Genomic DNA, 144,179 nt, shown 5'->3' on the forward strand with positions numbered 1-144,179 from the left:
ATGAGCAACAAAAATGAATGCTCCCATCAAATCCTCATGCTTTCATATCAATAATAATCTTATACAGCACTTTTACACATGTACGTACTCTCTCAGAAATAATATGAGTTTTGATGGTATAGTTGGGTTTGAATTATGGTTAACTGTTGGCTATGTCATCATTGGTTTTAATTAACCTCTCAGGGAAGAGGTAAAATGGTAATGGTGATGGTAGTTGGGCTGAGAATTAGGATTGAATGTGAGAAATACCTACTATGATGTCTGACACGTAGCAGGTATTCAGTGGTTATTTGCATCAGTGGAACTCAGACTCAAAAATAGTTAAAAGTTTGTATGAGTAACGTTCTCTTCAAATACATCTCAGGTTATAAACAGTGATCTTTAACTACAGCCCTGGTGCGTAGAAGTGGGAAATATCTATTGTTAAAAAGCATTCTCTACTTCTTCATTGAGAATTCCCAGTTTACACTGTAGGACTCCAATTATCTCTGACTAGTTCATTCTTATTGCTTTAGTTAAATGAAGGAAAGATTCACCTGTATGGGAGAGTCATGCATTAAGCTCATGAAAAAATGTAGTTGATAAACTACCTTCTCATGTGTGGCCTGGGGTCAGGGTGGAGCTTTTACAGAAAGAAGAATGGAAAGATGGAGAGTATGCAGGATTTAGAGGAGAATTTACTGGGAACATGTTTTTAAAGAGGAAAATGAGAGGAACTAAACACAATTATCATTTCTTTAATAGAGCCTTATTTAGCATGATTGACTCTCCATCTTTCCACTGTTCTTTCTGTAAAAGCTCCACCCTGACCCCAGGCCACACATGAGAAGGTAGTTTACCAGCTACCTTTTTTCATGAGCTTAATGCATTACTCACTCTCCCATACAGGTGAATCTTTCCTTCTCTCTTTTACTATAAACTCTCTTTATGCTCCAACTTGTTGCACATTCAGCATCACCTACTCTATGAACTGGATCTACCCCTTGAGTCATATATGGCTACCTGAGCCATCTTATTAAAATCAATGTAAAATCAAGTACCACAGGTCCTAGAATTTTATCTGTCAAAACTTAAGTAATTCTCCCTATGATACATGGATGGTTACAAATTAAATCTGGTAACTGTAAATATGGAAGACCAGAGAGAAAGGAAATGGTTTTAGTCTTCTATGACTAGCTAGCTAGATTAACCCTGGCTAGATTAACAGAACACCACTTTTCACTTGTTTTAAGGAAAACATACAGGACTAAAGTGTTCATAAAGTCTCATCTGAAGTGAGTGTTGGGTAAAGAATCTTAAAATTGAAAATACTAAACAGACATCTTAAGCCAAGTGATTAGATTTGAATTGTAAAGAAAAAGCTGAAGGTGAAAGTTATGACTTAGAGGAGTCGGGCATTGACATATCTGGAGCAGCCCTGTCTCTTCATGGACTGGGCCTCCTGGAGAGATAACTACAGGCCTCCCTTTCCAGGCTGTGACACAACGGATCTGACCCAGCAGACACCATCAGAAACAAGCCTTCCTGGGCAATATTTACTCATTCTCTTTCACAGAGCAAACTTCCCAAGACTGCCTGGGTTCCCATACTTATCATATTATCATCATCGAGGGAGTCTAAGTGCCCAACAGTAAAAACAAATAAAATGTGACTTTGTGTTCAATTGCACGTATAGGCTAAAGAGAGTTGAGATCATGATGCGTTGGCCCACTCAGAGGTAGTGTCACCAGGAAAGGATTCTTGCTAGATCTTGACAGTGGGTAAAATTTGAAGAAAGATGGGAGAGAGCACACTTATGTTTTTGGACTTTATTTTTAACTGAGGACTCCCACATGAAAATTCCTGGAACTAACTGAGCACATGGTAAGAGTTGGAGTTAGACCCCATGTCCAGGTGGATGTGTGGAAATTCATCCAGCTGACGGGAGAGTAGGAATTTCACATATCTTCAGTAGAACCAAAACACGCTACATATTTCATAGGGCAGAGGCCTTATTATGTAATAATGATCCCTTGCACACCTTCTCCTCCAATTAAAAGTGTACAGATTGAAGTCATTGTGCACTTAAAGGTTAAGTCTTCCTACAACCCAGGTAGACTTCACCTTGAAGTCTGACTTGTATGCTCCTCACTGTGTTAATACTTCTGAAATGATTTGGCTTTTGGCATTTAGTTTTGAACAGTTACAGATGCTTGTGGTATATATCATATTTTGCTTTGTTTGTACATATCTCTTGTCTAATGCATCTGCTGTGGGCTGATGGACAGGCCACAGAAGTAATAGGGGTTAGGCGTGTTTATGCTTTCATACTTTCATTAACCTTTCTCTCTTATGGTTTGAATCTGAAATCTTTTCCAAAGGCCCATGTATTAAAGGCTTGGTGGTCAGCCTATAGCACTATCGAGAGGTGGTGGAGGCCTAGTAGAAGGAAGTGAGGCCTCCTTTAGGAGGTTGGGCCTGGAGGAAGGAAGCTGGGTAATTGAGGGAGTATTCTTGAAATGGATGTTGGGATCGCAATCCCTTCCTCTCTCTTTGCTTCCTGGCCACCAACAAGTAAGCAACTGTATTCTACCATGTGCAATTAGTCATGATGTTCTGCCTCACCACAGGCTCCAAAGCAACTATGGACTAAAATCTCTGAAATTGTGAGCCAAAATAAATCTTCCCTCTTTTAAGTTGATTGTCTCAGGTATTTAGTCACAGTGGCAAAAAGTTGACTAACAGTTTTTTCTGTAACCGGTTTATTGGGATCAAGCTGAGAATGCACTGGTACAGAGTTATTCTGAAAGTTCCATGGGAATTTGCCTGTCAGAAATTAAATTTTCTACAGGTTTTATCTTTCCACCTTACCAATGTGACTCTTGGAGAATTATATTAACCTGAGGAGCCCATGTATGAGCCAGTGACTCATACTGTTATTGGATCTCTGGGTCTTTATCTGAAGAGTGAAAAGATTAGAAAAGATAATTTTGAGATTTTTCTAGCTCTAAAATTTGATAATTTGATAATTCCTCAGTAGTAAGAGTCAGATTTTCTTTTTTTTAAAGATGAGAGCAGTTAGTTTGTCCACTTATACCTATTTTCCTACATTTATCTGCCTCAAGCTCAGTGCCACCAGCATTTTTCCAGATGGGAACATGCTAGGCTAGTATAAACCCAGTCAAAGATCCTTCAAGAACTAGGCCTGACACCAGCCCCTTCTCACAGGATCCTGTCATTAACCCCCCCACACCCCACTCACTCCACCAACATTGAGAGAAGGCCTGTTATGTGCGAGGTACTAGTCTTGAGAATCTGTTTCATGGCTTTTAAATCCATCTTCTCTTTCTTTGACAGATCAGGCAGACAACAGCATAGGAAATGTATATTTAATAATCTTTCTCTTGAGTGGTCAGCGCTCTAAAATGAGGTTTTCTATAACAAAATGTAACACAGACATGGTGGTCCAAAGGGCCATGAAAAGTGTGGGGAGGGGGCTGGAAACAAACATTCTTTTTCATCAAGATTTTGTTCCTCAAAGCCTCAAAAGGTTATTTCCCTGCTTTCTTTTAGAAGTCTCTGTGTGGGCTGGCATAGAGCTCAGTGGTAGAACACTTACCTAGCTCACTCCAGGCCCCGTCAGAACCCTAAAAAAAGAAAAAAGATGAAACAAAAACAAAACCAAAAAACCCTCTGAAGTCTCCATGTGTTCAAGAAAGGTTCATATTTGTTGCCTTAATTTGTATTTTGGCTAAGCAGAGTCCTGAGACCTAAAATCCAGAGTGAAAGAACTTGAGATGGAATTTAGGTTTCGTACAGAGCTTAGTTCATAGGGTAGAATAAAGGGAAAGGAATTTAGAAGCTCAATGAGCTAAAGATAATCCCATTAGGAATTTCCCACATGCCTTGTCAACTCTGTTCACTGAAAGATGTTATTCTGGTTGCCCAACACAGAGATCTGGCTCTCTGAGCTGAAGCCGTAGCCAAAGGAGCAGTAGCCAAAGGGGCAGATGCCAATGCCTGTTTTTAAGAAGCAAATAGATTTGTTTGCTCTCCTCTTTCCTAGTTTCCTTTCTACTCTAAATCAGGGTTCCATGACTTTGGCACAATTGACATTTGGGACAGAGAATTCCCTGTTGTGGGGAAATGTCCTGTACATTGTAGGATATCAAGCAGCATCCCTGGGCTCCATTCACTAGGTGACAGTGGCACCTTGCACTGCCTTACTTGAGTGGTGACAGCCACAGTTGACTCCAGACATTGCCAAATGTCCCTGAGAGATAAGAGGGAGTAAAATCACTCCAATTGAGTCCCAGTGCTTTGGATGCTGTTGAAAGCTGAGGTATAGAAAGAAAGTAGAACCCTCAAACCTTGTAATGACACAACGTCACATAGTAAGGTGAGAGATCCTTCCCTGGGCCATTCACAGGTCAATGCCAATCTGAGAAATAAAATGCCATTTGTTCAAAAAAGAAGGTGCTAAGATTATCTAGAAAACCAGTGTCACCCAACTTCTTTGTTTACACCAAAATTATAATTTCCCACATCTTTGGCATTTGTCAAGTGGGAGAAGCAGCCAAGGCACTTTTGAAAGCATTGTAATGAGAAGCGAATCATTTGACCCTTCATGAAAATGCAGTCACCTCTGAGTTGTGAAGCTGATTTGCAGCTTCTTAGAGCATATACCACAGCTCTGTGCGCAGAATATGAGATATGAATACATGGTGATTGAAACTTTCCAGGAACTTCTTCAAAGCCACATTACAGCACATATAACTAAGGATTCAGTGAGATGCAATTATCCCATCCTCTCACTCCCCAGGAGTTAACGGGGAAGGGGAGGTCCCTGAGTCATGGGAATATACTTGTCTCCACATGCATTCTATTGAGCAGTCTGAACATGCTTCTCCAGTCTGGATGAATGATTTCCCCAACTTTTAACATGTGTCTTGTTCATATTGGAGTCTTCTGTGGGTTGCTTTTTTCTTCTTTTTATTTCTTGTTCTTGTTTGTTCACTCCAGACTTCTAGCCATGAATTCATTTCCCCCTAGAAATATAAAACTAGGTCATATCTTATATAAAAAAAATAGTTCTGTAGATTCCTGGGATTCTGAAAATAACAGCAATAAGATACCATTACAGCCTCTCAGCAAACATTTATTGAGAACTGAAAGTCTCCCTGCCACTGGGTGAATGTATCTCCTGTTTAGAAATGGGCTTATTTTTCTGTGTTTTAATGTGGTTCTGTCATGGCCATGTGATCTCATGAGTTGCCGAGGGAAGGTGGATGGTTTAAATCTTGTCTTAAAGGGGATTCATTTCAGTGACAGTCTCAGAGAAGAGCCAGGTCCTCAGAGCAAACAGAAACTGAGAGATGAGGTGTGGGTAGGTTCCATGGTGGAGGAGCCTGGGAAAATAGCTTCTGCCTCATTCCCAGTCTGAGAGTGTGTATAACTACATGAACTGAACAGTTATACCATGTGTCTTAAATAACGATCTATCCCACTTTTAAAAATCCATTTGATTCAAGGTTATTCCTCTATAGTTCTTGGGAGAAAGAGCTGTCGCCATAGCTTGCTGGGTAACAGTGTATAGCCCTTACACTGTGTGTGAACATTATCTTTTACATACTTTCAACTAAAAAGGCTGCAAATTATTGCTCAAAGGGAATACGAGGTAAAGACGAATAAGTTGTACTTTATAGGTCATATTATCTAGTTGTAGGTTATTAGAAACTCATTTACAGTGTTGTAGGGGTTGAAGGAAAGAAGATTGGAATCCTTCTTCTAGTAGTGAGATCCCCTAGGGATAGTTTCCTTGCGGGAATCTTCCTCTGCTTGACAACCATGTAGGATTGGGAACTGACAGGTTTTCTTACAAAGAATCTACTTTGTGCACTGTACTGTAGTAAGAGTTTGGAGAACAAGATGAAAAGAAGCAGAAAAGCAGATCTTTGTGTATCTTAAGGTCTTAACAATCTAGGCAAGGAATATATGTGCTGTAAAAAGAGTGAGATATAAATCATACATACATGCCAAGGGCTCTCAGGAAAGGGGGCTTAAACTAGAAAGCACTTTCCTGAAATGGATAAAGGAATTCATGGATATGGCTTCCTGCAGAGTAGATTTCCAGAAAAGGGCAGAATGAGAGAGCAAGACTAGAGAATAGTTGAGAGGAGGAAGTTCAGGGAGAGAAACTTAGAGGGTCATGACTGTCAGCTGAGGACTTGAACTTTGATACAACAGTGCCCAGAGAATCATTCTGGGCTCCAGAGCAAAGAAACTTTGTGATTAAATTAATGTTCAAATACTTTTGTTCTGCTACCTTGCTTCCTACCGGGAGAGATGATAGAACAAGTACAAAGTTTCAGAACCAGCCTTCATCAGAAGGCTGGATTAGGGACCATCTGAGAGATAACACAGGGGAAAATGGCCCAGTGGGTGGCAACACATGGTCATGCAAGACAGAGGGGAGGCAAAGAGCTCTAATACTGAGTCAGGAGGCCTGGTAGGGATGTCACTCAGGAAGGGGGAGTATTGACTAAAACCTCATGAGTTTGGTTTTATACAAATTTCATAGGCAGTAGAACATTTAGAAGGAAATGTCCTAACAATAATTGGAGCCAGAGATCTGAATTGAGAATGAGAAATCTTGGCAGAAGGGCTTGTTGGTGAGTCATCTGCCAACCATCCCATCACCAGGGCCTGGGGTGGAGGGGTGGTAAAGAGGCCACTAAGGTAGGTGCATGTCATTATGCTTTGTAAATGACAATAACATCCAGAGGAATTAATCAGGGCTCAACATCTCTTCCTCCTCAATAAGATATTTTTGTCTTCACAGATGACTCAGTCGATGAAAAGGTGATTGAATTTATACAAATATTTGAATTGTGCAGAGTTGGTTTTTCTACAAGTCTGTCAATGATATCTCTGCTCTCTTGTAAGCCAGCAAATGATTGCCTTTCACCGAAGTAGTAGAAAGAAATAGCATCATGGGCTGACACCACTGAGTGTTACTCTCTGTGGCTGCTGCTGTAGGTTGCTTGACCCTTGATAGGAACACAGGCACACACACGACCAAACTCCCACACCACTGGGGGTTTATCTCACCTGTTGTGCCAATAACTTTGCATGTTTTTGTGTGGCCAAGGCATATTATTTTAGCATCAGGTAAGGGGAGAGTGGCAGGAGTACCCAGATGATGGCAAAGAAAGAGGAGACACAAGAGGAAGCCTTTGAGTTCAGCAGCTGTAGGTGGCTCCGCCTCTTGATCTCAGAGTCTGTAAAGGGAGAGAAAAAAGTTCAGGGTCATCTAAGAGAAGCTGAATGTGTTCTTCACGTGATTGCTAGCAAAGAAAAGAACCTGTAGACCTGTTCCTAGCACAAGCAATTTTGTACCTCTTCCCCTACCTTGTTGCAACTGGCTTAGAAGCAGAGCGTTCCCTTTCTTCAAAAGAAATCCCATTCCATACTCACTCCAGGGAACACTCGCCAAATGAAAAACTATACCAATAAAGGAACTGTTATTGGTCACCACGTAAAGAACAGGCTAAGTGAACAGCCACAGCCAGTCCTTGGTTTTGGACTCATTCTTTGCCCAGGCGTTGACCTTTACAGGTCCTGTGTCATCAGCTTTCATCACACCTCTGAGAAGGGACAAGGAATCATGGTTTTCATTTTGAAGGAGAAAAAGGTGGAAGTGAAGAAATAAAATTACTCTTCTTTTGCTCTCCAATCTCATTTAGTTCGTTTCAGTTCTGTCGCTTACTTGGCTGTGTGCTTTAGACAAGTTACTCGATAGACATTTGCTCCGATTTCTTCCTCTATAAAATAGGGTTAAAATCATAGTTAACCGACTTTATAGGGTTCTGTTGAGGACTAATGAGGGTTAAGTACATATTAAGTACTTAGAATAGTGCCTGCACATAGTAACCACTCTGTAAGTATTAGCTACAGACACAGCAATAGTAGCAGTCCCCCTGAACCCTAATAATCTTTTCCTTCCATGTTCATTAAGTATGAAGCTCTTTTCTTAGTTAACTCTGTCCTGAGTTCCACATCTGGATTTACAGTTGCTACTAAATATGTCAGTTAAAATATAATTGTTCAGTAAATATTTTTGAGCGCCTACTGTTGGGAATCCAAACAGTCCAATAAATTACACCCTCTTGCCAGCCTTGCTCAAAAGCAATTACAGAGAAGGACAAAAAGATGAAAGCAACTGAAAGACCAAAATATCGCCTTTATTGCCCAAATTCTGAAAATAAAAAAGGGTGTTTTGTAGGCAAGCAAGTGGGCCATAGCCCAGACTCCTCCCTAGCGGTAGATAAAATCAGACCGGGGCCAGCTTCCTTCTGCCAGGGCAGATTCTACCCCTGAAAAACCAATGGCTTGGAGCAACAGAACAGAATATATACTTCCCGAGAGTTAGCCACAGAGAAAGGAGAGAAGAAGGCGCTAAGCTACAAACGTCCAGTGTCTCCTTCTGTACTCATCAATCAGATAAAATGTTTCCCCCTTCTCTGGGAAGGAGTGAAAGAGGGAGGAAGAAAGAGGCTAAAAAGATTACGTATGTTAAATATCATCTCTTATATACATAGGATCCCTTTTGATAGAAGGAAATACGTGGAGTAGGGATGTGGTTTCTCCCCAAACCCACCACGTGCTGGGTGATGTGCCAAACATGGAACATCTCTTCCTGTATACACCATGGACATTCTTTTATTTTTCTTTTGCTGGTAGCCTTACCAACTTCCTAAACAGCCTGGGTAGAAATGTAAAATCCATTTTGATTTATTTCTCTTGACCTTCACATTTGCATCACTAAGGCCGGTAGATGGCTTTCTTCAAGTATCTTGATTCTTCTTTCTTTTCTTTCCCAGTTATTATATATATATAACTGCTCCAGTTAATATGCTCATAATTTACTCCCCTGGACCATTGCCATAGGCTCCTGACTTCAAGACTTATTATTTTACCCACACCATTTTTCTTCTCCTTCCAGAACCCAACTTGAACTTTGCCTTATTTACTGACCCACTCCAGTAATAATTAACAATTCTTTCCTGCAGGTTCCCTATCTATACTGTGATAAACTTTTCTTATTATATTTGTGCTATTAATCTCCGTGTCTCATGGTGCTTAAAAAATGCTGTGAACGTAACACCTGGCACATAATATATACTTCTTGGATGAATGACTGAAATTACCAGTATAGTTAGAGAATAAGAAATTTACATCCTATGACCTTCCTCAGTGGCTTCAAAGCATGTATGGAGTTCCTACACTGTGAATAACAAGAAGGAATTCTGTTTATTTTTTTAATTTTGAGCTATCAAAAGTTGTATTTCTTGCCAGGCATGGTAGTGCAGGAGGCTGAGGCAGGAGGATTGCAAGTTTGAGGCCAGCCTCAGCAACTTAAAGAGGCCCTAAGCAACTTAGTGAGTCCCTGTTTCAAAATAAGAAATAAAAGGGCTGGGGGCGTAGCTCAGGGGAAAAGCGTCCCTGAGTTCAACCCCTAGTACCATAAAACAAAAGAAAAAAGTACAAACACAAGTTTTATTTCTTCAAGTACCTTTTGATTCCTCTTTCTTTCCCATTTCTATTGCTCCAGTTAACCATTGCCATAGGCTCCTGACTTGAAGGCTATTATTCTACCCAAACCAATTTTCTTTTCCTTCAATAACCCAACTTGTTCTAGTACTGACACTTGGAAGTTCCGATGTATCTGATAAACATATAAGGAAAAGTGGACCTGTTCACTGAATCCAAGGTATTCTCAATGTCTAGGTTGTGTGTAGTCATTGCTTTTTCTGCCAAAAGGCATTAATTATGCACTGTGGAGTTTGTTTTTGTTTGTTTTGTTTGTTTGTTTTTTATTTTTAACTGAAATTTTGAACTGAATTTTGTAAATAGTCAGTGTTCATTTCCCCTTCTCTTCTGGCCAGGCCTTCCATCAGATCCTGCACACTGGTCTAGAGATGTCAGCTTACCCACATCAACCCGGTCAGTCCTTTTGGGGAATGTAGAATGGCACTGATAGACCGAGGTTCGGTCTGTTTATTCACCTGATTGACCGAGACTTTTTGATTTTAGAGCTTTTGGTAACCACATTTTCCCACATAGAAACTAAAAGAAGGTGGAGCAAAGAGAGAATCACATAGAAAAGAGAGACAAGGAATCCCAATACACTTCAGTTCCCGGTTTCAGCTGTTTCTGAAGCAAACTGCCCTTTTTAACTTGGGTTCCGTGAGACAACCCAGGACTCTGAATGAATCCTCCTTTTTAGCTTAGATTTAATTTATTTGAGTCATTCTTGGTTAAAGGTAGCTAAGAGATCTAACCAGGACAGTCCCCAATTTTTTTCAAAATAGCTCTCTCCCCCCCACATATATTTTCATTAGATCATTTTAAAATGTAGTAAAAAAAATCACATTTACCATCTTAGCTATTTTCGAATGTATAGTTCAGTTCTTTGAAGTATATGCACATTGTTGTAAAACAGATCTCTCGAGCTTTTTAATCTTGCAAATCTGAAACTCTATATCATTAGACATCAGCTTGTTCCCTACCTCCTCCATCCCACCTGTGGTGGTTTTTGTGAGTTTATCTACTTTAGAAGACTCATATAAATAGAATCATATAATATTTGCCTCTTTTTTTTGGTAGCTAAACTTCTTTATCTTAGCATAGTTTCCTGAAAGCTCATCCATGTATACCATGTGAAAGGATTTCTTTCTTTCTTTTTTTTTTTTTTTTTTTGTATTGGGGATTGAACCAAATGCCTCATTCTACCACTGAGCTTCAGTCCCAGCCCTTTTCATTTTTGTTTTAATACAGGATCTCATTAAGTTGCCCAGCTTGGCCTTTTGTGATCCTCCCAAGTTGCTGGGATGACAGGTGTGTGCCACCATACCCAGCTGATTTTCTTTTTTTCAAGGCTGCATACTATTCCATTGTATGTATACACCATAATTTTTCTTTAATCCATTCATCCATCAATGACATTTTGTGTTGCTTCTACCTCTTGATTATTGTGAATGATGCTATTATGAACATGTGTAAGCAAATATCTCTATGAGAGACTTTGAATTCTTTGGGATGTATACCCAGAAGTTGGATTACTATATCATAGATTCCATATGGTTTTTTATAATGGTTGCACAATTTTACAATCTTGCCAACAGTGCATGAGAGTTCCAATTTCTCAATATCCTCACCAACCCTTGTCATTTTCTGGGACTCTTACGTGTATGATAGTAGCTATCCTAATGGGTATGAGGTGATATCTTATTATGGCTTTAGTTTGCATTTCTCTGATGATTAGTGATTTTAAATATCTTCTTCATGTGCTTTTGGGGCATTTGAGTATCAAATTTTGAAAAAAAAAGTCTATTCAAATCCCTTGCTCATTTTAAAATTTGGCTATTTGATTTTTTTTGTTGTTGAGTAGTAGGAGTTCTTTACATATTTTGGATATTAACACCTTATTGGATACATGATTTGCAAATATTTTTACCCATCCCATAGATTTCTTTTTCATAAATATAATTTTAAATAAAAATATAAGCTGTTATGAATGTGATTTAGTCAGTTAAATTCAGCAAACATTTACAGAGCACTTAAAATGAGCAAGATATTTTCTGCCTAGTTCCAGGCTTGATATAGATAGCAATTCTCCTGACAAACTCCTTCCTCTACAGTTTGAATTCAGTTTAGCTCCAGGAGCGATTTCTGAAACATCATAATTTAGTCTGTGCATTTTCTTGACACTAGCTCAACCCTAGGTTTTGTATGCATTTAAAGTACTACAGGAAGTGAGGATGTGGGTCTAGGGTCCTGGGAGCCCAGCTCAGTCTAGGGATTTCAGATTAATTCTGGACTAATATTAGTGAAATCATGAGTCAGTCCCATGGGGGATAAATAAAATGGAGTCAGAGTCTAGACCTTAAGTCTTTAGATTCTCAAAGGCAGATTGCAACCAAACCAGTTTGGGGGAACTTAGAGTGTAGTTATCAACCAGATATATCAAAGATGTCAAATAATCACCACTTCCCCAAAACCATATCAAAGTAGTTCTACTAAGTTAGACAGAGCCTCAGAATTCTAAACACTGGTCTCCAGAAAACCAGTCCATGAGAATGCATACAAGATGAAACCCAATTGTCATCTTTAACTATAGGCTACAAACATTGGGCTGTGTTAGGCTTTCTATAACATAAGGCAATCCAACCTGGAATCTCGCCACCAAGGTCTCAGAGTCGAGAAAGACTCTGAGATTTTTCGGACCCTATCATATAACATCTGTTAAATAAATGGAATTTTAATGTAGACATTATTTTCCTCACAATAAACTCATGCATAAAGCATGGAGAGGGCTGGGGATGGTGCTCAGGGTAGAACACTTGTCTAGCTTGTACGAGGCCCTACGTTTGAGCCCCAGCGTCACAGAGGGAAGAAGCATGGAATCAACCCACCTGTCACTTTGATATCCCCTGTGGCTTTGGCAATGTTGTTTTCAATCATACAGGAGTACGTGTTGTTGATGTTGACGTTGTAGAGCACCGAGACCACCTTCATGGTCACATTTTCAGAGTTCAGCTCAAAGCTAGTGTTGGAGACTTCTGAGAAGTTGGCTCCCTGATTAACTTGGGATGCCCAGACCACCGTGGGCTGGGGAAACCATCGGGGAGCCTCACAACGCAAGTTCTCTGAACTAGCATTATATTCCACGTTCATCTCTGGCATGCTGAAGGCTGCAGAGTCAGAGGTTAAAAAGCACAAACGTCAAAGTCAGACAGATGAGACAGACCTGAATTGCTAGGTCTCCAAAAGCACAAAAGGTTATTACTATCATTGAAGTGCCTCAGTACTTCCCCACGGCAATGTCTGTTCATGGCCCATTTTACTGTAGATGCAAATGATGGTGTGCTCATAGTGGTGCTATGCATGACATCCATTTGGCTAATCTCACAAATCCCCAGGACCTAAGTTTTCAATATATTATTGTTACATCAGATGATGTCCTCTAGTAAGATGAGCTCCAATGATTACAGAAAAGCTTATTTCTTAGGACAATTGGACATTTTTTTTTTTCAGGAATCTTTGGAATCCAGCCTTCTGGATTTTATGTATTGTTCTTCATGGAGGATAAAGTTAGGTCGGTGGTGGGGAGTGGAAAGAGAGAAAGAACAGAAACAAACAGTATTCACCTGTCACCCACAGACGTTCCATTCATGACCTTTGTCATCATGAGGACTTGGAGTCTGCTTGGGTTAGAGATTGTATAGCTCTGGTATCCAGGAATAGAAATGGGCATTTTTTTTTCTAAAATACTTTTCCTCACTTAAGAAGTCACTGCATTTTGAAATTAAGACTAGTTCCTCTTTATGTAGGCAGAAAGACACTTGTGTTAGGTCCTGGACTTTTTAATTATGCCCAAATAGCAAGACACAATTTACTATTTTATTTAGCATTTTCTTTTGACCAGGAATAGACTAGTGCTGAGTAAGCATGAAAAGAAAAGTCTTTATTTTGCCCTCTCTGAGCTTGTTATCTAGCAGAGGAAACAAGACTCATGTTCTTGGAGCAGGTAGGGAACAGGTCCTGGGGGATGACATGGGATTTGAAGTGTACACAACAGTGAGCCACCATTTACTGCTAGTGCTTTATCCCAGCTCTTATTTAATTTGATTGTCAGAAGAATCCTGTGGATATCTACTATTACCCATATGTAAAAATAAACTTTTAATTTTGAAATAATTTTAGATTTATACAAGAGGAGCAAAGATGGTCCAAAGAGAGATCCTGTATATTCCTCTCCCAGTTTCCTCCATGTTTATTTAATCATCTTAAGTAAACATTGCACATTTGTCAAAAATGAGAAGCCATCACCGATACATTGGTATTAGCTAAAACTAGACTTTAGTCTATCTATCTAAGCCCCTGGTATATAAATTCAGAAAACATTTATTAAACTGGGTAGGCAAAGAAGGGTGATTTCATTGGGAAGGTACTACTGAGTGTATAGGAAAATTTGTTTTGCTTATTTCCCTTGAACTTCTGCAAAAGTTCCACTATCTCTAGAAGGACTCATTTCAGATGTGGGCTTGGGCATAATCAGCATAGTAACATCCCCAACAAGATTGTAGACTTCTCTTATTAGGAATAGTGAAGGTCACTATAAAGAGACTGTATTTATTCCGGTAAAATATCTTAGGAAATACACCTGGAAATTCAGAAATGGAAAGAGCCAAGAACAAAAGATTCCAGGTCCTCATATGATAGTGGGCTACTTTTGGAGCTGATGTGGATCTTGACAAGGTGGCTACTAAGAGAGCTCAGAGGGATTTGTCTGATATTGGTCATTCGTGAGGACAACATGGTATTTCATCAGCAATTCATGCTCTTCAGCTCAAATATCTCTTGGTACTTTCTTTCCCTCTCTACCAAAGTCACTCACCTCCAGTTTTATACTCCAGGTTAGCATTCCCTTTGCCTTTGGTAGTGGTGATGTGACACTTGTAGGTGCCAGCATCTGTGAGTTGCACTTTTTTCAGCCTCAAGGAAGCATTGCCAACGATCACTTGATCAGCAAACACTGCTGTCCGGCCTCTGAACATTTTATCCTGGTCTGAAGGATTATCCTTGCCTTCTTTGAACTCATGGACCAAACCCACGACACCTTCCTTCTGCCACTGTATCACAATACCATTCAATTTGATATCAGGTTCAAAAGTGCAGCTCAGGATTCCATCTTCTCCAATGTTCCCAGCGGAGGTGAAGGTAGTGACTGTGATAGAGTGTTTCCCTGCAACCCAGGAGGCAAAGATCAATACCAAGGGAAGCCTTGGAACTTCTACAGCCAAACCCTTTATTACTAAAAGCCAAGCAGAGATTTCTGTGATAAATTAAAAATATAGAACTGGAAAGGCATTTTTTAAAAAGGGAGATGAGAACGTAAAGAAGAGGAAGACAATAATTTTAATATCTACACCAGATCTGCCATACCCAATAGCTTTTGTAATACCAATCAACCCATTGAGAGGCGGTAAGAGGAAAATCCATTGGATTTGGGGTTTGAAGATTCTCATTCAAGTCTCATTACCATTTGAACATCAAGTCTGGCTTTGATACTTAATAATAAGTCATGTAGGCCCTCTGATTCTCAGAAAAATGGAGGTAATTATATCTTTCTCACCTACCTTAAGGAGTTCTTATGAGGATCAAATAAAATGGATGTGAACTTGATTTGCAAACCATAACTGTACATATAAGGTATTATTATTTTTAGTCAACCAGAAGCGACACAAAGTGAAATCTCATATTAGCTAAATGTGTCTAGTAAGACTACATTCTGAAGTGCTGGTACTTATATCCATTTGAATGGTGAAGAAACTAAAGCATAGAGAAGATATCCAACTAGGTTGTGATTATAGTGTTAGCTATGGATGGCATAATGAGTCAACTTAATTCAGTTGATTTTTGGTAAAGATAGAAGCTACCCGCTCCTCTAGGAATATACCAGCAGTAGAAATACTAATTATAGTGCCATCTATGTGTCATTGCCTCTTCACCAGTTGCCCAGCCTGGGAAAAGAGCAATCAGCCCTCCTTTGTGGACTGGAGGCAGTTGAGTAAGGACACCTACAGATGTGATTTAATTTAACTGAATCTTCTTAGAGACTCCTTCTGTGGTTTGGATTCAAAGCTTGGACTTGAAATTGTCTGACTCTAGGCCTTTGTAAAATAGACAGTGATAATGGGTGTGAGAACTAGAAAAGCTAAACTAGATAGACTTGCATAAGAAGAACAGAACTACTGATAGAAAAGTTATAGTTAGTAAAAGGGAGAAAAAAATTATAGCTAGCAAAATGTTCATAGGCAAGGCTGGAAGAATGTTCTGGAGGCTTGAGCATGGGAGAAAGAGATTTTGGGAACAGCTGCCATGCATGACCATTCATGTGACAGATTTGGGAAAGAATCATGAAAGCCAACAATATGAAGACTTTGCTGAGTAGTATGAATGCAACACACATCCGTCTCTTGCCTTAGCATTTGCTTGAACACTGCTTTTAAAAGCTTCAGTTTGCTTTTTAATTATTCCTATTTAACAGACTGAAAAGGCATCCCAGGTCGCCATGGGTCATACTATCCCTATGCACCTTCACACCCTGCACCTCTGGCACCTACAACTCAAAGTTCCTTCTTCTCCCTTGTCACTGGTTATCCATATTCTGCTTATAGTCAGACCTGTTCAGATGGCAGCCCTTTCGTAATACCTTCTTTTAGTCCGTGAAGATAAAATTTGTAACTACTTCTCATTACTCTCTCTTAACACTCATGTTTATCTTTATCATGACAGCTGTCTTCTTTACCATGTCTCTGGCCTATCTCTTGTATTAATTTATAAGTTTTCTCAAGGGCAAAAGCTATCTTAGTCTTATCTATAGGTCCTATAGTGCCTGGTGCTATGTTTCTATAGAGAAAAACAATATTTGCTGAGGGTATGAATACATGAATAAATGAATGGGAATAAGTTGAAATCAAAGCACTATTTGAGAAAATGTATCCACTGCAAGAGTAAAGAACATTTGGCAGAATTATCACATTTAAATTCTGGGGAAATGTGAATCAGTGTAAAAGAAGGCAATAAAAATACATAGAGATTCTCAAAATCATGGAGCACGTGTAACTATGTTAGAGCAGGAGTAAATTGGATTATAGTTTATAAAGCGCCATTAAAGTGGAATTGAAAAATTACTTTTCAGAAAAAAAATACATGATTAGCACAGTTTATGAAGAAAATGAAATGATAATGACATATCTTAGTTTGGTAATTGTGTTGCTGAATTAATTTTAATGTGTTGGCCTTGAGCCCACAGGTAGGGAATCCATTGAAATATCTCCTAGAGAAATTAATGATTAAAAGTAGGCAGCTGTGGAGTGCCCCCAGAGACCTGCTGCAAGTTCTATCATTTAAGGTTGCATTAATGATGTGGCAGATGGAATGAGTGTAATGTCGATTAAATCTCTCCCCCATATCAAATAAAGAGTTGGAATAAAAGCCAGTAAGAACTTTAAGAAACCTCGAGGACCTAGCCACTGCTTTGGATTCAGAAAGCAATCAATAAAAACTTTCTTGTTAAACGAATAAATGATGGTTAAAAATGAAAAAAAAATGAAATTCAATATGCAAGCAACATGTGTATATTCTTACAAAAAGGAAGTCTGTATTCAGACTTGAAAACAAAAATTAGCTCAAGGAGCTTTATGCAGTTTGGCCTGATAAGTTTCTGCAGGCCCATGGGCCACCAGAGGCTCTTATGTGATTTGGTTCGCCAAAGGACAAAAGGGTCCTATGGAGATGGGCTATAGGTTGCTAAGTATTGATATAAAATTCCATTAATGAGCATAGGTTTAAAGCATATCATTTTCCTCTAAAATTGCATCAAAACTCTTTAAGAAGTGGAAGGCAGCTAACTGTTAAAAATGAATTATCCCGCTCATGAAGGGTAATTATTCTGCTCTAGTCTGTGTGAAGAAAGGGTGGGAGCCATTAAAGTGGAGCAAGCTGACATCTGACCATTTTGGTTTTCACAGGAGTTCAGTACTATTCAATTGATCCTTCACTGGTAACAGGAATATCTTGGAAAGTAGGAGTACAGGTAACCCAGAATTCCTGTAAAGAAGCAATGATTCTGGGGTACCCTGCAACACAGGATAAAACCTGGGAAATAAACTGTCCTTTAACATGGCTCAGTAAGACGAACTACGTTCCAATAACAGAGAATCTGCAAGAAGCCCTCAGCAGATGGTCACTCCGCCTCTGCTGAAACTCAGCCATCCAGATGGGCACCACAGTACATGGCTTACAGGTGGAAACACAAAGTTCAAGCCTGCACCAGTGCTTCCAGGTGTAGCACCCACTCCTGCCAAAGAAGAACTGAGACTGGAAATAGCAGTTGCTCATGTTAGAAGAAACTAGAAAGGATTCTGGACCAGGCCCAACAAAGGAAAAATGTTGGTATTATGGTTTAGATAGGAGGTATTCCCCCAAAAGCTCACGTGTGAGACGATGCAAGAAAGTTTAGAGATGAACTCATTGGGTTATAAAAGGTTTAACCTAATAAGTGCATCAATCCCTTGATATGGATTTTAACTGGGTGGTAACTGAAGGCAGGTAGGGTGTGGCTGGAGGAAGTGGGTCATTGGGAGCATGTCTTTGGGGCTTGTATTTTGTCCTTGTTGAGTTGAGTCTCCTTCCCTCCACTCCCTCTCTTCCTTTCTCTCTCTGCCTCTTGGTGGTCATGTACTAACCTGCTTTCCTTCACCACACTCTTCCAACATAGTGCTTGCCTCCTCTTGAGCTCTGAGGAAGGGAGATGGCCTATATACCTTTGAAACCATGAGCCCCCAAATAAACTTTTCCTCCTCTAATAGTTCTTGTCAGGTCTTTTGGTCACAGCAGCAAAAAAAGCTGACTCACATCGTAGGGAAGCAGTCGAATGTGGTAACTGAGAGCATGACATGGGCATCAGGCTGTCTGGGTTCAAGTCCCAGCTCTGCCACTTATTAGCTATATGACCTTGGACACGTTTTCTAACCTCTTTCTTCCATAATTGTTTCATCTGTAAAATAAGGATGCTCTCTGAGGACTAAATGATACAAAAATGCAAGTAAAGTACTTAATATAGAACCTCAACTTGCCACGTTAAACCTTATATCATTGCTATCAATAGCCATTAACTATAATCACTTGAAAAGATAGCAGATCAGAGCCCCAGAAAGTTAAGAAAGGAATGTTTTAGCAAATTCTTTATTTACAGTGACTCATTTTAAGCCATTAGGGATAAGAATGATTATTATACCCATTTTATGAATAAGGATAAGGCTTTGTGAGGTTAAATGATTTGACTAATTTCCTGTATCTAGCAGTAGGTAGTAAAGCCAAGATCAAATCAGTCTTGCGTGGCACTAAGACTGTGTTCTTTCTACCACATATTATTGAAAACCAGAGCAAGATGAAATATGTAGAGGGCCAACCCATCGAAAGATATTCCTGTTTCACTGATTCATAATGGGATTGTGGGGGAGGAACTCTAGATAGAGCAACCAGGAGGGAGGGGAAGGGAGAAGGCGTGGGGGTAGGAAAGACAGCGGAATGAGATGGACTTCATTACCCTAAGTACGTGTATGAAGACACGAATGGTGTAACTCTACTTTGTGTACAACCAGAGATAGGAAAATTTGTGCTCTGTAGGTGTAATATAAAATTGTAATGCATTCTGCTGACATATATAACAAATTACAATAAAAAGAAAAAGAAAAAAAAGATATTACTATTTCGCTTAAAAATAAAATCAATAGGGCTGGGAATGTAGCTCAGTGGTAGAGTAATAACCTAGCCTACATGAGTTCTCGGTTCAGTCCCCAAAACTACAATCAATCAATCAAAAAAATAATAATTAAAAGCCATAAAGTAAATGTAAGGAAGGCTAAATAGTTTCCAAATAATTTGTGTTATGCACACACTGGCTTAGGAGAAAGTGCACTGTGGCTTCCTGCCTTAACCTCCCCAGCTTCAAAGGAGGCCTGCCCTGGTGTGATGAGGAAATTGTACAGTTCCTAGAAGTTGTTATATAAATGTATTAATAATAGCAAACTTTTATGAATAGCATTAATGGTGTCAATATAAATAACAATGGCAACCATTTATCATACACGTGTCAGGTGCTTTATAGGCACTCTCATTTAGTTCTCCCAATAACCTTATCTACTTTACCAGTAAGGAAACTGGCTCTAGAAAGTTACATCCAAAAGGACTCATAGTTGTCAGACCAGAGATTGGTACATCACTGACTCTCAAACTTTTCCACTCCACAAAGCTGCTCAGAGTCACCAGTGAGTGAATGATAGCACAGGGACTAGGCTAAATGTGGCCAGGAGCCTTTCCACTATTATCTCCTTCCTTCTCCAGGGGTGATCCACAATGACTGTCCTCTAATCAGGGAGCTCCTCAACCTCCCTTCCAAACAATTCACCTTGAATGCATTTTACGTTTTATGGGGTCCGTCCTCAGTGTGGAGATTATCATTGGTGTGAAGTAGCAGGTAAAAGTGTGAGTTCTGGAAGCAAACAACCCAAACCTGAAACACAGCCTACTTTCTAGCTGCATGTGACTTTGCATAGGTTTATTATCTGGATATATTAATAACATTTACCTCCTATTTTTATGAATACTAAATAATAGTAAATCAAATAATACATGTAAGTTATTCAGTACACAAAGGAAGATGCACAAAGGAAGGGTTCAAAGGATATTATCATTATCATCAACTTAATGTTATTTGCTTAATTTAATGTGTTTTATATTAAACCAGTTAACATTTTATGGAATTCATTTAAAGTGTGAAAGTATGATGATCACTGATAAAGGTTATGGCCCTTTTAATACAGGCAACTGGAAAAAATCCAACTAAGTAGTATTAAACTAATAATGGCTCATATTATCCAAAATAATCAGCTTTCACCTTGTGAAATTGGTGGTAGTAGAATTTTAATATTGTTGGTGATGCACTACCAGACACACTATAATTTCTATATATTCATTACTCTACCACATCCATCCATCCATTCATTCAAAAAAAAACCAAACCCTTAAGGATTCAACTCTGCATTCAAGCAGCTGAGCTCAGTATTTGAGGTTGTTATCAGTACTTGAGCATGATATACCTATGCAGCAGGAAAAGGTATAAGTAACATAGGTATTGACTGATTCAAGAAAGCCATTATACTGTGAAAATTCTTGCTAGGGTAGTCATAGCTACTAACAACAAAGATAAACAACTCTATGAGGGTTCTGATGCCAAACTAGTTAGCCCTAGGCTCCTGAAGGTTTAGTCACCAAGGTAAGGAATAAAGGACAAACGTTAGGGTTTTAATTCAAGTTGATGAATAAGATCAGGGATAGGGTAAATTATATTTGGGAAGAGTAAAACTTTAGCAAGGGAGGTGCCAAAATGTATCTTAGCATTAATATGTTTAAAAGTTGCTCTCAAATATTTGCTTTATGAGTCAACATTTTATTTCCTTATAAAGAACATATATCTTTATGTGTATATATATACATGTTTATACAAATTTGTTTATATGTAATATAGGTATCATACATACATATAAAACTCCACACATTGTAACTGAAGAATTACTACTTTATCCCACGTAACTACTATCAACACCAAGAAACAGAATTTTGCTACCCTATTAGCAGTTCCCTCTTGGCCCCGCATGCCCTACTCATTCACTCTTCCCCAGAAGTAATGACCATTATGCTACCTTTTAAAAGCAGAGATTCGTTTGCTTGTTTTTGAATTTTCCATGCATGGAATCATGCAGAGTTAGTCTTTTTGTGCTCTCTGTCACTCAACATTATGTTTCTTATATGAGAATGTACTCAGTCTCTCTAGTCACCAGGCAAGATTCCACAATACACAGTGTTGGTGAGGACATGAGCTCAGGATGTCTCATAAGCTTCTGGCTAAAAGTAAATTGGTAAATCACTTTGGAAAACTGAATGGCAGTATCTACTAAACGCTATTTACTGGCTTTTTGAACGTGCCTTTTTATGAAGTGCTTGTTTTAATATATTAGAAAAAATTAAGACAGCCAAAATAAAATAAGGAGAATATTAATAAAGATAAAAAGTCAAGATTAGTAAATCAGGAAAACAAATTTAAAAAATTATGAATAAACACAAAACTAGTTATTTACCACTATAAGCTAATTATACCTGTAATCTCAACAACTTAGTTTAAGGAGGGGCTGGGAAAGAGACCAAGATTAGGAATTAGGAATAGATAAAAAGATAAAATAACATAAATTAAAGAAAAATGAATTGTTAAGGATTACAGACAGTCTGACTTAGGATTGTTCAACTTTTGATTTTTAGACTTTATTCAAATAAACATTCAGTAGAAATTGTACTCCAAATTTTGAGTTTTTCCTCTTTTCCTTAGCTGCTGATAAATAGTATGCTATTCCGTCATGATGCTGGGCACCAGCAATGAGAACAGCTTCCAGTTGGCCACATGAGGGCCACAGCTGGTAGTCTACAGTGTGCTATGTTGCTAAGCTAGACCGTTTAATAGGTTAGGTGTATTAAATGCTTTTTCCAACTTATAATACTTTCAACTTATAAAAAGTCTCTTGAGCTGTAACCCCATCATAAGTTAGGGAACATCTCTAGTAGAATGAAACAGATTAGCAGGTTTGGAAATGGATCTATGCACATATGGATACTTGGTTTATGACACTATTGGCACTGAAGAGAAGTCAGGAAAGGACCATTTTCAATAAATGGTGCTGAATCTCACTAGATAGACAGAAAGAGAAATTGAATCTTGTACCATAAAATTAATTCTAAATGGTCCCTAGTTATAAATGTAAAAGGCAAAACAGCAAATCTTTCACAATTTAACCCAGAAGAAAATTTTCATGACCCTGGGATAAGCAAAAAATATCTTAAACAGATGACCAAAATCTCTTAAGTTTGATAAAGGAAAAGACTAATAAATTAAATTGAGTTAAAATTGATAACTTTTTTTTCTGTTGAAAGATTATTCAGACAGTGAGAGAACAAGTCAGATTAGAAAAGATTTGGTAATACATGTAGTCAATTTGCAATCAGAATATGTAAAGAATTTCTACAAATCAACAAAGAGTGGCATTCAATTAAAGTGAAAAAAAGACAAAATAAAATTTTTTGATGATAAAGACATTGGAGAAGGGTCCTAATATCTTTTCTGGGAAAACACACATACAGCAAGTTTTCTTAGTTTAGGCCTTTTGACCACTATTTAGAGGCCACACATCTTTGAAGGAGAGTAACAGAGGGGAAATGCACTGGAACTATATAAACTAGTTGTGAAGGGACAGCTTTGGTCACAAAGTTACAATAAATGTGTTGGTTAAGGTCAAGTGGTTTATGGGAAATAGAGCAAATAAGTTGCCTCAGAGAAGACAGCTGCTGACCTAATCCACTCAGAGTTTCAGTGAGATGGCCTGCACAGAGGAGGACAGAGGAATCTTCCTTTAACTGCTTTGGGGAACTAACCATCCATGCCACCGTGACATCTACTTCCTGCATGGTACAGTACTTGTGACCAGTTTTCTTTTTATCTAAGACTCCTGTATACAAAGACTTGGTATTCTATAACACTGCAGCCAAAGCTGCATTGCAAGGAAATCATCTACCCAGGTCCACCACTGACAGACTGGCTCAGATGCAGCACTTTTCCCATGATCCCAGAATGACATCTTCAGCACTGAGTGGTAGGAGGACTGCTGATAACCTTATTGTTTGATTCTCTCATCTAAACACTGACTGGGTATTATTTCTGCATTCTAACAATGAGGAAACTAAGGCACGAGGAGTTAAGTAAGGTGAAGAGAACCACAATAAGAGAAGTACAAGTGCTCTGCTCCCAAGTTTCTGTGTCTAAGCCCTGTGTTCTTTCCACACTATCACACTGAGCAGTTAGTTTAATAGTGAGGGTGAATGGATCGTAGTAATGCAAGAAATCACGTACCTGAAATACCAAAGCCAATGATGAGTGCAATTGCTCCAGCCAGAATAATGATGATGCTAATAATGCTGTGGAAAGAAAGAGAAGCAGGAAATTACTTCTTCATTCCATTTGACAAGCTGCTTCGTGATCTGATACACATCTGTCATGTGCAAGAATATGCTACATAAGGTATCCCAAGGTTTTAGTCCTCGTAAGCCCCTTCCCAGAGATAGGTACCTTAGAAAGGAATCTTAGCAATTCCATCCCCATGCCCCTGGCTCCATGGGATAACTTAAAGAAGTTCTCTTTGTATTTGACAGGGTCATCTTACTTACCTATTTCAGACTTCTAAGACTGTTGGAGTAAGACTGACAGTAACCTCCCTGTGATGTCTAGTGCCACCTGGTAGAAGTTGGTCTCATACTGTTTGCATATAGTCAATTTGCAATCAGAATATGTAAAGAATTTAAATAATAAGCCAGTAATCCTGCCTTAGCCTCACTGTCCACTTCTTCCTGTCTTTTGTGTGTCTTGTTTCTTTCTGTAGACTTTAAACTCTACTAAGGACAAGTCTTCTCCACTTTGAACCCACTCACATCTAGTTCACTGCACCCTTTAGGTCCTCAGTGGTATTTGCTCTCTCTTGTTAAAAAAAAAAGTAATACATATTTACAACAGAAAGCTTAGAAAGCTTTAAATAATCAAAAATAGGACAATGAAATCACCCGAAATTCCATCATCCAGACACAACCAACCACTGTTAACTTTTTGATATATACCTGGAAGTTTTTTATTTACAGGTTAGCAAATGACACTTGGGAAATAAAATAAACCAGTGAGGAAGTACTGCTTACATCCACAGTGTGCTAGAATCACATGGTAGATGTGTCTTTCCAGGCACCATTTTTAGCTTCTATCATTTATCCATTCAATAACCTTACGAGGTAAACAAATTTATCATCTCCATTTTATAGATGAGGAAGTGACATGGGGAGATTAAGCATCTTCCCTAAAGCCACACACTTAACAACTGCAGAGCTCAGATTAGAGTGTCTCCCAAATCTGCACTCAGCTACTTCCTACACAGTTCCCGAAAGGTGGAGCTCACAGATGAGGGGTGCCCCTCCTATTCTGCCTAAGGGAACCCATGTTCCAGAAGGGTCCAGCTTTAGCTGGTGAGAGTGACTCAGGCGGAGCAGAAGGTCAAAGTGGGTGTGTTGGCAAAGCCATTTCTGAGAAGTCCGCCCATTGCTGCCTACCCTGATGTGTGCTTCCTCAAGCGTCTGTCCCCAGTCACACTGCTGGCCATTCACATACTCCCCACACCCACACTGGGCTTACTCAATAGGCAGGACAAAAGAAAGACACAGGGTAGCAAAGAATGATGCCATAGAGAAAGGAAGCACGGGGCATTTTACTTTCTTCCCTGAATAAGTTCATTGTACCCAGCTCCCCTTGGCTCCAGAGTGGGCCCACCAGGAAGAAACCAGAGACTTACAAGAAACAACTTGAGTAAACAGTTTCCCTGGAGGCCAAGCCCTCATGAGGTGCACCCATACGGGCAGCAAGTAGAGCTCTTACTAATAGGACAGCTGCTAAATTGCTTCCAAAAGGAGACCACATGGGACCACTTCCCTTCCCTCTGCCTCAGTGCAGCCTCAGTCTCACACGGCTCCAGGTGTGAGAACAGCTGGACAAACTCATAGCAAGAGGCAATATGTACGGTTCTCCCTAACACCTGAGCCGACAGCAGCTTTGCATTTGTGACACAGGGTTTTCACTTACTTTGGTGAATTACTTCATTTCCCTGGGACTGTTTCATGTGTAAAATGAAGATGGAAGAAATTCCTGCTTTACGTCCTATAAAAGTGTTATGGTTTACATGGATCCCCTCCAAATTCATATGTTGAAGTCCTAACCTCTAGAGCCACAGAATATGACTACAGTTTTATATATATATATAAATAAAAGTGGTCATTGCAGATACAATTAAGATGAAGTAAACCAGGAGTAGACTAGGCCCCTAATACAATATGACTGGTGTCCTTATAAAATGGGAAAATTTAGCTGGGCATCATGGTGCGGGCCTATAGTCCCAGCTACTGAGGAGTCTGAAGCAGGAGGATCCCTTTTTCTCAGGGGTTCAAGGCCAGCCTGGGCCACATAGTCAGACCCCATCTCAAAAATAAATAAACTTTAAAATTAAAAAGGAGAAATTCGAACGCAGATACATATGCACCAAGGAAGAAAAACATGTGAAGTTGAAAGCAGAGATGTATAAGCCAAGGAACACCAAAGACGGACCAGATTCTTTTTTACAGATCCCAGAGGGAGCCAACCCTGCAGACATGTTAATTTTGGACATCCAGCCACCAGAGCTGAGAGACAATACATTCCTTCTGTGTAAGCCACACAGTTTGTGGTGCTTCATTATAAGTTTAGTTTGCTAGGGAGAAAACTAAAAGGGTTGCTGTGAGAGCAGATGAAACATTGAATATTATATAATCCATAAGGGGCTCCTCATGTATTACTTTATACTATAAATATTTTTACCTGTAGCTACTTCAATTAAGTTCAGTATTAAAATTCTGTTTTATTCATTATTAAAATTTGAAGGAGAGGGCTAGACAGTGGACACTGGACAGATCTATCTGGATGCTCACCAAGAGGAGGAGGACAATGGAGCTCAAGAGTCTCAGTCCAAGCAGCTGGCCCATCCCCACCGCTCTCAGGCCCACGTGTCCCTGCTGTCAACCCAGAACCCTGCCATCAGTCAGTCAGCTTTCTCTCCGAGCAAGAATAACCTTGAGGTTCGTTCTGAACTTGTATTCCCTTGGGAAACGGTTTAACCTCCAGAGAGACTCGGAAAGAGCAGCAGGAACTATCAGAGCAGCCAAATGAAATAATTCCTGTCTGTTGCTTATTAATTTTTCAAAAATATGAATAAAATATTTCACACGAGGTGTTCTGACGTTGGTGTTTGGTCCTTACCTTCCCAGAATAGTTTGCCTTATACAGGACATTTTTAAGGCAGAACTCTGTCTTCTAACCACTGCCCTGGAATCCACAGTGCACTGTTGTCAGGCACTTACAGAAGGGCACAAATAAAAACCAAGGGTTTCTTGGGAGGACTTGCTCATTTGGTAAACATTTATTAAGTACTTACAGTGTGAAAGATAGGGTGCTGGGCAATGTGGAGGAACTATAGAGATGAAGTAAACAAAGTCCCTGTCTTCAAGGAACTTCTGATTAAGTCGAGGTCTCACACACACACACACACACACACACACACACACACACACACACCCCTTTTAATGATAAGAGGAAAATGTAAGCAGGTCTTCGGTTTAGAGAGGATCAAATTGCCACAGGAATTAGAGGGAGGTAGGAACTACCCAAACCTGGGGGAAACAGGGAGAATCAAATGTGTTTTCCTGAAAAAAAAAATGCATTTTGAACAAACAAAAGGTGAAGAGAAAGAGTTTATTCAGAAATGCATTGTGCTAACGCATGCTACTATACACTCTTTGTCAGAGGCAGAAACACAAAGAAAAGGTGGTGTTTCTACCTCATCAGCAGTGTCAGGACCTAACAGGCACACTTTGGTGCCCTGGGCTGGAAAGTTCTTTCAGAGGCTGCAGAATTCAGAGCCTCCCAGGTGAAGAGCCACCTTTGCAGCCTGGAATTCTGCCCAACACATCCATGCTGCCCAAATGTGGCCTTGTTCAGCGCCTTTACATGTTTTTGTTTCACCTGGTGCTGCCTCTGAAGCACTTTGAAAGCCATTGGTCACTTGTTAAATGCACATCATATGCATTCTTGGAAGCTCCCAGTCTGGAAAATCACATAATTAAGGTGTGAGGATTTATGGATAAAAGAATAGGGTTAAGGATGACCACTCAACACCTGTGTGACTTTATAATTGGCCTACCAACACAAACAGTAATTGGTATCTTGGAAACCAAGGCAGGCAGCTCAATAGGACCAGAAGCTGCTTCAAAGAATATTAAAAATGCACAAAAAAATAATAAGATGGACACTCAGACTTTGGCTGCTGGGAGCCAGTGGGGGTGCTGTGAAGATGGGCATAGGTAAGTGCAACCTGGGACATGCAAGGCTGGGATGTGCTTCTCTGAAGAGGGAGCCCCAAGTGCAGACATTCATTTAAAATTAAAGGGGAAAAAAATCAAACTGGAAGCCATGCTGAGGCCTTCCCACTGAAGTTGTTACTCATCTCTGCTATTTTAGCTCTCCTTGCCTTGGGAAAAAAAAAAAACACATGAGAACCAGCACAATTTCCATGTTACACTGTCATTGTTCCCCTATCTTGCAATTACAAATGAGCTAAATGGTGCTTTATGAACACATATTATAGCAGACATCAAGGAATAATCTAGAATCCTAACTCTGTAAGGACTGAATTTCAGAGGTCCAGACAAAAGTCAACTCTTCCTGGGTATGTTCTGCATACCAATGCTCTGTGTACGGTGTCTTGTTTAATCTTTTCAAAAAACCTAGTAGGTAAGTACTAATACCATTACCTTTATTATTTATTTATTTCTGTTGTTCCTTCTTTATTGGTGCATTATAATTAAACATAATACTGGAATATGTTATTATGTGTTTGTGTATGCATACAATATAACAATATAATTTGGGTTTTATGTTCGAGGAAACTGAGGCTTATGATAAGTAATAGATGAAGCTCTCACAACTATGGTTGAGTTAGATTTCAAGCCCAGAGAGTCTGGCATAAGAGCTTGCACTTTAGCTATGTGCCATAAGTCTAGAAAAAGTCCCAGGTGGCAGGCAGCCACATGTTTAGAAGACTCCCTTTATCCCCACCCCTGCATATCTCCTTTACCTGCATTCCTGAAAACAAGGGCTTTGGGGATCTGCTACATAGCATATAGAGCCCTCAGTCTGGAAAACACAAATGTTTTTTTGTTCTATTCAAATATTAACAGTTTATGTGCTCTTGAGTTTCTGTTTCCTTCTCAAGTACTGATAGATACTATGTCCTTTATAGGTCATTGGCTTAACTCTACTTGCACAATTGATAAGTGTTTAAAACTCTGAAAACCAGATTAAGTTAGCAAACATAATTAATCTGAATAAATCCACTTTTAAATTACTATATCAAGTATTTGAGTAAATCGGGCGATAGCAAACATATTACTTTGCTTATAACTAATGAAGTGACTAGGGTTATCAAGAATGCTGAAGTTGAAGACAGCTATTTCAGGGTATCCAAAAGTGTCTTTTTTCTCCTTCCCCCACTGAGGGGAAAAAAGGAATTACAGACAGCCCTCCATCTCCATGGGTTCTACAGCCTTGAATTTAAACAACTGAAGATAGAAAATACTCAGAAAAAAAAAAAAACTGCATCTGTTCTGAACATGTGCCAACTTATTTTCTTGTCATCACTCCCTCTCCACACAGTATGACAACTATTTACGTAGTGTTTATATTGTGTTAGGTAGATAAGTGATCTAGAGATGCTATAAAATATGTAGGAGGATGTGCGCAGGTTATATGCAAACACTGCACATTTTATAGAAGAGACGAGCTCCTGCAGATTTTGATATCTGAGATGTGGGAGGGTTTTTTGGAAGCTGTCCTCAGATACTGAGGAACAATATATTTTAAAACACTACATGGAATAAAGCATCAAACTTCAAAGTAAAATTAACCATTTTCTAGATATTGATTAATATTGGTTTCAGGCTTCTGAGAAGCTGTGATTGCTGTTTACTCAAGTTTCAATTTTTTTTTTAATTCTCCTGAATAATGCAGGGTATAGAGCTTGTTTAGTTAGGTTTGGAAAAAGGATTTTGGGGAATCGCTTATTTTAAAAGAATTGCCTGTTGTTGAATATCAAATCAAAGCATCCTCTATTCTTTCCAGCTGCTCCAAGAATTGTGACACCGTCTTGTAGAGTCCTCCAAAGCACAGGTCCCAGGATCCCATCATGACCTGGGTCCCAGGATCACAAAACCCGGGAGAAATGGTCAGTGAACAGATTTCATCTGGCATGCTCACTGCCATTTGAATGATTAGAAGTGGTGGCCTGGAATATTGTGCTGGAAGAGATTGAAACGTGGCCTCTGGGCAAGCAGGGAAGAGTGCCAGCACTGATGAATGTTTTCTAAATGGGCATATGGGCCCTATGTACATCATCTCTGGGTCAGCAACAGCACATGAAAGGGGGTTTCAACTGATTCTAAACTAAAAATCCGCCCGAATCTTAGGCTCATTTAGCAGAAATGTAATGACCGTATAATGGCAGTACTAGCTGACGCTTCTCTGCGCACATTTTTATCCCACACATTAAGAACACTGATGCTTAGTTAGGACAGGGCTTCCCAACCTTGGCACTGTGGACTATTCAGGCTGAATGATTCTTTGTTGTTGGGGGCTATCCTGTGCCTTGTAGGGTTTTTACAGCTTCCCTGGCCTCTACCTTCTAGATGCCGGTCTCACCCCTGCTCCTGCTGTGACAGCCAAAAAGTTTTTCTAGACATGTGGCCCTGGTTGAAAACCACTGATCTAGAAGAAGTAAGGACAAGGTGGTGATGTGATTAGAAGACATGTCTTTTGAAGAACAGTTGAAGGAACTGGGGCGATTTAATTTAAAGGAGCCTAAATATAGCAAGGCTCATTTCAATATTTGAAAGGTGCCATATGGGCCTGTTCTCCGTCGCTCTGGAAGAAACAAAGCCACTGAGTGGAAAGTTCTAGGAGGTTAGATTTAGATTCAATATACAGAGGAATTTTCCAACACAACTCTTGGTGCTGGCCTGAGATTGCAGAGTTCCCCATCATTGAACATACATGTACAAACAAGGGCTGGAAACCTCCTAACCCTCTCTTGCTTAGGGTAGCAAGGAGTGTCTGCCACCAGGTAAAAGACTGGGACAATTTTGAAGCCTCCTTTCAAATAGTTGGATGACTGTAATCTGACATTTCCTGGTATTTTCTCTGGCCTTGCCATTGCTATCATTGCATATTCTAAATATGCTTCTTGAAAATTTTGTGAATAATAAAACAATGATAGCTGATATTTACCGAGTGTGTGGCCTCATTGATCTTACTTAATCCCCATAATTCCATGAAATAGATTCTATTATCTTTGTTTTCTAGATGAGGAAGCTGAGGCCTAATGGCTAGTAACTCCCTGAGGATTCATCCTGGGGAAATCGGAGCAGGATTAATGTAAGGTCTGAGTTGCCATCATCATCGGTCCTGGTTATTTTACTGTATTTACATATCCCACATTTTAAAAATCTCAGGGTTCAAATCTGTTGTGAGGCTTGTGTTTTAAACAGCTGTAACCAATGGAAGGACAGCATGCACAGTTTTACACAGATTGAAAAAATACATCTCCCCTAAGAGGTGTCTTTTATCTGAGACTCTGAAAGGAAAACTGGAAGGGGAGTGTCAGGTGGAAGATTCCAGAATATTCATAAACAGATACCTGTCCCCAAAACAATATTTGAGTTGGGAGCAATGTCATCCTTTTTTATTAGTCAGCCTGCTCTATTTATAACTGTCCCCTGATTGCCATGATGCAGGTATTAGCATTTCATCATCCTGTGCACACCGTTTTCCACCGGCACTAGCAGAGCCAGACAAAAGTCAATACAAGGTTGATTACTAGTCCTTTTCCTAATCAGACCTGTATTTCCTGTTCCTCCTTGTTCTCACTGCCGAGAAAGAAAAAAGAAAGAAAAGAAAACATCTCCAGAAGATTCCCTCAACAATATAACCGGTCCCATTGTGTTTAATAACAGGCACACTTCAGACCTTTCATGACCCTCCCACGGAGTGCTTATACTGTTAGAGAAGGCAGGCATTCCTGTCTGTGTGGTTTAAACGGAAACAGCCTCCTACCTGTAGGTTTTCCAAACTGGAGCTTAGGAAAGATGACCAGGGGGGCCACTGCAGCTGGGTGAGGTTTGGCTGCTAACGAACATTTCCCTGTCATGGTTGAGTGTAGTTGGGCTGGTTGCTGTTCTGTTGGCTCACAACCCCGCTCTGTCTCATCTAGCATCACCTGGCTCTCCTCACCTCTCATTCCTCTGGTCAGCCGTAGACGAGAGCAAGACCGCTGCTCAGAGGTGGCCTGGCCATTTCTGGAATGGATGGAACGAGGAGAAGAGGCCGCTGCTGTTCCTCTCCCAGATCAGCTAGGTCCTCAGAGAGCCTGACACCCTTTTCCTAATGGCTGTTTGATGGGGGCAGGGAACTTGGGCATCTGGGCTGTGCTGCAAATACTCTCTACCTGAATCCACATTCAACACAGGGCTGCTGTGAGCGTCCAAAGCCACAGACTATGCTTTCCAAAGTTTAAATATTCCTTGTTATTTTTAAATCATAAAGTTAATTCTTATTGTTATCCCTTCTCCCTGCCTTCCAATTTAAATGACTCCCGAGAGTTTAAAAAAGTTCAAACTGAACTAGAGTTTTCAGACCATCTTAAAACGCCACAAGCTCTTCTCTTAATCCTTGTCCTCTTCTGGAAACCTGTGTTCTCACCAAACTGATTAGTTCATTGTCTCTTATTGCTCTCTGCCTACAACACCCTTCTGCCTCCTCTTGGGTTATCAAAAGTGGGACCCCTCAAATCCTGGCCTCGCTTATCACCAGCCTCAGATGCCTCCCCCGGAAGGCCAGCCCAGAGCTTCTCTCCCATCTCTTTGCTTCAGGTATTTAAGGGAGCGGGGCAGAAGGTGGGCCTCAGAAGGTTGAGCCTGTGAGAAGGGAGGAGGGCACAGGCCAACACTAGGGATTTGGGGCTGGAAATGGGAGGGAGGAGGTGGACAGGACAAGCTCCCTCTGGGAAGAATGTGGCTCCACTTAGCCCATCCTCCTCGTCAGTCCCTGTGGCTCTAAGTCCCTGTGATCTGGGACTCAGGAAGATGGATGGCCAACAGAGCCAGTGATCTATAATCTAGATTACCTCTGCAACACCCTAAAGCCACAATGACTCCTTTGACTTTTCATTCTTTTTCTTGCCTTTGGGAAACCCAGCCCTGTCACTGAGGAGACTTAGAGAAGTACTTGGGCCGGCTGCATCTCAGAAAGCCTAGCCCTGGGATCAGTTTGCTGTTTATTCATCAATAAAGCCAGAAACAAGCTCATCTGTCACCCTCAGAGCTCTTCTCTGACACCTATCTTAGGTGGTCTCCTTCCTCTATGTTATGAAATGGGGCCTGGCGTCCTATTTGTATGCTCTAAGGCTTCTATCATTCACTCTTCTTATTTCAGTAATGCTAGAAGGTCTTCCCATTGAAAACAGACAACTGCGTACTGGAAATCAAGAGGAAGCATACTGTTGAGTCTTTCAACAGTCCTGCCAGGGGGTCCATTGCACATCCTTACCTGTGGGGACCATGTTCTCGCATGTTGGACTCAGGCACAGTGCTGTAGGTGTGGCTGTGCAAGGTCTGAGGACTGCAGTGTGAAATCAGGCGGTCACACCTATCCCTTCAAGGCCTGGCCTCCTGGGACCACAGTCGCCGGAAGCAGACCACATCCTGGGGCTACATGCACCTATGACACCCCTTGCCTGGCCATACCTAGGACGCTACTAAAACCCAAAGCAGGGGAGATAGTCCCTGTCCTAAAAATCAACAGTCATCCCTGAGTGAAGTCTTCTGTGGACCTGTCTATCTGTAACAGACACAAAGAAAACTTGCTTGGCCTTCCAGCCTGGAACCTGGCACTGATCCAGGGATAGGCTACGGAGCTAGTATGAAATTCAAAATATCTCTTTTATTTCCTGGTGAAGATTTCTGCACATCCAGATACGTTTTTAGAAAAAGGATGGTTTAAGTATAAAAATAAAATATTGATTTGAACACAGAAAGTGAAAAATACACATTAATCTTAAATTTTTATAAAAGTTGAATCCATATAAGCTCAAGAAGAGTTTACATAAATCTGTGAATATTTTGTTCCATCTCTTTCTCCACTTCTGGCTCCCTACCTCTATGCCCCATCCATTCTAGACTTTTACTTTGGGTCTCTAAATGTGCCAGGCTGTTGCTTGCCTCTATGCCTTTGTTCTTGAGTTTTTCAGGTTCTTGGAACAGGACAGGGACTTAATATTATGTTTGTCAAAGAAATGCTCCACCTTACAGTCTGCTCCTCTCAGTGCCTGCACGCAGCATCTGAAGTACATGGAATTAACAAATATCCATACTGTGCTCCTAAGGGGAACTAACACATTCTTAAGTTTAAAAAGCCACTTGAGGGAGAAATTACCATTTCTCTTCCTCTCGAAAGGAAAACAGACTTTAAAAAATTATGGCATATGAAATCTTGCTGATGCTGTGGATTATAACAAAATGATTTGGAGGGTTGGAAATTAGGGGAAACCTGGATGGCTGTGGTTAAGAAAAGAAATTAATTGATAACAGTTCTGTTTGATGATCAGTTAAACTTGAGTCCTGTTGGTCATTTCTCTCCATGCATGAGGAACAAAACAGAGTTCTCTCTCTAAATAAAATTGGGACTTTGTAGGAATGAAGAGTTAAGTTTCCAGCAATAATGCATACTAAATATCCTTAAAAAAAAAACCAAAGACCTTACTAAAAATACTTTAGATGCTGAGTAAAACCAAAGCAAACCACACAAACACATTTTTGAATACTTGGTTTTGCTGGCAAGAAAAGTAACAAAGTCTTGCAGTGCTAAAAATGAAGCAAAAATATGAATCTAGATTGGTGGGAGTTGCTGAACACAGTGGCTATCTACATGCCCCACAAACCAAATCTTCTGTCTTAAGAGCCAAGCAAAATACTAGCGTCAAAAATAAGGGTTCACACAAGAGAGGGACTAATTGGAGACCCACATAAGCTAGAACTCCTTCCCACAAAAGACAACAACCCTATTTGGTCTTCGTTCTGGGTGAAAGAAAAAAATATTCTCAGAAATTATGTATGTACAAGATAGTCATCATGCAAGTTTGAGGTTTGTATCCACAATGCCTTCAGTTCCAAAAGACTTTGAGTCAGGAACTAGTTTTAAAGGTCCCTCACTGGTGAAGTTCCAATGCCTACTAGAAGTAAAAGCAAATATTCTCTGAAGAAATGTACCTTTTTTTTTTTTAGCCCAAATCTCAACAAATGTCAGATAAAATCCTCCCAAATAAGAGGTCATAATAAAAAATCACTTAAAATACACAAAGAAGAAGTTACCCAGAATGTGAATTGGTGTAAGCAAGGGCAGATATAGACATGAGAAGAGGTCAGCTATTGAAGCCATCAGATACAAAAGATGAAATAAATGTTTTTAATGTGTTAAGATAAATAAGGAAATGGAGAGCCCAAATAATGAACAAAAGGAAAAAAAAAACCAGCTGAATTTGAAAAAGAATCAAGCAGGACATTAAAATAAATAATCGAAATTTGAAACTCACTGGACAGGTTAAGTAGATTGGATACATCTGGAAAAAAAGAATTAGTTAAGCGGAAGGAAATATTGAAGAAATCACACAGGATGCAGTACAGAGAGACAGGAGATTAAAAATACAAAGGGAGATACATGAAGACCAAATGAGTTTGAATTTGTATCTAATCCGAGGTCCAGAAAAAGAGACTAGACAAGGAAAGAGAAGCAACTTTCAGAGAGAGAAATACCAAATTGTTTCTAGTATCTACGAAAGAATCAAATCTTCATTTTCAAGAAGCTCAATGAATCTGAAGTAGGGAAGAGAGAGAGAGAGAGAGAGAGAGAGAGAGAGAGAGAGAGAGAGAGAGAGAGAGAGAACGAGAATAGAAGAAGATATTTGACAGTGAAATCGAAAAAAGTGAAGACCAAAAGGACATCGAAAACATTAAGGGAGCAGACAAATAATCTAGAAAGAAACAGGAACCAGACTGGAAGCTTACATGACAAGGGAACAAAGGGAGCCAAGAAACACGATGGTATTCTATCTTTGAAGTGCTGAGAGTGTATCTATAATATCTATCAGGTATTATGGGCACTAATATGATAAAGACAGAATATACAACCCACCATTAAGGCTTTATGTCCATGAGAAAGACTCCCGGATGCTGCTGTAAAAGCTTAGAGGTAAGATTGATTCCTTCACCAAAGGATAGAAACAGCCTTAATGGTCACCCAAGAATCTTCTTCAGGCATATGGAATAAGTGGGAGAGACAAGTTACAAAGCTTTTATTGTCCAGAAATCCGTGTTACCAGAGACAAAAAGTTTCCATGAGCTTATGTAGAAATGATTTTTGAAATAAAAAAATATTGATTTTTTTAAAAAAATTATATATGACAGCAGTGTTATTGAGGAAGTTAAAGTCAGGAAAACCAGAAGTCTTAAAATTTTAGGCTAGGTATACATTATTTATTTTATAGTTTAGAATCCTTTATGAATTGCACATTGGGCATGTGGGTGGGTACCACTACCATCTTTTTAATGCCTAGGGCATTATTTCTGAGCTTGAGGGAGAAATACTTAAGACCCTGGAAGGGAAGCATCTTCTTCATTGGTACCTGTCCTCGGGATGTATGCAGTGTCAGTGCCTGGCATGAAGAAAATGTCCTAAAAATGTTCGTTCCTGTTCTTCAGGAACAGAAACAATTTTGTTTCTTCCAAGTGTGAGAGGTCTGCAGGGCGTGGCTAGAGTTCAGACCTATTTGAATTTCTGAGAATTTCAATGACTCAAAGGAGACAATGGGTAAAAGAACTAAAATTGGAACAGGCTTATTAAATGTGAGGTACACAGCCACGGTATGGTTGGAAGCTCAAGGAGGCACATAAAGTAGATTGTACCTCTTTGAATATAGGAATGAAACATCTCTAGGAGTCTGAGGATCTTCAGAAGCATGAACTTCAACCAAGGCCCTAACTGGTCACAAGCTTCTTTCTTCCCTAGTATTAGAGAAGTGAGCTCATTGTGGAACTTTTTTTTGACATTTTCTTTGCAGTTTTATGATGCTCTGCTTTATGTTGGGATTGGGGTTTGGGAAAGTAAATTAACTATTTATTCAGAGAGAGAGAGAGAGAGAGAGAGAGAGAGAGAGAGAGAGAGAATTAAATAGGTGATAAAATACAGGAAATAAATTGGTCAGTGCAGTGGATGGGGTCTCTTTACCGCACGTCCAGATGTCCTCTGTCCATTCAACTGGTGCCCTTGAAGCCAAGGGCACTTTAGGTAGGCATATCTTAATTATCCAGGTCTCAGGACTATGCCTGTTCTAGAATTCCTTAGGCAGATTCAGAGAGGATTACTATTTTTACATTTGGCTGCTAAGATTTCTGGGCCTCTTTTCAAACTCTTAAGAAAGGATTTTTTTTTTCCTATTCATTTTAACCAATTAAACAGTTTTACCAAATCCTATAATTCAGTTGTTCTTTCAAGGTACTTAAACAACCAGGAGACACAGCAGTAGCGCTTATTCTGGAGCATGAGATTCTTAATAACGTACTGCATCCTTTCTGCTTACTTGTAAGCTACAGACTCCTCATTTTCTAGCATGTGATCTTTCCCCCAGCTAATTTTTTGAGAGAAACCAGGGGCAATGTGTATCAGAAACTGTCTCTGTGTCCTCATTATACCCAGTACGCTGCGCCTAGTTTGTTGTTATGACACTTGTCACATTATATTGAAACGATCTGTTTACAAATTTGTGTCTCCTTTAGTCGCCTCTGAGTTTCTCAAGAGCAAGGACTGTCTTTTATTTTTGTGTAATAAGATGTTAAATCTAAAGTTTCAGCTGAGGTTCCAAGATACAATAGATGCCAAAGTGAGGTACTGCATCATTATGCAGAATTTAAAAAGGGAATCTTGACAATCATTTCCATAATTCTTAGCCACCTCACTCAGACGAAGGATATAAAAAGAGCTTTAGAGTAGGGAAAGGAGATTTGTGAAGATATTTCTTTGGAGACAAAAACTTTTCTGTGCTGTGAGAACCTCCTCCTTTCCCTCTCCAACACCCAGATACAAAGCTTAACTTAACACACAAATGCAAGAGCTTATTATATGCTCCCTCCTGAAATGAGCTGGGGGGATACGGATAATTAGAATCTACATCATACTTGAGAAATTCAACATGGTCTTGAACAGAACAGATGAGAGAGAGAGAGAGAGAGAGAGAGAGAGAGAGAGAGAGAGAGAGAGAGAAGCATTTGAGTGGTCACTGCTCTTTCATGAGGTCAGGAGTATGTATTTCCCATGTTGAGTCCTTACCAGTGGGCACACCTGAGAGAGGGGATTTGAACGGAGAATCTTGTGTGAAATGGACTCTTCAGTAAACCAGAGTCTGAGGTGACATAAAGTTGCTGAAGGAGAACCAAATTTTCATGAGAGGCTTCAGAATTTTCATCATGTATTTCCCTACTGAATGCACTTTAAAAGGTCAGGAGAAAAAATAATAATTTTTTTCTTCGATTATGACTACTTGTCATGCTGTATCAATGTATCCGTCACATTTATTTCTCCAAGTGTCAGACATGGGGCCTGACTCATCCTAGGGATTTGATAATGCTGAATTGAGATGACCTGATTTGGGTACATATTCTTCTACCACTGTACCAAACTATGCTCATGAGCTAGCCCAACTCAGTGGAGGTCTATATTTTAATTTCAGGGTTTTGTCATAACTGTGTGTTGGATAGCCGAAAATGACAGGAGTTTCCTGAGAGGTCAGAAGAGGCTATGAATATTTAATTGTTTTCCACTGTCACTCCACAAAAGGGAGACTTGGCAAAGGGCCACATTGGGAGTAAGAGAAGCCGATGGCCTCTATTTCACTTTCTCCACCTTGCAATAACTTTCATCCTTAAATTGATAATAAAGCAAAACTCTATCCGAAGAAATTTATTCCTTTGATCTTGTTCTTAAAGTACTTAGTATAATATTTAATCCCATTAACCATGGATACCTGAATGAAGGAGAATTATCTCACTGAGAGTAGGGTTGGATGATAAATTAGGAAGAGGAGGCTGAAGGGAATAACATCACCAAGATGGCGGAATAGGAAGCTCCCACACTCATATTCTCCATTTGGCAACCACTGATGGATAAAAGTGACTTTGTGGAAGTTTTGGGATCCAAGTAGGATGTTGCAAAACCATAGTAAAGGACCAGACTGAAGAAGGTCATTTTGGAAAGACAAGCTCACTCCCAGGAGGCAGGCTCACTAACCATGGTCCCAGTTTCAGATCTAGAAACAGTCCCATCTCTGTGGGTTCACCCTGCATGAACTTGGTCTTGCCGCCAGCATCATCTGCTGCTGTGATGTCCCCAGGAATATATGTTTCCACTCACTTGTAAGCTACACAGCCTCTTATTTTTTAGTGTACAACATGCCCTTTGGTGAATTTTTGAGGAAAATCAGTGGTAGTATGTATTAGAGAAGTCTAGGAGGAGTCATGCACTGGTGCCTCAGGCTCACTGACCTTGGTCCCTGCTGTGTATCTTGAATCAGCTTGTGACCTGCCCATTCCTTTAGGTTCCTGCCCATTAAGGAACCTGAAGAGAGACACATCCATCTGTGCCCTGTAAGGTAGGCCTGCAAACTTTAATCTCTATTGTGGATCCAGGAGAAGACTTGTGACTTGGTTCCAGCTCCTTTCATCCCAAGACTGGAGCCAGGTTTGCCTGCTTAATGACCTAGAAGGACCCTCCGAGGGACCTGGCATGGGGCACAGCTATATGCATACATGGTAATAGTTCTACCACCTTTTGGCCCAATTGTAGACACTGATGCAGACATTTGTCCAAGTCCCACACCTACTGACCAAGGTCTGCTAAAAAAGTCCAGTTCACTCAGGGATCAGACAGGACCCATACATACCCAAACCACTGGACCCTGCAGCAGACCTAGAAGCAACTACTGGCTCGAACCCGGCTGGAATGTGATACTAAAAGCAATCCATCAACCCAAGGACCTGACAGGAAAAGGATATCTGCTAAACCCAATCTGTAAAGACTTGAAGCTGGGTATGTCTTTCTTCAAATGCACAGATACCAATGCAAAGGCTGTATGCATGATGACGAATCAGCAAACATAACCCCACTGAAAGAAACTGATAAAGCTTCAGCAACCAAATTCAGAGAAATGAAATGCTCTTAATTGCTTGACTACATATTCAAAATAATAATCTCAAAGAAGCTCAATGAGATGCAAGAAACATAGACTAAAAAACTATCATGGAAAAATCAGGAATAAAATGAGAGTTTTGCCAGGTGTGATGGTGTACGCCTTGTAATCCCAGCAACTCGGGAGGCTGAAACAGGAGGATTGTGAGTTCAAAGCCAGTCTCAGCAATGGCAAGGCATTAAGCTATTCAGTGAGGCCCTGTCTCTAAATAAAATACAAAATAGAGCTGGAGATGTGACTCAGTGGTTAAGTGCCCCTGAGTTCAATCCCTAGTACCCCGCCCCCCCCCCACAAAAAAATGAGAAGTTTAATAAAGAAATAGAAAAGAACCAAACAAATCCTATTACTGAAGAAGACAATGACAGAAGTGAACTTTTAATGGAGACCTTCAACAGCAAGTAAGATCAAGTAGAAGAAAGAAGCAGTGAACTTGAAAACAGGTTATTTGAAATTTGAAGGACAAAAAGAAAAAAAGAATGAGGAAAAGTGAAGAAAGTCTATGGTGTCTATGGAATACTATCAAGTATACAAACATGCCTTAGTTGAGTCTTAGAAGAATAGAGAAGGAAAGGGGAAGAAAGCTAGAAGTGATAGCCTCAAACTCTCCAAACCTTGGGAAGGATATCTAGATTAGTGAAACCCAAAAGCTCCCAAGTAAGGCTGACACCAAGAATATTACCAGAAGACATCTTATAATCAAATTGCAAACGTGAGACAATGAGAATCTTGAAAGCAGGAAAGAGAGACTTGGCACATATGAGGGAAACTTCATAAGGTTATCAGCAGATTTCTCAGCAGAAATATTGTGGGTCAGGAGAGAATGGAATGATACATTCAATGATGAAAGAAAAAAAATTGCTGACTGAAAATAATGTACACAGTAAAGCTATCATTCAGAAATGAATGATATGTGAAAACATTTTCAGAGAAACAAAAGCTAAGGGAACCATCACCACTAGACCTGCCTCACATGACACGCTAAAGAGAGTTCTTCAAGTTGAAATGCAAGGATACTGAGTGAAATGAAGATACAAAACTCACTGGTAAAAATTATTGTACCGTCAAGTTGAGAATATTCTAATACTGTAATAGTGTGTATAAATCACATCTGACTCTAGTGTAAAGTTGAGAGAACTAAGTGTTAATAATGACTATAGCTATTATAATTTGTTGATGGTTGCACAATGTAAAAAGATCTAAAGTGTGACATCAATAGTAAAAAGTTTAGGAGTGATAAAATGCAGTTTTTGCATGCAATTGAAGTTATTTTGTATTAATTTAAAATAAAGTCTTATATCTATAAGATGTTTTATGGGGGCTGGGGATGTAACTCCATGGTAGTGTATTTTCCCAGAATGTATGAGGTCCTATGTTCAATGCCCAGCACTGAAAGAAAAAAAAAATGTGTTGTCATATAGACTCATGGTAACCCAATGGGAAAAAAACAAAGAGTAGATCCACAAAATATAAAGCAAAAGGAACTAAAGTACGGCATTAAAAAATGAACAAACAAAAATCAAGATACAAAAGAAGACAGAAATAAAGTAACAAAGCAACTATAAACCAGTCAGAAAACAATTTCAACATAAAAAAGAAGTTAACTATGTATTAATTAATACTTACTTTAAATGAAAATGAGCTATATTTTCCAAACAAAAGACACAGAGTGGCTGAATGTATTTAAAAACAAGATCCAATAATATGCTGCCTATATGAGACTTATTACAGTCTTAAGGACAAAGACTAAAGAGAAGAGAATATTCCATGCAAATGTTAACTGAAAGAGAGCATGAATGGCGATACTTGGTTCAGACAAAATTGTCTTTTGTTCAAAATTTATCATGATAGACAAAGAAGGTTAGTCTATAATGACAAAGGGGTTAATTCATCCAGAGGATATAACAGTTGTAAATATGATACACCAACATCAGATCACCTAAGCACATGAGCAAAGGTTAACAAAACTGAAGAGAGTAGAGATAAGAATACAATAATGGTAGAATACTTTAATGCCCCACTTTCAACAATGGCTAAGTCATCCAGACAGAAACTCATCAAAGACATAGTGAACTTGAATAACACTATAGACCAAGTGAAACTTTTAGACATATACAGGACATTCCGTCCAATCGTAGTAGAATAGACACTCTTTGCAAGCGCACACAGAATATTTTCCAGGCTAGATCATATACTGGGCCACAAAAGAAGTCTTAACAAACTTAAAGAGATTGAAATCTATCAAGTATCTTTTCCAAACACAATGGTATGAAACTAGGAATTGAAAACAGGAGGAAAATTAGAAAATTCACAAATATGTGGAAGTTAAGGAACACAATTCTGAACAACAAATGGGCCAAAGAAGAAGACATAGAAAGGCAAAATAAAATGTATTTTGAGGGCTGGGATTACTGCTTAGTTCAATCCCTAGTACTCCGCCCCCCCCAAAAAAAATGTATTTTGAGATAAATCAAAATAGAAACATGTGAAAAACAGAAAGTCTGTTGGTCCATTTTCAAAGTACAGTATGTCGCCTTAAATGTAAAATTCCTTGACACTTAAGAAAAGCAGCAGAAGAGGAGAACAGAGTGGAAAGTTACAAGCAGGTAATACCAGAATGTGAAAAATTCACAGCCCCTTGAGAATAGAAGGGAAGAGGGAAGGAGCCAACTTAATCAACAAGGATAAAATGTAGGGTATGCCCAAATGCACTCAACCCAAGAAGGCCTTCCCAGCACAAGGGAGGTGGGAGCAACTGAAGGTACATTTCTTTAAATAACCCAATAGGACATAGTAAAACCTAGGCACTATACCCCATGGTACTCAGTCAATGAGGAATCAAGGGAAGGACTGTGCGTACTAGGGAATAAAATGCTGATTGTAACAGCTCTGGGTGTCCGTTCACCCAAACACGCAGTCTTGCAAGACCATCAGTAAAAAGCTCCACTTTTGCTATACTTCATGTCTCTAAGTCCATTCTTTGGATTTGGACAGGTGAGCATGTTTCTCACAAAATATAGCAAACCAGAAATTACTCTCAGGATTCTGCAAAAGCAGTTCTTATAGACAACGTTTATAGCAGTAAACACCTACATGAAGAAAAAAAGTATCTCAAACAAACCTAAATATAAACCGTAAGGAACTGGAAAAGAAGAACAAAGTAAGTCAGAAGTTAGCAAAAGAAAGGAAATAATAAATATTAGAGTAAGAATAATAAAGTCTACAGAGAAACTAGAAAACATCAATGAAACTGAGTTGGTTTTTTGAAAGAAATTAACAACACTTTAGTTAGACTACACAATAATAAGAGAGAGGGAGAGGACTTAAATAAATTATAAATGAACGAGAAGGTGTTATAACTGATACAATTGAAATACAAAGGATCATAAAGGACTCCTATGTATGATTAAATACCAAGTTGAATAACCTAGACAAAATGGATAAATTATAAGAAACAAGTTGTAATAAACAAGATTAAATCATAAAGAAATAGAAAATTTGAACAGATCAATAATTATTAATGAATTAATATGAAATAAATTATTAATGAATTAATTTCTGAATAAAAGAAATTAAGAAAACAATCCAGTTTACAATAGCATCAAAAAAATAATAAAAGACTTAGAATGAATTTAACCAAGGAGGTGAAAGAGTTACACACTAAACACTATATATTTTGCAAAGTTTTGGTTAATGAGATGGAAGAAGACACAAGTAATAGAAAGATATTCTGTGTCTATGGATTGGGAGAATGATGTTGCTAATATTTCCATAGTTCCCACAGTGATTTACAGATTCAGTGCAATCCATATCAAAATCCCAATGTCATGTTTTCACAGAAATGTAAAAATAACCCTAAAATACATACAGGATCACAAGGGACTCTGAATAGCCAAGCCCATCTTGAGCAAGAACAAAACTGAAAGCATTATACACTCTTACTTTTTTTAAAATTTCAAATTATAGTAATTGAAAGACCTATAGACCCATGGAACAGAATCAGGAGCCCAGAAATAAACCCATTCATACACAACCAACTAAACTTTGACAAGTGCACCCACTGGGAATATCAGTAGCAAAAGGATATCTTCAATAAATCATGGTGGGAAAACTATGTAAAAGAATGAAATGGGATACTTTTCTTGCACCATGTGCAAAAAATTGACTTCAAATGGATGATTTGGGAAGATGGTAGAATAGAGGAAGCCTGTGTTTCTAGTTGCTCCATGAATTGGATCCAAGCTGCCAGAGTACTGCTTCTCAGTGAGGTTGGTAAAAGGGGGAATTAACTTATATTCCATATCAGATAGTCAGAATCTCTTAGAGATTCAGAAAGTTGGGTTCACTGAACAAAGAACAAAAAAGAACACATTGGAGCTAAGTGGATTGTGGCAGTGGGAGTGGCACTGGTTCACGGCAGAGGGGAGGGATAATATCGACAGAGAGAAACACAATGGATAAATCTGGCACAGAGAAACCTATAGATTAGAAAAGCAACCTGAACTTAGTTGATCCAGAAACTGCACAGTAAACTAGTGTTTGAAAAATGCTATTTCTCAATCGGCAGGCACAGAGCGGGGGCATAGGCCATCTTGAGGAGCTTGCTGCTGTGGGAGCCGGAACATTATAGCAAACATAGCCATCCTGTCCCTGAAAGGGCCTATTGTGTGGCCTAGGATGTACCTAGAAGAATGTGAGTGAGACAGGCACAGAGAAGATTGTACCCAGTGGGGATTCAAGTCAGAAACATGGAGGGGTGTGCAACTTCTTTGAGTCTGGCCGCCCACCTGACCCGCTGAAGAGGATCGGGAAACTGAACAGGCAGGTGTGAATGCACTTGGGGACTACTCTTGAGAAGGCCACATTCTTGGGCAGCAGAGTGTGTGAGACCTGTGGAGGGGTGGTTCCCTTCCCCGATGAGTAGAATTCTTGGGAGCCTCCTGAGATAGAGACTCCTAGCACAGGTCAACATCTGGACCCTACGGGGTGTGTTGATCTAATCTATTCAGAGCAGATACCACCCAACAAAGTCCCTAGAGGCTGATAAGGTCTAAGCCACAGCTACCCGGGAACTTCCCTTTTGGAACTCTGTAGTAGCCCCACCCTGGGAGTACCTCAGTCTGGTCTGTGGGGACAAAACTCCAATTGACAGTATTTTCCATTTCATCCTACCTGATACAGGTAAGAAGAAAAGCTGAGCTATTTCAACCAGTTTGTTTTGGCCACTCCAACTGGTACCTTGGTAAGCAACACAAGAAGAAGAAGAGGTAAACAAGTTCCAGCATATTCTCTCTCTCTCTCTCTCTCTCTCTTTCTCTCTCTCTCTCTCTCTCTCTCTCTCTCTCTCTCTCTCTCTCTCTCTCTCTCTCTCTCTCTCTCTCTCTCTCTCCCAAGAAGAAATGGAAAGAAGGCAGTGACCATTCATCCTTAACCCTGGTTTTGTCCACCTCACTAGATAAAATTATTTCATGAAGAATCTTTTTAACTTTTTTTGTTCATATTGTGTTGTTGATTTACACACACACACACACACACACACATATATACATATTTGTCTCTTTTTTTCATTTTTGGCAATTTTTAGAACAATTATTTTTCCTTGTCTTTTGAGGGTTGGGATTTTAGTTTATTTTCTCTTGTTTCTCTCGATTTATCCTTTCTTCTCTGGTTGACAGTCAAACTCTTGCTCTTGCTCTCTCCCCTCATTTACTTTGTCTTTTCTATTTTTTCTCCTCCTCCTTCTTTATAATCATCACTTGCTATATCTGTTCTGCATTTTTTCTGGTTCACATTGTAAACATTCTAAACTTTCTTTTTACTTTCTTATCACATTTTCCTTTCTCTTAGTAAACTGTAAATCTTTTAGATTTGCTTTTCATAGCTCCTGCCCCCATCATTCATGTTGTTGCACTTATTAGTTCTGTGGATGGCACAGTTGACACCTACTGTTTACTTTAACTCACGGTTTTCGTTTCTATTAGCAATTGTTGACCTCGTTTTTCCTGTTTTTGTGGTAACTAGTGTTGTAGATATTGTAGGAGGCACTGGATATTTATTTTAATGCTGCGTATTGTTTGCTCCAGTTGTTGTTATTGTGTTTCCCCTTTTCTGAGCGGTGCTCGGAGTCTACAGGAACACAAGTTCACAGGGTAGAGACTCTGCTGCTGACCTAAATCCAGCCAAGAGAATACTTATCTGATTCACACAGATAAATCACACTCAAACTTCAGTGATTCTTTAATACAAATAACAGAAGAGATGAAATCCCTCAAATTAAGCCAGGTACAGTGGTGCATGCCTGTAATCCCAGTGACCTGGGAGGCTGTGGCAGGAGGATTGCAAGTTTGAGCCAGCCTCAGCAAATTGGTGAGGTCCTAAGCAATTTAGTGACATCGTGCCTCAAAATTAAAAATTTTTAAAAGGGCTGGGGATATAGCTCAGTAGTGAAGCACCCCTCTGTTAAATCCCTAATACCCCACCTCAAAAAAAAAAAAAAAAAAAAGAAAAAAGAAATAGAAAATGACCAGGCCCAAGTAGGAATGATTAGGGGGTCTCTCAGATCCCATTCATGGACATTCACTTCAACAGCAAAATTCAACAGAGAATTAGCACAAAGTCTACGAACATCACACCTCTGAGGAGTCTCAATCTAGGTCATTCCAGGTCACTTTGGCAAGAGAAGTCAGTCCCCTAAAAAGTCCTACATATAAGAGTGGGTGAGAAATCCATCCCAACAGATGCATAAAGCCCAACAGAGTCTTCCTTCCTCTGCTGCCACCAAAGCACATGGTCCTTCTGAGGAAGCTAAGGCCATGTTGGGGTGAGGCCTTCACTTCATCCAATAAAGCAGTCCATGACTTGGCCTCTGTATCTGGCCTGTCCTGTTTATACTCTGTCCTCATCCAGCATGACAACAAGGTGACCATCATGGAGGATAAAATCAATGCTCATTTTAAAACCTGGTGTAAATGATGATTTGCTTGCCAAGGCCCTGGCCAGTGTTAACACTGGGAGCCTCATTTGCAACACAGGTGCTGGTGGGCCTGCTTTAGCAGCTGGTGTGGCAACAGCAGGAGGTCCTGTCCCTACCACCACAGCTTCCTCAGCTGAGGAGAAGAAAGTGGAAGCAAAGAAGGAAGAATCTGAGGAGTCCAATGATTACATGGGATTTGGTCTTTTTGATTAAACTCTTATAACATGTACAATAAAAAGCTGAATTTTGCTGATAGTTTTTGTTTGGGGGGGGGCAGAAATCACAGGAATACAAAAAATATGGGGGAAAAAGGTGACATGATGCCTCCTAAAATTTGTAATTCACCAGCAACAAATCTGAAGATATTAAAGTGGATGAAATATCAGATAAAGAATTCAGAAGAATGATTATAAAAATGATCAATAAGTTCCAAGAGAACACCGAAGAAAAGTAGCTAAATAAATTAAGGAGGCCAGTTCAGGATATGAGTAAGAAATTCAATAAGAATATAGAGATACAAATAAATAAATAGTTGAAGTCTTTATTTAATAGAGTAGGCATACTGAAGACAACATCTCAGAACTGGAAGACAAAGTGTTTGGCCTTGAACATTCAGACAATATGAAGAAAAGAAAAGAAGTAACCGTAGCTAGAGAATGTAAGAACTCTGGGACAACATTAAGAGACGATGATTAAGAACCACTGGAATTAAAGAAGACTATGTAATATGTCCTAATGGCGTGACCCTTTTTAGGGCAATAATAATACACATTTTTCCAAACCTTGAAAATCAAATGGACATCCAGATACAGGGTTCATTCAGAACTCCAAAAAGACAGGAACCTCAAAAAAGAACACATTACAATTAAAATGACACATTATAATTTAAATGCCCAACATACAGAACAATGATAGAATATCGAAAGCCTCAAGAGAAAATACTTGGGTCACATTTAGAGGCAAACCAGTCAGTTACTTCTGATTTCTCAGCACAAAATCTAAAATTCAGGAGGGCTTAGAATGATATGTTCCAAGCTGTGAAAGAAAATAACTGTCAACCAAGATTGCTATATCCAGCAAAGCTGTCCTTCAGAATTAAATAAGAAATAAAAATGTTCTGTGATAAGCAGAAAACAAATTAATTCATGACTGCTAAGCTGACACCACAGAAAATAAGTACTTGGCAAAGAAGACATCAAAAACGAACCCCAAAGCACACAAATGGACAAATATTATTTAAAGAGTAGCTAAACAAATGAGGAACAGGACCATATTAAACATTAGAAATAAATCTAAATGGCAGGAATTAATAAAAATCTGTTTGTAATAACATTGGATATAAGTGGTCTCAACTCTCCAATTAAAAGACATAGACTGACAGAATGGGTTAAAACACAAGATCCAACTATATGTTGTATGAAAGAGACTCACCTTACAGGGAAAGAGTCACAGGCTGACAGTGAAAGAATGGAAATGGATATACCCTGCAAATGGAGCCCTAAAACAAGCAGGAGTTCTCTCATATTCAACAAAGCAGTCTGAAAGCCAAAATTAATAAGAGACAAATAAGTTCACTTCCTACTGGTAAAGGGAACAATCCAAGAAGAAGACATAATGTAAGTAAATATGTATGCCCCAAATGTTGTTGAACATAGTCACATAAAAGAGACAATGCTTGAATTAAAGTCTCAGATAAACTCCAGTACAATAATTTTGGGTGATTTCAACATATTCCCTTCACCAATAGATAGGCCACCCAGACATAAACTCAGGAAATACTCTTTGGACCTAAAAATTATTAGAAATCAGATAGACTTAACAGACACCTATAGAATTTGATCCAACAACAGCTGATCAAGTTACTCATGAAACCTTCTCAAAAATAGACCATATTTTGGGTCACAATGGGAATCTTAGAAAATACAAAAAATTAACATAATCCTTTCCACCTTATCTAAACATAATGAAATAAACTTACACATTGACACCAATAAACCTAAAGAAACTATATAAACCCATGGAAATTAAATAATCCTTTTTGAATGATGAATGGATGATAGAAGAAAAACAGGGAGAAATTTTTTAAAAATCTTAGAATCAAATGAGAATAGTGATATGTCATACCAGAACCTCTGGGACACTAGAAGGTAGATCTAAGAGGAAAGTTTGTAGTTACAAGTGCCTGTGTAAGAAAAATCAGACCTCCAAAAAACAATCAAGAATATATCTCTAGGCACCTGAAAAGCAAGAACAAACCAATTCCAAAGCCAGTAGAAGAAAGGAAATAATTAAGATCAAAGCCAAAGTCAATGGAATTTAAAATAAAAAATATACAGGATCAATGGAATGAAGAGTTGCTTCTTTGAAAAGATAAACAAGATCGATAAACTCTCAGTCAAATACAGATTAATAAAATTAGAGGTGAAAAATGGAGAAATAACCAGACATCAAAGAAATCCACAGGATAATTAGAGACTAATTTGAAAACTTATACTCTAGTAAATTGGAAAATCTAGAATAAATGGCTTTGTTTTTAGACACATATGTCTGCCAAAATTGAATCAAGAAGACATAGAAAACCTAAATAGACTAATAACTAGCAATGAAAATAGAAGTAGTAATAAAAAGCTTTTCAACAAAGGAAAGCCCAGGATCAGATGGATTCTCACCTGACTTCTATCAGGCATTTAAAGAGGAACTAATGTCAATGCTTGTTGAATTATCCCATGAAATAAAAATGGATTGAACACTCCCAAATGCATTCTATGAAGTCTGTAATGCCATCATACCAAAACCAGATATCAAGGGAAGACCAATATCCCTGATGAATGTAGATGCAAAAATTTTTAACAAAATGCTAGCAAACCGTATTCAACAACATATTAAGAAGATTTTACATCATGACCAAGTAGGCTCTATCCTAGAGATGCAAGGACAGTTAGACATATGCAAATCAATAAATGTAATTTACCACATAAATAGACTTAAGGACAAAAATCACTAAGTCATTTAGCCCTTGACAAAATTAATCACCCATTCATGATTTTTAAAAAAAAAAAAAAAAACACGGGAGAAAACAGGAATAGAATAAACCCACCTCAACATCATAAAGGCTATATACCCAAATCCCAAAGCCAACATCACAGTGAATGGGGAAAGCTGAAAGATTTTCCTTTAAAATCAGGTACAAACAGGATGAAAATGTTCACTCTCATCACTCCTATTTAATATAATACTCGAATTTCTAGCAGAGCAATTAGGCAAGAGAAGGAAATAAAATCCATAAAAATAGGATGGGAAGAAGTCAAATTATCACTATTTGCAGATAATATGATCCTATACTTTGAAGACCCAAGAAACTCCACCAGGTGACTGCTAGAGCTAATAAAAAAAATTCAACAAAGTAGCAGGCTACAAAATCAACATAAAAAATTAATAGCTTTCCTTACACACCAATAATGAATCTGCATAGAAATAAACCAGGAAAACAACCCCATTCACAATAGTCTCCCCCATGGGGGAAAAAAAAAACCTAGAAATAAATCTAACCAAGGAGGTGAAACACCTCTAAAATGAAATCTATAGAACTTTGAAGAAAGAAATTGAAGAATACAAGGGAGATGGAAAGACCTCCCATGTTCATGGATAGGCAGTATTGTTAAAGTGGCCATACTATCAAAAGCAATATAAAGATTCAATGCAATTCCCATTAAAATACCAAAGACATTCTTCATAGAACTAGGGGGAAAAAAAGTCTTTTTTTTTTTTTAAATTTGTTTATTTATTTTTTTAGTTCTCGGCGGACACATCATCTTTGTTGGTATGTGGTGCTGAGGATCGAACCCGGGCCAGACGCATGCCAGGCGAGCGCGCTACCGCTTGAGCCACATCCCCAGCCCCGGGAAAAAAGGTCTTAAAAATGCATTTGGAAGAATTAAAAATCAAAAACAAAACAGAATAGCAATTCTAAGCTAAAAGAGCAATGCTGAAGATATCACAATACCTGGTTTCAACTTATACCGCAGAGCTGTAGTAACAAAAACTGCAGGCTTTCCCGACTGTTCCATGGGCTAAAACCAAGAAAGCAGACAGGCAGTTTCTCAGAAGGTGGATGAACAAAAGAAAAAAAAAAGTGGGGGAGGACTTTACTGGAATTTAAAACTGGACATTCGAAGCACATTAGGACATAAGAGGTTAGATATAATAAGAGAGAAATCCCCAGCACAGCAGCTGCTGCCGAAGCTGGGCCAGAAGCACCAGCCAAAGTGGTCCCTCTGGGAGCAAAATGGAAGGATAAAGAAATTAAAGGAACCCACATTTTTAGGTGGCCTGAGGCATGTCTGGGTCCAGACAATTTAGAGATCAAGGACATTGCCCAACAAACTGGGAAGGCACTTTGCACAATATCCTTGTGCCAGAAAGAAGCCACCAACTTTCCAGGTGGAGTGCAGAAGACAAAAGAAGGAACCATTTTGCAGCCACAGGGCAGGTAACTGAGGAAGCCCATCCCTTGCAAACCTGAGTTTACCCCAAAACACAGGCCCAGTAAACACATTCTACATGACATGGAGTGTGCTTCAGTGACCAGGAGAAAATCAAACATGGAGAGAGGTTTACACAGGGTCAGCTTGTCATGGACAGTCTCTACACCTCCCCCTCCAACCTGCTGGTTGCAGGACTAGCTGGGAGAGATACATCTGCTGGGAATTTAATTCAGAAGGATTGGGGTGAGAGAGACTGAGTTTGGAGACTAAATCTAAGACCAGGAAATATGGGTGGGGTTGGGGAGGCACAGGTAACATAGGGGACTAAGAATTGGCTCCTCCACCACATAAATGGAACCCAGTCTTCCAACATGGACCAGCAGTTACTGGGCCCTGGAGGTGTGCTAATTTAAAATCTCCAGACCAACTGGCATTCAGTGAAGACCCTGGAGCCCACCTAAGGCTAAACCCCACCTCCAGGAATTCCACCTACAGGATTACCTCTCTCACTCCAGCAATCCAGAGCGTGGAGCATCACACTCCAGATTACCCCACCTAAAACTGCTCAGAAGAGAAACTGAGAATCTTGTGAACTCCAATGGAAACAGTTCTTTGGCTTATTGAGTTTTCTCTCTCTCTTATTTTTTTGTTTTTGTTTTTGTTTTTTGTTTGTTTGTTTGTTTTTACTTTTTTCTTTTTTCCTTCCCCCACCCCTTTTCTCTGTTTGTGACCTTAATGGTACATGGACATTTATAGATACTCATATTTTTTTTCTCATTTATAGCATTTTTGAAGCCAGTTATTTTTAATGGATCAGTTTTTTTTTTTTTTTGAGGACTGGGATGTTTGATTAGTATATTTTCATTTTGTTTTGAATTATTTTATTTTTATTTAAAAATTTTTTCCTTTATGTATATTTTTCATTTGCCTGTTTCCCTTGATTCTCTTTCTCTCTTCTCGTCCACTAATAACCAATTGCTATGTTCTCTCTTTCACTCTTCCTTTAATTTTTTATTTCTATCTTCTTATTATTTGTTTCCCCCTAAACAGTGAGGTAGTAGAAACCTTCAGGGACACTCTAAGTCCACAGGGTAGAAACTCTACTGCCTCAGATCCATACTGTTAGATGCGTAAACACATGAAAAAGCAAGAGAAAAAATTAATATCTATCTCAGAGGGCTCCCGTAATTAAATGGTGATTAGTGAACTCAGGAGGTACTGGGCAGAGCACCCAGCACCTAAACAGCACTGGCTTCTCTGACCTCTTCTACGCCAACAGGAATCTAGAAACCCATTACTCAATAAAGCCAGGGATGGAAATAGAAGAAGGCTAAGAAAAAAGAAGAAAAATCTCAAACATTGGAAAAGGTGGGAAAATCAGATGAAACATTTTGCTGTTTTCTTTTTTCAAATTGTTGGCAGGGGAAACTGTTGGTCTTTGAAGAAGGCTTAAGTAGAAATTATTACTTTGGGGAGTCTAAAATACTGGTAGGAGTGTGATTTAGTACAAAATTCAGGGTAGAGGGAGGGGACACTTTGTTCACATCTGTCAGAAGGTTTACAATATAGAGGCAACTTTGATCCTGTAATTCCACCTCTATGAATCCATGAAAGAACCAATAGGATGCATCTCCCAGGTTGTTAGCTGTTGTGTTAGTTTAAATTAATGTAATGGATTGTAGCCAATATTTAGTTCTAATAATAGGAAATTGAGTGATTCAATTAAGGTTCATCCTTAGTGACAATACCATGCATTTGTAAAATATCATATCACAGAATATTTACTTACATAAGAAATGTTCATAAAACCAGCAAGTAGAAAGTAGTTTCTAATATACGTTATGATACTATTTATTACATACAGAGAAAAAAAGACTGGAAAGACCTACTGATGGTGATTACCTCTGGGATAGCTAGGTTTGATAAAAAAAAAAAAATTCTGTTTTTCTTTTTTCCTTTTTTTGCTTTTCTTATTGTCCAAACTAATCAAGTATTACTCTGGTAAAACAAAGGAAAATAAAATTTAAAGAGCAAACACTACTTTGTTGTTTTTTGTTTGTTTCTTTTTTGCAGTACTGGGGATGATCCCAGGGCCTCACACATGCTAGGAAGGCCCTCTACCACTGAGCTACATCCCAGTGGGTCTTTTCTGTAGGTTTGCCTTCTCCCTGGATGGTAGACCAACAGGCATCTCTCAATCGGATGCTCCCTTGAAGATGTTCAACAGTTTCCTGGGTCAATGGTTTGTACCTTCAATAGAGCTCTCAGAATAAGAGCCCGTACCCAGGTGAGCATATGCTAGAAATTATACATAACATGTTTTCCTTCATTTGAGCGAGTAAACATGCTCTTTTGTAACTCCATTCACAAGCAGCCCCAGGCAATGATGAAAGAACAGCCTCAGTTCCAGAGCCCAGGTGGGCAGCATTAGAAGCCCTGGAATTTTTCATGAACTGAACACTTCCTTCACAGTTTGACACCTTTTGGGCTTGCTATTGAAAGCCACCATCTTGCAATGGTGGATTTGCCTTAAGGGTGGAAAACTGTGAGGCTAACAGGATATGCTACCCATATTAAATGTAGGTGCCATATTTCTGCCTCAGAAAATTAGCATCATTCAGATAACATTGATTAAGACAAGTAGAGGGCTGGGGGATGTCACTGGGTGGTAGAGTGTTTGCCTGTCATGTACAAAGTCATGGGTTTGATCCCTAGAACTGGAAGGGAAAAAAAAAAGTATATTAGAGATGAGTATAGTATGTTTGCCAAATCTTTTAAAAGCAAGCATTACCTTGGTCTATCAAGTAGTCAATTAGGAAATTTTAACCTAGAAACGTGAGAAAACATAGCCGGATTTATATTTTGTTCAAAATCTCAGTCTTATCCTATAAGTGAAGCAGGCATTTTTAGGAGAACTCTAAGGAAGATGGCCTTCTGGCTCCTCTAAAGAGCCAAGATCTTGACAACTCTGAAAATCAAAACATCTTCTTTCTCATACTGACATCACTCTTGTTAACACTTCAGACTTTTGCTTTTCAAGTACTTCAGAGAAAGGCAGTGGAACCTGGCATTTTGGGTTTTGCCACGGAAGCTCCTGAGCTCTCGACAAAGTGTGGCTACCACGCCCAGGGGCAGAAGACAGTTCGCCTCCTGCGATCCATCTGGCTTCAGCCCAAGCGCGGGCTTCCCAGCTGCTCCGAGCAATCTTATCATTTAAAATATAAAATAATAATTTTTTTCTAAACAACAAAGGAATGTAGAATTTGGAGACAGAAAGCTTGTAGTCTCTATTTCCTGTTCCCTCTGCTTATAGTGCATTAAATAGTTTTGATAATGTAGAGCAATGAAATTGCTGATTCCTGGGAGAAGATGGTCAATAAAGGGCCTCATGGGCCCAGCAGAGTCCTGCCTTGACCATTGGCCTCGTGACCTCATCAACTCTTGGCTCATTTGAAAAATCACTCAAAAAAGATTGGATTTGGGCTGGGTTTGCACATCTTCTAATCCTTCTCCCCAAGTCCCCCCACACTTTCTCATATCAGTTCAAGTCTTAACTTATTCAGCTGTGCGACGGGGAGGATGGTATCCCACCTTACTTTTGTTGAGAAGACTGTATCTGTCTCATGCTGATCTCTCCAACTACCACCTCTGATCCCTGCACTGCCTTCCTCTTCCTCCTCCCACTCCTTTCCCGGGGTCTGGATGTTCTTCCCACCTCTCCTTTCCTGGCTAATTCCTTCAGATTAGAAGCTATCTCCTCTAGAAATTCTCTGTATCCACCCAACACGATCAACACCACCAAGATGGGGTAAGAAATGGTTCCAAGACATTCTAAAATTGGCCTGTGGTGACACTTAGCATTGTAATTGTGTATCCATGTGTCTCCCTGTCTAGTCTGTCCTCTAAATGATGGTGGGCCTCATACCTCATTCATGATTGTTGCCCTGGGACCTGTGGTGCTAGTACAATAATACATGGTCACTGAATATTTGTTAAAGAAATATATAATATATGCACAACTCCTGAAAGATATTCAATAAATATCTGTTAAACAGATTGACAATGCAGCAGCCCTCCTAGGAGAGTTCTGGTACATAGGAGGAGCTTAATGTTAGAGGCTGTGATCATGAGGTGGGACGGTGAGGCAGTCCCATAAGGAGGCCATCTCCAGAAGTGACATCAACTATTGACCAAGAGATCTGAAAGGTCAGGCAACATCCCTGTCATAAATGGACTCTCTCAGGAAGCTGAACACAAAAGGAAATGAAAGTGGGGCATGAGTGATCGTTGTTTTCAAGACTTCTGCTTATTTTAGCCAGATGCAGTGGTGCACATCTGTAATCCCAGCCACTGGGGAGGCTGAGGCATGAGAATCACAAGTTCAAGGCCAGCCTTAACAACTTAGCAAGACCCTGTCTCAGAAAAGGGCTAGGGATATAACTCAATGCTAGGCTAGTGCTTGCCCAGCGTATGAGAGGCCCTGCTTTCAATCCCCAGTACCATAAATAATAAGGGTAATTCTCTTTTTCCAGTGGGCAAAGCAGCTTCTTATTGAAAGATGGAGATGCACTGATAATGCAAGAGAGCTGTGTGCTACCATCAATGTCATTGCCATAATCGTCTTTTGCACCTGATACCTTCGATCTTCCGGGCAGTTTTGGGAGGTCCATTTATCGTACTTACCTAACAAATGAAAAACTGAAGCTTAGAGAAATAGACTAGCATTGGATCACACACAATAAACTTGGAAAAGGGACACCAAATTAGGCCTCTCTGATTCCAAGTCCCATCTTTTTCCATCTACCATGCAGCAGGCCTCCCCCCTTCCCATCACTCTCAGAGTACTCCCTGTACTCTATTATTTGACTTCTACACCTAGAGAGCAAGTGAGATGCGAGGATCTGAACACGACAGGGCTGGTTCAAGGTTTACCAGTGTTTGTTCTCTCAGTAAGCCTAAGTCAAGGGCTTTATTTCCACTCATTTCATGAGAAATCAAAATGGCGTATTCTTATTCTTCCTGGTAATTGAGTGTTCCTAGCAATGTCCCTGAGGGTCAGTGAATGTCTTTCACAGGCTGGCTCACTCTGGGAAGTGCCTTCCACTACAGGGCCCCAAACTGTCAGGCCCCATTTAATGTCATTTACACCTCACCCAGGTGTAATAACCACTTTAATTAAATTAACTCTGTGCTCTCGTAAGGAAGTAACATCTTATCCTTAAACTCTCTTCTCTCACTTCCCTGGAATAGATGATTATTCCTACCCACCTCTAACAACTGCTAGGATACCAGATGTGCCAAAGGATATCCAAATCCATTGTCATCCTGCAGGATTAAGTCATACTGGTGACCATTTGGTAACTGTGTAAATGACAGATGACCATGTCTGCACAGGCAAAGAATTCCAGACAGGGGAAGAGGGAGAGAAGGAAGCACTGATTTAGTCCTAAACAAGCCACTGTGTCACTGTCTTCTGAATCTACCCCCATCCAACATTTCCATTCCATGTCTTGGGCACTTGGCCTCAGAAAAACAACTTGAATTCTGGGCTGTGTGTCTTCATTCTTTGCAGAGGCTCAGGTAACCAGTGCTGTGTCTCCTCCTTGCATCCAGAACAACTTAACTCACTTTGTAGTTGTAGGCAAATGAGATGAATCATTATAAACTGGGATAATAACAATATCCTGAAAAGAGGAACTAATTGCTAATTATAATAATGAGAGGGCAATCACAATAACACCCGAGTTTCTTTAGTAGCTGTCAGTTAAGGAAAAAACGGATGAACCATTAATGTCACCTAATGAATTCTCCTTCTAGTTTTATGAGAGAGGAAAAGACATAGGTTAGTTACCAAGAAGTCAGTTCAGGGCAAGGGTAATCAAGAAAGAATTACTGTAGAAGGGGACGATCTAAAAAATATGATGACTTTGAATATGAAAGATAAGCAGGCGTTCCCGGGGAGTTAAATACCATCCTGACCTTTACCAGCTGGGAACCTCCTCAGTCAGAACCTGTGTCATTTGGACAGTGGGGACAGGCTCTCGACACTACTGCATTTATGTGCTTCCTCCCCTCAAGGCTTCTCTTATTTTCTAATTATCCCAGGATCTAGTTAACGAAGGAGTCCTGGAATATATTAATAAGTATCAATTTTATAAACAAATTGTATTGGGTCAATCACAATCAGGTTTCTTCAACAACCTAGAAATTTTCAAAGCTTTTAATATGCTAGTGTGCATGGTGAATGTCGCAGAGGCATGCACATTAGATTGAACCATTCAAAATGACCTTTTTTTTTTACAGGTCAAAAACAATCGAACATTGATAATTTCATATGGTCAGACTTAATACTGTTCAGAACTTCCAAACGTACACTATAGTAGATCTCTTCTGGGAAAAATTTGGTGTGATATCATTGTCCTCAGAACTCTCTTGAGGAATCACTGTCTTAGGTAGTCACGTAAAAGACTATTAATTGATTGAGTCTTGCATGTTGCTTGGACCCCAACGATGCTCCTCTTCCACTGGATACCGGGTTGAGCAGAATGGGAGCACTTCTAAAAGGCAAATGGGGTGATCCCACCAGATCTTTGGACTGAGTTTCTAGGAAGGGTGGCCCAATATGGCATTTCCCAATCCAATAGAAGTACAGAAATACACATTACTGAGTAAAATTGTAATTGTTGCAGCACTGTGCATGGATTGTTAACTGATAAAGTGCTTTAAATCCACTTTTTAAAAAACACACTTTGTGTATTTTAGCACACAAAGTTTTAATGGGAAAAAAGACAAGGAACTCTGTATTAATAAGAATTATGTAAAAAAAAATATTTTCACTTGGGCTTGAAAAAGAGAAAGAGCAAAAAAGAAATCAGTAATTTACAATGATAAAACCATGGATGAGTTTATGTTTTCTCTTCAAAATTCCTTAAATGTTGTTATTATCACATTCTGCTGTATAAAAATCACACTAATTACTCAGTGTTTGAGTCCATACCAGAATGTCTTCTAAGAAAATACCAATGTCCCTGCTCCTGTTCCTTCTAGATGGGAGAGTAGTGTCAAGGAGATGATGACCTCCCACCAAGACTGGCCTCCTCTCGGGATACAATGGGACCTCTTGAACAGTCCCTGTCTCTCCTCAACCAGAAGAAGCCCATCTTAATAGATTCCAAAACCTACAGGGATCCCCAACACCCAATGGCTCCCTTCTGAAGTTTGCAGTAGGTTTGTTATTTGAAGCTTTTTTTGTGCTGGATCCTATGACAACAGTATTAATAATGACCAGCTTCCTCATCAGGGCCTCAAAAAGCTATTAAATCTCAATGTCTCAGAAATACTGCACACTTATAAGGGAAATAGTAGGAATCATGACCAACATGACTAACAGAAATGCACAACTACATGGAGTACATAGACTCGTGAGCTCCTTGGGGGATCTAGCTCCCGTTTATTAAGCTGTGTCCCTGGGAAATGTCTTCCTGGTTTGGCTTTAGGATACCACCCCAGCAGCCCCTCAGCAGCCTGTCGGTAGAAGGTGAGGTTGTCATCGCCCAAGGGAATTCCTCTGGCCGAAGATTCTTGCAAAGGTGGGGTAGCTGAGGAGCATCTGTTCCTCCCAAGCCTCAGTGGAGACTTCCCTTGTGTGAGGAAGATGCTAGAGTCCTATCTCCTGCCTCTCCCACCCCTGTCCCACTCCCAAACGCAGCCTTGTTGGCAGACACCGGACCAGCAGCGATCTGCAATCCATGACCAATGTTCCTTGTTTATTGTCCTTCTGCAGGAGCTGGCATGAATAAGGACCCCAAAGGCACAGCTCCTCTACAGCAAAGTGCCACAGAGCTGACCCCAAGACAAAGGTGACTGCAGCAGGAGGCTAGAAAACTTGGCTGGCTTTTGCTAAAATGCCAGTCCCCTACATTCAAGTTATTAGAGAAAGATCCCCTGAGCTAAGGCCACTACAAGGACACCGTGACTTTCCTATCAACTCTGGCTTCTTCTACCTCAGCTCCAAAGGGAATCAGCAAGATCTGACCTCTCTTCAAAGAAGAGAGAGGAGGATAGGAAGCAGTTTTCCTGGATGGGTAGGAGACGAAATCAAGGATCACCTTCTGGGATGGAGTAATCCTTTTCTAGCTCCATCCTGCTATGAGGCTTTCCATCAGGGCCTGTCTGAAAACTCACCCACACTTTAAGGACATGTGTCTAGGGCTCCCTGGGGTCTAGAAAATGCCACCTCCCGCACAGCATTTGCTATTTTCACGAGTGTCATGCCTGGTAGGAAGGACTTTAGGAAGCTTATGCCAGCCGCTTTGCAGGATGATTATCTCTGTGCCATTACAGTCTGTTCCTGAACCCTGAGGCCTTTTGGCCACGGAAAGCGCCCATTATCAAATACAGGAAAAAAATGAAAGGCTATGTCCTGGTACCAGAGGCAGGTTCGCTGGCTGCAGAGTGTGATATTTTGGAATTGTGTGGGACCCAGGACGAAAGTTGCTACCACCCGACCAGGTGCAGAGAAGCAGCAGCCAACTCCAAGAGCTGGGACCTCTGTCCTGAGTGAGGCAAAGGAAGGGCAATCAGGAGAATGTAGTGAAATGCAAATCAAGAGAAGAAGGTGTTTCAAGAAAGAGGTCCTGGGGACATCTGTGTTGAATGCTATTGTAAAGACAAGACACAACAGAGAAGTAAACATTGCAGAGGCATTGACAGGTGTAATATTTTGGTATAGTGGGGACAAAATACAAAATCTTACTAGAGTAAGATGTAGACACTAAGATCCTAAGTATGATGTAGATCCTAAGATATAGATTCTAATAGTTTCCCTATTTCACATATGAAGAACCTTAGCACAGAAAGGTGGCACAGCCAGAAAGTGGCAGGGAGCCTGGCTCCACACTGTGTCAGGAATCACCAAATCAACACTTGCTCTGCAAAGCCCGAAAACCAGTAAGATCCATCATTCCAGACCAGCTTTGCAACAAGTTTTCTGAGAAAGGGGTAAAAAGAGATAGGGTGGGTAGCTGGAGCGATTGCAGGACTGAGAGGTGGTTTTTCTTTTTAAAATAGAAAATACGGGTACATGGATTGCATGTTGCCTGGGAGAATAGTAGTGAGGAGGAGAGATTGATGATACAAGATTGGGAAAGCGTTCATGAACAGGGCTCTCCCCGGGCCCAAGGTGCAGAGACGCTGACCTTTAATAGGAGCTGGGTAAATCCTTTGGACCCAGGATGGGAGTCAGAGAAAAAGGGCAGCAATAAGTGTAGCAGGTACGAAATGAAAAGATGAAGGAGGATCTGTCTGCTGGCTTCTATTTTTCTCAGTGAAGGATGAAGCAAGATCATTATCTGGGACTGGGAGAGGGAGAAAGGATGGGGGTTAGTAAGAGGATGGAAGAGAGAAGAGAGATGTGAAACGGCTCTTCTGGGTGTGGGGAGTGTGAAGAAAACACAATAAAGAAGCAAGATAGGTAGTTAAAAGAGACAATTCAATACAATTCAATACCCCTAAATATTATGGATGCTCTCTCTGCCTCTCAAATCTTTCATGGTTTTTATTCCATGAAATTTTTCATTTTAAATCTGCAGAAAAAGAAAGAAGGAAAATGGTCTGCCCTTTCTCCCATTACTGCCGTGCGGGGAGTAGTAGGAATACATTTGTGAGTGACGTGATAGTAAATCTGAAGTATCCCAGGCAGATGGTTTGGGATTGCGGAAAGTTAATGCAAAGAGAAATATAACCTGGGTTTCTTACCTGCAGAGACTTCTCGTCCCCCATCCCCGCTTTGTCTTCCTCAAGTCCCTCCCATTGCCTCTTTAAACATTTCTTAAAGAAGAATGTGGAGTGATAAATGATCCTAAGTGAAATTTATCTCTCTCTGGATGCAATCTTTGCACTTTTTGCTTGGGTATCAAGCGGGCCCAGAAAAACTGCTAATTTAATGCTTCTTGAACTGAGTGGGCATCAGTCACCTGGAGGATCCTAACCACAGATTGCTGGGCCTATTTCCAGTGTTTCCATAGGTCTGGAGGGAGGAGGCCTGAAGATTTGCAGCTGGAGTATTTGCACTTTGAACAGTTCCCAGATGACCCAATGGTCTCAAGACCACATTGAATGTTGAGGTGAGTGTTGGGACAGGTGGTGACCTTTGAGTTTATCTTAGTCACGACCTCAGGGGACAGAGGATTTGCCCATATCTCATAGGACAAGGGCTGGGAAGAAGGTATCTCAAATCTACTGAAACCCTAGAACATTCCAGACACAAAGGTTCTTGTTGGACTCGTCATTCCTCTCCCTCCCTCCAAGTTACTTTGTTATACTCTAAAAACATCTGAAGGGAATAATTCATAAGAGTGATTAACACAGAAAGGGCTACCTATGTGTCAGAGGCTGCTCTGAGCTCTTTCCACGTATTAATGCAGTTAGTCTTCATAACAACCCTAAGGACTAGGTACTATTAATAACATGCAATTTATTGATGAGGAAAGACAAAAAAGTAACTTACATGAGGTCCCACAGCCAGTTAATGGAGAGATAGACTATATGCACATATCTAACTAATTCTAGAATCAACATATTTCTACTTTTTCATGGGTCAGAGGTAAATACGGATGAAAGCTTTGATATCTCAGATTTGAGGTCACCTGATGCTTGGGTAAAATATGGTCTGCAGGGGTCCAGCACAGTTTAAAGGATCATTGAAAAACCCCTTTTCTATCATTCTTTAACTGCATGACCCTTGGGCAAACTGCATACTTTAGTTTGATGGTCTCATTGATAATATGAGGGCATGTACCGATTTTCTGAATTTTCAAACTCTAAAAGTGTATGATTCTTAGTGCATTTAATCTTTTCTTGCTGCTGCGTTCTCTGATCTAGATTAGCCGCAGAAACAACACAGACCAACAGTCCACAGCCTCTGGCCTATTCTGGGGATGACTCTCTCATCAGCCAGCTAAAAACCTTTCTGCTGTGGCAGTCACTCGTCTCGGAGGAAGTGAGAATTTGCCCGTGATGAATTGGGTTCTGCTTTAAGTGGCAGAAGATGAAGCAGAGCTGGCTGATCAGAAAGATAGTTTTCTGATGAAAGTCAGTATAGAGGAAGAGGTAGGAACGTGTTTGTTCCTGCCATGGTCTTGCTGGGAAGACACTGAGAAAATGATCTTGCCTCAACATTTGCATCTACGAAATGGAGATAATTAAGAGTGTGAAGCAGTTTAGCTAATGAACCACGATTGAGTGCTTGGTCATAGTTCCACAGCTCCAACTGCACCCCAAAGCCTGTTGCTCTAGGTCTTGACAGACAGCACCACATCAGAGGATCTAGATGATAAGATGTGCATCAAAGGTCCTCCCAGGCTACCTTACCTATCTTGACAGTCTTCACCACCACTTTTTAATGCTCCATGCCCGCAGAGCCAGACATTTAATAGAGTCTCAGCCCTGGCATCCTCAGATTTAGAGAATTATTGAGCCTCAGGTTCATAGACTGAGAGGGGGCATGGATTTTATTATTTTATTTTATTTTTTTCAAAATTAGAAACTGGAGAACTCTGTGAATATTCTCCAGCATTTTGCAGGTACTAATTGCTCTGAGTGACTCCCGTGGCAGTTAATTTACGGTGTGCCCTCGCTAGAACATCTATTTCAGGGCAGAAAAGCCAGTGGGGGTCATGGAATTGTTAAGTTTTTATGGAGAGTACTGAGAACTGTAGAGAGATTTTCAAATAATGAGGAGAGCAATAGTTAACAGAGCTTTCAGGATGTACCAGGCACTTACTAATTAATTTCCACACGTCATTCCCACAACCCTAGCAGTTAGGTACTATAATCGGTCCCATTTTATAGACAGGAAATTGAATCTCATAGAGATATGAAACCAGATAGCCTAATCCCAGAGCCCAGATGTGTAGCCCTAAGGCAACACCACCTCCCTACAAGGATGAGCAAGACAGAGTACAGACCCTGAAGAAGCTAACCCTAGTGAGAGACACTGATGGGCACCAGGAACAGATCTTCATGACTGTGAACATAAAAGGGGCAATTAAGGTCAACTAGAAATATCCAGGTAGACTGCAAAGCAGAAGTGGCATTTGAGCTGAATGTTGAGATGAGAGGCCTGGACAGGTAGGGACAGGGAAGAGCGTCACGCTCAGAAGATAACATACCCTCGAAGGGGCAGGCACAAGGTGCCACCTATTTGGGAATTCATTCCGATGCACAATTTATTCCATTTTCCAAGTTGCCGTCATGTTTAAGAAATGGGCTAAAGACCCCGAAGGCTCAGGTTTTGTAGGCTCAGAGAGGTGGAAAGTTGGGCCCAATTTACATGACTTGTATTCAGCTCTCCCCAGGCCCAGACAATTTGCACGGTGTTGCCACTACTTTCTCTGGCCGTCAAGATCTGAGATGTCTGAGCCAGGTGCCAGCTTGAAAATGTGGAAAAAATGAGAGAACAAGATCCCAGAGCCCAGCTCTGTGAGCCTCCTTTGTTCAAGTCTCCCTCCCTCTCTATTTTACCCACTTTGGTCTGGCACAAAGATAGCTGCTTTTTTCCGACCTAGTAGCTTCCTTCTTTTGATTTATCAATCCCCTTGTCACAGATGATTTCCAGTGAAACCAGGAAGTTTCATGAAGAATCAGTCCTAGGTGCTCCGTGCCACGCTGTTCTATTGACACCCATGACTTCTCTATTCTGATCTCTTCCTACCCCTCTCCCCATTTAGCCCCAGTTTCCTCCACTCACCCTTAAATGTTGGTGTTCTTCACTCCCCCACTGCAGCTTCTTTTCCTCTCTGTGCTCTCCTTAGAAGACACTCCATTCCCTGCCTGTGAGCTCAGATCTCTATCCCCAGCCCTGACTTCTTCTAGTAATTTCAGCCTCAAGCCTTCTGTTGCCCACGGAACGTTTCCATCTGAAGGTCCCAGGATCCCTCCATGAGAGATACTGTTATTCATTCATGAAATTATGGCAAAGAGAGAGAGCTTCTTATGGCTGAGAGAGAACACTGGGTTCTCCCCCCACGCACGCTCCATCTGCATCCCTAGGACAGGCTTCCTAGATCCTGCGTCCCACTGAAGTTGTTCATTGTTCCTTTCCCAGTGACTCCTTTGCACAAAGAATTCGCCACCCTTGTGGCTTGTCCCTGCTTTTGCAACCACCGAGCACAAATAGCTAAGGAGACAACTGGGGCCAACAAGAGGAGCCTCTGTGGATTCCAATGGGTCTCTAAAGGGTGGGGGATCTGCATTTTGAACACCCACCTCTTGCTAATCCTCCAGCAAAACCAGTCGGACTGGTTGCAGCGTATTATTAGAAAGCCCACACGAAGGTCCCTGAAACAACAAAGCCACTTGCATGTTTCCCATCCATGGGACCAAAACTGGAGGAACAGAGGAGGGGAGAGGCAGAGCAGCAGGGGCAGTGGGAGCAGAGGCGAGCCTAGGGCAGGGTTTTAGGGTGCCATAGGGTCTAAAACCCTTACACATAGCCACTAGGGCTTGAGCAAAGGATTTAACTTTTCACAATGGGGGAGTGAGGCTCAAAGTAGACACTTCTGTGAGGCACCTAGTATAAGCTCCCACAGCACTAGCTCTTCTGATGCAGGTGCGTCTTGTGGACATCCTGGATGGAAGCCCACCATCACTACCTGCTGCTTCTCTAGGGTCTGCTGGAGCAGAGTGCTGCCAGGTTTGGAGGATGCTACCGAGTCTCTGCCACCCCTGCGGCAGGGCTGGTGGTTTCAGGTGAACAGGGGTGATGCAGCAGGCATCCTGCTTCAAAGAAAAGACTTTTTTCTAGGCTCCTCTGGGAAGGCATGCTGTCCTCTCAGTCCCTTCACAAACTTCCCACGGTTGATCTGGATTCCCTTTTATTCTTCCTTCCCTCCATCCCTTCCTCCTTTTCTTCCTTGCATGGACTCTCAGCATGAGGAATATGCTCTCCATTTTAGGGGGAGGGGGCCCAACTTCAGTCTGTTTTATTTTTTTTCTAACAAAAAAAAATAGAAAAAAGAATTTATTTTTTCATTAGAAAAATAAAACAGAAATTGGAGGCTTCTTCAAACAACTTCTGGAATCCAGGGGAGGGGAGGAACTTGCTTCTTTCTTCACTTCTGAGGAGTGAGCAGCTGCAATTGCTGCCTGTGTCTCCTCTCCAAGGAAACTTTCTCCCAGGAAAACTTGGAACCTCATCCTTCAGCTGGGGTGATGTAGGGATGTTGGTGTGAATGGCTCAGAGAAATCACATCCACAGGGAAGAGTCAAATCATGCTCACCTTCACCCTCAGGGCTGTTTGGAGGGTCTCCTGTGTCCCACCCATCACCAACCATGGATTCCCTTCCAGCCCACCAAGCCCTCCATGCAACCCTGCTCAGTGCCTCCAAAGTACTCAGACCCTAATGTCTCAATGGAGCCCCCAGCCAGGTGCACACTCTCCTCAGTCTAGAGAAACCTCCCTAACCTTAAACAGATGCCCCCAGTAGCTTTTTAGTCCAATGAGGCTCTTGTCCAGCAAGGCTCCCACAAGCCTAATACTGGATCAGAAAAAGATAAGATCAGCACCCCCCAAAGACCTCACTCCTGTTCTTAACCTGTAAGGATAGAGAAACGAGTACCCTACCTCCAGAAGATGATCTGCCCCAGGGAAGCCATGGCCAAGGGAAGATTCCTCCCCCGATTGGGGCCAGGAGCTGGGATGAATGGAGCTGCTGCTGCCCTCCTGGGTGCCGTGACTCACAGTAAGTTCCAGTGTGCTGGCCTTAAATAGTGCAAGCCGGGAGGGTTGCACTCAGGTATGAGGAAACAGCTCTGCTGTGCAGAATTGCCTGTGGCCGCCTGCTCGCAGCCAGCCCGGGAAGCCCAGGGCCAGAGCTGCCTTTCCAAGCTCTGACCTGGTGAGAGGATGAGAAGAAAACGTTTCCCAGGCCCCTGCTTCAGGGCTTGTATTTTACACAGTTCTCCTCTTCACTGTAAAAGGGAGCTCTAGAGAAGGAGACTTAACCTCAAAATTAGAAAGACCTGAAACGGCTCATTGTCAGGCTGTACCAGGAAGCTGGAAGTCCCCATCCCTGCCCGGGTCGCTGGCACTGCGACAGAGATTGGGTCACTGCCGAAAGGGTCTCTCATGGAGGTGATTCATACTGCAGGACCTCAGAAGTATCATGAGTTGAAGTGACAAGGGTGCTGAATTTGTCCCTCAAGACTGAGCTCACCTTGGGCCCCAGAGACTGCTCAGGGTGGACAAATCTCTTCCGGTTTTATTTCAGTGAGAAGGTAGAAGGGCCTCTTTAAAAAATAAAATAAAATAATACTCTCTTTCTTTTTCTTTTTAAAATTCCAAAGGACACCAAATATACATTACACGGGACTATTGCTGTTAAAGATGAGTTTGCAAAAATGACCTCTGACATTTCACCCGGCATTCAGGTTTCCACCTACACAGGATGTAGGCATGAAGCTTGCTCTCTTCATGTTTTTCCTCCATATTTGGATGGGAAATGCTCATGACTGTTTGTGACTGTTGAGAGTAAAGGTCCTCCAGGGTGGGAAGATGGCTCAGTAGTAGAGCCCTGGCCTAGTAGGTATGAGACCCTGGATTCAATCCCCAGCACTGGTCAAAAAAAGAAAAAGTATTTATATCAAGCGAAGGTGCTCCAGGCCTTCCGTATAATCATTCCAGCCATAGAGTACAGCTGGGGAGGGGAGGAGGACTGAGCGGTAGGAAGACCTCAGAGAAGAGGGCAGTTTCATAGTGGAAAGATCTTTACAGTCAAACAGAGTCAGGCCTGAATCTCACGTGGCTTCCGGAAAATCACTGTACCTCTCTGGTCCCTACTCCAAAACATGAACAGTAGTGCACAAAAAATAATGGGTAAAGTGGTTGCAAAGCAAACGTGTGTGTGTGTGTGTGTGTGTGTGTGTGTGTGTGTGTGTGTGTGTGTGTGGAGAGAGAGAGAGAGAGAGAGAGAGAGAGAGAGAGAGAGCGCACTTGGGGGTGGAGAACTCAAAAGCATCATTTTTCCAGCACTGGTGTGATTCTATGGATTCTCTGGACATTATTCCTCTCTGAGAACCTCCATCAAAGCCTCCCCTTTTTTTCTTGTGCTCAGATTACCTTCCTTCTCTCCCATAAGTGATGGGCTTCTCCACAGTTCTATCTCCTGCCCTTTCTTGTCTTAGCACGTATATCCCATGGGTAACCACAAAAGCTGATCTGCTGAAGCCACCCCTGTGTCTGGAGATGCCAACGTCCGTATCCCCAGCTCATGCCTCCTGACTGGGCCTGTACAGTGGACATCTCCACTTGGCTGTCCTTCACCATCTCCAATCCCGCTGTTCCTCCTGGTCACACCTCTTGGAACACAGAAGCATCACATGCTAGTGTAGATACTGCCAAACCTCAGTCCTTATGCCCATGCCAATCCAATCACGAGGACACGGTTTTAAGAAAAAGGAAAAAAAGACAGTTTATTGCTTTGCTGGCCAAGGAGAGACACAGGGGACTCCTGTCCCAAAGGCTGTGATTCTCCCCATCAGCAGGAGCAGGGAGCTTTTAAAGAGGGGATTCAGAGAAAATGAGATTAGGGAGGAGAGATCAGGAAAGAGAAGCTCAGGGAAAAGAAGATCAGGGAGGAGAAGATTGGGAAAAAAGAGAAAATACGTGTAAGTTTCAAAGCAACAAGGGACATAGTCAAAGCATCAAGCGAACCCCTGTTACATAGAGGTAAAGGGACACTTCTCCACTGAAGGGTCACTGGAATATACTGTCAAAAATTAAATAGGAGAAAAGGAATACACATTCATTCATGTGCAAAAGGGGAAAACTATAACATCAGGGGAAATCTTGGGAGTGTGATCAACTACCCACTTAAGGTCATTCAAAAACTCCTCGTTTACCCCTTTCTCTATGGAGGGAAGCGTAGACAATTTTGAAGGCTGGTGAGTGATGATTAGAGAAATTAATGGTCCCCAAGACGGTCTCTCAGGAATTTGAATGTGCCTGAGGGAAAGACTTTATCTCACAGGGGAAGCCTGTCCTGCTGAGGTTACATTCCTCCCGTCTTCTTTTAGATAATGGGAGTTAGATAATGGGGCTTCAGGGTGGGATGGCTGTTGAGTTGCTTTTCGCTCTGTTCCTAATGAAGATAAGGGAATTCCAGAGAGTCTCTTCTTAGGCCTGGATAGGCAGAAGCAGGGCGAGCTTCCCCCCGTAGGTCGAGTCCTTAGCACAGCCAAACATGATATTTGGGGGTGTCATTTTTGGGGCCCCAGCACTACATTGTACAAGTCAGAAGCCTCAAAGTTGCCCTTTATTCCCTCTCTCCTTGCTCCCACGTCTCTGTGATCACCACATCTCCTGGTTCTTGCTCCTTGTCTTTTTTGTTCTGCCACCGTGACAAAGGATGACGATTAGGTGACAGAAAGGCATTGGCAGGCTTGGCCTCTCCTCGGGGCCTCTCCTTGGTGTGTAGACAGCTGTCTTTTTCCGGTGTCTTTGCTCACAGGCTCTTCTCTCTGTGCTTGTGTAGGTCCTAATGTCCCCTTCCTAGAAAAACATATTGGACCAGCCGAATTGGGCGAGGGCCCACCTAATGGCCTCCTGTTAATGTCATCACCTCCCTGAAGGCCCCCTCTACATATACACTCACATTCTGAGGTCCTCAGGGTTAGGACTTGAACGTGAGTTTTTGAGAGATATTTCAGCCCATAACACTGTCTTATGCCTCTAAATCCATCCTTTCTCTCTCTTCTCCAAAGCAATGCCTAAACTCAACACTTACCATTTCCAAATTGAATTCAGTTATTAAGCTTAATTTATTAAAATTATTTAATTTATCGACCTCATTGTCCGGCCCCTAGCCCGCCCCTGTTTAGTGCCAGTCTACCCACTTCGGCTAAAGTGGTCTTCCTAAAATGCAAATCTGATGACTGCTTCCCCGTACGTGGTCTGGCCTCTGCCTGCCTCTCTGGATTTCTCTCGTGTCCCCCTTTCTCATTCTGTGATCAGCTAATGCTGAGCTGCTTTGGGTGTCTCCAAAATGCTGTGCTCTCCCAGGCCACTCTACCTTTTACACAGGTTCCTCTCTCCACCTGGAATCCATCCTGATCTTTTTCTTGTTTTGTGTAAGATCTATGGGGAACTTTCCCAACCAGTTCTATCTGGCAGGTGCCCCCGCTCTGGGTTCTGATGTTAACCTGGTAATGGCCTCCGTGTTCCTGACCTTTGGCTGTGGGTCTGTCTCCTTCCCAAGGTTCACCTTAAAATTAGAAAATGTGTCTTCTTCATCTTTGCATCTTCCACCATGATAAGGCAGGTACAGAGGAAGCCATCATTAAACGTTTGTGGAATAAATGCAAATCTTCTTTCAGAGCACATAATAATAGTACAATTTCCTGCTCATGCATCTATCTCATTGCTAGTCTGTGAGTTCCTGGAGGATAAAAACTCTGTCTCTAAAAAAATTAAAAAAAAAAAAAACTCTGTCTCGTTCATCTTTTTTTTGTCACCAAGTCCTAGCACCAATCCACACATAAAAAGGACTCAGGAACACTTGATGGATGTGTGAGCAGGGATCAACTTGGGGTGTGATCAATCAAACACTTCTGGAGGAGATGTCCTGTGAGCTGGAGTGACACTATGAGAGGCAGGAGAGAACAAGCTGCATTTAAAATAGAGGAGCGATTTAGGATTAGGACGAAAGGTAAAGAAGATGTCTGAAACAAATATAAATCCCTTTTGATCTCAGGAAAAGAGGGTCTCTCTCTGTCTCTCTCTCTCTCTCTCTCTGTCTCTCTCTGTCTCTCTCTCTCTCTCTCTCTCTCACACACACACACACACACACACACACACATTTAATATAGCTGGAATCAAAATGTCCTCTCATGAATTTTTTTGTTTGTTTTTATATTTCAATAGCCCAGTCATTTGGAGCTCTTCATTTTCTCCTTGTGAATCTGGACATTTTCCTGTATACCAACCAGGTTTAAAATTCCCCAGAAGGACAGCATATTCTGGCTGTGATAGGAACAGCAGCCACAAGGGTGGTTTATTATGCTTTTTGCAAAAGACCCCCAGCTCTTGGGATCCTCACCATCGATCGCCCTGTGGAGGGTTTTACAAGTGGTAATCTAAGTCTCACAGATTAAGGGATTTATTCAAGGTCAAATTTATTCCATTTTTCTCAAGACTTACTTGCCTGTGGGTATAAATGGGGTCATATTAATAAAAATAACAGAGATTTCACTAGCTCTTGAACCTACTTTCTAAGGCAAAATCTCTGGCTCATCTACAAGCTGTATGTCTGGCATTCTCAAGATATGACACAAAAGTTCTCAGAAGAGTAAAATATGGAGGATTCTTCCACTAAGGGCACCCTAGGAATCCCTCCTTCCTGTACTGGTGCCTTTGGATAGCCACTGCCCACGAGGACCTGGGGCTTGGCCACTGGAACTTTATCAAAGGGGATACCAGGGAAAGCAGAGGCTGGCCCTCTCCAGCCACTGAGGACTCTACTGCTACCATGTAAAAGAGTGGAACAAAGATGAGCCCGTGCCACTGAGATCCCTATAAATATCAGCCCTCAACTGATCTGTCTGCTGACTGCAACCACATGAATGACCTTAGGTCAGGAGAATCACCCACTCAAGCCTAGACATTAATACTGACTCAAATAATCATGTTGGTTGTTTCAAGCCACTACATTTTGGGTTGACTTGTTACATAAGCAATAGATGACTGATACGCTCTTCTTCCACCTTATTCTATTCTGTTTCTCTTGCATGGTCACTTCTTCTGAGTCACTTCTGATGTCACCTTAATATCTATTGCCTGGCTTTAGAATTCCACCTAATATCTGCACCATTGAGCTATCTTGCTTCCAAACTGATAATGGTGTTCCATATAGCACCCAGTATGCTAATGCATGTCACACACCTATGCACACAAGCAGGCACACTCTTCAATGCTGCAGAATTAAAACAAAAGTTTGTTACTAAATCTGCCTATAGAAAAGTAATAAAAAGGGGTCCTCATCTATTAAAAGAAAGATATCATACTCTGTACCTTTTCATCAATATTTCAGGCTCTCTTTAATACATGAGTATAATGTGAGACCCTCTCTGAATATTACCTATGGTTAGCAAGGTTTTGCAATCTTACAATACTCTACTAAAGAAGAAAAGTTTTTAAAAAATATATTTTTATTTTTAATTGACACAGAGTAGTTGCCTGTATTTATAGGTTGTGGTATAATATTTTAACACATATATGCAGTATGTAATGATCATATTGGGGTAACTGTTGAATCTATCACCTTAGACATCTTTCATTCCATTGTGTTGGGAATATTCAAAATCTTCTCTACTAGATATTTTGAGTTGTTCGCTTGTTTGTTTTGTTTTATTGTTTTTCTGTAGTGCTGGATCGAACCCAGGGTCTCATGCATGCCGGGCACATTTTCTATCACTGAGCCACATCCCCAGTCCTCTACTAGATATTTTTTTTTCTATAAGATAGTTTGAAAACTTCAATTAATCGTTGTCAACCACACAAACACATTTAGAGAAGAAATCTTATCATACTTAGAAGATTTGAGAAGAGCAGAACTTGTAGTTCAGCAAACTTCAAAAGAGCTAATAGAAAGGGGTGCTGACCTCTAGTCCACATATGGAGATATCGCTTTATCTGAGGCTTTGACTTTCTTCTGTGGGTTATGGGTGCTTTCTCTTTAGGGTAGGGCTGCTGCTTCATCGCTGGCCAGGAGGGGTACCGGCATAGGAGTTGGATGCCTTGCCTCCTCTCCATCCACCCCCCACCCCCAGCCCTTCATCCTTCAGCACAAAGCACCCAGGCCTTCACCAGTTCACAAGTTTGTGTAAGCCTTAGCGTCACCCCTGTGCTGAAGCCTAGCTGTGATCCCTTGCCCACTGACTCCCAGTGCCTTACTACCCCACCCCATATTCATGCACAGCATTACTGACTGATCCTGGGTTAGTTTGTGGCTACAGAAATCCTGCTAAATTAGCAGCCAGGCATCCCCTACCAAGCAACTGGAGTCGGGCCCTGAATTAACTTCCTGGGGCTGCTTAACAAAGTACTACCAAATGGCTGGCTTCAACAACAGGCATTTATTAGGGCACAGTCCCTGAGACGAGATGTCCAAAATCAAGGTACGTTTTGCTCCTTCCGAAGGCTGGGGGGGAAAGAACCCATTCAAGGCTTCTTCTCTCTTTGGTTTCTAGACGTTCATCTTCTCCTAGATCATCTTCTCTCTATGTGTCTGTCTCTGTTTCCAAATTTTCCCTTTTTCTAGAAGATCTCTTTTTATATAAAATGAGGATCCATCCAAATGACCTCACTGTAACTTGACTACCTCTAGTTAGCCCAGACACCGTCTCCACAGAAGGCCTCACTCTGAGGTTCCCAGAAGGGGTGGTTAAGACTTCCATATATCTTTCCGGTGGGTACGATGGACTGAATATTTGTGCCCCACCCCCATCCAAATGTTTTTCTTTGTGAAGCTGGGAATTGAACCTAGAACCTTGTGCGTGCTAGGCAAGTGTACTGTCACGGAGCTATAGCCCCAGCCTCCCCTGTATCTTAAAATCTTACCTTTGATGTGATGGCACGGGAGTGTGCGGTCTGTGGGAGCTGATTAGACTGGGATCGGTGCCTCTGTAAAAGGGGCTTCAGTGAGCTCTCTGACCTTTCTCTGCCACCTGAGGAAACAGTGAGTGAGCAGTCTGCTTCTCAGAAGTGGGCCCCCAGCAGGACCTGACAGCGCTCCTACCCCAGGGCTGGGCTCCCAGACTCTAGAACTCTGAGACGTAAGCACTTGATGTCTGTGGTCTTGTGTGGTGTCCACCTGAACTAAGACGGTGGGACAGAAGTCAAGCCCTAACAGTCCCCTGGGTGAGGCCAGGTCTTTCTCCCGTTTTTTCACTGAGCTGCTCCACACGACTCCTCTGCTCTGAGCAGGCCGCAGGACAAGGGAGGGAGGCTGGTGTGGGCAACACGGCTCTGACACACACAGCTGCAGGCCTGCTGGGGAGGTGCTGGCCTCACTGGGGAGATGGGATCCCCAGCCTGCTTCAGGCTCCATGGGGACCTTCCTCACGAAGGACAATGATGGAGGACTGAAATGTTCTCAGATATTTTCTGCCCCCTTTCAGGGGAGGATTACGCTTCCATGTCCCACTAAAGACAGGATTGGTCATGTGACTCAACTTGAGCCAATGAAATGTGTGTAGGAGGGACACGTGTTCCTTCTGAGAGGAAGCTGTGAGATGTGTATGCATTTGGTCATGACCTCTCTCCTTCTGTGGAAGACTCCATGTTCTCCATTGAGGAAGGCTCAGTAGCCTAGATCCTGGAGGAAGTTTGACATGGAGTGGAGTTTAGTACCACAAGGGGCTACAGGATGAGCTTGGAAAATTTTTTCTTGTTAAAAGCTACTGAGATGTAGGGGTGTTTGTTAGTGGGCACAACTTTCCTTATCCTGACTGATACAAAAAACTGGCCCAATAGGGAATAATGGTTTAGTTAAGAGCATAAATATAGGTTGCTGGTAGGATTGCAAATTGGTGCCACCACTCTGGAAAGCAGTATGGAGATTCCTCAAAAACGTAGGAATGGAACCATTTGACCTGGTTATACCACTCCTAGGTATATATCCAAAGGAATTCAAATAAGCATACTACCGTGATGCAGCCACATCAATGTGTATAGAGCTCAATTCACAACAGCTAAGCTATGGAACCAACCACGGTGCCCTTCAACAGATGAATGAATAGAGAAAATGTGGGGTATATATACACAATGGAGTATTATTCATCCTTAAAATGAAGAACAACTTTATGATATTTGCTGGTAAGTGGTTGGATCTGGAGACTATCATGCTAAATGAAACAGGCCACTCCCCCAAAACTAAAGATCAAATGTTCTCTCTGATATCTGGATGCTAACACTCAACTAGGGGTCAGGGGAGGGAAGAACAGAAGTTCAGTGGATTAGACAAAGGGAAATTAAAGGGAGAGAGGGGGATAGGAATAGGAAAGATGGTGGAATAAATCTGACATAACTTTCTTATGCTTATATATGAATACAACACAATGAATCTCCACACCAACCACAAGACTGGGGTCCCAATTAGAATAAGATATATTCCATGTGTGTATAATAGGTATGTGGAAATATGCTTTATTGTCATGTATAATTAAAAAGAACAAATAAAAAAATAAAAGATTTCCCTTTAAGAAACAGCAAAAAAATAAGATAGAATATGAACATAGGGCTGGGAATGTCGCTCAGTGCAGTTGAGTAGAGCATTTCCTAGCGTACACAAGACCCTGAATTCAATCTCCAACACTGAAAAAAGGTTTTAGAAATATAAGTATGAAAATGTGAGTGAATACCAGATGAATCTCAAGTACGTCAATGTTTAAATGTAAAAATTGAAACCGTAAAAGGCACTCGGTGAAATAGTAATTAGCTTTGTAACTCTAGAGTGGGGAAGGGCTTTCTAAATATATGACTCAACTGAATTATGGAATCAGCTCAGATACCCATCAATAAATGAATGGGTCAAGAAAATGTGATATATGTATATATTTTGCTCAGCCATAAAGAAGAATGAAATAATGGCATTTGCCAGTAAATGTGTGGAAATGGAGAAAAATCATGCTAAATGAAATAAGCCAGTCTTGAATATCAAGAGTCAGATGCTTTCTCCCGTATGGGGAAGCTAGAGCAAAATAAGGGACAGAAGGCAGTGTTGTGGGGGTGAAATATGAGAAATATATAGGGAAGATCAATGGAGTTGAGAATGAGAAGAAGGGAGGGAGGAGGGGAAAGGGGGGGAAACACGGGTTGAATTTCACAGAGTCGTGTACCAAAAGGAATTTCACCTTGATGTATGTGTAGAAAGTACCAATCAAAAAAAATAAAGGAGATAGGAAAGGTAGCAGAATACAACAGTCACTAATATGCCATTATGTAAAAATGTGAGTATGTAACAGAAGTGAGTCTGCAATTTGTATTTGGGGAGTTCAAAACCCAATTGAGTCAAATGTATGAAAGATGATATATCATGAGCTCTGTAATGTTTTGAACAATCAATAAAAAAATGAAAATTAAAAATAAATAAATAAATAAATAAAGGAATGAAGGGAAGGCCAGACCCAACTACTATGTATAACTATAATGCTCTAAGTTAAAAAAATGAACTCAAAATGAAGAATGCATGGAAGTAGAGATGGACAAATTATATAAAAATAAAAACCTGCCTAGAAAACTGAACAAGAAAAAGAACCTGGGCTGGGGATCTTGTAGGGTAGAGCACTCGCCTAGCATGTGCAACCCCTGGGTTCAATCCCCAGCACTGAAAAATAAGAGAAAATAAAAAGCAAAAGTTACACTAAAACAAACCCCATAGGTGTAGCTGATTGCAAAAATGACCACAAATCTCTTCCCTTCATGTACTCCCTGACCTCAGCCTTCACCGTGTTCCTTGGCGACGCTTGGACACGGGTACGGGCCCTCTTGCTATTTTTTTAAAAACCTGTCTGTGACCACCCTGAGAAGGATTCTAGATTAGCTTGCTGGATGATGAGTGACATATGACTAGTTACTGTCCTTACTCTACTGGCAGTCAGCCACCAGATGGGTGAGGTCAGCAACACTGGCTGACTTTAAATGCTGAAGGGAGGCCAGCTGACACCTCGTGGAACAGAGATGAACTGTCTCAGCTGAGCCCAGGCCAGACCATAACATCATGAGCAAATAAATGGTTATTGTTCCAAGTCAATGACTTTTGGGATGGCGGGTTATACCGAAGACATAAATAAATAACTCACGCAATAAGCAAAATCAGAAGAAAAATGGCAAATGGAGTGTTTGTAGTTCAGACCACAAAGGATTAGTTTCCTAAAATAAAAAAATTCTTTATACAAATTTCCTTATTATGAAATATAAAAAAGACCAATGGCCCAATAAAAAAATGGGTAAAGGATATGAGCACCATAAAGAAAGTACAATTGCCTTTTAAAAATATATGAAAACAAGCTCAATCTCATTTATAATAAGATAAATTCAGATTAAAACTAAATTGAGACACCATTTTAATGCATCAGGTTTGTGAACACTCTTATTTTGCAAAGCAATGGGGGAACAGGCACTTTCATATGTCATTGGAGGGACTAACCTGACAGAGGACAATTTAGAAATAGTTATAGAATTTATAAATACACAAATTATTTAACCCAGCAATTATACTTTTGGAGATTTATCCAATGAATGTACTCCCAAACAAAATGGCATATGCACATGGTTATTTACTGCAGTATTTTTTAATAGCAAATGACTGGCAACAACTTAAATGTCCATCCACTAGAGACTAATGAATAAGTATAGTAATCTATATAATGGATTGCAGCTTTAAAAAAGAACAGGGAAGCTGATATGTACTGATAAGAAAAACTACCCAAAATAACCAAAACCGTTTTGGTTTCCATATGCTACCTGCCCCCATAACCACCACATCTCATAATTCCTGTCTCCCCCACTCCCACTCCCCCAAAAATATGTTACAAAATGAAGCAAATTTTAAAAGTATACAACTAGACATTTGAATCTGGTTTTTTTTTTTAGATTTTTTTTAAATTTATTTATCTTTTAGTTTTCGGCGGACACAACATCTTTGTATGTGGTGCTGAGGATCGGACCCTGGCCACACGCATGCCAGGCGAGCACGCTACCGCCTGAGCCACATCCCCAGCCCTTGAATCTGTTTCTATGTGTGATCCTCACTGTCCACTGGGCACAACTAGGATGCCTTCTTATTTTTAGATTTGCTCAGTAATACTCCTAAGAGACGAACTCCTTTTCTTTCCTCTGCCCATCCTTCAAGGTCCATATTGGAGCACATTCTTCCCTTTGAAGACTTCTGTGACCACACGTCTTACTAGTGACCCCTTCGTCTACATTCTCACTGCTCTTACTGTCCTGATTTTTAGTTGCCATACACTTGGAATAACTCATTGTCCTTTTGTGTGGGATGTATCTTGTTTCCACAAATAATGTTTTTTTTTTTCCTTATGGTCAGAAACTGCTCTGTTCATGTTTGAAAAGAATAAAGTGTGCAAAATGTCTAGCTCAGAGTTAGGTATGTAGAAAATTCTCAAGACAGGGGGATTCTTTGGGGTCTCCCTCACAGTCCCTCACTTAATGCTTTATGCCCTGGTGCTCATTCAGCAAATGATCGAAAACATGGCTGTCCTCAGGGACTGTGGACACCTAATAGGAAAGACTTACTATGGGGAGGCCAACATCCAGGTAAGAGGCTAGCAATTCGATTCAGAATTGCTGGCCCAATGTGATCAATCCCAGAGCTTACAGCCCCACCACAAAATCTGGTTGCCTCACTTTGCTATGGCCTCCCCAAACAAGCAAGGCACCCACCCTCCCAAAGGACAGTTTTAGACACAGATGACTGAAGCCACTTCTGCCCAACCCAAATAACTGGTGGCAGAAACGACCCAATGACGGTGGAACACACCCTGTGAATTCAGGTTCACAAACTCACGGAAGGAAACCTCACACCCATCTCATCTAATCTTCCCAACAAACCTGGAAGGCGGAATGAACATTCCATCTAAGAGAGGGGAGACCTTGGCATCAGTTGGTCTGTGACTTGGTCATCAGTCTGTGACTGGTGCACCAAGCACCTCAAGGGGTACCAAGCACCTCAAGGGGTACAACTAACTATAAAACCCCATTTTCTGCTCTCAAGAGGCTTCTTTTTGGTGGAGGAAGTGACTTAAACATGTAAAAAGAAAATCATCCTGAAATCTGCTGCACTGCAGAACAAAAGTTGTTCAGCTAGAGAGGGAGGGAGGGAGGGAGGGAGAGCGAGAGAGAGAGAGAGAGAGAGAGAGAGAGAGAGAGAGAGAGAGGAGGGGCACTAGGGAGATTGAGGGAAAGAGAGAGCAGAGAGAAACATAGCTTGGCAGCCTTCTTCATGAAGCAGAATCTGCCACCCTAAAGCATTTATGAAGGATTGCAAAAGTAGGACTAAACCCCAAAGCCTCTTTTATTATTTCCACAGCTCCTACATTGGTGGCCTCATAAAAAAATCTTTGGTAAAATTAGGCACCCCCTGGGCCTTTCTCTCTTCTCCTCCCCTCTCTTCCAATGGTCAGGACAGCTAACTCTCTCCCCGTTTTGGTTTCTATGTGCCATCTGCCCCCGTACCACCACATCTCATAATTCCTGTCTCCCCCACTCCCACTCACCCCAAAAAGGCAGGCTATCTAGCATCTTGACCTCTAGAGATATTCTGGCCTGGGGGCTTCTAGAAGAGCAGGAGATTGATAGCATCTGGCCCTGTCAATCTGCTTTCAAGTACTATACCCAGAGGGTGCTCAAGCAGAAATGGGTGGAGGGGATGTCAGAGAAAAACTGGCATCTTGCTATCAGACAACGCCAACGCTTTCTCTGTTTACTCTTAGTTGCAGGAAGAGTGAGGATCATTGATTAGCTGTGGGTCACAGCAGGCTAAGAACTCTCTCCTGAAGTACCTCTCTGGCTCCCCGAAGCCACTCTTGCACCTGACACCGTAGCAGCCACCGTGATTGACAGCAATAAAGCATATCACATCATGTCCCTGCTGAAAACCCTCCAGTGGTTTCTGACTGCAGCTGGCCTATGGGCTCCCTCATGGCTTATGGGGTCCATATTCATCTGGTGCCTGCCCACCAAGTCATTCACTGCTTCTTCTTCTCATTTCCTCACCTGTAAAATACAAGCGCATACAGTTGCTTTTAGGATGAAGCAGGACCATATATGTCACCCACGGTCGCACACACCATCCACCATCATCACCAACGTGACACATCTTGGCTGAATCTTGATACTAAGAAGTGAATGAGTTGATAAGGTTTGTAGCCAGGTGAAGAATGACAAGAACAGGTGACTGGTACAGGAAGAAGGTACAAGTTACTGGCCTTGTTAACCTTCCTTTGAAAAAGACCGTTTGACAAAGTTGGGCATGGAGAAATGGATGACAGGGAGGATGGTAACTCGAGGCACTGACGCATGACACATTAAACTCCAAAGTGTGACCCATAGGGATCAGCTGTCACAGATTTCAGGGAAAACAAAAACATATCTACCTAGTTATCTGATGACCTAGTCGTAGGCCGCAGGGACTCTTCAGGTCCACTGCACAACCACAATAGTTGTGTCACTCTTCCGCTTGGTCTAATACTCGCTGGGCTTATCTCTTAGTGATGAGATTTGAAACTCAGTGTAATTCTCTAAAGTTTCATTTCACCCACGTTTCATCTTGAAACTGGACATTATGGAAGATCTTGACGAACAGAATAATAGTTATCAAAGAAAAGCGTCACTTGATTCCTGCTTGCACTTTTGGCCAAACTTAAACCATTTGCCTCATAATTTGAATAAAAAATTCGAATGGCTCATACCCAGGGATGTAGGTCATGTAGCCTACCACTAAGTCAAACCTTTCTTCACTATTTAAGAGTCATTAATCTGGAGAAAATGATAAACATCTTCCCTGTTTCTAAGTTTTTGGAGGCCTGAGATCATATTTGGTCTAATTTTATCTATGGGTCTTTTGGATCTTTCAGGCCTAATTTTAACAGTGTCATTTCGCATCACGGTTCTGATCTAAGCTGGTCAAGTGCTTCGTTGTTGGCACTCGGTTCTCATCTTGGGCTGTTGGTCACAAGATGACCCCACATTCCAAGCCGATGATGTCTGAGGTCGCAGTTGAACAAGCAAAGTAATCTAGGTCTTTAAGAAATGATGGGGTTCATTTCTAGCAGTGTGTGTGATTGGGGAAAGACTCTTTTAGAAGCCCACCAGGAAACCGTTATTGAGTTTGATCTGGTGAGGCCAACAGAAAAATAACTGGTGGGAAAACACGAAGCCCAGTTGGAACTTCAAGCTGAAACCATGGTTTCACGTGACAACTGTTTGTCACTCTCTGAAATCACAGCCTTAGAGTCTGTTCTTTTTTGGTCACAGCCAAGGCCGGTGACCCCTGCCAGGGCCTTGTAAATCATTCTCTTATCCCCAACAATAAAGCCCATAGTTTATTGCTCTACTTGCCATTCATGAGCCACAGGAAAACGGACTCTAAACCAGCTCAATGCTGTCATGCCTCTCTCGACAGTTGGCTATGATTAGATAAGGGCTGCCACTTGACCCGGCAAATGTGTCGGCCAGTGGCTCTTGTTGCTATTGATCCAAAAAAGAGGGCAGCAGCATCTTTTGGGGAGCTCTGGCAAAAGACTCGGGGGTCACTGACAGGACGCAGAGGCTGTGTGTTCATCACTGACTTCCACCTCTGACTTGGATCTGCTGTGTGACCTGGAAGAAATCCCTTCACCTTTGTCTGCCAGGTTCCTTCATCTGTCGGGTGAGAGCTTTGTGCCTACTTGTTTGATTTTGAACTTTCTTTTAGCCCGATTCAGCTACCACTCCTTCAGTTTCTCATCAGAAAGGTATGGTGTCTTTTCTGTACGTATTACACCCTGTTTCCCAAATACAATGGACTTATTTTATAGTTTGGGTGATTGGATTTACTGGCTCATTACAGTTTTCAAAGTGGAACAAGTCACAGAGAACGGCCGAAAATTGTCTCCCGAGGCTGGTAGGGTTAGCAAGCCAAGAGGAAAGGCTCTTTCAGGAATTGGCTTGAAGACACAGGCTGGGTGGCCTTTGAGGGATTCATGTGCAGTGAAGTCTCCAACCTTCAATACCAGAGTACGGAGAAGACTCTTGGCCACCTGGCTTGGGATTTCCTACCTATGAACCTTTGATCTACAACACTTTTCCTGCCCACTGTCTCCTCCTTTGACCAACAAAGTCTTATTCCTCTTTAAAAGCTTTAAAAGCCTCCTCATACTGTCTTCCTCAGCCCTTCCCTGTGTTCCCCTAGCTGAGAGACGCCCCCTCCTCTCTCTTCCCTGTAAGCTCCCTTTCTACACATGTAAGTCATAGCACACTGCTTTCTACCCTGGACGTCTGTGCTATGTTTCCTTGTTTTTCCTGAGGTCAAGGCACCTGTCTGTAGTGTCATTGGCTCATGGCACCCAGCACAGGGCTTGGTTTATACTAAGCAATGGATGAATGCGAAAACAGAGGACTTTGGGCCTGGAGGTTCACTCACCTGACTCCGCCTTGCTTTCTCTCTTGCATATCACGAGGATTTACCCCATCTATCCTGTTTTTGGATCATGGTGAGTTCCTTTGTTTGACTGCCTTATTGGATGCTTTGTTTGGCCCTGTGAGGAGCTACGCACAGCCCTGCCCTCAGAAATGAAGCAACGTTCTCCCCAGCTCCTGGGAGTGCTGCTGGAAGGAAGCCTTGGTGGTCAGCCCACTGCCCAATTACCTAACCAGAGAGCTCCTCTGCCTGATCCTCTCTCTCCTTCTCTTCCTTTTTATTGCTGCTGATCCCAAGAGTGCTCACCAGAAGAAGTCACGCACATCAAACTCCATCATGTAGTCTGCTTCCCAGAGAACCCAAACTGCAACAAGCACCTACTATGTGCTAAGTTCTGTCCTAGGCCATGGAGTTAGAATGATGAACAAGCCCAGGTCTCTGTCCCCATGGAGCACTCAATCTCTTGGAGATTGAGTACAGGGGACAGGCAGTACATAGATGCACACAGAGTCAGTTATGAGGGGTTACAGAGAGAAAAAGAGAGTTGGAATTGGAAAAGAATGATATCTTTTATTTTTCTTTTTGAAAATGGTTTTTGTTTCTCATTTTATACAAGATGTGAATTTAAGCATCCAGTCACTGGACTTGAAGGCGAAACTTCTGAGGGTTCATTTTATTTTCCTTTTTTCCTTTATGTGTCCAATAGGGCTGAGGCCCTGCATCAGGACAGATGTACCCTTCGTGTAACAGCTACCTTGGAAAAAGTGAATTGCTTTTGATTTTATAATCATCTTGGGAAATAACACTAAAACTCTCCAATCTCATAATATAGGCAAGGATGACGTTATTGTCAAATGGAGAGAGAGTCAAAGAAAGTCCTGTCTCAGGATGGTCTAAACCCAGCTCACATTCCCTGTCAGTGGTTGACAAATTCTGCTGCACATCGAAAGGAAGAGCAGACAGCTAGGTCCAACAGTGACAGCTCTATGAGGCTTGGCTGCCGTCAGCCACTTATCCCTGTGGAACTTCTCGGACACCTCCTGCTGAAAGCCAGAAGGTCAGAAGGATCATGAGGCTCTGCTTTCACCGCCTGTATTCATCCTGAAAAATCAGGACTTAGTGAGCTTTTGCCCTTCGGCACCACAGGAGGTTTCTGCCCTCCTGAGCTGGCTTAGGACACCGGCATCACTGTTTGGCAGGTGTTCCACCCCAGTCAAACCACCCACCTGGCACTGTTTCCACGATGGCTTGTGCCATTGGCTAAGGAGGGGGTCCCTGATGAGCATCCACTTCAACAGAATGAGAGATGCACAGAGATTGGAAAAGCAACTTCAAAGATTTCAGATCAAAGAAACAAGGAGGAGGATGGGAGTAGACGAGGACCCAGAAGGTCCGATCCTGTCGGGTGTCGGGTCAATGTTTTATTTTCTGTAATGGGAAATGGCTTCATTAGTAATTTTTATATTATTTGAAAAATAAGTAAATCAGTTAATCAAAAGAGGGCCAAACATGGACCGAAAAAAACAACTATGTCATCAACCCAATGTTATGATTCTATGCATCTGAATTTGATTTTTTTTTCAGGGCTGGGAATCAAAGCCAGGGCCTCACACATAGTAGGGCAATGTTTTATCACTGAGCCACACCCCCAATTCTTGCGCCTGAAGTTTAAAAGGAGAGAGAGAGAGAGAGAGAGAGAGAGAGAGAGAGAGAGAGAGAGAGAGAAATGTCTACTCAAAAATCCAAGAGGAGATGTTGGATATTATGAGTATTAAATTCAGGGCCTGGATATAATTTGAGAGTCATCAGCATATAGATAGGGCATGAAGTGTTGAAGTTAACGTTACAGAAAACAGATGTCCGAGAGCAGAAACTGGAAGATTACAACTCACAGCTGAGTAAGAAACCACAAATACGGCTGAGATGGAGCCACCGGTCAGGGAAAAGAGGGAGGAGTGATTCACTAGTCAAATGGTGTTCGAAAGACCTAAGAACTGGATTTGACAATTCAGAAGGTTCGACTTTGATGGAAGCTAAGACAAGCTGTCCTTTGTGATAAGTGAGAAGGAGCCAATACGGGTAAAGGCAAAACTGGGCGGGTTGACTTCGTTGGGGGTGGTAAATGGGTGCTCTCTTCAGATCGATTATATTTTCGTAGGGAAAAATGCAGCAAGGTCAACAATTAAATGTGAAATGTGATGAGAAGATTTGAGGTCTGGGGAAAGGGGAGTAAGTGTGAATTATTTGTCCGCTGACCATGCTGTGTGCCAAGGAATATTGTAGGCACTTGGGATAGGCCAGTGAGCAGAACAGACATCCTTGCCCACAGACCTCGCCCTCTAGTGACCTCACTAGAGCAGACAAATGTGCTCAGGTTTCCAAACAACACCAGGACCCACTTGAGATTAGACATCAAGCATGACGGAGAGTAGTCATGTGATTATATCCCTCAGCTACTTGAAATCGCTGTTGAATGGTCAGCTGAAAGAGTTCTGAGGTGCGACAGAATGGTATCTGGAGGATATGGAAGTAGAAGTACACTAATTAAAAATTTAAAAATCAACATCTAAAAATATTTATCTAAAACGAAACAAAAGCTCAGATGTGTTTATTGAATCCACCTCCCGATTGTACCTTTCTTTATCTCCCCATTGCCTCTGTGCAAGACCAGGTTCTGTGTTCTCAGCTGAACTATTTCAACCGTCTCTTTGCTTATTTCTCTTGCCCATTATCTTCTCCTTTTCAGCCTGCCTATAATGCCTTGTTAGATTACTTTTCCATAAACATAACTGTCAATGTGTCACTCTCCAGCTCAGAAACCCAAATGGCTTCTCACTCCCTACTGGATAAAATCTAAGCTTATATTTATTTTTTTATGTGCTTTTAAATCTGACTCCCAGTTTACCCATGCCATTCTCGCATCCACATATTTCCTTAAATATCCTGCTCTATTCAGACTAGTTTACTTGACAGGCCTTAACCTTTGCATGCCCTTGACAGACATCACGTTCTTCACTTGGAACTCTTAAGACCATTCTGTCTGTCTTACTGTACTTATCTCCACTTTTTTTTTTTTTTTTTTTTTTGCCAGGGAGGGAGTACCAAGGATTGAACTCAGGGGCACTCGACCACTGAGCCACATCCCCAGCCCTATTTTGTGTTTTATTTAGAGACAGGGTCTCACTGAGTTGCTTAGTGCCTTGCTTTTGCTGAGGCTGGCTTTGAACTCACGATCCTCCTGTCTCAGCCTTTCAAGCCGCTGGGATACTTATCCCCACCAAGCCCTGCAGTGAGCCCACCCCCAACCCTCCACTCCACCTAGGGCCACCAGTTGTCTATATTTTTCCTTTACCTCTTTTACATTTTACCTAAATTTACCATGATTCTACATGTCCATTTCTCACCTCCACAGCTAGATTACAAGTTCTTAGTAAGCAAGCGGTGCCTTATACATCTCTGCCTGACCCTCAACGATTTTGCACTTGGAAGTCAACCCTTTTTCAGTATTTGATCTTGTATGCTGACTCAGAAACCATAACAAAAAAAAAATTCCATCAGGGAGCCCTCAGCCGACACCTCTGATTGGTGGTTCCAATTACAGGAAGCTCACAAGAGAAGCCACCTCCCATTTGTTTTCACTCCATTAGGAAATTCTTTGTGTTAATTCAACATTTTGTCCTACGACTCATTAAGTAAAGCTATGTTGAAAGCAATTTAATTAAAACTCTTGTGATTTTTTGCAAGATTGCCAAAAATTCTCGTCTCTCTAGGCAGGACCATGGTTTATCAAATGCAGCATTTTGAGATCTCAGCATAGCAGCCAGGAAGGAGCCCAGCAACTCAGGCTTGCTCAAAGATGAAATTCTGAGTTGTTCCCCACCGTGGTGGTAGAGGTTGTTTGGCTGAGACAGATTCTGCAAATGTAGCTTACTGTCAAAAAGCTGCAGTATGCAAAATACAGCCTCTCCTTCCCCACACACATCCACATGCCTTCTCTCCCCTCATCTAAGTAAACACATAGCAACCTTGGTATGCCAGCATAGCCTCAGTAATTAGAACTAAAAACAGCAATTACCACTTTATAGCATCTCAAGATCTTAGTTCCCCAAATAAAAAGTCTCTCTGTTTGAAGTTGAGTCGTTTCTGCATCCAGAACCGTCTTCTATTTTTTTATTTTATTTTTGAGCGACAAAGATTTATTATGGTGTTAGGATAAACCATACAAAGAAAAATAAGGCCCGAGTTTGGCTCTTTTAAGAGTTTACATTCTACGGATAGGATTCAGGTAATATAGTTATCAAGCTCAAGTTCAAGTGCTAGGAGAGATGTCTAAATTGGCAACAGTGGTAACAGAAGGAATGAAAACTTGGGTGGAAGAGGAAAGCACAGCTCAAGAGCGTCTTCAGAGAGGATGTTTTAAAATATGCTCCATTTATTGGTAATTCATTAGTAAGTTATACATAAAAGCACCACATGACCCAGCAATTACATATATATCTTCAAAATCAAAAACAGGTGTTTGCCATTGCACACACCTATAATCCCAATGACTTGGGAGGCTGAGGCTGGAGGATTGCAAGTTCAAAGCCAGCCTCAGCAACTTGGTGAGGCTCTAAGCAACTTATCAAGATCCTAACTCAAAGTAAAAACATAAAAAGGGGTGGGGATGCAGCTCAGTGGTTAAGTGCCCCTGGGTTCAATCTCTGGTGTTCCCACCACCCCCACTAAAAATAATAATAATAATAATAATAAATAAGTGCAAACAAAAACTTGTATAAAAGGTCTTTAAAAACAGATGAGGCATTAGGTTAGCAAGGCAGTAACTGTGCTATGGAAAGTTTGCACAGAATAATCAGATTGCTTTACTAATGAAAAACCATTCTCCTGAGCTAGGGCTGTAGCTCAGTGATAGGGTGCTTGCCTAGCATGCACAAAGCCCTGCATTCTATCCCTAGCACTGAAGAAGAAGGGGGAAAAAAGACTTTAGAGTTATTGCTCAATTAGATATGGCAATTTACTGAAATTCAAGGAGTTGTATTAAAATGGTAGTTTTTAATATCAAGACAAAAAATCTTTTAGATTATTTAAAGATAATTTTATAGCAACACAAAGTTGGGATATGGCTTTATTTTATGAGATTCTTAAAAATAATTCAGTGAGCTATCCTAGCAAAGATCAAATGCTATATAAATGAACTACTTCTTCGGAATTCTATCCATTAAGTAATAATGGATGCTGTTGATTGGAATGGGGTGAGCCTTTTCCACTATATTTTCTGAATGAAATTTTTTCAAAGGAGGGACAGAGGGACGGGAACCCAAGGTTCACCTATGCTTAGAAACACTTCCAAGAAGTGAAATACACTGACTTATTGGCTAGAATTAGTCTCAGCAGGTCTCTTTGGAAACACACTACATCACCAACTCAGCTTGAAGCCTAACATCGACTCCCATTTGTCCATGGGTCTTGTGAAGGTCTGATATTGGTTAGAATACCCCTTTTATTAAGGGGATATTTTAATTAGAGCCTTTTTCTAAAGGATTATCTTAGCTCATTGATTGGAGATCTTTAAAAACTAGACAGAGTCATTGCTGTGGAGAGAGCATGAGGCCCTGGAGCAGTACCAGCCCATAAAAAGAAACACACACACACACACACACACACACACATACACACACACACACATACACACACACATACACACACACATACACACACATACACACACACATACACACATACACACACATACACACACACATACATACACACACATACATACACAAACATACACACACACACACAGGTTACATATGTGGTTTTATACTGTCTAATAGCCACGCTAAATATGTAATAAAGAAGGTGATATTAACTGTAATAATACATGATTACATGAAATATCCAAAGTCATATTCCTTTAACATGTGATCAATATAAAAATTATTACTGAAATTAAAAGAAGTTGGGAAAGAAAGGGAGAAAGGAGAGACAGAGAGAGAGAGAGAGAGAGAGAGAGAGAGAGAGAGAGAAAGGAGAATGAGTTCAAGAAACTGTAATTTGCATCTGGGCAGTGGCATGTGCCGGCACACTCAGATACTCAGGAAGCCTAGACAGGAGGATCACAAGTTTGAGGCCAACGTAGTCATCTTTACCAAGATCCTGTCTCAAAATAAAAACAAAAATTTCCAGGAATGTAGTTCAGTGGGGGACATCTCACATCTAAACCATAACGCTCACATTCTGCTCTGAAAGTGCATATCTTCATTTCCACTTTATAATAAAGTTCTTCCTTTCTTTGCTAAAAACCTATGCCTTGGGCTGGGGTTGTGGCTCAGGAAAAATATCCTGAGCCTAGCACGTGCGAGGCCCTGGGTTCAATCCTCAGCACCACATATAAATACATAAAATAAAGGTACTGTGTCCAACTACAACTAAAAAATAAATATTAAAAAATAAACAAATAAACCTTATGCCTCCTTCAGTTCTTTCGTGTCAAGAGCCTGGAAATTTCAAGTAGAGATCTCCTCTGCCCTCTGGATGTTTCATGTAATCATGTATTATTCAGTTAATATCCCCTGGTGTTTTTTTTTACATATTTAATGTGACTATTAGGCAGTATAAAACCACATATGTGGCTTGTATGTGTGTGCGCTAGTAGCACTTGACTAGCATGCATTGAGACCTTACTATGTGTTCAGTTCTCAGTATTGAAAAAAAAATTGCAATTTGCTGGCACAGATAGATATCCCCATGAATATAAATATCCTTTGCTCCTAACAAACACTGTTCTCATGGATCTACTCCTCACCTACAAAACACACCTGTTCCCCTAAGAAAGTGAAAGAACCATTTAGCATGTGCGTGTGGTGCTTTCTCTAGGGGTCAGATTGGCCTTGGGTACTCTTCCAGGCAAAAGCTCTTGCCTTCCCTCATCTGTGTCTATTATCTTGTAGCCCCCAAACTCTAGCTTCCTCTATGTCCCTCCACCTGCCTAATAACACACCCCTCTGCTCCATCTCCCACAACCTCCCAGTTATACCATTTAATGACTTTTCCAAGTCCACACTTCCCTAACTTTTCTACAGCATTAAGTCACCCATAATTCATTCAAGAAACTTTGATAAGAGCTTATTACTTGAGGCATGAGAGATACCATAACAAAGAAGACTGAAACTCCTCTTTTCCTTTGACCTCCGTCCTGTCACCACATGGGAGCCTGAGGAGGTCTCTCCAGAGGGCAGAAGAGATCTCTACTCGAAATTTCCAGGTTCTTGACATGAAAGAACTGAAGGAGGCATAAGGTTTTAGCAAAGAGAGGAAGAGCTGCATTAGAAAGTAGAAAGTGAAGATATGCACTCTCAGAGCAGAATATGGGTGTTGTGGTTTAGATGTGAGGTGTCCCCCAAAAGCTCACGTGTGAGACAATGAAAGAAGGTTCAGAGGGGAAATGATTGGGTTGTGAGATTCTTTACCCAATCAGTGAATTAATCCCCTGATGGGAATTAACTCAGTGGTAACTGAAGCTGGTAAGGTGTGGCTGGAGGACACAGCACGGGGGGCATGTCTTTGGGGTATATATATATATATATATTTTGTGTCTGGCAGTGGAGTCTCTCTCTGCCTTCGGGTCACCATGTGAACTGCTCTCTTCTGCTATGCTTTTCTGCCATGACGTTCTGCTCACGGCTGTCTATGGACCGAGGCCTCTGAAACCGTGAGCCCTGGAATAAACTTCACCTCCTCTGCAGTTGTTCCGGTTAGGTCTTTTAGTCACAGCAGTGAAGAGCTGACTGAAACATTTTTGAGAGTGAGATGCACTTCCAGGGGTTAAAGTGGCGTCTTTTATTAAGGGTGTATAATTAGACAGAATATGTATGACTCCACGGGACAGGTCTTCCCTTGGGATTGGGCAATAGTAAACAAGATCGTGTTTCCAATGAGGGGTTCTGAATGTTTCCATTCACATCCATGTCTCTGTCTCAGGCAGATGAGCAGTCCGTTGGTGATCAGACCAGATGATCATGGGCCAATCAAATGTCAGCCCCTGTTCTCACGAGCTTCATGGTCTCTTTCTATTGAGGTCTTGTTCCTGTTTTGCTACATCCCTGAAAACGTATAGGGAAAGTTGTGAAGTTATTTATGGGTTGTTTAGTGCCATCATACATTTTGGCCCCTTTCTGACCCTTAGGCTCCTTTGTGTGGCCATGATTTTTTTTATGAGTGAATTGTTTGTTCAATATTTTAAAAGGGATATTTTTTTCTTTAGAGTCTCGGTATTTTCTGTGTGCCTAAATTTCTATCTCAATCCCATTATATCATCTTTATCTTTTAAATGTTTCATTGTCCTTTCTACAAATTTTTTTTTTTAATTCAAAATTTCTCTCATGGCTAGGCCACTAGCCAATTGTGTCATTTCTGCCTTTCAAACCTGTCCTCATGCTACCCAAGGCCAAGTTCAATAGCCTGCTAGCGGGTCCCACTCTTGTTCTCTGCAATCCACGGCAGGCCAAGTGGTCCTTTTAAAAAAGAAAGTCAGACCAGGTCGCAGTCCTACCCAGGTCTCTAATGAATTTCCCAACACATCTTACAATAAGCTCCAAGATCCTTACCCAAAGGCTTTCTTCCCTGGCCTGGTTCCTGCCAGCTTCTCTGTCCTCTCATGCCTGCACTTGCTCCAGCTCCACTGGCCCCTGGCCCTGCAGCCATTCCCCGAACACCAAAGCTGTTCCTCGGAATCTTCATGCATCTCCTCCCTCTGCCTGTGGTGCTCTTCCTCCACATCTTCTCAGGGCCCCTGCCCTTCTCAGTTCCTGCTCAAATGTCACTTCCTGAGAGGCTCTTAGTGTCTGATCAATCTCCCTCCCCCATCACTCTCTATCCTTATTCTGTTTTATTTTCTTAAGGACACTGTTTGAAACCATATTATTTATTCATGTGTTTATTTGTCTACTATGTGTGTGTTTATTTGTTATTTTGCATTAGAACTTGGGCTCAGGGAAGGTGAGGCCTTTGTTGGAGGAGCACATCATGCCCCATGGTAAAGGCTGCAGATTCTCCTTCCCTTCCCGGCTACCTACGCTCTTGCTAACTCCACAGCAGTTTCCCAGAATGGGAGCAGTGGAGCTCCTGCATTGAAATCCTCTGGTGCTGCTTCACAATACAGAGTACTGGGCCCAACACTGAATCTGATGGGTTCTCACCACACGTTGAGCCTGAAATTTGTATTTAAAAAAAGATCCCCGCGTAATTCTTGAGGTTGGTAAGCTTAAGAACCACTCTTCTTGGTTTTAATAATTCACGTGACTGATGACTGATCACTGTGTTTCCACCCCTTATTCCCACGGGATCACCAGGGTGTGTAGACTCTGCTTCCTTAGCATCTCGCCAATTTGTGTGCTCTGCTCATACTTGCAGTCTTGTGGCTAAGGCAGAAGACTTCATTTGTATAGTAGCCACTGAATTAGTGTCTTTCTGCTACTAAAATGACACAGCCAATCCATGTCACCCCAAATAGCTCCTTTCTGAAGCCAGCAATGGTTTTCCATTCCCTTCCCTCTGGGATACCCTTGCATCATATTTTAGATCCGGCCCCTCCACAGAGACCAGTCTGTGTGCCAATTTGTCTGGAAACTTCTCTTGTCTCAGCTGAACGTGGCCCTTTCTCCTTTGATGCCCAAAGAACTCTGTCATCTCTTAAGGCATTTATTCATTTTACCGTTAGCAGAGTTATTTATACTTATCTGTCTTATTTCCTCAAATTCCTAAGTTCCATGAGTACAGGAAATGTGATTTATTCATCATTATATACTTCAAAGCACTTAGCCCAATGGTTGGTATTCAATAAATGTTTGTAGAATGAATGACTGAGTTCATGTTTGGTTCAAAATGCACTTTATCATTCTGTTTTTTTTTTTCCTCTTCCAGTAGTTAAAAAAGAACCTCACAAGATATTAATTCAAAAAAATTTAGTTCATTCGTTTCTGCTAAAAGAAATGCACTGACAGCCATTTGTGATAATAATCAATTTAGATATCTTAGTGGATTTCAAAAACAAATTTATTATAATCAAGGAACAAAAAAAAATCATTACTAATTATAATAAAGAACCCAAAAAACCTCTGAGTCCTCAATCATGGTCACAAAATAGGATTCTAAATGAATGCAATGACAAACAGCTTTTGGTGAATACTTAATTTTTAGCATATTTTAAGCAGAAATGGGGAGAGTTCCTACTCAGAACTCCATCCTTCAAGGTAATTTTTCTTGCCTGAAAGTTTTGCCTTCTTTTAGGCAGATGTAAAGTTTGGATGAACTGTGTGACTGTGACCATCACCTTGACCTCTGCCCACAAACTTCCCCACCACAGCAGGTCTGTTTCTATTGCTGGAATCAGGGAGACAGGTCATGATATCACCGCTGGGAATGAGAAATGGGTTTCTTTTCCCAAGAAAATGATGCTATAAATGAGGCTAAACATACAAAAGTTTTAATGATCCTTTTCTATCTAGGGTTAAAACAGGCTTCTGAAATCTGGCCTCATAAACAAACCATGTAGCTTTGTTGGTTTTAAATATTTTGAGTTTCTACCAACAGATGAACTTTTGAAATACTGCTTTCTGGACATACTTAGTAGCTGAAAAACATTTTTTTTGGATTTCTCACTGAGTCCTATTGACTATGCCAAATGGCTTCTGGTCTTGTGGCCTCTGTCCTGAGGGTATGGAAGAGCTCACATGCAGATATATCATTTGCTGAATTACATCTGAATCCCTACGCAAGCGGCATTTCTTAGAGAGCAAGAAAAGGAATACAGAATGAAACTGCCTATAATAAAGCACCGAAGATAATTTTTGAAATTTTCTTCCCGAGATTTGTTGCCGTGATATTCTATTCCAAAAAACGATTTACTTCTCCCACAATTCACCTGAAATTGTTCTCATCGGCCCAGAAACCATAAACTTTCAGGGTTGGAAAAGCCCTTGGAGATCATCTGGTCCAATGCCCTCGTTTTGCCTACAAACACAATGAAACTGCTTCCCTTTTATTTTTGTCATAAATTCTATGTGCCACAAATGTTCTAAATGCTTCCTAGGGGTTCTCTGTGCAGCCCATTGAGCTCTATATTGAGCCAGCTTTGTTTATAAAACTACAGGAAGAATTCAAATATGGTGCCTCTTTGGATAAAGCAAGGCAGAAAACAATGTCAGAAACAATTCTATAAAGTGGCAATCTGGAAATACAAGACCACAGATTCAAAATTTTAAATTAGACTCTTCAAGCAGGAAGAAGGAGAGGAAGAAGCACCCACCAGCAGCGGCTTAACTCCTAGACTTCTTGGTACTTTGGAGACATATTTATTCTTGCATCTAACTTTTTTGGACACTAAGCAACTGAGCAGTCAGAGGCTTATTTTATTAGAATGGTTTCTCCCTGTAGTTAGAAATTTCTTTGTTCATAAACTCATGTATCAGGGAGGGAATTTTTTATGACACAGGGAAGCTGTGACCTGGGGCAGCTGGTGACATAGGAGACTTGTTATTTAGGGTTATTCTAAAATACAGGGCAGTTACAGAGGCTTCTAACTAGAAATAGGCAAGTAGAATCCTCATAAGGCAGTGGAGAAGAAAAGCAAATCTCTTTTTCCACACAGATGCAGACAGAAAGAAAACTATTGAAAACAAGAATAATAACATAGTCAGAGGTCAAATTTGCTCATCCACCAGATCAGCTCCACCTTTGTCCGAAAATGTATCAAGATTCCTTAGTGGGCTGGGGTTGTGGCTCAGCGGTAGAGCACTCGCCTCGCACGTGTGCGGCCCTGGGTTCGATCCTCAACACCACATGAAAATAAATACATACATAAACCTGACATTAAAAAAAATATTTTAAAAAAAGATTCCTAGTAACATTTTGTTTTTAAAAAGAATTGTGCAAGGCTGGGGCTGTAGCTCAGGGTTTGTGCTTGCCTAGCACTGTGGGAGGCCCTGGATTTGATCCTCAGCACCACATAAAAATAAATAAATAGAAAAAAAGGTATTATGAAAAAAAAATCTTGAAAAGAAAAAGAATTGCACTAAGTGGTATTTCTAAAGTTTCAAAACTATTTATTTATTTCAGTTTCCTCTGCTTAAATCAATTAAACAAGCATTAATTAGGCACCTGCTACATTTTGTGAACTACCTTGTTTTCTAGGGATAGAAAGATGAATGCAACACACTTTCTGCTCTTTGGAAGTTTGTCATCTTGCACGAAAGAAAGACTCATCCAATCACTGTAAGGGAGACGATAAGAGCTGTGGGAACAAGAGGAAGAAACAATTCACTGAGCTGAGAGTCAAATAGAGCTATACATAGGCGACATTTGAGTTGGGCCTTCAATAATGTGAGAAGTTTGTTAGGTGGACAACTAAGATAAGAGAAGATAAGAGCACTCCCGGGCAACTCACAACATCCATTGTGGCTGGAGTCAGAAGCTTGCTGAGGTCTGAGGTCTAATGGAGCTGCTCTGGAGAGGGATGATGCGGCCACTGCAGGTGGCCGGTTCAGTGAGCACCATGTGAAGTGGTCATTGACAGAATTGAAGGGGAATGAAAGAATCCATTCTATGCTTTAAATCTGTAACTTTGGAAACCACATGGAGGAAAGAAGACGGAGGTAAGCTCCGTTGGGAGGCATCAAAAGTGCCTACGTGGAACGAGCTGTAGTGGTGCACACCTGCGATCCCAGAGACTCCGGAAGCTGAGGCAGGAGAATAGCAAGTTCAAGGCCAGCTTCAGCATCTTACTGAGATGTGGCCTCAAAATAAAAAATAAATAAATAAAAAGGACTGGAGAGTGTAGCTCAGTGGTAAAATGTCTCTGGGTTCAATAACCAGTTTGAAAGAAAGAAAGAGAGAAAGGAAGGAAGGAAGGAAGGAAGGAAGGAAGGAAGGAAGGAAGGAAGGAAGGAAGGAAGGAAGGAAGGAAGGAAGGAAGGAAGGGTCTAGTACAGGAAGATTGAACTCAGCAGATCAGGATGGAAAAGAACAAATGTTCTCTCAAAGTGTAGGAAGTAGAGTTGGTTGTACTTGGTGAAAAACTGGGTATCATCGGTAAGGAAGAAGGGGTACCAAATAGACTCCTGGGAGTCTTTCTTGAGAAAGGTACGGGTGTGGTCCTATTATTCAGTCATCAAAGGCCAGAAACTCAGTATGGACAAAGCAGGAAGCATATTCCTCTTAAAATCCATGTTTGGGGCTGGGGTTGTGGCTCAGTGGTAGAGCACTTGCCTAGCATGCGTGAGGCACTGGGTTTGATTCTCAGCACCACATACAAATAAATAAAATAAAGGTCCATCAACAACTTAAAAAAAAATAAAAAATACATGTTTGGGTTAAGAAACCAAACTGGAGATGCAGCAAGGCTTCTAGAACTAAACCCCAAATTCGGTCTAAATTCACTCTTTCTCTTGACCATCCTCCCTTCTCCACTCACACCATCCACATATGCTTCTTTCTGTGTTAGCTTCTCCTTCCCCAAGTCCTTGCTTTTTGAAGAACATCCTGTATTGAGGATGTAGCTCGGTGGTAGAGTGCCTGCCTAGCATGCTCAAGACCCTGGGATTTAAGGTGCATAACTGGATACGTTTTGAAAGTCCACACCTATGAAATCATCACTGCCTTCAAGATGACCAGACACCCCCATAACCCCCATCTTCTTCCTTTGCCCCTTGATAATTCCTCTCTTGCCCTACTCTGCCTCTCCTCTCCTCTTCACCCTTCTCGGGAGTGTTGGATCTGATTTCTGGAACCGTAAATCAGTTTGCACTCTCAAGAGTTATAGAGAATCTCGTAGGTACTTACGTTTGTCTGTCTTCTTTCACTCAGAAGGATTCATGCAGTATGAATCCATTGTATGAATCTACACTTCACTCCTTTTTTTTTTATTGCTGAGTAGTATTTTATCATCTCTGAATTTTCCTGTGTCCGTTTTATTCTTTCACCACTTCTTGGCTATCTTCTCAGAAGTCTGCCTGTCCCATGGAAGTCCCAGGGTTTACATTTTATGGTCACCTTCACCAAAAAACTGTCCGATTCTCTTTGGATGACAAGTTCAGAAATTCCTATGAAAGGCTCAGAAGAGCTCTGGCTGGGGTCAGATACTCACCCCTGTTGCAGATCTATGACTTGAAGCTCCTGGTGCAGTCACAAGAATCTTCTGGATATGTTTGAGCTCAGCCTTTGGGTCACACAGGCACCTCCTTTTGACCCCCTTCAGGCCCCATTTCTCAGGCTTGCAGTGAATTTGTGAAAAGAAAGTATTCTTATAGAAGGTGTTGAGTTCGGTATCATTTTTATTTCACAAATTCCTCGGCTCTTTCTATATTTCTGTTTTGGCTGATATCTCAGTGATTTAGACAGTTTTAAATTTTCTGTTGTTGACAGATCAATAAAACAGAATATAAAATTCAGAAGTATATTCAAATATATACAGGAATTTGGCATATGATAGAGTTGCCTTCTCAAATCAGTGGGGAAAATGATAGACTCTTCAATAAATAGCGCTGGAACAACTGTGGGTCCATTTAGAAGAAAAAAAAAGCAAAACATTGGATCCATTCCCTCATGCATTATATACCAGGATCCATTCCAAAAGAATCAAATATTCAATGTAAAAAGTAAGCACTCAAAGGAAAGTTCCTGCATAAATTCAGAGTGGGGAAGACCTTTCTAACTATGATACAAAATCTAGAAGGCAGAAGAGAAGAGATTTTAAAATTAAGTTCCATAAAAATCTTCACTTGGCAGAAACAATTTTAGCAAAGACAAAAGACAAATGGTGAATTAGGCACAAATTATATGCAACTCATTTCACAGACAAGGTTTAATGTCCTTAATATTTTAAGAGTTCCCACAGGTCAATAAGAAAGAGATCACTTATCCAGAAGGAAATCTGGCAAAGAATGCAAAGAGTTCACAGTAAAAAGACACATAAACGCCTTTTAAAGATATGAATAGTCAATCAGCCTCATTCTTATTAAGATAAACATAAATTCAAACTATGACGAGGTGTCATTTTTACTATCAAATTAATAAAATTATAGGTGCAATAATGCGTGCTGAACAGCAAGAAAGGAGGAGATGTGCACTGTCCTATACTGCTGTTGTGGGTGTCCTTGGTGCCACATACAGATGGGAAATGTAAGCATCAAAACTGGTTATTCACTGCAACACTGTCACTATACTAGGTAATTGGCAACAACCTAAATGTCCATCAATGGGGGATTAGTTAAATAGATTATGGTACATTTGTATAATGGGATATTATGTAACTGTAAAGAGAATGAGGGGCCTTCTTATGAATTGATATTGAAAGATTTCCAAGATGGATTATGAAATAAACAAAAAGTAAAAAAGAATAATATTGATTATTTGGGTATTAAGGAAGTGACTGAATTGTAAGTTTGTATTTACTTGTGTAGTAAATATTTCTTAAATTTCTGGAAGCATTCAAGGGAGATATTTACATGGTTACTGGCTTGGGAAGGTGAACCAGAATTGAACACAAGGATGACAAGGGTGAAGAACAGACATATGTATAAATCTTCACTTAATTTTGAATTATGTAAATTATCATCTCCCTTAAATACTAAATTATTTTTTTTTAAAAAATTCCATTGTTTGTCTTCAATGGAATTAAGCCATCTTCTTCTAAACTTTGGTTCAAGGAAAGTTTGACTCTTAGATTTACCTTTGCTCAGCAAAGCAGCCTATTTTCTTTAGGATTTAGTTTCATGGTTGTGGTTTAAGCTGATAGCTACATTGCTAGGTTACACCTTCATACGCACACAGGGAAAACCCTCTATACGGACAAGTATGGACACTCATCTAGACAAATGCAAGACCTATGCAGAGGATCGAGTAGGCATCCATATAAAGGAAGAACGTAGGATCTGAGCAAGTGAGATTGGGGAGGTAAATAGAGGGGAAAAGAGAAAGTGAACAGAGGGGACAGAGGCCGGATAGACAGAAACAGAATTCAGTCCCCTTAGGTCTTTTACTGCAGTTGCTACATGTGCCTTCAAAGGGAAAAATCTCTGATTCAGCAAGAGATCTCAGAGCTGAGTTATGCATCATCCTGAAGAATCAGGAGGGCCTACCCAAGGCTGAGAGGCCCCACCCCAATGACTGTTTTTTGTACTCTCCATAAGGCACACTCTTTTTAATTTAAGGCACACCCAGTACAACCAACCTCTGGGCACATCAAGAACACCTCTCCTACCCCACTTCAATTCCTGAGAGCCATAGAGAAGATAAGAAAAGAATTCCCTATTCAGGAAGTGAAGAAATCTCTTTTGTCACTGCCAGATTCAAATGGGGTCCTTCCTCCAGTGGGAGGGGTTTGTTGGCTTGAAGTCCTCTGGGGCTAAAATCTTTGTTCCAGCTCAGGTATAGAATATAATTTCTGGATGCCTCCGACTCATTTTCGTTTAGCACCTGCCTTGCATCACCACTGGAAAACGTTCTCAGCCAGGTGTTCCACATGAGCTGGAGCTTGATCTCAGTCCTGCTCTGGAAGGCTCACAGCTCTGGGTCTTAGGTTCTCCAGAAAAGAGCTCCTAGGAGGACAAATGGGATGATGAATAATTGCTCTCTTTTGTGAAGTACTTAGTGCATAGGAAAAAAAACTTACACTATTTAATTTTCACAAGTACCTTAGACCCCTTAGGTACTGTTATCTCATTTTACAGATGAAGAAACCAAAGCTTAAAGGTTAACCAACTTGCCCATGTTTACAAAGTTAATGACAAAGGAGCCAGTATTTGAACCCAGATCTGTATGAACCTGGAGGTTTGACCTTTAATCACAGCACCCCTGGAAGCATGCATATGAAAAGACTTTGTAAATGAGATTCCGCCTGAGGTTCTGCATGCATTGCTTCCTGTTATAACTGTTTCTGTTAATGGCTTGCAGTTGTTGGTTAGGATGTACTGTGTGTTTAACATGTATCATTTCATTTCATCTGAACACCAACCCTTTGAATATATTTCTTTCTATATAACATTTTCTTGTCAAGGTAACACAGCTAAGTCTATCACCAATGCCTGCTCTTCTCCCAAATACATTATGCAGTCTTCCCGAAGACACAAAGACTCATGAAAAATATACAATGATTCTGATTGGAAATAACCTGGGAATGGTGATATCTCTATGGCTTGTGCAGCTGCACTCTGAGAAATATTCAAGTGTGAGTGCTCCAAACTTTATCCAGGTACCTTTCTCACTCTACCAGTGCTATTTCTCGGTTATTTAACACTCAATGCCCTTTCTGTTAAGTCCACCAAAGATCAGACAACCAACACTGCTGTTAATGTAAGCATTCTTCTCCTTCTCTCTTCCTCCAATTTGTCCCACCCAACAGGCCAACGTATCTTTATCCTGTGGAATTTCCTTCTTACCACTCAGAGAGGTGCAAAGTTGCAGTTCTACCTGGAGCTCAACTGTGCATGGAGAAACCAATCTCCACTGCCAGGAAACCCCTTTCATTTGCACTAGGGAAGTGATTTATGACCGTGTACCACAAACATGCAATTTAAGCATGTATACAAACTTTACATGCTCACAAAATGGCTCCTTATTTATACTTAGAAAGAGAGGGAGCACACTACTTATTTCCCTCACTTCAAAGTTATAAAATCCTTATTGTAAAGTCACAGTGTTGAAAAAGTCACATATGTGTGTCTATCTCTCTCAGACTTTATATTGCACGGAGGCTCTGACCCTCTGCAGATGGAAGAAGATGCAAGATGCAGTTAGGACAATGCGCACACTTTATTCAGTGGCGGCCACAGCCATTAGCCAGCCCCCACCTTCAGCTGCAGCCCCCAGCCAGCTCCATTTTAGCCCCCTCAGTCCTTTTCCATAGGCCTTTTTTATACGCAGGCCAAACAAAGAAGGCACAATGCCAACAGGTTACATAAGGGGGCGCATGCTCACAAGTTAATGTTTCGTAAACATTAACTTGAATCTATACGCTGAATCACAGTGTTTCTGGCCTCCACTAACCACAACACAGTGGGTTCCCAGCCCTGGTTACACACTAAAAACATAACATAGCTCACCAGAAAACTCCGTGAGGGAGCCTGACTACAGCCATCTGGGGGCCTATTCCAACACTCCACTCTAAGCCCCTTGAAGACTGGAATTATTTGAATTCACCTGAATCTCCCACAGTGCTTTGCATGGGGTAGGTGCTTAGAATCCATTTGCTGAGTGAATGCAATTTTTTGACTTAGAAAACATTATCTTATTTATAGAATAATTGTTTTCCATAAAACTTCCTCTATACCATAAAAATGTCTCAGGGCTGGGATGTAGCCAAACGGTAGAGTAGGTGCCTAGCAAGCACAAGACCCTGGGTTTAATCTCCAGCACTCCCTCACTCCCCCTCCCCCCCCCCAAAAAAATCAACTAACCTGACCCGATAGCCTGTCCCATGTAAAGTTCCTGCTGTGTGCCAAGCGCTTTGCCAGAGGCAGAGGACACAAACACAATTAAGTTTAGCAGTCTGGGAGGCTTTTTTTCCCTGGGGGAAGAGTCCATCGGTCTCTTTAAGTCAGAGATGTTTCTGGACTACAGAATTCTTTCCTATGTTTCCAAGTCCCCAAGCATAAGCACAGTGAAGATTATTCCACAAGCTGCACAACCAGGCGGCTCAGAAAGGCCAAGGCAGCGGGCCATGGTTGAGCTCACCATGCCCTTGTTATTGTTCTGGGTGGAAGGCAGGAGACAGAAGAGGCAGAGAAATGGCAGATGAAGCCTTTTTAATTTGGTGGCAATTAATTCTTTCGCTTGCTTTAAATTAAAATGTTCAGCTTTTCCTCGTCACCCTCATCAACAGCTGTTAACATCAGTGTCTCTCCAGCATTTGGAAGGCTCTGAGTGTAAACAGCCCAATGAAAGATAAATTGTAAAACCTTGATTAAGCAGAATGCTCTGGGAATGAGCTTTACTGGTTTATTGATTCTTCTACTTATTGAAGACTTAGCCAGAAAACTCGTTTTTTCCCCTTCAGCCTACATTTATTCATTTGTTCATCCCATCAATTAATCAACATAACAGTAAAGTGGCTAAGTGCGGTGTGGGAGCCAAGATGCCTGGATACCATCCCAGCTCCGTCACTTAGTCACCCTGGGCACATTGCTTATTCTCTCTGTGATTCTGTTTCCTCATCTGTAAAATGGAGACAATAATAGTACTTATGGCATATGTATGCAAATTAGGTGAATTAACATATAGAGACGGCAGGATAGTGCCTAGCACATGGTGGGTGCTAGATAACTGTTACTGCTATTAGTATTATTGATCACCTCCTGTATTTGCATGGCAGGGCAAGAAGTAGGTGTGACCCTGCCTCATTGTGAATTCCTACCAATATTTAAAAAATTCAAGTATTGATTCTGCCTATCCAAGAACAAGGTAGATCTTTCTATCTTCTAAGGTCTTCTTTGACTTCTTTCTTTAGGGTTTTGTAATTTTCATTATAAAGATCTTTTACCTCTTTCATTAAGTTGATTCCCAAGTATTTTATTTTATTTTTTTGAGGCTATTGTAAGTAGATAAACTGTAGAACCAACCTAGATGTCCTTCAATAGATGAATGGATATTGAGAAGAGAATGCTAAATGAAGTTAGCCAATCCCCAGAAACCAAATGCCTAATGTTTTCTCTGATATAAGGAGGCTAAGTCATAGTGGGGTAGGGAGGGAGAGCATGGGAGGAATAGATAAATTCTAGATAAGGCAGAGGGGTGGGAGGGGCAGGGAGGGGCATGGGGTTAGAAATGATGGTGGAATGTGATGAACATTATTATCCAAAGTACATGTATGAAGACATGAATTGGTGTGAATATACTTTGTATACAACCAGAGAGATGAAAAATTGTGCTCTATATGGGTAATAAGAATTGTAATGCATTCCACTGTTATATATAAATTTTTTAAAAAAATGTTTGCAGTACAAGAAGTGCAAATTAAAATAAGAAATTGATCAAATAATGTTATGTGCATGCATGAATAATAAACCACAGTGAAACCCCCCCCCAAAAAAAAAACTTCAAGTAATGTAGAATTACGTAGGATTTCTTAAATCTCGAGAGTGAAAAACAGATTGAAAGGAAATAAGTGAAATATGCTACTCTGTTTTTTAAAATTTATTTTTCCATTATGAAAGAATGTGCATGTCTTATGTCTATATACGTATAAATCTACCCTCAGAAAAATTGGGAAATATGGAAAATTAGAAAGGAGGAATAAATCCTTCTAAATTCCTGGCAATTTTTCTGTGCATAGATGATTTTTGCTGTGGAAGGTTGGAGAGAATGGAAGTAACCAAAAGTTGTGATCATAACATATATATATGCAGACTTACATCTGTGTTCATTTAATGTTTTTTTTATTTTATTTTTTTTTATTGTTGGTCGTTCAAAACATTACACAGTTCTTAATACATCATATTTCACAGTTTGATTCAAGCGGGTTATGAACTCCCAACTTTACCCCGTATACAGATTGCTGTATCACATCAGTTACCCTTCCATTGATTGACATATTGCTTTTCTAGTGTCTGATGTATTCTGCTGTCAGTCATAACAAAAGTATTTTCATGTTATTATAATATGTGCTTAGAAAAAAAAATCAAAATCTACCCCACCTGTTTTAGTCAGCTTTTTCACTGCTGGGACTGAAGGATCTGACCAGCACAATTGTAGGAGAGGAAAAGTTTATTTGAGGGATCACAGTTTCAGGGGTGTTAGTCCAGAGAAGGCCAGCTCCATTCTTGTGGGGGGAAGCTGGAGATGTGGCTGAACATCAAGGCAGGAGAGGGTGGCAGAGGAAAGCAGCTCACATCATGGTAATCAGGAAGCAGAGAGAGAGACTCCAGCTCCAGATACAAAATGTAGACCCCTAGCCACACTCCCAATTAACCACTTCTTCCAGCCACATCCACCTGCCTCTAGTTAACACCCGGCTAATCCCATCAGGGATTAAATGACTGATTGGGTTAATACTCACAATCTAATTATTTCCCCTCTGAAACTTCTTGCATTGTCTCACACATGAGCTTTTGGGGGACACCTCACCTCCAAACCATAACATTTCACCCCTGGTCCCCAAAAGCTCCACTCATCTGACAACGCAAAATACATTCAGTCCACTCCCAAGAGTCTCCATAATCTCCACAGTTCCGAGATTGCCCAAAGTTCAAGTTCAAAGTCTTCTCTGTGACTCAAGGCAACCTTGCATTGGGAGCTCCTATAAAATTAAAAGCAATTTACAAATATCCAACATATAAAGGCATGGGGTATAGGGGCTGGGGATGTGGCTCAAGCGGTAGTGCGCTCTCCTGGCATGCGTGCGGCCCGGGTTCGATCCTCAGCACCACATACCAACAAAGATGTTGTGTCCGCCGAGAACTAAAAAATAAATAAATATTAAAAAAAATAATAAAAAAAAATAAAGGCATGGGGTATATATTTTGTACCTGGATCTGCAGTCTCTCTGCTTTCGGATCACCATGATGTGAGCTGCTTCCCTCTGCCACACTCTTCCAGCCTCACCTGGAGCCCTGAGGGATGGAACCAGACTTCTGTGGACTAAAACCTCTGAAACCGTGAGCCCTCAAATAAACTTTTTCTCCTTACGGTTGCTCTGGACGGATTCTTTAGTCACAGCGACGAAAAAGCTGACTAAAACACTACCTTTCCTAATTCTGCTCATCACAGGTAATCATTATATAATAATCCCACGAATCTCTTTCGAGACTATTTTTCTAGGTATAAGGTAGTGATTAATATTGAAATTAATATTGGTAATGATACTCTCTACTAATCTACAGTTTATTCATATTTCCCTCACTTACAGTAATTGGCTTTTTTATCACCACATATTAATTATACATGTTAATGGGGTTGTGATTTTCCATATGACATGCATTGATCATATCCACTCTCCCTTCTTATACCCTCATCTCTTCTGGGCCCCCCAGCCCTCCCACCCTTCCCCAGACTTGCATACTTACTATTATACTTTTAGGATGTCTTTTTGTTTTTGTTGACACATATGAAAAAGAACATGTCATACTTGTCTTTCTGTGTCTGGCATATTTTTGCTTTACATGATGTCCTCCAGTTTTATTTATTTTGCTGCAAATGACACGATTTCATTCTTCTTTCTGGCTGAATAATACTCTATTCTGTATATATATAGTATATTTTCTTTATCCATTCATCTACTGATGAGCACCAAGGCTGATTGAATAGCCGATTTCATAGCTATTGTGAATAGTGCCGCAGTAAAAATGCGCACACACACACGTTTCTTTAGTATGCCAACTTCATTTCTTTTGGATATATATCTAGAAATAACATAACTGGATATATTAATATTAATATTATAACTAACTGGATATAATATAACTGGATCTATCATGTGGTAGATCCATTTTCAGTTTTTTGAGGAAACTCCATGATGCTGTCCATAGTAGTTATACTAATTTACATTTCCACAATAGTTTTAAGGGTTCCTTTTCCTCCACATCCTCCCTGGCATTTGCTACTTTTTACATTTGGCTCGTTTTGTTTTTTCTTTTTCTCTTGTGACAGTAGAGTGTATTTTGACATATTGTACATACATGGAGTATAACCTTTTCTAATACTTTTTTTTTAAAGAATAGCCCTTCTGACTGGGGGGAGGTGGAATCTCATAGTAGTTTGGATTTGCAGTTCCCTGATAGCTAAGGAGCATCATTCGCTTTTTTTTCATACATTTGTATTTCTTCTTTGTTTTTTTTTAAAGTTGTATTGGTTCATTATATAATATATAATAGTGTGATTTGTATTTCTTCTTTTGAGAAGGGTCTACTCAGCTCATTTGCTCATTTTTAATTGGCTTACTTGGTTTTTTTGTTGTTAAGTTTTGTGAGTCCCTTATGGAGCTGGCAAATATTTTCTCCCATTTTGTAGGCTCTTTCTTCACTGTTGATTGTTTTCTTTGCAGTGTAGAAGCTTTAATTTGATATAATTCCATTTGCCAATTTTTGTGTTTATTTCTTGTGCTTTGGGGGCCCTGTCAAAAAAAAAAAGTCATTGCCAGTGCCAATATCTTGAAATGTCTTCCCTATGCTTTCTTCTACTAGCTTCAGGTTTTTACATGAAGTTATTTGATCTATTTTGAGTCGATTTTTGTACAGAGATAATAGTCAAGTTTCAATCTTCTGCATGTGGGTATCCGTTTTCCCTGTATCATTTGTAGAAGAGGCTATACTTTCTCCCATGTATGTTTTGGGCAACTTTGTTGAGAATCAGTTGGCATAGGTGCATGGGTCTATTTCTGGGTTCTCTATTCTATTCCATTGGTCTACACGTCTGTTTTTATGCCTATGCTACACTGTTTTATTTACCATGGCTCCACAATATATTTTGAAATTAGGTATAGAGTGATTCATTCAGCATTGCTCTTTTTTCCTCAGGATTATTTTAGCTATTTGAGATCATTTGTGTTTCCATATAAATTTTGGGATTTTTTTTTTTTTTTTTTTTTACTTCTGTGAAGGATGCCATTGGTATTTTGATGGGGATTGCATTGAATTTGTACATCTGTCTGGGTGGTATGGACATTTTAACACTATTAATTCTTTTAATCAATGAACACAGAAGGGCTTTTCATGTGAAGTTTGAATGTGAAGTTCTTTTTCACACTCTAAGGTGTAAAGACCTCAGTTTTTAATTTTTATCAAAAATATAATCATTTTTTACTATCAATACATTATGGGCAATTTTGTAGGTCAGTGCATACAGGCCTTCAGGCGTATCTTCTAGGAAGGGGCTGCTTTGCCTTTTATAATGATATAAACCACACTTTAGTTAATCTTACTCATATTGGACATTAGGTTGTTTCCGATTTCTTTTTTTTTTTTAACTAGTGCAAAAACACTACAATGAACATCCATGTACAAGTAGTATTGCGCATTTATGGAGTCGTCGTTTTTTGGTGCGGGCAATCAAACCCAGGGCCTGGCACATGCTGGATAATCACTGATATTACCCTTGAGCTATAACCCCAGCTGCGGAATATTTCTGTGGGAGAAGCTTCTTTCATCTCCAAAATGTAACTGTTTTGACAAAGCAGGGACTCTGATGTAGAGATGGCCTCAGAGCCACTAGGACACATTCTCATCCCATCACATGTGGATGTGGGCTGAAACTCTGGCACAGATCTAAGTGACTGGTTCTTTTTGAATGATCTCTACCTAAGCAACTTCTTTAGTCATGATTTTCTTCTTTCTTAAGATTTGGTAAAAAGCATTCACATTAATGATTAATTAATTAAGCAGCTATGATGAGCCGAGTTCCAGGTAATTAAGGCCTTCACTTTCACATTAAAACCTCATTCACATCACTTTTCTCCTCTAGCCCACCCTCCCTCGGGCCAAGAAATTCCATGACTTCTGACTCTGGTTGTTCTCCAATTATTTAGAGCTTGTGAACCATGAAAGAGGGAGAGAACGAGCAAGGAAAGAGGGAGGAGTTAAAATAACAGCCAGATGGGGATCATGAAATGACTTAAACTGGAAAGTCACTCAGGAGAAACCTCGTGCTGCAGCTATGCAAAGATGATGACAAATTGGGTAGATGTCATTACAGTCATGAGCTAAGCTAAAAACATACTAAAAGGAAGACCCTGGATATATGAGCTGGGGTGCAGGCTTAACTGTCCTGTAAAGAGACCTGAACAGACAGTGGCTCAAATAAGACAGAGGTTTAATTCTCCCTCTCTAAAGAGTCCAAAGACAGGCTAGAGGTCCAGAGCAGACAGATGCACTGTTCCCTAATGTCATCCCAAGACACAAGCACTGGGTCAACTCTTGCCTCCCGAATGGCTCCTATCTTTGGTACAGGTGGCAGCTGCAGTTAGTGCCGTATCCACACCATAGGAAATGGAGGGTGCAGCATGAGCCCCTTTCTTTAATGTTCACATCATTTCCACGCCCATTTAAGTGGCAGGAATTTAGTCACATGCCCCTACTAGCTGCAACGGAAGCTGCCAGCATATTGGTTGCTACATGGACGAACATTTTACCAAATTAAATCTTGCTTTTTTTTTTTTTTTTTGGAAGATAGTGTCAGTAGAAGGAAGGATATATACATATGGGCTTTGTTTTTGTTGTTGTTGTTTTTGGTCCTGGGGATTGAACCTAGCAGGGATTATCCACTAAGCTACATCTCCAGCCACTGGGATTACAGGCATGCACCCCTGAACCCAGCAATATTGGGGTCTTTGTTCTCTGTTATGCTGGGTTTACGTAGAGGAACCAAAGAAAGTCATTCTACAGAATGGGACTTATTTAAGGGCTTGAGGACCTAATGAAAGAGTATGATTAATAGCAAGTTTAGGTAATTAACATCTTTTTTACAGAATCCATGACAGCGTGTACCTCACACAGGCACCATCTCTCAGTCTGGCACGTTATTTTTGTTTTCTAAACACTCCCCTTTCTAATTTCCCAAAGCCCTTAATCTGTATCCCCAAAAGTCCTCATTTATATCCCCAATTCTTCCCAAACTTGAGAGATACCAGGAAGTCATGCCTGAGGTCGAGTTTGCAGATAAGCAACTAGACCTCGGCAGCCACATACCACTTTGCTAAAAGAGAAAATAAGGTTTATTCTTAGCAACCACTGAAATATACACAGAAAGTTTATGACAGGGTAGAGAGAATTATAGGATCGCAGCTGTACCAAAGAGCATATAAGAAAAATGTATAGGAGAATTTTCTTGGACCTCTGCCTGATCTGTTGACTTATTTTGATTTCCTTTACAGCAGTCTTGAGGATATCTGTTTATTTTTCATGACTTCTCTAATTGGAGCAGGCTCACTTTGTTGTGATAAGGTTTGTGCATTTTAAGAGTGAGAGAAAGAGTATAAAACAATATAGTTCCTGTGGGTTCCTCTGAATGTACTGAAAGACTATGAAATTCTTTCTAATATAGTTCCCAGTGATATTATTTGGGGTGAGGTGTTTCCTCTGGCAAAGAATGTTTTCAGTAGTTCCTGTTATGGTCTCTAAATAAAGAGCCAAGCCCTAACCTGATCCATAAAGTAATGTAAAGGAAAGTTCTGGTATCCAGAACATTTGCCATGACTTGAGCTGACTCTCTTTACTGGGTTGGATCCACGGCCTCCAGCTGCTAAGAACCAGAGCCAGCCATAGTTATTTGCTACTTGCCTGTGCATTTGTACCCACTGTCCACCTCTGCAAGATGCACTCCCAAACTCAGTCCCTTCTGTGAAGACTGATGCCAAGGCAGTGGCATACAAGAGCCAGAGCTGATAATGACATTGTTTTACTCTCTGCCTTTTAGAGATGTAGAAAAGAGAAGAGACTCAATGTGGCTTGTGAGAGAACGTGGAGTGAATTCCAGGTCACCGGTCACTTTGCAGCGCTGTCCCTAGTCCTCCTAATGATAGCCATTACTAAAATTTTCCTTCAGTTTAAATCTCTAAAAGTCCCTGCCATCCTCCTTGGAGATAAACCGACTTTGGACTTAACCATAAACTAATTATCTGTCATAAGCCATTTGCAGCTCACACTTAATGTTTATCAGTGGCTAGCCATCTTGTGACATGGTGTTAGCCCAGAATTCAATTTCTAGGGCTATACAAGGTATAGGGCACACCTAACCCCCAAAAATCATAGTAGAGGGGCTTGAATAGCAGAGCTGGGCAATTCAGGAACACGGAGGAATCACAGGTATGTGAACAGAACCAGACTGCTGACTGGCTCTTTAGGAAATTGGGCAACATGTGCCCCTTCCAACAGGGAAGCTAATAGCTCCAGGAGATGGGAGACTTCGAGGGCCTCGTGTCGTTAGATATCCATCGACAAGAGATGTTAGAATTTTGTATGCATTTAAATGTGAAATTACTTGCATTTTAAATATTGGCACACATTTTAAAACATTTTTTTTTAAATACTGCCAGGCTCAACAAAATCCAGCTCCTGCGCTTGCCTGCCAATGCAGCATCTGCAACCTAGCCACAGTCAAGGGTGAATGCTAAAGCCAAGCACACCAGTGTGAACCCTGGCTCAGCCTGGCTGTGTGGCCTCGGGCAAGGTGACCTCCCCACCCACAGTAGAATTGCCGACCTCATAGAATTCTTGGGAAGATTGAGATAATGTAGGTGAAGCACTTAGCATGATGCCACACACATCATACTTGGTTCAAGTTAGCAACGCCCCTATTATAACACTGAACCATGAAGTCCTGAATGTCCTTGGTCAGAGCAACACCCAGAAAGCTCTCTAAAGCAAAGCCAGCACTTATCTTCTAAAAACACACCATTTCTGTCAGCTAGTTTCTGAACCAGGGTCCTTCCTTCATGGCTCCCTGTTCCCCGCTGGGCATGCAGTGTGAAGTTACCATAGCGCATTGGCATACAGTTAGTTCCCTGTGGCCTTCCTCTGGAGCTGGATAATTGGAAAGAAGGAACGTGCTGTTGCTTGAATCATTCTGGAGAGCCTTGGAAGATGCAGAAACATGGCCCCTGGTAATGAGCATGCACAGAGGCAATGCAGGTTCAGCCAGGAGGCGCCTTGGCTGTTGAGTCTAAAAGAACACCCTTCCCCTGACAGCGCTGATTATCTGGATTATCTGATGTGAGAGTGTGGCCTCTGACTCAAGACAGGTCTGTGCTTTCTCAGCTCCACCGGCATAAGTGGCATATGTGATGAGATTGGGATCAGGCCTGGAGAGATCACTAGGGGACTCTGAGGGCTTAAATGCGGATGAAAACTCTGGAATGCTGCCCAACCAGTCCTTTGGGTAGTACTTAAATTCTCAGCAAGGATGGAAAGACATTGAGAACCAGAAAGGCTACTTTGACCATTTTACTTTGGCTTAGGGGGTCTTAGTGCTCCTATGGACATTCAGGCAGATCTGCTTCCTCTGACCAAAGAGTCAGAGATACATTTCTTTGGTAGATTTAACAACTGGTCATAGGCCACAGTGGGCATGCTAGGACAGAGGAAAGCCTGCAGGGTCAGCAGGAGGTACTGGAACAGTGGAAATGGCTTGATAGCGGTACCTCTTCTTTGAAGCGGTTTTAGAAAGAAATACATTTTAAAGTTCCTTTGCTTAGCATCATTGTATAAGCCAAAGAAGGCATTGAAATTCCAAAGGCGCCTCACCTCTTGTGCTACAGATAAGGCCTGTTTTCAAGGTCCATTATTCTTTCGGTAGATACTACCGTCCTAAATCATAATTTGTAAATATTCGGTGTATTTGAATATTGAGAAGTGCTTCATGTTCTATCTCCACCTATTTTCATGGACATGGAAGGAAATAGTTCAAGAGGAAGGGTTTAATCCTATGCTGCTCCAAGAGTCCCCTCTTTTCTAGAAATTATACGACATGGCCCCCAACTTCTTTGGACAAATCTAATTCTCTTCTCTGTGCTACAAAGGAACTTGTTATTTACTGCAAGGGAAGCATGCTATAGCATCATTGCAAGGGGCTGTTGTGTGATTGTTAAATAACCTTTTTTTTTTTTTTTTAATCCTTTGAGTCAGACAGAGTTGAGTTTCAAATCTCACTTTACTATCTCCTAGATATGAATCTGGGCAAATTACTTAACCTTTTAAAAATTATTTGCCAACACCTATAAAATGAAACTAATAATAGCATCTATCTCAGAAGATTTTTCTGAGAATCAAATGAGTTTACAGATACAAAGTATTTAGCAGGAATCTGGCACATATTAAGTGCTAAATTAATGATAGCTATTACTAAAATTTCCCTTCAATTTAAATCTCTAAAAACAACCCACATTTTCCTAAAGCATGTTTCCTTAAAGTGAGGTTTACTGATACTCAAGATATCTGGGGAAGGAATATTGAAGAACAAATTCTCTCCTATTCCTCGTGGCTCATGCTGCTGGTGAGGTCCAGTCTCAAGGCAGTCTGGTTGTATGATTTCAATGGTGACCTTGACAGAGTCCTTCAGGGGTCATGAATGTAGGCTGGCCCTTCAGTTTCCTGAGTTCAAATGAGGCAAATGCAAATTAAAAACAAGAGGCTTAATTCTTCCTGTTCAAAATAAGGGAAGAGATTTCTCCCCATCTCCCTTTTATTTCTCAAAGTTTTTTTTACTACGCTTTGCAAATGTATGTATCTTTATATTGGCTGAATAAGGCTTGTCAAAGGACAAAATTACAACAACTTAAAAGATTTAATTGGCCTACAGTGTCCTCAGTTCTAGAACCAGGAAGCACTTCATTTCACAAAATGCAATAAGTGTTCTGATGGGCTGAACCAGAGAGGTTGGTGCTATCGACAGAGGAGGGTTAAAGAGAGCAGAGACAAAGAACAAACAGCAGACTGGTCACTTCAAAGCCACTTTCCTTTCAGGCGGGTACAGGGAAACCGACAATAGAAAAATAACGAATTGGTTAGCAGATGACTTTTGGTTTATTTTTGTTTTGTCAGGACTAAAGCAGAGGCAATTTCCCTGTGGCTGTTATATCTTTCTCTTCTGATTCCTTGGAAAGTCAGAGAACAGCTGAGTTGCTGTTTGACTTGTAGGAACCTTGTGCAGGAACCTAGTCCCAAACATGGCTTCCTGTAATGTTTATTTGACCGGTCAGTCTCCTGACTCAGACATATTTCCCCAAGCACCTGGCAACTGACTTTCTGAGCAAATATGGAGGGAGACTGATTCCCTATCTTCCAGTTCCAGTGCAGAGACTGATGTGTCCTGATGGCAGAACTGTCACCACCTGGGATGGGGGTGGGTGCTTGAGGAAGGCTCTCCAGGGGCAGAAGAGATCTCTCCTTGGACCTTTCAGGCTCTTGACATGTCCCAGAAAAGAATTTAATGACACATCACATATGAGGAAGAGAGCAAGAGATTCCTTGTGGAGCGAAACACATACTTGAGAAGAGGGGGGGGGGAGGGCAGGTGATGGGAGGGAGGGAACCTTTTCCTCTGGGATTCTAATGTGTGTAGAGTAGCTTGGGGGGGGCGCACTAGAGGTGGAGTCTGGGCAGGCTGAGCACTTCTGCTGCAGTTTCCCTTGGTGTGCACATTGCCCTGGCATGTTTTAACCCTGCCACTTATTCCCTCCAGAGGCCTTGCGGTTATCTTGAGGTTTTGATGCCTTTTCATCAGCCAATCAGCAAGCTGCTTGCAGGGTGGTGTGGGATGGGTTGCTTTCCAGCTGTTTGTTTTGAATTCCAGTGGTTCAGGGTATTTCCTGCATTCCAAAGTTTCATGGGTGGTTTTTTTGTTTGTTTGTTTTATGGCATTTATTTATTTATTTACTAACATTCGATGTTTTCTCTGTCTTCCTAAACTCCTATCTCACAACCAATTTAAAATCTGACTGTAGAAACCAGAATAGTCTACCTCAAATATGTCTCTTTGGCATATTGATTATTCGACCCTGACTATTTTGAGAAACTGCAGTCACAGGAGTGTCTGAAAAGTTGTCCTTTGGTGATAGAAATTCACATCCATAAAAGAGATCAGTATTTGTCAGGACTGTCCCTCTTCACCAGAAAGAGAAAGATGACTAAATCACTAGACTCTTCAACAGTGAAGTTTGTTTTTCCTTCACATAAAGTTAACACGGTGGTCTCCCCAATGACATGAAAAAAATTAAGATGAACTATGTGTGACAATAGGTGCTGTCCTCTTATTTAAGAACTGGTTATTATTGATCTTGAAAAGATGCATTTAATGTGTCACATCTGCTTGTCCATAGAAGGGGGTGAGGTTCCTCCTGCCTAGCAATCTCTTCGTGGTTCACCTGTGATATGCACCACATTCTGGTTTAACACTTATTCAATAATAAAACTGTTTTCTCTCTCTTTCTCTTTCAGTCTCTTAGTACTGTATCTGTGGAATTTTCTGGCCTGGTATTATTGTTGTTGTTATTATTGTTATTTAGTTATTTTTCATTTTTAGATTTCTTTTATTATTATTTTTTAAATTTCTTGCAGTTCTGGGGATCAAACACAGGGCCTCATGCATGCCAGGCCTATGCTGTACCACTGAGCCATGCCTCTAGCCATTGTTGTTGTTGTTGTTATTATTATTGCATTTCATCAACAATGGCAGGGCCTTTAATCCCCTCTGCCAATCAATCCTGAGTCATGGGCCCCTGACAATGTGGGTACTAGATGAGGAAGAACTCTGCAGCAAAAACAGACACATATAGATGATCCGCCAACAGCACTCCACAGAGGGTCGGTGGGATGGCGGTGGCTGCAGTTTTCACTATTCTCAGTTACACCATTTTGTTTTGTTTGATTTTGCATTTTTCCATCCAAACATTTCCTACCATGTCACAAACAACCACATTTTCTCATCCACCTGTACAAGGGACTGAAGTGAGAGGCTCCCGACCACACTCATGCCCATTTTTCACATAATGAAGAGTGACATATGGCAGGTCAGAGTTGGTTATAGCCACGAGTCTCCTGCAACTCAGTCGGGGTTTGCCGCCATAAGCAGATGCTATGATGCCCAACCTAAAAATTGATTTTGGTTTTGCTTCATGGAGAATACCTTCTCAGAGCTTTGCCCCACAATGGGGATCTTCTACTCCAACACCCCAGTACCAGAACTAGGATTTGGTAAGAGTGGACAAGAATGTTGTATTACTTCTCCAGAGACACTGAAACAAAGGGATACACACACACACACACACACACGCACACACACACACACACACACAGAAAAAGACTTATTATGTGACATTGGCCCGCACAATTGTGGAAGCTAAAGGTTCACAGAATCCAGTGGTGCAGTTCTGGTCCAAGCCCAAAGGCCCAAGGACCAAGAGGAGATTGTGCAAGTGCTAGACCATGAATAGTCAAGAACCAGGAGAACTGACACTCAAGGGCAGAAGATGCATGTCTGAGCTCAAGTAGAGCAAACCCATCCTTCTTTGGCTTTGTTATCCCTTTCAGGCTCTTATTGGATTGGATGATCCCCACTCACAAGAGTCAGGAAAGCTCTTCCTTACCAGTCGACTGGTTCACAAGCTAATCCCTTCCAGCAGCACCTTCATAGTCACACTCACAAACAATGTGTACCCCAGCTATCTAGGAATCCCTTCACCCACTCAAGCTGACACATGAAATTAACCAGCACAGATGTTTCAAACTACTATGAACCAAACTAAGAGAGCATCAAGGGAACAGAACTTCCCGCCAGAGCACCCAGGCCTTCCTACACCTTACCCCTACCCATCTCCCTTAAGTATGTTTGTGGACCTGTCTATCTTAAATCATCACACCATAGATATATGTACAAATTACTTAGTCCAGGGTGAACCCCTAACACAGATACGTGGGAGAAAATCTTGTTATCTGGACACTAAGGTATTATTAATGTTATCCGGACACTAAGTTGATCAGCAGGTATGTAATTTCTGGCTCCATTAAAGTTGTGGTTTTAGCACTTCTGGGAGATTCACTAGTATGTTCCACTTTTTTTTCCCTACAAGAGAAGCCTTTGAAACATAGGGTACATTAAACTCCCTGTTCATATTCAGGGAGCTTTTTGAGTATCAATTTATCATTTTTTGCACATCAGAAATGGGGCTCCTGGTGTCATCAGAATCTCTGTTGGCTAGAGATTCCCATACTGTTGTCTCTTTAGCCAAACAAACAAAAAGAGAGCTGGAACTGGCTTGTTTCAGACAAATAGGATTTATGACAAAAAGCTTTAAATAGGTCAAAGAAAAACGTTTTATACCAAATGAAGTTACAATCTATAATAAATATCTAACAGCTGGAAACTTTATGTGACAATAACAAAGTATGCTGGAAACATAAGAATAAAAAAGGGTGCTCGAAACACAAAATTTGTGGAAGACTTTTTAAAGACACATATCTCAACCTTTGACAGCTCAAATAAATAAAGACTATCAAAAACATACGACATCTAAATCATAGAGCTTTTTCATTATAAAAGAGAAACTTTGCCATCCTTTTAAGCTTCTGGAATATTTACAAAATACAACCATGATCATAAATAGAACTCAAAAATATAAACTCAATAAGTTGGAAAGCATAAAATTTATATGAGCCATTTTATTATATCATGGAGTAATAAAACTGGAAATTAAACAAACAAATTTATAAATACTTTGAGGTAGAGGGCAAACCCCCAAACGGTTATTTTGTCTAAGTAAAATAAAAATTGCAGATATGGATTATTTGAAAAATAATAAAAATAAGAACATTTTTTTCATGTATCCCATGTAATAAAAACTCATTGATCACCTTTAATAAAACTCAAGCAGAATGATGTGACTGAGGCTAACTGGTTGGAAAGACCTCACTAAGGTGGCATTTAAGTGGAGATGGGAACATCAGGAAGAATTTGCCCATGAAGCCCCACCAAGGGCACATTACAGCAGAGAGACAACCCTCACTGTGTATCAAAGTTAGAGAATCAGATGTTGGAAATGCAAAAATTCATAACAAAATTTTCTTCTTATTGATGACAGGATAAAAATAATTGAATCGTTCATTCAACAAGGCACTGCCAAGGTCTCGGCTTGGCACCAGAATCACGAGCCACCACACACCTTTGTAGGTTCAAACAGCAGTTCTTTATTCCCGCTCTCACACCGCCTCCACACAGGTCCAGAGACAATCGCGTTCATCGCGTTCTGCCATCTCCCGCACAATTCACCTACTCCACGAGGCTATCTCCAAATCCCATTTTAATCTCACGAGAACTCAACGGGAACAAGCAGCAGGAACACCCTAATCCCAGCAATAATCTTCAACCTCCAACTTCCCTAAAACCCATTATCTTAAACTGGCAACGCCTTAAACTCAAGGAGCCGGTTACTTCCTCAAACCTGATCAGCTCTAAACCCGGATCCGCCTAGGTCCTTGAGCAAGGTCACCTTATTAAAGCATGCATGCAATGTCCCATCGAATGTCCTCTAAGCAGCATGGGGTACGCTTGGCAAGGAAATTTTGATGCGTCATTCCTACTTGGTAATGGCCCTCAGCAAGGCACCATAAAGATAACAATTCTTTGAAAAGGAGAAAAAAGATAATTTAGATAACAACCAAAATAAATTAATGCAGAAAACAAAAAAAAGATAGAATCAATAAGCAAATTCAAGTTTTAGTTATTTTTGAGCAACAGTATGGAAGATAAGCATCTAGTTGAGGATTTTTTAAAAAAAAACATGTATAAATATAAAAATGAAACTTAGAAATATAGAAAGCTACCAATCTTATAATAGAACTAAGATAGCTCTAATTCTAAATATGACCAAAAAAGGAAAATAAAATAAAAGGAAAGGAAACCATCAACTCTTATCATGTTTAGTCATCTAGAATCATAAACCTACCAAATTGACTCCACAATATATTAAATCACTCGTGTAAGGGATTTCAAGATGGCAGAATAGAGGGGAGTTGCATTCCTGGCTGCTCTGTGGTATGAAACTAAGAAAGTAGACAGGCAGCTTCTCAGCAAGATGGGTGAACACACACACACACACACACACACACACACACACAAAGGTGGGGGAGAGAGACTTCACTGCAATGTAAAAATGAACATTCAAAACAAATCAGGGACTCAGGAAGTTGGATATAATAAAATCAGAAAGATATCCCAGTAGTACAGCTGTGCCACAGCCAAGCGAGAAGCACTGGCCAAAGTGTTCCCCCCACGAGCAAAGTGGAAGAATAAGGGAATTAAAGGAACCCGCATTTTTAGAAGGTCTGAGGTGTATCTGGATACTAGAGATCAAGGACATCACCCTGCTAAACTGAAAGGTGTGTTACACAATATCCTTGTGTGGGGAATAAGTTGCCATCTCTGCAGGTGGTTTTTCAGAGAACAAAGGAAGAAACCATTTTGCAGCCACTGATGGAGGCTGGCAGCTGAGGGAGCCAATTCCTGCAAACCCAAATTTGGACCGAAATACAGGCCTGGTTATCCCATACTGCATGACAGAATGTGCCCACGTGACCAGGAGAAAATCAGATGTGGAGAGAGGTTTTCACAGGGGACCACTGGTTTTGAAACTCATCTGGCTTTCTCACCCTTCCCCTCCAACCTAACTATCCATAGGACCAGCTGGGAATTTAAAAGGGTGGGATTGGAGAGATTGAGTTTGGAGGCTGAACTCAAGACCACGAAACATAGAGGGGCCACAGGTGACGTAGGGTACTGAGAATTGGCTCCTCCATCACATGAATGGAACCCAGGAAAGATCCCTGGAGTACAGTCTTCCAGCGTGGACCAGCAATTACTAGGCCCTTGAGGTGCACTGATTTAAAATCTCCAGACCAACTGGCATTCAGCAAGAGGCTGGAGCCCACCTAAACCTAAACCCTGCCCCAGGAGTTTTTTTGCCTATGGGATTACCTCTCCCACTCCAGCAATCCCAGAGGGTGGAGCATCACGCTCCAGATGACCCTACCTAAAACTACTCAGAAGAGAAGCTGAGAATATTTTGAACTCCAATAGAAAGAATTCTTTAACTTGTCATCAAGGTTTTTTTTCTCTCTCTCATTTTTTTCCCCTCTGTTTAATTCTGACATTATTGGTACATGGATATTTATACAGATTCATAATTTTTTCTCACTTATAGCATTTTTGAAGCCAGTTATTTTTCATGGATCAGTTTTTTAAGGACTAAGATGTTTAATTAGTACATTTTAGTTTTGTTTTGTATTCTTTCATTTTTATTTTTGATCTTTAAAAAATTTTTACTATATATAAAAACCTTCCATGACAAACAAAAGTTAAAAGAATTCACAACTAGAAAGCCTGTTCTACGAAACATACTCAGAAAGACATTTTATGAAAAATAAAAGTGAAAACCACAAAGGAAGGAACTACCCTGAAACAAGAGTGAATCGATAGAGAAATTAATTCAAATTAAAAACCAGAAATAAATCAAAATGATGGGGAATAAAACTCCTAACTCAATAATGACACTGAATGCAAATGGCCTAATCTCATCAATCAAAAAAGGAAATAAGTGGATTGGATTAAAAACAAGACTGAACAATATGCTACCTCCAGGAGACTCACCTGATAGGCAAACACATCTGCAGACTGAATGTAAAAGGATGGGGAAAAAAAGAAACAAATCATTTACATGAATCATGCAAATAAGCAGGGTTTTTATCCTCATATCAGATAAAGTAAACTTTAAGCTGAAGTTAATCAGAAGGGACAAAGAAAGACATTTCATACTGCTTAAGGGAACTATATATCAATAAGACATAACAATCATGAATATTTATACCCCAAATAATGGAGCATCTACATACATCAAACAAACCCTTCTCAATTTCAAGAATCAAATAGATCACACACAATAATATTGCATGACTTTAACACACTTCTCTCACTACTGGATAGATCCACCAAACAAAAACTAAATAAAGAAGCTATAGAACTAAAAAATACGAGTAATAATTTATACTTTACAGACATATGTAGAACATTTCATCCATCAGTGACTGACTATACTTTATTCTCAGCAGCACATGGATCCTTCTTTAAAATAGACCTTATCTTAGACCACAAAACAACTCATAGCAAATACAAAAGATATAGAGATAATACCTTGCATTCTATCAGATCATAACGGAATGAAATTAGAAATCAAAAATAAAATGAAAAATAGAAGATTTTCTAAAACCTGGAAACTAAATAATATGCTATTGAATGACTAATGGATAGCAGAAGAAATCAAGGATGAAATAAAAAAAATACTTAGAGGTAAATGAGTATAGCTATACAACATATCAAAATCTCTGGGATACTATGAAGGCAATGCTAAGTGGAACGTTCATTGCACTGAGCATATTCATTAAAAAATTAGAAAGTTGACAAATAAACAACCTAACATTGCATCTCAAAGCCCTACAAAAAGAACAAATCATCATCAAAAGCAGTAGAAGGCAGGAAAAAATTAAAATCAGAGCTGAAATCAATGAAATTAAAACAAAAGAAACAATCCCAAAAAATCATCAAAACAAAAAGTTGGTTCTTTGAAAAAAAAATCAATAAAACTGATAAACCCTAGCCAAGCTAATAAAGAGAGAGAGAGAGGGTGAGAGAACCTAAATTACTAAAATTTGAGAAAAATAAAATATCATAACAAATGCTACTGAAATACAGATAATCAGAATTTATTTTGAAATTTTATACTTGATAAAGTAAAAAAAAAATCTTGAATAATATTGAAAATCTTGAAGACATCAACAAATTTCCAGAGACATATGGCCTACCCAAATTGAATCAGGAGGATATAGAAAAATTAAACAGATAAATTTCAAGCAATAAAATTGAAGATGCCATCAAAAGGCTACTAAGAAAGAAAAGTCCAGGACCAGATGGCTTCTCAGCTGAGTTCTTCTTCAAAGAAGAAGTTACACCAATCCTCCTCAAGTTATTCCATGAAATAAGAAAGGAGGGACCCCTTCCAAACTCATTCTATGGAACTAGTATCACTCTAATACCAAAACCAGACAAAAACACATCAAAGAAAGAAAATTTCAGACCAATAGCACTGATGAATATAGATGCAAAGTTCTTAATAAAATACTAGAAAATTGCATACAAGAACATATTAAAAAGATAGTGTACCACAATCAAGTGGGGTTCATCCCAAAGATGCAAGGTTGGTTCAACATATTGAAATCAATAAACATAATTCATCACATCAACAGGCTTAAAGACAAGAATACCAAGTTTATCTCAATAGATGCAGAAAAAGCATTTGACAAAATACAGCATCAATTCATGTTCAAAACACTAGAAAAACTAGGGATAGTAGGAACATACCTCAACATTGTAAAAGCTACCTATGCTAAACCCAAGGCCAACATCATTCTAAATGGATAAAAATTGGAAGCATTCTCTCTAAAAACCGGAAAAAGGCAGGGATGCCCTCTTTCACCACTTCTATTCAATGTACTCCTGGAAACTCTAGCCATAGCAATTAGACAGAAAAAAGAAATTGAAGAAATACAAATAGGAAAAGAAGAACTCAAAGTATCCCTATTTGCTGATGACATGATTCTGTTTTTAGAAGGCTCAAAAAACTCCACCAGAAAACTTCTAGAACTCATAAATGAACTCAACAAAGTGGTAGGCTATAAAATTAACCACATTCCTATATATCAGTGATGAATCAACTAAGAGAAAATTTAGGAAAAACTATCCCACTCATAATAGCTGCAGAGAAAATAGAATACTTGGGAATCAACAAAAGTGGTGAAAGACCTTTACAATAAAAACTACAGAACACTAAAGAAAGAAATTGAAGACAACCTTAGACAATAGAAAGATCTCTCATGTTTTTTGGAGAGGCAGAATTAATATTATCAAAAGGGCCATACTACCAAAAGTGCTATACAGATTTAAGGCAATTCCTATTAAGGTTCCAATGATGTTCTTCACAGAAATAGAAAAAGCAATCTAATCTAAATGAAATTACTTTAGAATAATAAGAGGCTCAGAATGAACCAAAGTAATCCTCAGTGAGAAAAGTAAAGCAGGAAACATCCCAATACCAGACCTTAAATTATACTACAGAGATATAGTAGCAAAAATGGCATGGTATCAGCACCAAAACAGACATAAAGACCAGTGGTACAGAATAGAGGACAGAAAGACAAAACCCACATAAATATAGTTATCTCATACTAGTCAATGTATGTACCAAAAGCATACATTAGAGAAAAGTAGGCTCTTCAACAAATGGTGCTGGGAAAACTTGAAATCACTATGCAGCAAAATGAAATTAAACCCCTATCTCTCACCCTGCACAAAACTCAGCTCTAAATGGATTGATGACCTAGGAATTAGAAAGAGACCCTGCACCTAATATAAGAAAAAGTAGGCCCAACTCTTAATCATGTAGGCTTAGGACCTGACTTCTTTAACAAGACTCTTAAAAGCACAAGAAGTAATATCAAGGATCAATAAATGGGATTATATCAAACTAAAAAGCTTCTTTTCAGCAAAAGAATCAATCAATAACATGAAGAAAGAGCCTACAGAGTGGGAGAAAATCTTTACCACATGCACATCAGATAGAGCACTAATCTCCAGGATGTATAAAGGACTCAAAAAACTTAACACCGAAAAAAAAAAAAGAAAGAAAGAAAGAAAGAAAGAAAGAAAGAAAGAAAGAAAGAAACAAATAACCAAATCAATAAATGGTCTAAGGGGCTGAACAGACACTTCACAGAAGAAGATATACAATTGATCAGCAAATGCATGAAAAAAGATGTCCAACAACTCTAGAAATTAGAGAAATGGAAATCAAAACTACTCTAAGATTTCATCTCACTCCAGTCAGAATGGCAATTACCAAAAATACTAGCAACAGGGCTGGGGATGTGGCTCAAGCAGTAGCACTCTCGCATGGCATGCGTGTGGCCCGGGTTCAATCCTCAGCAAAGATGTTGTGTCCGCCGAAAACTAAAAAATAAATATTAAAAAAATTCTCTCTCTCTCTCTCTCTCAAAAAAAAAAAAAAAGGCTGGGAATATGGCTCAGGGGTTGAGCACTTACCTAGCATGAACAAACTCCTGGGTTAAATCCCCAGTACCCCAAAACAAAAACCAAAATGATTCCACACCTTTGGACTGGAGGTGCTACTCACTATATTTCCCTCAGTGTGTTTGCCTAACATACACAAAGATCCAGGTTCATTACACAAAATGGCAAATCATAATAATAATCATAATCAACATGTTTTCTGACTAAGAGTTACTGTGGAAGCTTGGAAGAATACGTTAACTTTTCAACAAGAAAAAGGTAGAAGATATATAATACCTACAATGAAAATAATAGCTCATCTCCCCCCAAAATAAATAAAAACAATAATAGATAAACAATGCAAGAACTTAAAGCCAGAATTAGAAGCTTCTATACTGGTAACTAGGGCCTTGGGATGAGGATATCAGATCTAGACATTGGCTCTACTGGCCAAACATTGGTCCATTTTTGTCCATTAGGAGATAAGAGAGATATATAGTTGGGGCCTGTATAACATAGGAGGCTATGAGAAAGATCACTCATGAAATCTGGACCTTGAAGAGTGCCCAGGAACTAGGTGCAAGCCTGACCCAGGAGAGTGGTAAGAAAATTTGAATCTGCTGAGAACTCTGATCAAAGGAAAAACTCTTCCTTTAGAACACTTGAGTCCACACTTTGAGTGTGGAGCCCAAATGTACTCTACCCAGGGTATGTGGGCATCCCTGAGTCAAGAAATTGCTGCAAAACTGGTTTCAGGTCAGAAAAATCCCTGACACTCAGCAGATGGAAGGACACATCCCAACATCCCGAGCTGGGGTCAGCAGACTAACGCCATAGATCAAACAGGCCACAAGCACTGCCTGTGGCCTGTTTTTGTATGACTTGGATTTTAGGAGTCGTTTTTACATTTTTAAAGTGTTTTTGCTTTCCTTTCTTTCTTTTTTGTTTTGTTTTGTTTTAGTGAAAGGAAGAAGTGGAGGAGGAGAAAACACAGAAATTGTGTATGTGTGTGTGTGTGTGTGTGTGTGTGTGTGTGTGTGTGTTCTATAAAACCTATACAAAAAAAAATTGTGCCAATCACTGACAGAGAACAAAGGAAGTCTGAAGGTGGGAAAATATCTCCGTTGAAGATCAGCTTACAATAAATTTTTATGCTACAAAATCAACCACTATTTAGGAAAATCAACAGGCTCAACAAGTAGTAGATAAGCAGATTTGCAAATTTTAGACACTAACATAATCTGAAGAGACTATAACATATGTATTTTTAAAATAAAGTGAAAAGAGGAGATAGACTTTTAGAAAAATCTTTCCTAAAAGAAAAATCTAGCAATTTGAATTAAAAATTCAAAGGAGGGCTGGGGATGTGGCTCAAGCAGTAGCATACTCGCCTGGCATGCTTGTGGCCTGGGTTCGATCCTCAGCACCACATACAAACAAAGATGTGTGTCTGCCGAAAAATAAAAAATAGATATTAAAAAAATTCTCTATCTATCCTTCTCTCTCTCTCTCACTCTCTCTTTAAAAAAAAAATTCAAAGGAAAAATTAAGTATCAGATATAAACACAATTGAAGAACCAATTATTTTACCAGAAGGTTAATCTAAGGAAATTAATCAGAGTGTAAGACAAAGTGATAAAGGGATAGTAAATATAAAAAATCAAGTTAAGAGTCAGGAAAGAGACTAAGGAAGAGCAATTACTTGTAGTTCCAAAAGGAAAGATTAAAGGAAATGAGAGAGAAGAAATATTTGAAGAGACCAAAAACTAGAAATGGAACCACCATTTGACCCAATTATCCCACTCCTCAGTACATATCCAAAAGATTTAAAATTAGTATACTACAGTGAGGAAGTCACATCAATGTTTATAGCATCACAATTCACAATTGCCAAGCTATGGAGTCAACCTAGGCCCCTTCAACAGATGAATGGTTCAGCTATCCCTCTCCTTGGTTTATACCCAAAAGACCTAAAAACAGCATACTACAGGGACACAGCCACATCAATGTTTATAGCAGCACAATTCACAATAGCTAGACTGTGGAGCCAACCTAGATGCCCTTCAATGGATGAATGGATAAAAAAAAAAATATGTTGCATATATATACAATGGAATTTTACTCAGCATTAAAAGAGAATAAAATCGGGCTGGGGATGTGGCTCAAGCGGTAGCGCGCTCGTCTGGCATGCTTGCGGCCCGGGTTTGATCCTCAGCACCACATACAAAAAATAACGATGTTGTGTCCGCCAATAACGAAAAAATAAATATTAAAAAAATTCTCTCTCTCTCTTTCTCTATCACTCTCTCTAAAAAAAAAAAAAAAAAAAAAAAAGAATAAAATCAAGGCATTTGCAGGTAAGTGGATGGCGTTGGAGAAGGTAATGCTAAGTGAAGTGAGCCAATCCCAAAAAACCAAATACCAAATGTTTTCTCTGATATAAGGAGGGTGACTCATAGTGGGGTAGGGAGGGGGAGCATGGGAGAAATAGATGAATTCCAGATAGGGCAGAGGGGTGGGAGGGGAAGGGAGGGGGCAAGGGATTAGCAAGGATGGTGAAATGTGATGAATATCATTATCCAAAGTACATGTATGAAGACACGAATTGGTGTCAACATACTTCATATACAACCAGAGATATGAAAAATTGTGCTGTATATGTGTAATAAGAATTCCACTGTCATTTATTTTTTTAAAAAATCAATTAAAAAGAATTAAATAAATCTAGATTTGATTCTCAGCTCTAAAAAAAAGGAAAATATGGCATATATATATACACAATGGAGTATTCATACACAATAAAGAAGAATGACTTTATGGCATTTGCTGGTAAATGGATTAAGCTGGAGACTACCATACTAAGTGAAATAAGCCAGTCCTCAAGTCAAAGGTCAAATGTTATCTCTATGAGGAAGCTAGTTCAAAATAGGTGTGGGTGATAAAAAAAAAAAAATAGAAGAAAGATCAGTGGAGTAGACAACGGGGAATAAAGGGAAGGGAGGAGGAATGGGACAGGGAAAGACAGTGGAATGAATTTGACCAAACTTTCCTGTGTACATATATGAATATACCACAGTGTGTCACTATCACATACAACCACAAGACACTAATTTAAAAAAAAAAAACTATAAGTAAATAGCAAAAAAAATAGAGAGAAGAGAACCGGGATGGGAGGAAAGGAGGGGAAGAGGAAGTACTGGAGACTTAATTACAAAAAGTATATTCCATGTTTTTATAATATGTCAAAATAAATTCTATTGTTATGTATGACTAAAAGGAACCAAAAAAATATTTGAAGAGAAAGTTATTGAGAATTATTCAGATATGATAAAAATGTAAATCCTTGTATGTGATAAATACACTAAGTCTTCCTCAAGATAAAAAATAAAAAAATCTAAAATTGGACAAATTATGATATATTATTAAACCCAAAAGAAAAATTAAAACTAAGCAGAGAGAGAACACAAATGATCACTGTGACAGAGGTTGTTATAAAGCCACCTAAATATATTCTTAGCCTTCTGGAAAAACAGAGTTGTAGTTGGACATAGGGATGCTAATTCAGCATTTGATGAGTAAAGCATGTCTTGTAGACTTGACTTTAGAATCATGTAATATTTTACATAATTATGAAACCAATTTAAAATTTTAAAAAGCAATCCCTAAGAGTAGAAGCGAAAAGGAAATAATCCTAACTTGTATCTAAATGGTAGCTTAACTACATGGAAAGAGACTAGTAAAAGTGACTTTCCAACAAGGTAATGACTGTGTATCTCTGGTGGTATATATGCTAAAGACAAATAAAAAATTTGAAAAATAAATAATTTTAAACTATTTACTATTTATTTTTAAAAAATTAAATGGAGTCATATAGGAGTCATATTGTGAATGGTGTGTGTGTGTGTGTGTGTGTGTTAAAGGCTAAAGTATATAAGTAATTAGGGTAATATATTAGTCTGTTACAACTGCCATAACAGAATACCATCAACTGTGTGGCATAAACAACAGAAATTTATTTTCTCACATTTCTGAGGCTAGAAGTCCACGATAAAGGTGTCATCGCAGTTGGTTTCTGGTGAGCTCAATCATCTTGGATTGTACATGTGTTCTCACACGGCCTTTCCTCTATGTAGACTGCAAAAGAGAGGGGGAAAAAACTCTCCTTTCTCTTTATCTTCTTATGACCTTATATAAACTTAATTACCTCCCCAAAGGCCCAATCTTCAAATATAGCCCTATAGGAGTTAGAACATCAACACAGGAATTCTGAGGAAACACATTTCAGTCTATAACAGTCCCATTGAAAATTGAGAATTTTGATATGGGAAAAAGAAAATATAGATGAAAGATCAATAAGGCTGGGTAAAAACCATACACTCCTGAGTCTGTATAGAAACTATTATGTGAGTCAACTTTTCATCACTAAAACTTAATACCTGTGAGATAATTAACTTAGAAAGAGAAAAGGCTTATTTTGGCTCACAGTATTGGAGGTTCTAGTCTATGATCAGGCAGACTCGTGGCTTTGGACCTCTGTTAGGCCTGCCAGGCTGACAATGGGGATAGACAGTGGGGATCACATGGCAGAACAAAACTGCTTACAACCCAAGCTGGGGAGCAAAGAGGAAGACAAAATGCATGGGATCCAGGGCGCAGCCCCCATGACCTTCGTACTTCTGGTTAGGCTTCTGTCCTGAAGGTTTTACCACTTCCCAATTGTGCTACCCTATGGGTCAAGTCTTTAAAATATGGCTTTGAGGGATATCCAAACTATAGCCTCAGTCAATACAAGTTCATGATGTATTATGTATGATATGATATGTATAAAATAATATAGACTGCATTTGTCCACTAAAGAGGCCTAGGGAAGAAAAAAAAAGACCAACCCAGTTGGAATGAGACCACTGGTGGCCAGATTATAGCCTCTAAATATCATTTCCTTTTCAAATGAATGGGAACGCCTTTGAAAAAAAATTGTCTGATTCTAAGCCTGAAAAGGGAAAAGTACAAGCAGAGCAGAGGATATGTTGTCCTAGGTAAAAAGAAGTTTCCCAAAGTTTACATTGCAGTGTCCCCATGAACCAACTTGAACAGTTGTCCCCTAGTCAAAGATGAGATCCTTTGATTTCTGGAATTGATTTTGGCTACAGAACATATAAACTTGATTACCTGCTTTGCCTGGCCAATTCTCTGAATTGTCTGATATCCTTTTACTAAATTCTATTCCACTTTAAGTAGGTCAGTACTCCTTTTGTTACTTACAACCAAGAAACCTGACAGACTCTGTGAGGAAGCTTGCCTCATACAGTCTAAGTCATAATAGACATTCAGAAAATGTTGATTTCCTTCCTACGAGTCGAAGATTAGTAATGACTTATTTTCAGATGTTAAGAACTGTATGGGAAATGTTTTCTCTAGACACAATGGAGAGAGATCCTGTCTTTGTTCATATCCCCCCACAGCTCTCCCTACTGGCCCGCCCCCAACTCAAGGGAAGAAAGTCGGTAAACAGTTTGGTCTCAGCCCAAGGTTTTGAGTTGGCTTCTATTTTTAATGGGTGTGGGTTCTGTGTAGAAATGGCAGCAGATGAGCCCTGCTCTCCTGTACTTTCTGCTTCTTGCCACCGGGAGATAAGAAGGGATGTAAGATTTCTTCTCTCTTCCTCTGCCTGGTGCCAGAGGGTAAGTGACCTCATAGGGCAGGGATTTTTCCATCAACTAATATGCGTAACATTTCAATTGGAAGAGAAATAAAAAGATCCAGGGAGACACTGAGGCTCAAGCCGGGTGTTCAAGTGCATCCTTGAGCAGAGACCCTACGGTATCAGGATCTTAGCTCAGCTGCCAACCGTGTCCCACATTGATTCTCATTTGCTGCTGCTCCTTGCCTTGCACAGAACTCCCCTGGAAATCCAGTGGCATATAACAGGACACTTGAAATGAGACAGCTGCCAGGGAGAGAGGGCAACACCATTAAGAATCGGTAAAACCCTTCTCTCCTCCTCACAGAACCCCAAGAGATGGGAAGCCGAAAATACAGCAGAACAAAGCATGGGTGCCGTGCCCCTGAAGTCTACGTGAAGGGGCTTTTGACAGGTGGTATTAGGGTAGAAAAAGGGAAAGGAGGAAGCCGTGGAGGGAGAAAGAAAGGGGAGTTAGAGGATGACCTCTTCCACATTCCTCACCCCGTTTTCTTGGCCTCATCCTCTCTCTCATTAATTCCCACCCACACGTCCAAGGTAAAGTGGTAAAAGGGTAATGAGGATGAGGTAAGTTCATGGGCATTTTATGGGCCACATCATTTTCTTGGGAGTTCATGTCTTGGGCATTTTTCTTTTGTACCTCTGAGGTGCTAAGAAGTTGTTTTACTCAAAATTTTAAAGATAAATTCATTTCCCTGTGCTTCCACTGGAATCCTTGGATTCTTCCCCCCCCCCCCCCAACAAAAAGTTAAAACACAGAAACCTGAGAAAGTTATAAACTTAGGGGGAAAAGGTGCTAAGAAGGACCCACTTGGGCTTGATGTTTAATTTTGCCTTTAGTCAAGACATGGAGAATCCTTCTGTGGTTATCCCAGCTTCTCAATGGTCCGGAGTAGTATTCGGGGCCAAAACATCTTGCATTTTCCTGACCCTGTCCTCTGAACTTGATGTCACCCTGGCAGACCCCATGGGCAAGGGCATAACTCTGGCAAGACAGGATTCAGCGTTCAGAACCATGAATCCAAACCCATTATTATCTCCCCAAACATCATGTCCCTCAAAACAAGCCACATGAATGAAAACAGAGCTGTCATTCTTAAGGCCACTTGTAGTTAATGCCTTGGCAAATGGTTACTCTGCTCTGAGCCCACCTAAGCAGTGGTGGCTCATAGATATCAATAGGTGCAGCAAGAAGACCCCAGCTCTTGGAAATTGTTGCTGTTCACTCCAGATCTGTTCCTTCCCTGGTCTTGCCTCTCTGATTACGGATGCCGCCATCAGCCCCTTCCTGGTGCTCCCCAACTTTAAGGAAACCTGTTTCCTGTGGAAATTCTAGGAAATACTTAATGGTTGAAGTGATGGCTTCCAACCATGGAACCTTGAGGTCCAAAGATGACACAGTTGAAGTGCAAATGGATCACTGTGCTTGAAGGATGGTCTCTCCAAGGCAAGCGTTTAGACTTCCTGCCTTATCTCAAGATTGTTCCCAAGTCACTTGTAGGGGTTTCCAATGCCATCTCAGGTCCTCTGCTTCCCTCTTCTGGCCAACCAAAAGGAATCTTTATAGCTGTTTCGAGTTCAGGGAAAGGATTAGTATGAGGGTACCTCGTCATAGAATCAAATCATCATCACCTAACAGTCACTTTTCAAGACAATCTTTTAAAAAAGTTATACCCAGGAAGTGAGGTAAAAATAGCATCATGACATTTTAAACATTCTCACACTGAAGGCAATTATGACAACTATACTACTATATAAAACTAAAGAGAATGTGTTAAACTGGCAGTTCCCAATCGTGTTATCAATGATTTTGCAGATTGGGTTGTGACCGAATAAGTTTGGAAATTTTTAGGGTAATGTAAGTTATATCGGTTTTTTTTTTTAACTGAAAAAATTGCTCAGGGCATTGAAATTGCTTGTGTGTGTTCCCCGTGAATCTCCCTAAGAAGAGAGAGCCTATAATTTTTGATCAATGAACAAAGTGTTTCCTGAGAAGCATCCTAAGGTCTAGCCATCTTGCAGAAGACTCTGGAAGAAATGTGACACTAGACATTGAAGAGTTAAACAACAACAACAAAAGATCACATTTGAAATGAGAAATGTCAACATTAGGCCCCAAGAAAGCAAAATGGCCACAAATTTCTTTTGAGCTGATATTTAACTTAATTTTAATTATGAATTTTAGAATTGAAAAGGACCCTGGAAGCTATAAAGGTTCCTTGAAGTTCAGTCCCACCATTTTGTAGATAAGACACGTGAGACTCAGAGAGCTATTTTTAAAAAAAAGTCTCAAAACCCAGTAAAGAAATGCCACTTTAAATCTATTTGTGGGAGTCCAGGACTCGTGACCATTTTTCCCAGAAAAGCTATCAATTGCAAAGGATCTGCATTTTGACATATTAGATGAGCAGGTTGGGAAAAAAAAAAATCTTAGTTTAAGAAAGTATGTATCAGGCCATCTGCTTCACTGGAAAGATGTACGAAAGATGTTACAGCATTTGACAAAACAAAATCCGACTTATTACTCATTTATAAACCCACGGAAGGCACTTTTATCAAAGTCATCATCCTCATTCATACATCAAATAGAAAGTCAGGAAATACGGTTTGTGTTAAACTCCAACGTGCTTTGATGCTTTTTCATAAATGTTGGCCCATTTGGGAGAGCGCCACAGCCTTCTGTATCAGCTAGGACTACTCTGCACTTGATCTTAGCCAAAAGGCCGAGAAGCGATAAGGACTACTCTGGTTGATAGCGACAAGAACACTGTTGAACTGACTGAGGCAGAATAAAAGGGGCGTCATTGTTGGGAAGCTCATCTAACAAAAAGAAGAACAAGGGGTTAAGTGAAGGATCCCCAAACTTCTCACCTTATCTCTTGGTTTCTCTGTGTCAAACAGCCTGGCTTTCTACTAGAGATGGTACCTGCTGGCCTGTGTATGTGTGTGTGTATGTGTGTGGGGGGGTCATTGCCTCACATCCTCCCCACCAGAAAGAAATAGTCTCAAGTTCAGAGTCCCAGAGAAGGGCTCTGATTGGTCTTGCTTGTTTGAGACATTCCTTTCTGAAACAAGCCACATAGGGCCTCAGGGAAGGTTGATAGGATGTAGGTGAAAGAATGGACTGCAAAGTCAAATCACTGAAATTCAAATACTGAATACTCTGCCTACAAGTGGGATGATCTGGGACAAGTTGCTGAAGTGCTTGTCTCAATTTCCTTATCTGTAGAATGGGGATAAAGATTGTATCAACGGATACAGTTTATGTCATGGTTAAAGGAGATAAAACATGAAAAGAATTTTATATCGAACCTGCTACAATGCAAGCAATCAGTCATCATTAGCTACTATCATTACTGCTTCAGCTTCAAAGGTTAGGAAACCTGGATTAGATCGACCACTATGGCATCGACCCCAGCACTGACTAGCTTGTGGTGTTGCTTAACTCTTCGGCACCTTTGTTTTCTTCATCTACAAAATGTGGGTAAGAATGATTCCTACCTTGCAAAGTGGTTGCAAGGAATAAATGAGATGATAAATGTCAATCATTCGCATCTTGGCTAGCACATTGGAAGCATGTAGCAAAAGTTATCATGATTATCATTAAGACTGTGCAGATGGTCTATGAAAAGATGATAGCTCCCATTTGAATCATGATCTTAGGATTACTTCATTCATTTATTCATTCATTCAACTGATATTTATGGGATGTTTCTGCTGTGCTAGGCACAGTGTTCCATTTGGAGAATAGAGAATGATGAACAAGATAGACAAGGCCTTGAGCTCAAGAAGCACACTTCCTTGAAAGGCTTCTAGAAGCATCTTGTTCAAGACAGGAAAAATAATAGCTGTCAGCTTCACCAACCAATTAGTGGACCCCTGACTTGTCTGTTACCACAATTCCATCAGATTTCTTGTTTTCTGCCTCTCTCAAAAACATAGCCACCTTGATGATTATATCTATTTTTCTGCTCTCGATAAATAACTATGGCTATTTGTATGTATGTATACAAGTACTGTATGTATACCTTGTAATATATATTATGAACATATATATATACGCACACACACATATATATATATATTCTTTTTAATATTTTAAAGATCTGGTAGATCACTTCTCTGTTCAGGGATTTCAGAGACTTGCCATCTGGATAAGGCTGATGAAATTGAGGTCATTTCCATCAACAGAAGAATGGGTCAAGAAAATGTGGTATCTATACACAATGGAATCTGATTTGGTCATAAAAAAAAAGAATGAAATTCTGATATTTGAGACAGCATGTATGATCCTGGCGGGCATTAGTTTAAGAGAAATAAGTCAGGCACAGAGAGCCAATTACCACATGTTCTCACTTATGCATGGAAGCTAAAAAAGTTGACCTCAGAGAAGTAAGGGAGAAGTGAAGTGGAAGAAAAGGAAAGTGGTTACCAGACTCTGGGTAGGCTGGGTGAGATACAGAGATAGTTAATAGGCACAGGGGTATAGTTGGATAGGAGGAATAACTTCCAATGTTCTATAGTCCAATAGACAACTATGATTGACAACCACTGTATATTTTAAAATAGAATTTTGAATCTTCCCAAAATAACAACAACAACAACAAAAAGATAAATGTTTGAGGTGATTGATATGCTAATTACTTTGATGTGATCCTTGTATGTTGTATACATGTATTGAAATATCACACTGTATCTCTTGTAAGTATGAAATTATTATGTGTCAATTAAAAATTAAAAAAAAACATAAAGTTTAAAAATTACTTCCAGGTAGATCAGAGGTTAAATTGGAAAAACACATTAAAGAAACTTCTAGTGGAATAGATTTATGAATTCTGGGCCAGGAAAGATTTCACAAGATATCCAAAGCCCTTTGTCATAAAAGAAAGTTTGAAAAAGTTGACAAATTAAAATTAAGAACTCCTATTCACTGAAACATACCCTGAAGAAAAAGAAAAGTCAAGCCGCAAAGTGAAACATCTAAAATCCGACAAGAGGCTCATATTCAGAAGATAGAAAGAATTCCTACAAACCTGCAAATCAAAAAGAAAACAAAAATGGGCGATAATTTATAAATGGGGAGAAAATTTGAACAGTCACCCCACAAAAGAAATTCATTTAAACAATAAGCACAGACAGGTGCTTAACCTCCTGTACCTGCAGTAGTCAGCAGGGAATGAACACTAACACTGCACAGGTATCCACTATTCACTCACTAGATATCAAACTAAGGACACAAGAATGCTGATTCACTGCCTATGGAAATATAAACTGGCACAAATACCAAGGAAACCAGATCGACATCATCTGGTAAAATATGAGATGCATAATTTAGGACCAAACAATTTTCCTCCAGGTCATAGACCCTATAAAACCCATGCTTTTGTGTACATGTTTAAGAATGCTCATAACAGTACTGAGTAATAGCTTCAAACTAGAAATAACCTAAATGTCTATCAAGAACAGAATAAGTAACAAAGGTTTGTGGTATATCCATAATATGAAATATTATTCCATGAGAAATGAAGGGTGAGTATAGCTACATGACCCTTAGAAAATGGATCTTAAAGATGTAATACAGAGTTAAAAGAACCGAACAGTAAAAAAAAAAAAAAAGAAAAAAAAAAAAGTACTATATGCTGGAATTGATATAATTTTTTTTCAAAGGGAAAAAATATTTTTGAACTAAAACTATAAAGAAGCTTAAGGAAATAATAGTATGTAAATCAAGAGAATATTTTTTTTAGGGGAAAAGGGAAAGGTGGGGTTACAGCCAGGAGGGGTTTCTGAAGTGTTAATCATGTTCTGTCCCGACATAGATAGGTTACACAGGGGTTTGTTTTTATGAATTGTTAAGATCATACATTTATTTAAAGAAGCTTTCTGTAGGATTGTTACATTTCACGTGCACACACACAGGAGTCATTATAATATAGACACAATGGACAGAGACAGAAATTATTTCAGTTAGATAAAGAGGAGGCTTGTTTAAAGTCCCAGAGCCCTCTAAGAGAGGGCTGAAGGTCACCAGCTTAAGGGTGATCACCATCCTAGAGCAAGTGCTGAAGTGACTTTTTGCTGAATGGGGCAACTGGTGTCTTGTCTAACCATATTACACATTCCATTGATTGATGTCACTTGAAGAAAAGAATCAAGTTATAAAGAAAATATATAGCAAAGATTCAATCTACAGGTTACAAGTCAGCAAGGCTAAATGTCTCCCAGGACCCCAATCTCGGGGTGCATCACTGGAGGGATTACCCAAGTGATAGATGGAGAATGTCAGCCACGAAGTCACTGTTAGGAGGATACCCTCTGTCCAGACTGCCCTTCTTTACTGCTCCTGGGCAACAGACTCTCCCCAGGTGCAATACTGCTCCAGCAGGAAGACACGGTCACTGCTGCCCTGCCCCATTACCTCCATCCCTTATGAAGCTGCCCTTCTGCATCCTCCCTACTGCCCTACAACGTTCATGCTATGGAGGAGATGTTTGGTTGGTTGGTTGGTTGGTTGATTGGTTGGTTTGGTTAAGATGAGAAAAAAATCCTATACATACTGCCCACATTTTTTCCATGATGGTTAGTTCATGGACCTTCCTGTATCATACCCATACTTCCCTTTACATCCTCCCCAGTGCCAGCAGGCAGGGATTTACCAATGTCATGGTCTATGAGATTAGTGCATTGTTCTTCTCAAGTGGGTTCAAATTTTCTGTTTCCCTGCCCCTACCCAGACATGTCCCATCCATGTGCAACAACTTTTAAGTAATTCTGTTTTCATTGAAATAGCACCCTAAAAATATTAAAGGTGATATTAAAAGACAATTTAATTTCTAGTCTCACCATCCTGCTACTTTTTTTCATTTTATGAACATTTTTCCACATCTGTGTTTGATTAAGTTATAATTATAACCTATATATACCTCTGTTTTTATGTAATTAATCATAAATTTTTCTTATGCTTGAACAACTAAAATTCTCAATTAGTTATACCATCTAGTATTTCACTTAGAAGATAATTATTTACTTAACCATTCCCATAATATTGGATAATGTAGGCCTTTTCAGTTTAAACTGATAATATTGTATAATATTGTATGCTGTATAATTTAGTTGTTGAAGTAAAGTGGAAAATTTTACATTTATCTCTGTTAAATTTAACTTCATTACTTTGGGCCAATTATTACAACATAGCGAGAGCTTTTTGAATTTTTTACTTTACTGCCTAATGTACTTGAGTGACTCATGGATCTAATGAGTCATTAATTAAAGCATTAAAAGTGACGGACCAAAGGACAGAAGCTTTCAGAGGTATATGTGCCAAAAGGTACATACCAGAATGTTCAAATAACGTCTATAATATCTCCAAACTTGCAATAGTCCAAATGCCATCAATGATAAAATGGGTAAATAAATGATGATATATTTGCAGGATGGATACTATGCAGGAATGAAAATAAATGAACCCACACCTAGAGAGATTACTTGGGCAAATCTCACTAACATGATGTTAAGCAAAAGAAGCCAGACACAAAAGAATGCATACTCTATGATGCCATTTTTTTTTTTGAAATTGGAAAACAGACAAAACTAATTTGTGATATAAGGTTAACTTTAAGAGGAGAGGGAAGTTAAGTGATTGGGAAAGCATATAGATAGATGTTTGAGAAGCTGATGAATGTTCTACTTCTATACCTGGATGATGACTAGATTAATGCTCATTTACTAATAATTCATCAATCCATATATACTTTATCAATTTTTCTGTATTTTATGCTCCAATCAAATTACTTTTAAAAATAACAAGAGGGGCTGGGGTTGGGGCTGGGGCTCAGAGGTAGAGCGCTCACCTAGCATGCATAAGGATCTGGCTTCAATCCTCAGCACCACATAAAAATAAAATATATTGTGTTTACCTATAACTAAAAAAAAACATACTCTAAAAAAATAACAAGACTAATAACATCCGTGTTTCATATGGTAAAATTAAACATAAATCAATAAAAATCAAACTAATAATATACAGAATTGTAGCTAGTTTGGAGTGATAGACAGTGAGTTCAGTTTGAATAGGTTGAAATTGAAGTTTTGGAAGAATTTGCAGATGGAAATGTTCTCTTTGTGGGTCAGGAGCTCCACAGGGAGAGAACTGGGCTGGAAAGAAATATTTGGAAATCATTAGTTCATTGATAGTAGTCAAAACCATGAAAAAAAAAATCAAATAGAAGAAAAAGCATTGAAGGATTACCAAGACTTACAAAAAGAAACATCCAGAAAGAAGATTAGGTGGAGAGTGGTGGAAACCAGGTAAGGACACTTTCAGAGGGGTGAATGGCCAAAATTCCAGAGATGCGGCAGAAAAGCTAAGGATGGGGAAATTTCCACTGGGTTTAGTAACCAGATCACAAGTGACTTGGGTGAGAATAGGATCAGTGGCGTGATGGGGTCCAACATAGGCTGTCCATATGGGTATCATCTAGGAAGGTGGCGGTTTGGGAAGAACTTAAGATTTTGGCAAGGTTGGTGATGAGAATGTGCAGAGAACAAAATACCAGATGGCAGGAAGGAGAAGAGTGTTGGTTTGACAGCAGCATGGGCCCTGGGAGAGTGCTGACTACCCATCTTCCAGCTCTTTGGTAAAAGGGACTTAAAAATCCTCAGCTCCTATTTCACGTATGTCAAAGGAGAGATGGGCTTCACGCCAGATAAGGAGAAGGAGAAAACATTCTATGAAGTGGCTGAGGAGCCTTTTCATCATAGAAGGTAAATATGCATGAAACTAGAGAACAGACACCATGCCTCCTTGCTTGGCTGCCTATATTTTACCTCCTGCAGTCTAAATGGCTTTCTCCATGTAACCAATAATCGGTTCTCCTCAGCTAACATTTTGCTGTCCTGCATCCCTATGTGAGCTAGCTCTCTCTGTCTCTAATCATCCTATTCCTCTACATTCTTGAAAGTTTATTCTGAACCTAAACATTTTCTTCCTCCAGCTCCAAACCTTAGATTCCTTTTGGATTTTTTCGTTGTTGTTGTTATCTACTAAAGTCAAAGCCATTTCATCTCTCCTGGGTGAGACTAAGTTACGTTCTGTTGACTCATGAATATATTGGCTTACACAGCAAAAGCCTGTAGATAACAGAAGTGGTCTGGGAATCAGGAAAAAAAAATTGAAATTTATGATTGATCAAAGAGAAGAAATTTGAGTGGCCAGCAGTTGTTTCCAAGTGTGCCACTGTATACCACGACAGTCATGCTCAGAGGTTCCTGCAGCCATGGGGCTAGTTCATGTAAACAGAATTAGACGGGTGAATGAGCAGAGAGAATGTGAATCAATGTTCTAGTTCATTTCCCCGAGGCTTCAATTTCATCCTCCACCTTTTGTGCAAGAGAAAAACAACCCCAAACTGCTTTCCCACTTCCTTTTTTTCAGTCGGTTACCTCATTCTCTTTTTATCTCTTGTTTTTGGGTTTGCTCCAGTAGATGGCAAAAGCTAGAGAATTCAATGAGGCAAAGTATGGGAAAAGCCCGGTTCAGGGTCTAACACGCAGTGCAGAGAGGTTTTCTTCCTCCTGAAGTGAGAAAACTGGTGTGAAGCTTCATTCATTCAGGCTCATCTTTTGGACAGATGAGGCTCATTCCAATAAAGTTCAATTCCATTAAGGAAGCATTTATAAAATGCTAATGGGCGGGCATAGCAATATAGGAAATATATAGAAGAAGCATTTTTAATAGGCTGAAAAACAGTTCCCAAAGATATGAGGTCCTAATTCCAAGAAACCTGTAGTGTTACCTTATTTGGAAAAGGTCTTTGCAGATGTGATTAAATTAAAGATTTCAAGATGAGGAGATTATCCCAGATTATCTGGGTAGGCCCAAAATACAATCCTTGTGATGGGGAGTCAGAGGGTGATTAGACACACACACACACACACACACACACACACACACACACACTCAGTGATTTTTTTTTTCAAAAAAAGCAATACAATCTAGCAACACTATCCAGCTGTAGCATCTTATGCTATAGATGTCCCATTTTATGTGAAATAACTGGTGGCTCTCTAATGCCTCTCACTTGGCACTTCCATACAGGCCCACCTCATATGTGACACCACCGATCACCAGGCCCTGCAGAGGACCAAGCAGAACCTCTAGTTCAACAAAGATAAGGGTTGCTTTGGGGTTCTGGGAAAAATACCATTCTCTGACATCTTGTTGGGGTTGGAGCAGTTGTTGGGAATAAACAAAAATAAACAAAAAAGGAATAAAACTTACCTTGATTTTTGTTGTTATTGTCTTATTTTTGCTTTTAGGCAGTTCTGAGGATAGAACTCAGGGTCTACCACTTGCTAGACAAGTGTTCCATCACAGAGCTACCCTGCCAGGCCTCACTTCTGTTTTGAAGAGCCCAACTGGACGATGCACACATCCAGTGGCCCAGGTCTCATCTATTTGCTAGCCTTCAGCAGAACTGGAGGTAACTCGGCAATGGAAAAGCAAAGAGCAACCTGGAGACCACGGAATTCTCCTGAATGTCAGCAGGTTTTAAACTCCAGGTTGTGGTTCTCTAGTTACCAGCAGAGCCCTGAGAATCGAAAGATTTATTTCTTCTTTAGAAGGCAATATTATGTAATCTCAGAAAGACTTTGTAAAATTTCATCAGGGCACTCAGTAAGAATGTGAGGAATGCCATGAGAATAAATCCACCCAGCCTCACATTCTCAGTAACAGAAGTACCAGCGGGGTTCTGTTCTCCTCCTACTAAATATCTCTAACTCTCCCCAAATACGACCCATAAGCACAGTACCATCCATTAGTTTCATAATTCTTTGATTTGAGGATTGAGGGCAAGGACTCTGGACATTATATTTTCTGCTCAGAGGCTGGGAAAGGCGTGTCTTCCATTCATAATTCAGAACGGTCAGGAGTACCTTTATAAAGTACTAAGAAGTCCCAGATTAAGGTCCCTGTTAGTGCAAACCTTGTCCAGGTGACAGCTTATTTCCTGTTGCCCTCCACCATTGAGAAGAACAATGTGAGCTGTCCCAGTGACCAGTATTTTATATATTATGCCTCTTCTGAGTGTGACTGCACAGCCTGATTAACCTTCCTGCAGTTTAGAAGCGGATGGGTCTGAATTTCATTATAGATATGACTTCCACGCTCTCCTCCACTGGGGCACAAGGATTCAATTGGAAGGGTGTTGTAATTACTATGCAGATTGCTTTCCTATCACTTGATTGAAACTTCAAGAAGGAAGGTCATTAATGTAACTTCTTCCTCAATTTCTCATTTTAGGAAATCTGGAAGCAGAGCCACATATAATTCAATGTAACTCAGTCCACTGAGCCACTCTCCACAGGAAGTATAAATAGAACACAGAAACTCTGAGATGGATCGCAAAGACAGAGCCAAAGGAATTCTCAAAAGACCCATTCTCTTGGAAATAAGTTCACCAAGCAGACCTGGGTCCTCAGCTGCCTTTCAAGGTCTGCATTCCTCAGAGTTTTATTCTGTTGACTTTACTTGCTTTGTGGTCCATCCAGTGGTGTGAAGCAGAGGGTGGCCTTTCTCCAGCTCATGGCTTCGGCATGAGGGTGGGCACTTCAGGGTTGACTTCATGCCTCACTCTGTGGCTCTCTTCAGAGAGGAGCTACAGTCTGTGTCAAAGCACAAGAGATGAGAAAATGTTTCCCCAAGAGCTGTTCCTGTCCCTCTAGCTCTGCTGCCCATTCAGCACCAGCCAGCAGCAGTAGGGCAAGTTTGTGAAAGGCAAGAGGCCAGCTTCCCCACATGGTCTTTAGCTCAGTAACTGCAACTGGACAAAGCACTGTGGTGCCATTTCATTCCCCCTACTCAACCAATGTACCGAGAGAGATTGGAAGGGACCATTAGTGCAGAACCAGAACAGTGAGAGACAAGAGAGAAATTAAACAGCAAAAAAACAACAACAGATGGCTATATATCAAATACCAAATAACAATACTATGTCTATATCATGGGATTCCAGGTATCCAACAAAGAGAAAAAAGGCAGGTTAATGTACACAGATATGAAACGACGTCAAAATAGGCGGGAAAGCAAGGGGCAGAAGGTATGTAAAATAGGAACACTTTAGGTAAATATAAAATGACCTGTATACACACACACACACACACACACACACACACACACATGCACACGCACACACATGCACACACACACGCACACATATTTGATATCATATAAATACTTTTGAATATCTAGAATATTCAAGAGAATATCAACTTCCTTGATTGGTTTGTGAGCAAGAAGGATTTTTGTTTTTATTTCTTCCTATAGACATTTCCAAAGCTAGGTGTATAATTATTTTTTTTAAATTTTATTTTTATGACATTTTCCCAAAGTCTCCCTGACATCCCTCAGAGGATCCTTCCAGGCTCTGCGCCTTGACTAAACGGGTCAGGGTCACCCCAAGTGAATTTGGGGACTAAGTAAAGACACAGACACAGAAAGTACCTTTTCTTTGGGTCCAGTGACTGCTCCTCAGCCGCAACTCCCACCAGCAGGGCACAGTGGGCAAGAAAGAGAGCGAGGAGCACGTGCTGACCCCTTTTATTGGGGAGAAGCCATGCACATGAGGCAAGGGGTCAGGTTTCAGAGGGTTGAGTCTAGCTTCGTGATGTCTGCTGTCAGCAGATTCACTGACATCTTGGAAGGCCAGGCCTGTCTCATGTGCTGTGTGGGGGTCAGAAGCACAGCGAGCAAAAAGGACACATGTCTCCAGCCAAACAGAGGCATCGTCAGTCCAGTCCACTTTGTGTGCTCAGTGTTCATAGTTGACACACACACAGCCCGTGGCAGACTCGCCACAGATATAGGTCCTCTCCAGAGCGACTCCCGACAACAGTCTGCATCCTGAGCACAACACCCAGCCCAGGAAACCCATTCTGAGGAGTGCTCGCCCAGCTGTGAACTCCTCCACTGGGCTGCATTTACCCAGAGCCACATCCTTCTCTAATTTCCAAAATGCCATCATGTGGGCTGGGGGCAGCTCTGCACAACCCCTTGTTTCTTTCCTCCATTACTGGGCACCCTCTATTTCCACGACGGTTTGATTCTTGTTCCTCACCTACTTCCTTCCATCTCTTCAGTTCACCTCTCTCATCCTGGCCCATCCACGGCCATGTGCAGCTCACCCTCACGATTTACCTAACATAAATTCAGGAGGATATATTCGCATTGCCCCAACTTCTGCCTATGTGCATAGCAATATCTATAGTGCATTGCTTATGATCTGTGGGTTCTTATTTACCCACATAAATGGGTACTGCATTGGCACAAAGATGATCACAAAAATAGGGCTTTGGATAGTTGTCCTTGGAGGATAATTGGTGATTCCTTTTAATGTAGTTTTTTTTTTCAAGCATAGATTTACTTAAATTAAAATGAATTTATATTTTGTTTCCTGTCTACTGAATGCAGTAGAACTGAGGAAGGTGGGGAGAATCTACCAGAGATTAAGTCAACCAGATGTTGAAGGTTTGTTCAGGATAATCTGTATGGCAGGGGGGGATGCCAAGTTCATTACATTTAAAGCCATACTTAGGTTTCTCTTTCTATTTTAACATAGCCACATTTCTGCAAAACTAAAAATCCAACCTAAGGCCAAAGCAGACTTGCTTTAAACTGCTTTCCTACCTTGAATAAAATTCTTGTGTGAGTGTGTGTGTGTGTGTGTATGTGTGTGTGTGTGTGTGTGTGTGTGTGTGAGAGAGAGAGAGAGAGAGAGAGAGAGAGAGAGAGAGAGATATTAGTGAAATTGATTTTGCAAAGCATCCAAAATCTCTTGTTTTAGGAGTAGCTACATGACTCTCTTAAGCTTCAATTCATTTTCTCTGGTTCAGTCTTCAGAAGGAAACATTACCAGCTTATCAATTTTTAGCATGTTGGCACTAAATATCATTTATTAAATCTTGTTGCATTGCTACAACTACAGGTGTAAAATAGGACTTCACATTCTGATGGTTGATTTGTAGGCTTAGAGTACCAGGAGAATGTGATTTTCCAGTACATTCTGTTCAGAAGGTGTGTGTGTATGTGTGTGTGTGTGTGTGTGTGTGTGTGTGTGTGTGTGTGTTAATCTTTTGTGATGGTCCCACATGATCTAGGATACTAGCACATTTGATCAGAGTCATCTGTACCCGCAGAGCATTGCTGCTTCTCATGTGGCAGAATTTAGTTTGCACATTTGTGAGTGGGCCCCTCCAGATGTCCCCTCCTCTAAAAAGCATTAAATAGATTATAGCATTCTACAACTATGGAAGCCCTGAAAAGCAGTGAATTTTCTTTCTTCCTCTATTTCTTTTTTTCCATATGACCCTCTACCGTCCCAAACCTGGCAGCCCGATCATGGTGTATCTGATCCCAGAGTTTTCACCTGAAGAAGGGTTAGGAGGCTTCGGCCCAGCCAATAACCCAGTGCAAGACTCTGACGGTAGCTTGAGGCTCATCAGATGGACGTGTCAATTTAAGCAGATGTGTTTTCCATTTTTATAATAAAATTTTGATTGTCAGAGTGTAGGAGTTATAGTGAGACTTTTGAATTCAATAGAGAAGGAACCATGAGGTACATAAACAAGCAAGGAATGCGAAACTGCTGCTTCCCCATCCTTTACTGCAAAGATTTTCAAACAGCCATATCGATGACTCCAATTGCTAACAGTGATGCCATGCAGAACCCTTCAGTGCTGTTCTGTGCTCAGAGGAGTCTGGTTTGTAACTAGCTTATTGCTTCATGCTTGTGAGCAGGAGTGGCTGAGTCAGGTTTGGCTAGAAATGGGATCTGCCACTTCCCCAGCTATGTGACCTTGGACAAGAGGCCCATTTCCTTACCTATAGATTAGGAATCATACAAGTGCCTATCTAACAAGATGTCTAAGCGGGTTATGGATAATAACATACGTAGAGATTTTAGTACAGTGCTCAGCACATAGCAAGTGCTCAATAAAAATTTACCTATCATTCTGCTTAAGTATTTGAAAGCAATTTACGTTCTTAAGTAGGCTAACCCATTTAGGATGGCTTTTAACAAATGCTCTCTTCATAGAGTACATACAAGTAAATTCCAAACAAGCCCAAGTAAAATTATCACAAATTCACATATAGTGGGAGCCTAAATAAATGAGGTGCCACCATTTTATATTAATTATATTAATATCTCCCTCCATTTGTATAGATAATTGAGAACTGAATGTAGGCTAAAGAAAATGTAAAAAATTGTAATGCCCAAGTGGAACTTATTTAAGGTGTGATCGTGGCTAGGAAAAAGTCTGTAAAAATAGCTCTGGTCCTTATCCCTGGGGGGCCTTCAAGTCTTCTGACAAACAGGCCTGCCCTCCTGCAGACCCAAGATCCCATTCTGCCTCACACATCCCCAACACAACTGCCAGCTGAGTTCTAATTGCAGAATCTTCATTACCAGGGATGATTGAAACTATAAAAAGAACCCAGCTGAATTTTTCACATCCTGCTGGGTGAACACAAGGACTGGCTCTCCTGTTCCTGCCCTACTCCTTCCCCCGGCAATTACCCTCAGAGCCTGTGTGGTCTGGCTTCTGCAGGAAGCTCTGAGCAATTGATAGATGTTATCGCCCTTCCCCTCCAAACCTCCCTCCCCAGGAGGTGGCTTGATGACCATGACGAATGTGTCTGGCCTTCCTCTAGAGCTGCAAAGACAGGAGGCTCATTTCTTAACCTCCTCACCTAAGTTTTTTTTGCCCAAAGTCACCTAGAAGTGAGTGACCATAGAGAGATAACAGACATTTCTTCTATCCTCCGGGCCTTTGTGACAACCTATTGTAACCCCCATCTGCAAATTAGCCTTTTTTTTTTTCTGTTACATCCTTTCCATCAATGAGCATTTATAAAGCACCTGCTGAGTGCTTAGTGCTGAGTTAATTGCACTAGAGAGGGATATCTAAAAGTAAAAAGAACACTGAGGAATTTAAAATCTAGTTGGAAGACAAAACTAGACAGGAATTCTCCTGTTTCTGTAGCTAATAACTTTAAGAACCAAGGGATTGATTTATGCACATTTTACATAAAATTCATGCAAACTGTTTTTTTTTTCCTATGTATTTGGGGCAGCATGCATCTTTATATCTAGGAAGAGAAAGTAATGTTTGGAAAGATGTGCATCAGAAAAGTTAAAGGAAGCCATCTGAGACACTGGTAAGTGATAGAGCAGGTGGTCTCTGCAGGCACAGTGACCCCATGCAGGTTTGAATCCCCATTTTGCCACTCCGTTACAACATGCATGTTGTATTCCACTTCTCTAAGTTTCCTTTTTCTTATCTGTAAAATGGGATGGTCATTGCAACATCTCATTGGGTTGTTGTGAGGATTACATAAGATTTAGCAGTGCGTAGCATTTAAAATCAAGGGCTCAATAAATGTAACTGTTTGTGGTGATGAGATGGTGGAGGAGGACAGACCGGAGGGGAAGACCTGGAGAAGGCAAGACATGAACTGGCCCCTGGGGGATGGAAGATAGGGGATAATGGGAGGAGAAGGCCTGGGGGATTTAGTTTAGGGAAGCATCCTCAACAAAGGGAGAGGCAGAAAGAAATCTCAGCTGTTCTTTGAGAGAGAGAGAGGACTGTGCATGAAGTTGCACAGGAAGGGGACCCACAGTGGAGGGCCTCAGAGTTCAGTTGATTTCCCCTTTCCCTTCTGATGCTCCCACCCCATGCACAGCCTCTCCCATTATCAATGTCAAAACCAGAGTCATCAACATGCTCCAATCAGTCAAAGTCCATTCTACATTAGGCTTCCCTCTTGGTGCTATGCAATCTGTGAGTTTGGACAAAAATGTATAACGACACACATCCAGATTGTGTGTTTGTGTGCGTGTGTGTGTGTGTGTGTGTGTGTGTCTAATCTCTTTGACTCTCCTCAACAAAAAGAGACACAGCACTGAAAATAGCAAAACAAAGTCACCTGAGATAACCTCTTCAGCAAAACCCCCTCATTCAGGCATCCCCATGCACTTCAAAAGACCTTCGGAATGGGCCCAAATCACCCAGTAAAATCACCTCACTGATGTCAACAACTGACTACGGAAGCAATAGGAAGAAACAAAGAATGGGTGAAGGTTTGAAGAGCTAGGCAACTCTTTGATTACTAATACACAGCCTTAGAAGGAGAAGATTTCACAAAGGTGATAAATGGAACCAACCCAGCTGAGACTGTGAGGCTTTAGAATGGTTTGTAATTGGCAAGAGCTCAATTCCCCTTCAGAGAGAGGGCTGAAGTAGAGGATGATTTTTCTCATACAAAAGTGTCCTGGATGGACCTGGATGGATCATGGCCTGATCTAACATCATCGAAACAGGAAAATTGAATTCAAGGCCAGCAGAGGGGTCACATGTGAACATTTTTTTTTTGACTCTGGAAGCCTGCTATGAAGAGGCATGAATGGACAGTAACGGAAGCGGAGGGAACCCTGGGTGTCTGTTCCTTCTGCCTTCCTATCCAGGGAATAAAATGGTCCAGATTCTTAGATTCTGGGGGAAGGACCACCTTA

At 40.5% G+C, this 144,179-nt stretch overlaps 1 protein-coding gene, 2 long non-coding RNA genes and 1 pseudogene across 4 annotated transcripts; 1 reads left to right on the forward strand and 3 right to left on the reverse strand.

The window, feature by feature from the left end:
* Positions 1–3,354: 3,354 nt before the first annotated feature.
* Positions 3,355–66,080, reverse strand: Vtcn1 (V-set domain containing T cell activation inhibitor 1). The gene is made up of 6 exons (XM_021732972.3): positions 65,753–66,080; positions 23,567–23,631; positions 14,441–14,788; positions 12,456–12,734; positions 7,090–7,259; positions 3,355–5,027 (listed from the first exon to the last, which is right to left on the reverse strand). The coding sequence occupies exons 1-5, from the start codon at positions 65,782–65,784 to the stop codon at positions 7,135–7,137; spliced, it is 849 nt and encodes a 282-aa protein (XP_021588647.1). The 5' UTR covers positions 65,785–66,080; the 3' UTR covers positions 3,355–5,027; positions 7,090–7,134.
* Positions 46,458–46,857, forward strand: LOC101965471 (large ribosomal subunit protein P1 pseudogene; annotated as a pseudogene).
* A 27,326-nt stretch (positions 66,081–93,406) lies between the features above and the next one.
* Positions 93,407–97,216, reverse strand: LOC144368286 (uncharacterized). Its single transcript, XR_013428091.1, has 2 exons — positions 95,163–97,216; positions 93,407–93,615 (listed from the first exon to the last, which is right to left on the reverse strand). It is a non-coding gene; the product is annotated as an uncharacterized LOC144368286 (long non-coding RNA).
* Positions 97,217–102,062: 4,846 nt separating this feature from the next.
* LOC144368285 (uncharacterized) lies at positions 102,063–137,216 on the reverse strand. 2 transcript variants are annotated; one of them, XR_013428089.1, is made up of 5 exons: positions 136,889–137,216; positions 124,933–125,042; positions 104,253–104,424; positions 102,842–102,925; positions 102,063–102,773 (listed from the first exon to the last, which is right to left on the reverse strand). It is a non-coding gene; the product is annotated as an uncharacterized LOC144368285 (long non-coding RNA). The 2 variants fall into 2 exon arrangements; XR_013428090.1 differs by lacking the exon at positions 104,253–104,424.
* Between the last annotated feature and the right edge of the window lie 6,963 nt (positions 137,217–144,179).

The sequence above is a fragment of the Ictidomys tridecemlineatus genome, chromosome 11 (genome assembly GCF_052094955.1).
Source record: "Ictidomys tridecemlineatus isolate mIctTri1 chromosome 11, mIctTri1.hap1, whole genome shotgun sequence".
Lineage (NCBI taxonomy): Eukaryota > Metazoa > Chordata > Mammalia > Rodentia > Sciuridae > Ictidomys > Ictidomys tridecemlineatus.

Excerpts from the sequence above, each read along its gene's own strand:
- Vtcn1 (XM_021732972.3), bottom strand. The coding sequence starts at position 65,784 with ATGGCTTCCCTGGGGCAGATCATCTTCTGGAG. Across the intron at positions 12,735-14,440 it reads CCTGGAGTATAAAACTGGAG|CCTTCAGCATGCCAGAGATG; the intron begins GTGAGTGACTTT and ends CTGACTCTGCAG. Across the intron at positions 7,260-12,455 it reads AGGGGATATCAAAGTGACAG|ACTCTGAGATCAAGAGGCGG; the intron begins GTGGGTTGATTC and ends CTCCCTTTACAG.